Genomic DNA, 144,179 nt, shown 5'->3' with positions numbered 1-144,179 from the left:
GTGTGTGGGAAGAGATGACAGAGGCAGGAAGTACCTAGAAAGAAGGGAAGTTGGTAGGACAGAGCTGGGAAGGGACTAGAGGAACCTTCTAGAGAGAGGTGAAATCCTGAGGCACACTTGGGAGGAAAGGAGTTGCAGCGCAGCAAGGGAAGTTAGCCTTAGAAAGAAAAGAGGGGGACTTCTTTTTCATATGGATGGGAAGAAAAAGTGGGTACATGAAAGATGAATTATTGAATATGGAAAAAGGAAGGGATAGTTGGGTTAAATAAACAGACAAGTCTATGCTGAGGTTCTAGGAACTCTCTGGTGACTGAAAAACCCGGCTGACTCACTGTTCTCTCCTTGACTAGCCCACACTTTCCAGTTTCAAGGAAGTGGCTTCTTACAGCCTGAGAAAGGCCTGTCTGCTGGGAAAAGCCTGTCTGCTCAAGTGCAAAATGAGGGGGAGAGGAGCTGCCCAAAGCGCACTAAGCAGCTGAGGAAAGGGAAGACAAGAGGAAAACTATTTAACTATTCTCTTAGGATCATATTATTGAACACTATTTTCCCAACTTTCATTTTGAATTTTGTCTTTCTAAGTTTGTCATGTTCTAGTTGAGAAAACATAGAATCCAGTTAGAAACAGAGGGAAGGGGCAGAGAAGAAAATGGTATGTATTGGACACATATGTGTCAGGCAGAGTTGGAGCTTTACACAGTATGATAGACAAAATGATGGTCCCCAAAGTGTCCAGGTCCGAATCCCAGAAACCTGTGAATATGTCAGCCTGCGTGGCAAATGGGACTTTGCACATGTGATTAAATTAAGGATTTGCAATGAGGAGGTTATCCCGGTGGGCCCACATAAACATAGTAGTCCTTAAAAAAAGAGGCAGGAGGGTCAGAGTAGGAGATACCACAAAAGAAGTTGAGGTCAGAGTGATGGAAGGAAATAGCCCTGCACCAAGGAAGGCAGACAGCCTCTAGAAGCTGGAAAAGTAAGGAAACAGATTCTCCTCTAGAGCCCTCAGAAAGAATGCAGCCCTGTCTACACTTTGACTTTTTTTTGACTTCTGGTTTCTAGAACTCTTAAAATGCTTAATTTGTGTTGTTTTAAGACCCCAGTTTTGTGGTAATTTGTTACAGCTGCAATAGGAAAATAACACATAGTTATTTACTTAATATGAATTTTAAAAAGAAACCTTAAAATATTATAATCCCTACTTTACAGGTGAGTGATAGAGATATGATTTGTTCATTTACAAAACTTGAACCGGTTTTGAACCCAAGGCTCTGTGATATTTCTGTGACACCATGTGACTTTCTAGAGGACAATGAACCTCATTCATTCAACCAACCCACTTACCTACTGACCTATCCTTCTTTGTTAAGTCTTCTGTGCAAGGCATTCTGCAGTGAGTTGAGGGGTTTAAGGATTTTAAGACTGAGTCTTTGACCTCAAGGAACAGTCTACTAAGAAATACATGTAAAAATTAAGGTATAAGGTGAAAATATAAGTCCCTTACAAGACAGAAATGAAGTAGTACCACTCTTTCAAAAATGGACACATTTTATCTGATTGGAGAGTTAGAGAAGGCTTCTTAGAGGAGGTAGCATTTGAGCTGAATCTTGAAGGATGTACTGGATTTGTACATGCTGCAAAGGGGTGGCTAGTGGCTATTACAAATAAAAGAAAGAGTTTGAGTAAAAGAGAGAAATTCACAGGATCTATTAGGGTTTCAGCCTTGACTGGTGGGATGTGAATGAAGACAAGTGTGAGACATGAGGCTAGAAAGTGGGATGGGAGTAAATCATGGAACATCTAGAACACTAAACTAAGGAAGTTTGGAAGTATTTGGCAGGTTATAGGAGATCACTGCAAGTTTTGAGCTGTAAAATGATATGATCAGAAGAACCAGGGAGATAAAACAATAGGATATTGCTCATGAGGTGATTAAATAGACATCTTTAAACTCCTCCTGAGTAGCTGCAGTGATGTTTTCAGACAGTGGGCTTCCTTGCCCTCTGATTTCTGGTTGGGTTTGGCCACTGGCAGGTCACCAGTGAGAAATGAGGTGGAGAAAAGAGAGTGAGGTCATGGTATGTATTCCCTTGTTCCCTTCATTCTTTTTGGTTGGCTGTATCTCTCCACAGAAAGTCACAATTCCTATCATGGTGACCCTCTTCATGCAACCCTCTTTCCAGGTTGTGGTAATTACACCTTCTCTTCCACCTCTTAATGTCCTGGAGTGGTAAGAGCTCTGCTGTTCATAGCTGGCGTGGTATGACTGCCCTACAACTTATCCATACCTTTGGAAATAGTTCTTTCTTTAGACTCTCCAAATTATCTAATGTGAATGGGCCACTCATTTCCTGTAGCACCATGAGTAATACAACTGTTCTGGCTCCAAACAGATTCTCTCTAATCCTCAGATCTCTCCTCTTACACCGAGGAAGGTAGGATGGGTGAGTGATACTCTCAGTTCATGCATAGTTCTCACTTCTCATATAGTTAACTATGCATATTTCTCATTCTTACAGAGGGTAGATTCAGACATTTTCAAAAGATTCATTTTGTTATCTCCACAAGCCCCCATTAAATATTCTCTTTAAACTCTCATTAAAGAATCTCATTAAAAATTGGATAGCACAATGGTATCTGTAATGGTCTGAATAGTTGGACAAAAATGTTTTAAAAACATGCCGTTTCTTTGATCCAGCACATTCCTCTTCTAGCAATTTAACCTAGGGAAAGACTCACTGGATAAATGCAAAAACTCAACTACAGGGATGTTCACTTGAGCATTGCTTATAAATGCAAGAACTGGAAACACTGCTGAACATGAATGGAATTGGTTAAATAACTCTGGTTTATCTATATAATGGAATATAAAGGAATACTAACTATTTAGCCATGAAAATAATGTTGCACAGAAATGGATGACCACATAAAAAATTTTATCTTATTTTTTTTTGGTCGATATATATTAACTTTTTTATTTTAGGATAATTTTAGATTTCCAGAACACTTGCAAAGTGGTACAGAGAGCTCCTGTATACCCTTTACCTAGCTTCTCCTAATGTTACATCTTACATAACCATATTTGTCAAAATGAATACAATACTATTAACTACATTTTATTTGGATTTCACCAGTTGTCCACGAATGTCCTTTTTTCTGTTCTAGGAATTAATTCAGGATCCACATTACATTTAGCCCTAACATGTAGGGAAAAAATTATAAGGAAGACTGGAAAAACATGCATTTAAATGTTAACAGAAACGTATCAATTTAAGTTACATTGGAAATTGACTTTGACTACCTTGTGAAAAAGAAACTTGTTGGAAGGATATAGCCCAGCTCACTGAATTTAAGGAGAAAAACCAGTGACCAGACCTTGGAAAGGACAGGCTGAGACCACCCTAGAATTTGGGACAGCAGAGACTATTAAGCTGTATTTTTTTTTTCAATTTTTATCTGTTTGTGTTATAGGGAGCCATCACCAGGGTGACTGTTTTTGGTCTTTGTGTCACTCTGATTAAGATCTGGACTCCAGGGGGAGTGAATCAGTTGGATCTAGGTCGGGTCACACTGTCAGCCCATGGCCAGGGGAGGCTGGGGTTCCTTGACCAACATTCACCTGCCTTGCACTAGTGCAGAAAGAGTCATTCCCTAATGGAAAATAAAAATTCTGTACCCCAAATGCCAGGCATAAATGTTGATAAAGCCAAAAGAGGATATATCTAGCATAAATTATTAACTCTTAGATTATGGGCAAATGAATTTTTTTCTTTGTATTTTTGAAATGTTCCACAATCAACACATGTAGGACTCTTCCAACAGCAACAAAAATCTACTTTAATATTCTTGTGCCCCTGATTAGTATAATCAGGTAAGCAAAATGTTTGAATCATACTTGGACTCAAGAGACCCCAAAGCCACATTAGGGATAGAGAGGAAAGGAGATAGAGCAGCGATGCTTTCAAGAAAGAATCCATGAGACCCTGGCCCTGGCTAGCTACAAGAGATGGAGGAGAGGGCAAATGAGAGTTGGCTGCAGACTTTCAAGCTAGGGTAAAGGGGAGAATGGTGATCATTGCCAAAGACATTACTGTGAAGGGCAACAGGCAGCGAGCTGTCTGGGCTCCGGAAGTTAGTGAGTTGTTCTGGTAAGCACTTTCATTTTCCTCCGTTCACCTCCAGGGCTGATGATGAGTCTTCTGAGCCTGTGAACACCAACGTGGTCCTGCGGTATGACGGGCTGATCACCTGGGATGCACCAGTCATCACCAAAAGCTCCTGTGTGGTGGATGTCACCTACTTCCCCTTTGATAACCAGCAATGCAACCTGACCTTTGGTTCCTGGACCTACAATGGCAATCAGGTGGACATATTCAATGCCCTGGACAGTGGAGACCTCTCTGATTTCATCGAAGATGTGGAGTGGGAGGTCCATGGCATGCCCGCTGTGAAGAATGTGATCTCCTATGGCTGCTGCTCTGAGCCTTACCCAGATGTGACGTTCACTCTCCTTCTGAAGAGGAGGTCCTCATTCTATATCGTCAACCTCCTCATACCGTGCATCCTCATCTCTTTTCTGGCTCCCTTGAGTTTTTATCTCCCAGCAGCCTCTGGGGAAAAGGTCTCCCTAGGAGTCACCGTCCTGCTGGCCATGACCGTGTTCCAGCTCATGGTGGCAGAGATCATGCCGGCCTCCGAAGACGTCCCTCTCATAGGTGAGCTCAAGCAGTTTACACTTTGAGCCTAGCTTAGTGGTGACTGGGGCTGTTTCTGCATCTTGAACCTCATAACAATTAGACTTGAATTTAAGGCTCGATATAAGCTGTCACATACTTCCCTTGATGCCTTCAGCTGACATCTATGAATACAGATGTGCCAGTGGAAACAGAGCTGGTCTTATGGTCTTTAGGTTTACACAAAAGAGAAGAAGAAGCAATATAGTTTAGAGCCAGTAGTTCCCAAAGTGTGGCCCCTGACCCACAGCACCGCATCATTTCAGAAAGGTGAATTCTTGGGGCCAACCAGTGACCTACTGAATTAGAACCTGTGGAGCTGAGGCCTGGAAGTATGTTTTAACAAGCCCTCTGGGTGTTCTGGTGGACTTTCTGTTCCACTAGCTTGGAGGTTCAGGCCCTGATTTTGAAGTAAAAGAAATCTGCATTTGAATTCTGACTTCATCGCTCATTCCTTGATCAACTTTAGACAAGTTACTTAATCTTTTAGTCTTTGCTTCATCACTTGTGAAATTTGTGTAATTGTTCCCTTATTGTGTCACTGCTTAGTGTAGAACCTAGCAAAGGGTAAGTACCAAGTAAATAGTGACTATTATTACCTTTTCACATCATAAGGTAATCTCTTCTTGGAGAGGGTGGCAAGCACGATAGTGGCAAAATGATGAACTGGATTCTTAAGTTTATCATCTACCCTTAAAGAAAAGTTTTCAGTTTTTAGTGGATGTGATAGGTGTGGGAGAGCTTGTTAAAATACTGTCTCCTACACTCAAAGAGTTTGACTTAGCAATCTTGGGCAAGATTTGGGAATTTGAGGTGATTCTAAAGTAGACCTCCTTTTCAAAAACTGCAATAACAAAATGTTCCTCTATGGGCAGGCGTGTCCCTACCTCCCCTTTTCTTACCTATCTTGTTCTGAGATCCTTCCTAACAGCTTTAATACCTACTCCCTGCCACCTCTATACCACTCAGCTCCAACACCTGTGTCTCAAACACTTGCCGTTGTAATAGATGCTCACCAGAATCAAAAGCTAGACTTTGTAGTTCCTTAGAGTAAGCAATGAGGAGAAATTTCAGAACACCCCAAAGAGACTAAAAGACCAGTTAAAGGGATATTGTACTACCCTTACACCCTCTACTGAATCCATTATTACCAAATATTCAGATGTTACTAAATTGGTTTCTGCTTGGAGATTTGTTCCTTGCTAAGTCTCTCCAAGCAAAACACAGACATACAGATACATACAGACATACAGACACACCATTTTGAGAAACTTGACACAGAGGTTCTCTTCCTCTTACCCATTACCACTAAGAGGAAAGTTATTTTGGCATGTTTATTATATCTCCCTTGAGACAGGAATGATTGACAGTGATTATATCCAATAATAACCCTATTTGAGGCAGGGTCATTTAGCAGATCTCTCTTCTTTAACAGTGCAATTCAACAGCAAGCTGGCTCAATTTCTGAGGAGAGGTGTCTCAGGGGTTTCACAAGCATTACTTGTTCTGTTTCTGTGATAATATAAAATGTATCTGGTTAGAAAGTGTGCACACAGATCTTGAGAGTGTTTATTAATCACAATTTGTTATTTCTAATACCCATTAAATGTACTACCAATCTTACAGAAATGTGTTTAACTTTTCTGCATTAAGTGTAACATTTCATCTAGGTTTCTGCTCCATAGCTCTTACCATATTAAGACAGGTCCCATTTATTTTTAGTTTATCAGAGCTTTTAACTAAAAATGGATGATGAACATTATCAAATGCATTGTCTTCAACTGTTAAGATAATCATGTGAGATGCTCAGTGAAATAAGCCAGGTGGAGAAAGACAAATGCCAAATGATTCCCCTCATTTGTGGAGTATAACAATGAAGCAAAACTGAAGGAACAAAATAGCAGCAGACTCAGAGACTCCAAGAATGAACTAGTGGTTACCAAAGGGGAGGGGTGTGGGAGGGTGGGTGGGGAGGGAGGGAGAAGGGGATTGAGGGGTATTATGTTTAGTACACAGGGTGTGGGGGATCACCGGGAGAACAGTGTAGCACAGAGAAGACACATAGTGGATCTGTGGCAACTTGCTGCACTGATGGACAGTGACTGCATTGGGGTATGGGTGGGGACTTGATAATATGGGTAAATGTAGTAACCACATTGTTTTTCATGTGAAACCTTCATAAGAGTGTATATCAATCATACCTTTAAAAAAAAGATAATCATGTGAATTTTCTCTTTTCCCTACTAATGGAGTGAATTAGATTTTCTGACATTGAACTAAATCCTCCTTTATCATGATGAATTACCATTTTAAAACACCATTGGATTTAGTTAGCTAATAATTTTGTAGGTCTTTATCAAATACGTCTATAAGTGAAATGACCTTAATATTTACTTTCTTGTTACTTTCTGAATCAAGGCTAAACTGACTTCATAAAATGGGCTAGGCAGTTTTTCCTCTTTTTCTATAACAACTTGCATAAGATATGAGTTATCTGTTCCTTAAAAGTTTGGTAAAACTTTTGACCCTACAGCTTTTTTGGGGGGTGGGTGGGTAAAGGTATTTGATTAATTCCTACTTCTACTCAAGTGTTCTTTCTTCTTACACTAAATTTGACAGGTTACATGTTTCTAGAAATTTCATCTGGGTTATCAAAATCTAGAAATTTCATATTATCATACAGCTATTTATAATGTTACTTATTGTTTTAAAATTTCTATTCTGTTATTTCCCTCTCTCTTTCTTTCCCCCATCACCACCCTGCCTGTATTCCAGGAATGGCCTTATCAGAGGTTTAACAATTTTACCACTCTTTTCAAATTGCTTGCTTTTGGTTTTGTTTATCTTCTTGGTATTTTGTTCTATATTTCATGAATTTGTGCCTTTATCTTTATTGTTTCCTTCCTTAACTTTCCTTTTTCATGAATATCTGTTTTATGCGATTACGTGTTGAAGACTAATAGTGACATAGCGTCTCTTTTCTTACCCAGTAGTAATGAGCTTTTTTGTTACTGAAGTCTGAAGACAGTTCTGAGAACTGCCCAGGATCATTGTTTGTTTGTAGAAGGTGGAAATTTTCCACATCATGATCTCAGCAAACATTTACAAACCTTTTAATCCAGTGCAAGTGAGGATATTAAGAATTTTAGGTGTATCATCTCATTTAAACCTCACCATATTCTTAAGAGTTAGATAGTATTATTATTGATTTTACAGAGAAGTAAGCCAAGGTTTAGAAAGATTATATAACTTGCTCCAGGTCACAAGTCTAGTGAGTGACAGAGCTGGGATTTGAACCCAGGAAGTTTGATTCAAAAGTCTATGCTATCTTACTATGCTGATGGACAGTGACTGTGAAGGGGTATGTGGGGGGGACTTGGTGAAGGGGGGAGCCTAGTAAACATAATGTTCTTCATGTAATTATAGATTAATGATACCAAAATAATAAATAAACAAATAAAGGGGATAAGAAGTGCAAATTTCAAATTAAACATAAAGTAGTCACAGAAATGGAAGTACAGCATAGAGAATATAACCAGTAATATTGTAATATCTTGGTATAGTAACAAGGAGGGTAACTACACTTACCATGGTGAGCATTAGTAGTGTATATAATTATTGAGTCACTATGTTGTATGTCTGAAAACAATATATTGCATATCAACTATGTTTCAATAAGAAATGAAAGTAGACATTAAAAAATAATCGTTGATAAAAGTGGAAAAAAAATAGTCTATGCTAGTAACTGGTAGTGTATACAGCTTCCTTAGAAAAGTTCTTTGTTTCATTTTGAGCCAATATTAGGACAGTTTTTTATAACTGAAATATAGTTAATATATAATATTATAATGGTTTCAGGTATATAACATAGTGATTCAATAATTACTAAATGCTCACCATAAGTGTAGTTACCATCTGTCAACATACAAAGATATTATATTACTAATCAATTATATTCCCTATGCTGTACTTCCATCTCAGAGTTTAACTAATTTATAATTTGAATTTTGTACCTCTTTATTCTCTTCACTTATTTTGCTCGCCCCTCTTTCCCCAAGGTAACCACCAGTCTGTTCTCCGTGTGATGAGTCTATTTCTGTTTGCTTCTTTTTTAGATTCCACATATAAGTGAAGTCATATGGTATTTGTCTTTCTCTGTCTTACTTACTTCACTTAGTGTAATACCCTCTAGGTCCATCCATGTTGTCAGAAATGACAAGATTTCATTCTTTTTTATGGCTGAGTAATATTCCATTGTGTATATGTACCACATCTTTATCCATTTATCTACCTATGGATACTTAGGTTGCTTATATATCTTGGCCATTGTAAATAATGTTGCATATATATGACATAGGGTGCATATATCTTTTCAAATTAGTGTTTTTGTTTTCTTCAGGTAAATATTCAAAAGTGGAAGTACTGGGTTGCACGGTATTTCTATTTTGAGTTTTTTAAGAAACCCTCATACTGCTTTCCACAGTGGCTGCCCCAATTTCCATCCCACCAACAACGTATGAGGGGTCCCTTTGCTCCACATCCTTGCTGACTCTTGCTATTTCTTGTTGTTCTTTTTTATGATGGTTTTAAGCTAACTTGGTTGTGAATATTTTCCAGGCAAATACTACATAGCCACGATGGCCTTGATCACAGCCTCCACCGCCCTGACCATCATGGTGATGAATATCCACTTCTGTGGGGCCGAGGCCCAGCCAGTGCCACACTGGGCCAGGGTGGTCATCCTGAAATACATGTCCAGGATCTTATTTGTCTACGATGTGGGTGAGAGCTGCCTTAGCCCCCACCATGACAGGGAGCAGGATCATCTCACGACGGTTTATGGCAAAATTCCAGAGCCTAATCTGAAAACAGCCAGGAACAAAGACCTTCCCAGAAAGAAGGAAATGAACAAACTATTAAAGAATGACTTGGGGTGCCAGGGTGAGAACACGCAGGATGCTGGCAGCCACTGCGCACGGTTCACAGTGCTGACGAGGAATATTGAATACATTGCCCAGTGCCTCAAGGACCACAAGGCCACCAATTCCAAGGGGAGCGAATGGAAGAAGGTTGCAAAAGTCATAGACCGATTTTTCATGTGGATTTTTTTTATTATGGTGTTTGTGATGACTATTTTGATCATAGCCAGAGCAGATTAAAAGTAGTGGGCATTTTGTATATGGAGATAAACCAATAATCTAACCTAATCTACTCTAATGTTCTTCCAAGATATATGTGTGTGTACGTATGTGTGTGTGTATATATATATATTTTTTATTTATTTATTTATTTATTTATTTATTGTGTGTATGTATGTATATTTATTTATTTATTTATTTATAAGTGTGTGTGTCTATAATTTAGGGATTATCTTGCCTTTACTTTTTTATTTTTAAATAAATATAGTCATTCAGATTAAATTAAGGAGGAGGTCCAAAATTTCAAGAGTAAGAAGATGGAAGAAATAGAGAGGGACCCCTTCTACAGCCTGCTGGAGTGGTAGTAATAATCACACAATTATTCTTCCCTTTAGCAATGCAGGTAACAAAGTATACTATATTACTGCTCAAAATTTAAAATAAAACAAAACAAGCTCATTTTCCCCTTAGTCCCTATTAAAACATGCTTTCAAAAAAAGGAAAATAGTCACATATTCCTTAATGTGATTTAAATCTCAATGTTACCTTTCTGAGGTATGGTGCATTTCAAGCCATATCTCAAATGATGGAATAAAAAGTTTTATTGCATATAAAGGAAGTCTAAGGATCAGCAGCTGAGTTGGGGGGAGAGCCCCCATTGTTCACCTGCTGCTTACAGTTCAGGGGCTGCTTACAGGCAGCTAGAAAACAGGCAAATACAATATAGTATTAAAGAGTACTACCATAGAAGCATAAACAAAGTACCATGGGAATAATGATGATGAATCTGTTCGAGGGAAATCTTGAGAAAGACTTTTTGGGGGTATAACAAAGTTATACCTGAGTGTCCTTGAGGAGGTTTGAACAAAGTTGAGCTGGGCCTACTTGAGGGTTTCAAGATGAGAGAGAAATGGGGTAGGGATTAGAAGTCACTAGCAAAAAGAAAAGAGCAGAGTGGAGATGAGTGGAAGCCTTGGACTATTCATGGAATGGACTACAAGGAATTAAGGAAATTTAACTTGGAATCAGACAGTTTTTCTTCTTTATTTTAATTATTGAAGTACTTTTATCAACTGCAATTGCATTTGGTTGCAAACAACAGAAAACTCAATCGACCGTGACTTAAGCAGATAGAGGTTATTCACCAACACACACACAAAAGAAAACAGAGTTAGAAAGTCCAGGAATCTTTCCATCTTTCCTCTGTGTTTTAAAGCACTAAATTTGTCATGACTTGTTACAACAGCAGGAAAAACCTAATACTGTACCCAGTGAACAACTCTGTGTATGTAACTTTTTCCAAATTTTAGATTATTTGTTTGAGATAGATTTTTCTATAACCAGATTGAAATGTTCCTATGAGCCATGCAAAAAAATTTGAACTTTGGGGCGGAGCCAGGATGGCGGCATGAGTAGAGCAGTGGAAATCGCCTCCCAAAACCACATATATCTATGAAAATATAACAAAGATAATTCTTCCTTAAATAGAGACCAAAGGACACAGGACAACACCCAGACCACATCCACACCTGCGAGAACCCAGTGCCTTGCGAAGGGGGAGAGGAAGGCCACAAACCAACAAGAAAGAAAGCTCTCCCAGCTGTCACTCGTACCAGCTCTGCAAACTATCTCTATCACCATGAAAAGGCAAAACTACAGGCAGACAAAGATCACAGAGACAACACCTGAGGAGACAGACCTAACCAGTCTTCCTGAAAAAGAATTCAAAATAAAAATCATGAACATGCTGACAGAGATGCAGAGAAAAATACAAGAGCAATGGGATGAGATGCAGAGAAAAATGCAAGAGCAATGGGATGAAGTCCGGAGGGAGATCACAGATGTCAGGAAGGAGATCACAGAAGTGAAACAAACCCTGGAAGGATTTATAAGCAGAATGGATAAGATGCAAGAGGCCATTGAAGGAATAGAAACCAGAGAACAGGAACGTATAGAAGTTGACATAGAGAGAGACAAAAGGATCTCCAGGAACAAAACAACACTAAGAGAATTATGTGACCAATCCAAAAGGAATAATATTCGTATTATAGGGGTACCAGAAGAAGAAGAAAGAGGAAAAGGGATAGAAAGTCTCTTTGAAGAAATAATTGCTGAAAACTTCCCCAAACTGGGGGAGGAAATAATTGAACAGACCACGGAAATACACAGAACCCCCAACAGAAAGGATCCAAGGAGGACAACACCAAGACACATAATAATTAAAATGGCAAGGATCAAGGACAAGGAAAGAGTTTTAAAGGCAGCTAGAGAGAAAAAGGTCACCTATAAAGGAAAACCAATCAGGCTAACATCAGACTTCTCAACAGAAACCCTACAGGCCAGAAGAGAATGGCATGATACATTTAATGCAATGAAACAGAAGGGCCTTGAATCAAAGATACTGTAACCAGCATGACTATCATTTAAATATGATGGCGGGATTAAACAATTCCCAGACAAGGAAAAGCTGAGGGAATTTGCTTCCCACAAACCACCGCTACAGGGCATCTTACAGGGACTGCTCTAGATGGGAGCACTCCTAAAAAGAGCACAGAACAAAACACACAACATATGAAGAATGGAGGAGGAATAAGAAGGGAGAGAAGAAAAGAATCTCCAGTGTATATAACAGCTCAATAAGCAAGCTATGTTAGGCAGTAAGATACTAAAGAAGCTAACCTTGAACCTTTGGTAACCACGAATCTAAAGTCTGCAATGGCAATAAGTACATATCTCTCAATAGTCACCCTAAATGTAAATGGACTTAATGCACCAATCAAAAGACACAGAGTAATAGAATGGATAAAAAAGCAAGACCCATCTATATGCTGCTTAAAAGAAACTCACCTCAAGCCCAAAGACAGGCACAGACTAAAAGTTAAGGGATGGAAAAACATATTTCAAGCAAACAACAGTGAAAAGAAAGCAGGGGTTGCAGTACTAATATCAGACAAAATAGACTTCAAAACAAAGAAAGTAACAAGAGATAAAGGACACTACATAATGATAAAGGGCTCAGTTCAACAAGAGGATATAACCTTTCTAAATATATATGCACCCAACACAGGAGCACCAGCATTTGTAAAACAAATACTAACAGAACTAAAGAGGGAAATAGACTGCAATGCATTCATTTTAGGAGACTTCAACACACCACTCACCCCGAAGGATAGATTCACCAGGCAGAAAATAAGTAAGGACACACAGGCACTGAACAACACACTAGAACAGATGGATCTAATAGACATCTAAAGAACTCTACATCCGAAAGCAACAGGATATACATTCTTCTCAAGTGCACATGGAACATTCTCCAGAATAGACCACATACTAGCTCACAAAAAGAGCCTCAGTAAATTCCAAAATATTGAAATTCTACCAACCAATTTTTCAGACCACAAAGGTATAAAACTAGAAATAAATTCTACAAAGAAAACAAAAAGGCTCACAAACACATGGAGGCTTAACAACATGCTTCTAAATAATCAATGGATAATGAACAAATCAAAATAGAGATCAAGGAATATATAGTTACAAATGACAACAACAACACAAAGCCCCAACTTCTGTGGGATGCAGCGAAAGCAGTCTTAAGAGGAAAGTATATAGCAATCCAGGCACACTTGAAGAAGGAAGAACAACCCCAAATGAATAGTCTAACATTACAATTATCGAAACTGGAAAAAGAAGAACAAATGAGGCCTAAAGTCAGCAGAAGGAGAGACATAATAAAGATCAGAGAAGAAATAAACAAAATTGAGAAGAATAAAACAATAGCAAAAATCAACGAAACCAAGAGCTGATTCTTTGAGAAAATAAACAAAATAGATGAGCCTCTAGCCAAACTTATTAAGAGTAAAAGAGAATCAACACAAATCAACAGCATCAGAAATGAGAATGGAATAATCATGACAGACTCCACAGAAATACAAAGAATTATTAAAGACTACTATGAAAACCTATATACCAACAAGCTGGAAAACCTAGAAGAAATGGACAACTTCCTAGAAAAATACAACCTTCCAAGTCTGACCAAGGAAGAAACACAAAAGTTAAACAAACCAACTACAAGCAAAGAAATTGAAACGGTAATCAAAAAACTACCCAAGAACAAAACCCCGGGGCCAGACGGATTTACCTCGGAATTTTATCAGACACACAGAGAAGACATAATACCCATTCTCCTTAAAGTGTGCCAAAAAATAGAAAAGGAGGGAATACTCCCAAACTCATTCTATGAAGCCAACATCACCCTAATACCAAAACCAGGCAAAGACCCCACCAAAAAAGAAAATTACAGACCAATATCCCTGATGAATGTAGATGCAAAAATACTCAATAAAATATTAGCAAACAGAATTCAACAGTATATCAAAAGGATCATACACCATGTCCAAGTAGGATTCATCCCAGGGAAGCAAGGATGGTACAACATTCGAAAACCCATCAACACCCACCACATCAACAAAAAGAAAGACAAAAACCACAAGATCATCTCCATAGATGCTGAAAAAGCATTTGACAAAATTCAACATCCATTCATGATAAAAACTCTCAGCAAAATGGGAATAGAGGGCAAGTACCTCAACATAATAAAGGCCATATATGATAAACCCACAGCCAACATTATACTGAACAGCAAGAAGCTGAAAGCATTTCCTCTGAGATCGGGAACCAGACAGGGATGCCCACTCTCCCCACTGTTATTTAACATAGTACTGGAGGTCCTAGCCATGGCAATCAGACAAAACAAAGAAATACAAGGAATCCAGATTGGTAAAGAAGAAGTTAAACTGTCACTATTTGCAGATGATATGATACTGTACATAAAAACCCTAAAGACTCCACTCCAAAACTACTAGAACTGATATCGGAATACAGCAAAGTTGCAGGATACAAAATTAACACACAGAAATCTGTAGCTTTCCTATACACTAACAATGAACCAATAGAAAGAGAAATCAGGAAAACAATTCCATTCACAATTGCATCAAAAAGAATAAAATACCTAGGAATAAACCTAACCAAAGAAGTGAAAGACCTATACCCTGAAAACTACAAGTCACTCTTAAGAGAAATTAAAGGGGACACTAACAAATGGAAACTCATCCCATGCTCATGGCTAGGAAGAATTGATATCATCAAAATGGCCATCCTGCCCAAAGCAATATACAGATTTGATGCAAACCCTATTAAATTACCAGCAACATTCTTCAATGAACTGGAACAAATAATTCAAAAATTCATATGGCAACATCAAAGACCCTGAATAGCCAAAGCAATCCTGAAAAAGAAGAATAAAGTAGGGGGGATCTCACTCCCCAACTTCAGGCTCTACTACAAAGCCATAGTAATCAAGACAATATGATACTGGCACAAGAACAGAGCCACAGACCAGTGGAACAGATTAGAGACTCCAGAAATTAACCCAAACATATATGGTCAATTAATATTTGATAAAGGAGCCATGGACATACAATGGCAAAATGACAGTCTCTTCAACAGATGGTGCTGGCAAAACTGGACAGCTACATGTAGGAGAATGAAACTGGACCATTGTCTAACCCCATATACAAAGGTAAACTCAAAATGGATCAAAGACCTGAATGTAAGTCATGAAACCATTAAACTCTTGGAAAAAAACATAGGCAAAAACCTCTTAGACATAAACATGAGTAACCTCTTCTTGAACATATCTCCCCGGGCAAGGAAAACAACAGCAAAAATGAGCAAGTGGGACTACATTAAGCTGAAAAGCTTCTGTACAGCGAAAGACACCATCAATAGAACAAAAAGGAACCCTACAGTATGGGAGAATATATTTGAAAATGACACATTCGATAAAGGCTTGACGTCCAGAATATATAAAGAGCTCACATGCCTCAACAAACAAAAAACAAATAACCCAATTAAAAAAAGGGCAGAGGAACTGAACAGACAGTTCTCTAAAAAAGAAATACAGATGGCCAACAGACACATGAAAAGATGCTCCACATCACTAATTATCAGAGAAATGCAAATTAAAACTACAATGAGGTATCACCTCACACCAGTAAGGATGGCTGCCATCCAAAAGACAAACAACAACAAATGTTGGCAAGGTTGTGGAGAAAGGGGAACCCTCCTACACTGCTGGTGGGAATGTAAATTAGTTCAATCATTGAGGAAAGCAGTATGGAGGTTCTTCAAAATGCTCAAAACAGACCTACCATTTGACCCAGGAATTCCACTCCTAGGAATTTACCCTAAGAACGCAGCAATCAAGTTTGAGAAAGACAGATGCACCCCTATGTTTATTGCAGCACTATTTACAATAGCCAAAAATGGGAAGCAACCTAAATGTCCATCGGTAGATGAATGGATAAAGAAGATGTGGTACATATACACAATGGAATACTACTCAGCCATAAGAAGAGGGAAAATCCTACCATTTGCAGCAACATGGATGGAGCTGGAGAGTATTATGCTCAGTGAAATAAGCCAAGCGGAGAAAGAGAAATACCAAATGATTTCACTCATCTGAGGAGTATACGAACAAAGGAAAAACTGAAGGAACAAAACAGCAGCAAAATTACAGAATCCAAAAATGGACTAACATGTACCAAAGGGAAAGGAACTGGGGAGGATGGGTGGGCAGGAAGGGATAAGGGGGGGAAGAAGAAAGGTATTAAGATTAGCATGCATGGGGGGGAGGGAGAAAGGGGAGGGAGGGCTGTACAACACAGAGAGGACAAGTAGTGATTCTACAACATTTTGCTATGCTGATGGACAGTGACCGTAATGTGGTTTTTAGGGGGGACTTGGTATAGGGGAGAGCATAGTAAACATAGTATTCTTCATGTAAGTGTAGATTAAAGATTTTAAAAAAAAGGAAAAAAAAAGAAAGAAAGAAAGAAAGAAAGAAAGAAAGAAGAAAGAAAGAAAAAGAAAGAAAGAAAGAAGGAAAAAAAAAAAGAAGGAAACAAAAAAAAAAAGAAAGAAAAAAAGAAAAAAAGAAAGAAAGAAAGAAAGAAAGAAAGAAAGAAAGAAAGAAAGAAAGAAAGAAAGAAAGAAAGAAAGAAAGAAAGAAAAGGGGGATTACTCCTTGATAGGATAAAACTATTGGTAAATCAAAGATTGACGCATGCTTTAAATATCCTTAATTTTGATCACTTAAAGGGTGTCAGATGATCGGCTATGGAGGTACTCTTTTCTGATAATATTCCTTTCTCTTAATAAAAAAAAAAAAAGCAGTTCCCGTGTGCTGACCTCCAATGAGTTCTACACAGTGGTATAGAGGGCATGTCAAAGTGTGGGCAAAGGGTCTGTTTGTTTTTATGCAGAAGATCAAGGACTAGCTTGGCTACCCAGAAAATGAACTAAGATACAATATGAGGAGGAGCTTCCGGCATCAGCACTCTCTGGAGGACTCGTGCCGGGGGATGATCATCAAAAAGCCTCCACAGGGATCCGTGCAATGCTGCGGTTGTGGCTGCGTCCATCCCACCATTTCCTGAACTTGCCACTGGAATGAGGAGGGAGATGTCTAGGCTGGCATGTGCATACAGTGACACAACGAATTTGAGTGGATCTGTACTGTTGGAACTCAACCAGGAGTTGGGAGGGGTGCAAGTTGTAGTGCTCCAAAATCTTACGACTATAGACTATCTACGGTTAAAAGAACATATGGGATGTGAACAGATCCCAGAAATGGGTTGCTTTAATTTGTCTGATTTCTCTCAGACTGTTCAAGTACAGTTGGACAATATCCATCATATCATAGACAAATCCTCTCAAATGCCTAGGGTGCCTAACTGGTTTTCTTGGCTTCACTGGAGATGGCTGGTAATTATAGATTTGCTTAGTTTATGTCACTGTATTCCTATTATGTTAATATGTGTGCGCAAGTTAGTTAGTAGTTTAAAACCTATACATGCTTAATGTACTCTACAAGAAGATATGTCAAAGAAATAATCAATCCTCCCATGTTTTCTTCCATATGCTACCTCTATAGCTTTTCTTCTTCCTTCCTAATTACAACCCTTAAATAGAATTCGTGCCTCATATTGAATTTACCGAGCATCATAATTCCTCCAGGTGGTAAAGATACCTCGAGACAAGTGCTGGGCATAGAAGCCACAGGGCATAAATCTGCAAAGAAGTAAAAAGCTAACCTTTGCAAACAATATGGCTTCTCTCTCACTTACCAACTTTACATCTCCCTGTATGGCCCCGGAAGATGACTGGTTAGCCAGAGACGGGTAAGATTCCTCAAGGGAGGAACAACCAAAGACAGGCACAGTTGCAGGGGGGCCATCAGGTGAGAAATTGGGGATCAACAGTGGTGAGGCTTAGAACCTCACCCCCCCTGTTTTGAGAGAAATCTTCTGCATCCGTGGATGTTTTAATGCCCTTGTCTAGCTTGGATTAACACATAGTCTACAGGCACACACCTGATCATCTACAATTGCTCTCTTACAACACTAAACTATGTTTTCTACCTTTATCTTGCATCTACCTACCACTTCAGCATTTTATTAAAAATAAAAATAATAATAATAATAAAGGGAGAAATGTGGGATCCACATATAAATCAAGTATAAAAATCAAAGGAATATTCATATTTGACCTGATTGTTCGTAATTCATAATGCATGATCAAAACCGAAAGTTTCTGTGATGAATGCCCTTGTACTGTTCACCATGTAAGAAGTTATTCACTATGTAAGAATTCGTTCACCATGTAAGAACTTGTTCGTTATGCTTCAGAAGATTGGAGACTGATGAGAATTAGGCCTGAGATGTATTAGTGATTGTGCACTGAACATTGACCCCCCTATACAGAATTTTATTGTTGTTAACAACCATTTGATCAATAAATATGAGAGATGCCCTTCAAAAAAAATAAATAAAATAAATAAATAAATAAAAATGCCAAAAAAAAAAATTTTGAACTGTATCCTAAAAACAGTGGGGTGCCATAAAAGGATTTTAAGCAATGGAGTGATAGTATCAGATTTGTGTTTCAGCAGTAAGATTGTGTTGGCAATTAGAAGATTGTAGAGAAAGGAGAAGAGGCAGAGAGATCTGTTGGAATGTTTTTCTAACAACCAACTTCAGGGGAGCAATAATGTAGGCTCAACGCAAGATGGCGGGAATAAGAAAAGGGATCCCAAAGTATTTGTGACCTAGAATAGCAGGCCTTGGTGACTGATTAAATGTGGCGTGAGGGACAGTGTGGCCCTGAGAATGACTCTGACCTTTCTATCTCAGACAGCTGAGGTTAAGAGTAAAGGAGGAACAGGTTTTGGGGGAAATAACTTTCTTTCCTCTCAGATCACCTCTGTGAAATAGGTTCTAGCTGTTAAACTTCATGAGCTTGTCAACATACCCAAGCATCTCTAACCTTTAAAAAAAAAACTCTTAAAAAATAAAAAGAATAAGCCCCATGACAGAACTCCCTTGTCTTTGTATATTTCTCCTGAACAAAAAAATTCTGCTTAGGACATCTTGAGTTGAAAGTGCTTATAAAGACATCCCAGTGGAGATGCCTGGTAAGCAGTGGAACATGTGCTTAGAACTTTGGAGAAAAGTGAAAGCTTAAAAAGAAAAGATTTTACAATCAGGTTAATTGTTAAAGTATTTATTAAGTGATTTCAGTGGGTAAGACACGGCATTACAAACCATGAGAGTCTCAAATGAATAGGAACACATTCTTTGTCACAATTCTGGAAAGTTATAATCATCATTTGCCATTAAAGCATTTACCTTGTTACAGTGTCCTCTCTCCACTAACATGTAGGCTTCCCCAAGTATACTGAGATCATCTCTTACCGCACAAAAGCTCTATCATTATGTGCTTTCTCCTTTGTAGTAAGGCTATTCTCTTTTTATTCTCTGTGCACAGTAAAGGGCCTAGTACAGGTCATTAGCCACTAAATGGTTGTTGAGTGGATTAGCAAGTGAAAGGAAGAGGGTCTGTGTGTTAGAGGGTACAACGAAGTGTTGCACAAGTTCAGACTATGAAAGGGCCTCATCCTATGCAACACAGCAAAATAAATGCCAGATGAATTAAAGATTTAGATGCAAAAACAAAAAGCTTATAAGAAAATCTAGGAGATTTTTTGAATAAAATTCTCCACTTTAATACATTTTTTTAATGTGATGACTGCAGTAAAAGTGGAGTCCAGGGCCCTCTGAAGGTGAGTAATGAAGAGGAGTGATTTGGATTGGGTGGTCAGCCTGCTTTAAGGTGGCATCATCTGTTTAAGATGAGATCTTTGGATGAGATGGCATCATCCCGGATAAGAACTGGGGAAAGTGCCAGGTTGCTGGCAGTGAAAAGTTCAGAGCTCAGGCTCAAGGGCAGAAAGGGGCTTATTATTATTTGGGAAACAGAAAGGAGGCCCTCGAGGCAGAGCAGTGCAATCAAATCCGTGAGCCATAAGAGACACAGGAGAGGAGGCTGGCAAGCTGAGCAAGGCCAGTTCATGCACAGCCTTTCAAAGTTTAAGAAAACACTGATGACTTTGTTCATTATCTGATGGCCTTGGTGCACTGAGGTGTGCCTGGGTTTGTTGAGGTCCTGACCTTTGTTCTTTCTCCTTCTTTAGCCTCTGTGTCTACTTTTCCATGAGCTCATTGTTCAGACCAACTGCTGCCAGCACAGCCATGGGCAAACCTGGCAAATGGGCTATCTTGGTCAAACTGGAAACACAGGTTCTAGAATGTCTTGAGCAACAGTGGTGAGGCCACTTGTAATGTCATCAGCTCCAGAGGCCAGCCAAGAGCTCTCTGCCTATTTCTTCCTTCCACTTAGATCTATGAAACTGGCCCTGGCTATTAAAACTCTATGAGCTTGTCAATATAGCCACGCATCTCTAACCCTTCAAAAAAGATAAACCTTAAAAAAGAAAAAACCATAACAAAGCCTTCCTTGTCTTTGAGTATTTCTCTCTCTCTACTCTTCCCAGCCAAGCTTCCTCCCCACATCATTCAGGGTTCCAACAAGACATGGGTGGTGTGCTCAAATCAGGATAATTCAAAGAAGGTTTAAGAAAGGACTATTTATGAAGTCGTGGGAAGGATGTAGAGAAACACAAGGAGTGGTAGGAGGCAGGGACTAGCAGCAGGGCTGGGACCGCTCTGAGGCCTGAGAGGAAGCGGGATCCGGAGCGTTACCTGATCCCAGCTGGAGACAGTTGAGACCTTTGGTTGAATGAATGCAGCAGGCTCTGAAAGGACAGAATTGGGGGTATTTATAGCCCCACTTCACTCTCCTCCCCTCCAGTCTCCTCCCGGGAGTCACCAATGGCCAGCACCATGGAGTCACGGGACTCCGCTGGTGCTGCCACCTGGCGCGTGGCGAGAGCACGTGGCGAAAGGAGAGAGCAGAGCGGCCAAGAGTAGGGCGTGGTTCTTGACAAAGGGGAGACTTCTGGCACATTCCCTTATTCATTGACTTTACCTTTAAAACCTGACTGCTTTTCATCCCACTCAGCTGAAACTGCTCTAGCCAAGTTCACCATTTGATAATCGCCAAATCCACCGGATACTAGTGAGGCCTCACTGCTGCCTTTAACACAACTGTCCACCTTCTCCTTCTTGAGCCTCTTCTCTCTTATCTATGTGTTACCACTTTCTGCTCCTTCAATGGCAGGTTCTCAGAACCCCTGGCTGGGTGCAATTTCTGCTCTTCTGGTAAAGGTGGATGTCCCTCAGCATTCCATCCTCAGCTCCCCTCCCGCATGGTTTTTCCTACCACATGTATCCTGATAATTCTCAAAACCACCTGTCCAGTCTTGTCTCACAGACCTGCAAATTCACCATGTCCCAAACTAACCTCATTATTTACATTGCCACCCAAGTCTATTACTCTTCCTGTATTTCTGTGTCATTTAGCTGTACCACCATTAACTCTACCATGTAGGCTAGAAATCAGACAGTCATTCTGGATTCTTACCTAACCTGGCATGAAACTAATCACTGATCCTGTCATTTCCACACGCTAAGTGATTTTCAAATCTGTCCTCTTCTCTCTGTACTGACAGTTGTCTTATAACAGGTCTTTGTTACCTTTGCGCAGACTGCCGCAGCAGTACCTTCACTGGGCCTTCTGTCTCCGGTTTCCTCCCCTTCTATTCCAACTTCTTCACCACGGCCAAGCTGATCTTGTGACTCTTCCACCCAAAACTTTTAAATTGCTAACTGAATACCTGCAAGTTGGGTAAAGCCCAACTTCCTTAATATGATATAGCAGAGATTAAAATATGTGTGTGTGTGTGTGTGTGTGTGTGTGTGTGTGTTTCTACTGCTCTAGTAAAAGGTGTTTCTTTGTTCACCCTGGAAGTGTAAATTATCATCTTGGCTTAAAAAGTTACCACCCTACTATTTCTTGCAAGGGAAGTAATCAGACCTTTTTTATTGTGAGGGTCTGAGATCCCTGGAGCAATCAGGGTCTTCATTATGAGACAGGGTATAAAAATAGGAACATGGTGTTTGTTGGTCTTAAAAGGAGGAGTTAAGCTGGCTTCCCACCCTGGGCTTGTGACTTAGGCAGAGCTAGACATGTACCCTCAATTGAGACCTTGAATCTTAAAGTTTATATGAAAGAATGAATACCAAATGCCAATAGCCAAGAAAAATATGCAAAAGAAGACAGGGAGGAGTACTTGCCTGAGAAGATATTGGAGGCCATGATAAGCAAGTCAAATTAGGAGTAGGCTAGAAATAGACAAAAGCTAGCAAGCAAACAATGTCAGTAGAAATGAACCAAGAGTCTAGGAATGGACCTCAGTGTATGTGAAAATTTAATATATGAGAATGAGGGTAGTTCAAAGCAGTGGGGAAAGACTATCCATTAAAAAATAAATAAATTGCACCTCTATCTTAAATAAGATACAAATATTAATTCAAGGTGGATTAAAGGCTTGGGTGTAAAAAATAAAATCAAACAATATAAATCCTTTAAGAAAATCTAGGAGGACATCAGTAAAATGGTGGAATAGGAGGTATTCCCCATCAGCAACAATAATTTGGCAAGCACTCACAGGCACAAGTACCTTTGCTGGAGCACTGTGGGACTCTGGTAGAGCCCAAGACCAAAGAGAGCCATTTTGAGAAGGCAGGCCGATATCTAGGTGGCAGACTCACCAAAGGTGGTCCTGGCTACAGACCTGGAGGCAGTCCCTGTGGACTTCGCTATGGCCCCGTTTGGCCTTGACCCTGACTCCAACACTGTCTGCCAGGGGACCCAGGAGACATGCCCACCTTCTCCCTGAGGCAGGCCTGCCACCCTCAGTCTGACTGCAAATCCTGAGATCACCATAACTGCGCCCCAGCCCCTCTCGGCCATGGGCCAGCACTATTCCTGCTCACTCAAGGGCCCATCAGGAGACATGCATTCTATGTCCATGGAGGTAGACCTCCTGACCTCACTTAGTCCAACCACAATCCTGAAATGGCCCTATGACTTGGTTTCACCCCCTTTCAACTGCAATCCAGGACCAATCCTGCCCAGCCAAGGACCCAGTGGAAGGCACATTCCTCCCTGTGGCCAGAGGCAGGCCCACCAAACTTGGTCTGACTATGGATCCTATAGCAGCCCTGTGACTTGGTTCCAGGTCTTCTCAGTTATGGTCTGGGGCTGAACTGAAATCTTTATCTTAAGTGTTCTCACCACATAAACAAAAAAATGGTAACTATGTGAGATGATGGATGTGTTAATTAACTTGATTGTGATAATCATTTCACAGTGTGTGCACATATTAAATCATCACCTGTTGCACCTTAAAAATCACATTGTACTACCTAAATTATTACGATTTTCATTTGTCAATCCTACCTCAATAAAACTGGGAAAAAAAAGAAAGAACATTTAGGAGGCTACATGCAAGTAGTGAAAGAGATCTTTTTTAATTGCAGTGTAATTGAGATAAAACATTACAGTTGTTTCACATGTATATATTGTGAAATGATCACCACAATAAGTCCAATTAGCATCTGTCCCCATACATAGTTATAAAATTTTTTTCTTGTGATGATAACTAAGTAATAATCTCTTAGTAACTTTCAAATATGCAATACAGTATTGCAAAGTAGTCACCGTGCTATACATTGTATCCCCATTATTTATTTATTGAGAGCTCAACAAAAACCAGAAATCAGAAGCTATCAAAGAAGACATATTTGATTACATAAAAACTAAAAATTTTGTATGACAAAAGATATAATGAATATAGTCAATGAAAAATCAAATGAAAAACAATAGACTTCAATATATTGTTAATATTGCTAATATTCAAAACACTAATATTTCAAAAAGACAAATTGACCCAACCGAAAAACAAAACAATATGAAAAGACAATACACAGAAAAACAAATTTATATGGGTGAAAAACATATAAAAAGTTGCTAAAATACACATAGTAGTCAAGGAAATACAAATGCAGCACTGTTATGCCATTTTTTAACCCAATGGCTGGCAACTATTTAAAAAGATCTTAATACCTATGGCTGATGAGAATGGGTGGGGGAAAGGAGGGCTACTCTTCTACACCACAAGTGAAAATGTAAAGTGTTATAATATTTTTGGAAAACAACCTGGCAACATTTAAAAATACTAGTTATGTCTTTTGCCACAAATATCCCACTCCTGAGAATCTGGTCTCTAGAAATAGAAGCATCAGGCAGGAATATATGTCCAAAGAGGTCTATTGCACCAGTGCTTACAATACCCAACAACAGGGAAATGGTGGGCTAAAATACGGTATTCCTATAGGATAGAATTTTACGCAGTCAGTGAAAAGAGTGATTTACAGGTATATCAATGGAAATGTAGGGGATTCTACGAGGTTATGTTGAGAAAAGAAAGATACAGGAAATACCTGCAATGTGATCACATTTTTGTAAAGTGAACAATGACTACATGTCTGTGTACACAAATATGATTGATTACATAAGCTTGGAGAAAAATATGAAAAATAAATACCATGGTATTAACAAGGTTACCTGGAATGGGGTGTGCTGACTAATATGGATTGAGAGGGGAGGAGTGAAGGAAGAGATCCAAACACAAAAGGGGAACGAATTCACTAAAAAAGTACAGCACTTTTGTATATAAGAAAAAATTTTAAAGAATTTAAAAAATTCACATTTTTTGCAAAGCTTCTTCAGTATTCACAGTTTGTTAATAACTTCCTCCTTTGTGTTGTCTCTATAGTATGTCCAGATTTCTATATTCACACTTAAGACATACTAAAAACTTGTAATTTTAAAAGTCTGTGCCCGTGTCCAGGTCCCCTTGTAGATTGTGAGGACCTTGATGACCGGAGTTGCTCTCTTACTTATCTTTACATCTCATCATCAGGTTGGGTGTTATATTAGTCTCTAAGGGCTGCCATAACAAAGTACCGCAAACTGGATGGCTTCGAATAACCGAAATTTACTGTCCCACAGTTCAGAAGCTAGAAACCCAAGATCGAGGTGTCTGCCCAGCCATGCTCTATGAAGTTTCTAGAAGAATTCCTCTTGCTCTTCCAGCTTCTAGTGGTTGCCCACAACCCTTGGCATTCCTTGATTTGCCGTTGCAGCACTCCACTCTCTGCCTTTGTCTTCACATAGTGCTTTCCCTGTGTGTCTCTGTCTCTGTATCCAAATTCCTCTCTTGTCATAAGATCGTCAATCATTGGATTTAGGATCTACTCTAATCAAGTAAGATCTTAACTTGATTACATCCACAAAGACCCTATTTCCAAACAAGGTCACAGTCACAGGTAATGGAGTAAGAATTTCAACATATCTTTTGGGGGACAGAGTTCAACCTGTAATAGGCATGTGGTAGATACTTAATGAAATAATTCTAAAATTTAATTGGGGATATAGAATCTTTATATTAAAAGAAAAATTCATAGAACAAACAATAAAGTTTTAGTGATCTAAGGAAACGTATAATAAAAGCAAAATGTATACTGATTTGTAGCCAATTATTCATGTCAACTGTGGGGAGTGAATTAATAATAAAATAAGTAAACGTGAGGGAAGTAAGGATGGGGATGGGGCTTATGAGTGACGTAATAAAGGATTTTTCTTTTGTACATGTTTCCTTATCCAGGTTACAGAAACCCAAATATAAGAAAATTTCTACTTTACACAGTATATGCCCAAATCACTTTCAGAAATAAATGAGTCACCCTGGTTGAAAGTACAAGGATTAGGATTGTTCAAGACTAGAACACACATTATTGAATCAGAGAAGGGGAACTATCTCCAGGGGACCCAGCAGAATGGAGAAGTGTCTTTGTAAAAACATGGCTCCATATAGCTATTGTTTTCATTCATCTAACTGCAGGAAGCAAAGCTGACATCTTGGCTGGTAGGGATGTAAAGGATTCAGGGTGGGGAATTTTTAAAAGGGGGTCTGAGTTAATTAAAAAAAAGTTGACAAACACTAGGCAAGAAGGTGACAAGGAACATAATTCAGGTCTTAAATTGCAAAGCTATTTCATATTTTCGTTGGGACAATGAAAGTCTGGTTTTTCTTTGAGTTGGGGGGGGAACAGCATTTTGACAAACTCTGGCTGTGAGTGCCCTTTCTGGTTATAAGCCAAGGAAGTTTTCTTTGCCCTGCCTCTGGCCTGAAGACTGTGTTTGGAGCCTGCTAACTCCAGTTATTTACAGACTAATAACTCCACTTGCAGGTTGCAAGGTGAGAAGTTTGATACATGAACCCAAAGCAAGTGAACTGCTTCATTTCAAGATCTTAGAACATTGAAGCACGGCTCTCCCTTCAGCCCTGAGAGTCAAGAGCAGGGCTGAAATGAATTTCAGGCCAAAGTTTATGGGCTAGTCCTTGTTTTCTTAATTCAATTAATAAGTGGTTCATGACTATAGTAGCAGTTAAACAGTTGCTAGGGCTTAGGTATAACCCACAGGTGCCCCTGTAATCCAGAAAACCTTCCTAGAGGTAAAGATCTGTCTTGTTCTGCACCATCTATGTTGAATTCTTAATGGCTGCTTTTGTGGGAAGTCTTTTAAGCTTTAGGACTACCTGAGCCTTCATATGTAATTTAGCCATAGAACATACAGCAATTAAGATTGTCATGTCAGATAATTGGGCCAAGGTCCAGTGACCAGCTACTAGGCAGAGAGACTAGGCAGAGAGCTGGCCAACTTCAAGGTATTCTTTGTCCCTAGGAGTGGACTCTGAGCATTCTAATTCCTGCCCTATCTTGGGCAACTGCTATAGGTCAAAGTTACCAAATTCTAGGCCTTCTATCTCTTCATGGAGACCAGTTCTGTCATTTTGTTCAACTCTTACTCATAGAACTAGGCAGTTAACTTAGTCCATTCTTAAAAATGCTCTGCAAATGGAACAAGTGCCATAAAAGAGATTTGCAATGAGAAAGAATAAGAGATAGGATAGCTTTCTCTAGTTTTATTATCAGGGAGCAAAATCTTTGCCAGAGGCCCCAGCAGTGTTCCTTCTATATCTCATTTGGCCAGAACTTGGTCATATGTACACCCCCAGACCAATCATGGGCAAAGGCAAGTTACACTTCAACTGACTAGTTTTAGAACCATCAGGCTTATTCGCTGAGACTGGGAAGGGGTTCACTTGCCCTCACCATATCACCCCACTCCCAACACCTGAACAGCAGTGGGTCTGTTGGCAAGGAAGATTTGGGTTGGGAGCCAGCAGTGTGGACCACTATGACATTGGAAAAGAATAGAAAATATGGCACCAATTACTCCAGGTATTTACATAACACTCTTTATGTAACAGGACAGATATGTTTGTCCCTACCTTGTCAAAATAGACAGCAATCCCAAATGAGGAGCAAAACTCTTCTCTGGGTCCACATATGCTGCAAGGAGCACTTTACAAACCTCACCAACTCTGAGACCCATCAGCCAGTAGTATTATAAAACTGGTTCCTCGAATAAGCTGACAGTTGGAACTTAAACTCTTTATGAGTTTTTCTCAGGATTTTTCTGGTTTGATAAGCTGAAAAATAACTTTAGAAATAAGGGAAATATGCCAACATGAAAATCAGAAAGCAAAAAAGAAAAAAGAAGCAAACTTAAATGGTACTCGAGACATGTTTCAACATGACTTTGAAACTACATCCATAGTCATTCTTAATGACTGTGAATGACCAAATACTATCCAGTTATGAGTGACAAGATACTGCTAAGAGTTTAAAATGTTAGGCTATGGTCAGTGCAGGGGAGTAACATAAATATATGTGTGTGTGTTGAAACCATCAACACTGCATACTTAGAAATGTGTTAGAAATACAAAATCTGGGGTTCCATCTGAAAACTACTGAATCAGAAACTCTGAAGTGCGCCCCACAATCACTGTTTTAACAGGTCCTCCTGGTTTGAGAGCCACTGGAAGCACAAGCACAATAAGCCAGATTGGCCATGCTGAAGCCAGCTGGACTTCCTACTGTGTGATTGGGAGCAAGTTACTCAGGTTGCACGTGACTCGGTTTTCTCATCTGCAAAATGAGGATAATGGTTGTATCTGTCTCAGAGAGCTGCTGTGAGGACTGAATGGGTTAATCTACATAAAGTGCTTAAAATGGGACTTGGCCCACAGTCACAAATGACAGCTGGTACAATTAATTATTAATAGTTCTAGTTCTGCTATGAATATCTCCAGGTCAAGGGTCATTTGGAGTGAGGTGGCAGGCACACTGTGACAATATTGTGGCCTCCCTAAACCTTCCCCCTGTCCTATAGCTTTTGCTTCACCTCCCACCCAAAGGAGTTTGAGGAAATTTGGGAATGGTAGAAATATATGAAAAAATATGTCTTTGCCAAGGAATTACTAAGTCTTGTCATGTTGAGACGCTGAGTGAGCTGATGAAATCATGTGTGACTGTTTATTGCTGTACATCATGGTGTTTCAACCAAGTTGAGCAGGTTCTTATGAGCTTGACTTTATATTTTAAATGCTAATAGTCTTTTTTTAATTTAAGAAGTAATTCATGTAAAGGACCAATCCACAGAAGGGATAATTCCATTAATATGAGGTACCTAGAGCAGTCAATTCATACAGAGAAAAAGTCGGATGCTGGTGGCCAGGAGCCAGAGGAGGGGGAATGGGGGGTTAGTGTTTAATGGGTTCAGAACTTCAGTTTGGGAAGATGAAAAAAGTTCTGGAGATGGATGGATGGTTGCATATAATGAGAATGTACTTCATGCTACTGAACTGTAGACTTAAAAATGGTTGAAATGGTAAATTTTATGCTATATGTATTTTACTACATTAAAAATTGTTTTAAATAATTGATAGGAAAAGTAATACATGGATTTTGGGGGAATGTACAGAAAAAATGTTCTTAAAAAGAATCTCATGTTTCTGGGTGTAGGTAATATTGTATTCTTTAACCTGTTATATAGGTGTTAACTTTGTGATATTCGTTCAACTTGTTCCTTTGTGCAATTTTATGTCTTTGTATTAATTTCACAATAAAAAGCTGGGAAAAGTGTGGGAATGGTAAATTCTTAAAAATAATAACTCAGGGGCCAGCATCACTCTAATACCAAAACCAGGCAAAGACACCACAAAAAAGGAAAACTACAGATCAATATCCCTGATGAACATAGATGCAAAAATACTCAACAAAATAGCAATCTGAATTCAAAGCTACATCAAGAGTATCATACACCATGATCAAGTGGGATTTATCTCAGGGATGCAAGGATGGTACAATATTTGAAAATCCATCAATATCATCCACCACATAGACAAAAAGGACAAAAACCACATGATCATCTCCATAGATGCTGGAAAAGCATTTGACAAAATTCAACATCTGGTCATGATAAAAACTCTCAACAAAATGAGTATAGAGGGCAAGTACCTCAACATAATAAAGGCCATATATGACAAACCCTCAGCCAACATCATACTTAACAGCGAGAAGCTGAAAGCTTTTCCTTTAAGATCAGGAAGAAGACAAGGATGCCCACTCTCCCAGCTTTTATTCAACATAGTACTGGAGGTCCTAGCCATGGCAATCAGACAACACAAAGAAATAAAAGGCATCCAGGTTGGCAAGGAAGAAGTTAAACTGTCCCTGTTTGCAGATGACATGATATTGTACATAAAAAACCCTAAAGAATCCACTCCAAAACTACTAGAACTAATATCTGAATTCAGCAAAGTTGCAGGATACAAAGTTAATACACAGAAATCTGTTGCATTTCTACACACTAATGATGAACTAGCAGAAAGAGAAATCAGGAAAACAATTCCATTCACAATAGCAACAAAAATAATAAAATACCTAGGAATAAACCTAACCAAGGAAGTGAAAGATCTATACCCTAAAAACTACAAGACAAGACACTCATGAGAGAAATGAAAGAAGATATAAATAAATGGAAATACATCCAGTGCTCATGGATAGGAAGAATTAATATTGTCAAAATGGCCATCCTGCCTAAAACAATCTACAGATTTGATGCAATCCCTATCAAAATGCTAACAGCATTCTTCAATGAACTAGAGCAAATAGTTGTAAAATTCTTATGGAACCACAAAAGACCCCGAATAGCCAAAGCAATCCTGAGAAGGAAGAATAAAGCTGGGGGGATTACACTCCTCGACTTTAAGCTCTACTACAAAGCCACAGTAATCAAGACAATTTGGTACTGGCACAAGAACAGACACATAGACCAATGGAACAGACTAGAAAGCCCAGATATAAACACAAGCATATATGGTCAATTAATATATGATAAAGGAGCCATGTACATACAATGGAGAAATGACAGTCTCTTCAACAACTGGTGCTGGCAAAACTGGACAGCTACATTCAAAGAATGAAACCAGATTATTGTCTAACCCCATGCACAAAAGTAAACTCAAAATGGATCAAAGACCTGGACGTAAGTCATGAAAACATAAAACTCTCAGAAGAAAACATAGGCAAAAATCTCTTGAATATAAACATGAGCAACTTTTTCCTGAATGCATCTCCTCAGGCAAGGGAAAAAGCTTCTGTACAGTGAAGGACATCATCAGTAGAACAAAAGGCATCCTACAGTATAGGAGAATATATTTGTGAACGACATATCCAACAAGAGGTTAACGTCCAAAATATATAAAGAACTCACATGCCTCAACACCCAAAAAGCAAATAACCCTATTGAAAAATGGGCAGAAGATATGAACAGACACTTCTCCAAGAAAGAAATTCAGCAGGCCAACAGGCACATGAAAAGATGCTCCACATTGCTAATCATCAGGGAAATGCAAATTAAAACCACAATGAGATATCACCTCACACCAGTTAGGATGGCCAACATTGAAAAGACAAGGAACAACAAATGCTGGTGAGGATGCAGAGAAAGGGGAACCCTCCTACACTGCTGGTGGGAATGTGAATTAGTCCAACCATTGTGGAAAGCAATATGGAGGTTCCTCAAAAAACTTAAAATAGAAATACCATTTGATCCAGGAATTCCACTCCTAGGAATTTACCCAAAGGAAACAAGACCACAGATTCAAAAAGGCATATGCACCCCTATTTATTGCAGCATTGTTCACAATAGCCAAGAAATGGAAGCAACCTAAGTGCCATCAGTAGATGAATGGATAAAGAAGATGTGGTACATATACACAATGGAATACTATTCAGCCATGAGAAGAAAACAAATCCTAACATTTGCAACAACATGGATGGAGCCTGAGGGTATTATGCCCAGTGAAATAAGCCAGGCAGAGAAAGACTAGTACCAATGATTTCACTCATTTGTGAAGTATAACAACAAAGCAAAAACTGAAGGAAAAAAATAGCAGCAGACTCACAGATACCAAGAATGTGCTAACAGGTACCAAAGGGAAAGGGACTGGGGAGGGTGGGTCAGAAGGGAGGGATAGGAGGATTAAGGGGCATTATAATTAGCACACATAATATGGCGGGGGGCACAGGGAAGGCAGTATAGCACAGAGAAGACAAGTAGTGACTCTGTAGCATCTTACTATGCTGATGGACAATTACTGTAATGGGGTATGTGGGGGGACTTGATAATAGGGGGAATGTAGTAACCACAATGTTGCTCATGTGAAATTTGAGCATAAGATTGTATGTCAATGATATCTTAATTTAAAAAAAAAGCTCATATGCCTCAACACCCTAAATACAAACAACTTGATTAGAAAATGGGCAGAAGACCTCAACAGACATTTCTCCAAAGAAGAAATACAGATGGCCAACAGGCACATGAAAAGATGCTCCACATCACTAATCATCAGGGAAATGCAAATTAAAACCACAATGAGATATCACCTCACAACACTCAGAATGGCCACTATCCAAGACAAGAAATAACAAGTGTTGGTGAGGATGTAGAGAAATGGGAACCCTCCTACACTGTTCGTGGAAATGTCAATTGGCGCAACCACTGAAGAAAGCAGTATAGAGGTTCCTCAAAAAAGTAGAAATAGAAATACTATTCAACTCAGTAATTCCACTTCTAGGAATTTATCTGAAGTAAACAAAATTCCTGATTTGAAAACATAGATGCACCTATATGGTTATTGCTGCATTATTCACAATAGCCAAGATATGGAAGCAACCTAAGTGTCCATCAATGGATGAATGAATGAAGAAGAGGTGGTACATATACAAAATGGAATATTAGTCAGCCATAAAAAAAGAAATCCTGCCATTTGCAACAACATGGATGGATCTAGAGGGTATTATGCACAGTGAAATAAGGTTGGAGAAAGACAAATGCCATATGACTGCACTTTTTTTTGGAATATAAAAACAAAGCAAAACAGAAGGAACAAAACAGCATTTGACTCATAGACAGTGAGAAGTGACTGGTGGTTACCATGGGGAGGGTTTGGGTTGGGTGGGTGGAAAGGCTGAGGGGGATAAAAGGACACAAAAATTCTCAATCATAATGTAGGTTGTTCACATGGATAGTAGTATAGCATGAAGAACATAGCCAATGATTCTGTAACATATTCCTATGTTAACAGATAGTAGCTGTACTAGGGAGGGGTGAGGATTTAATAATATGGATAACTGTTGAACCACTGTGCTGTATACTTGAAACTAATAGAAGATTGTATATCAATAAAAAAAAGAAGAAAACAATTCCTACCATTTGCAACAACATGGATGGAGCTAGAGGGTATTATGCTCAGTGAAATAAGCCAAGTGGAGAAAGACAAGTACCAAATGATTTTACTCATTTGTGGAGTGTAACAATGAAGCAAAACCAAAGGAACAAAACAGCAGCAGACTCACAGACTCCAAGAAGGGACTAGAGGTTACTGAAGGGGAGGGCTGGTGGAGGATGGGTGGTGAGGGAGGGAGAAGGGGATTGAAGGGTATTATGATTAGTACACATGGTGTGTGTGGGGGTCACAGGGAAGACAGTGTAGCACAGAGAAGACAAGTAGTGACTCTGGCATCTTACTACACTGATGGACAGTGACTTCAATGGCATATGGGGGGACTTGATAATATGGGTGAAGTAGTAACCACAATGTTTTTCATGTGAAACCTTCATAAGAGTGTATATCAATGACACCTTAATAAAAAAAAATTACTCATGAACCTACAAATCTATGCAGAGACAATCATTATTAATGATCTTAGGTATTTTCTTTTTTTTTCCTCTGCATAAAGTTCTGTATGTTATTCACTCACTGATTCAACCACTATTTACAGAGCACTATTTTTATTGCTGGTGTGTATTAATTACCTATTTCTGAGTAAGAAATTACCCCCAAAACATCACAGCTTAAATCAACAAACATCTATTATCTCACAATTTCTGTGAGACAGGAATCTGGGCATGGCATGCTTGGGTGTCTCAAATTTAAGATCTCCCAAGAGGTTGTACTCACAATAGGCCATAGTTTCATCCAAGGACTCAATCAGAAGAGCAACTACTCTTAAACTCACTCACATGGGCCTCTGTTCATCACAGTCATTGGACTGAGCATCTTGGTTCCTTGCTAGCTCTTGGCTGGAGACTCCCTTACTTCCTTGCTACTTGGAATATCTTCACCAGGCTGCCTCACAACATGTCAGATGGCTCCCCACAAAGCAGGTGGTCCAAGGGAGAGAAAGAACACTGAAGACAGACGCCACAACCTTTTTATGACTGGCTGTCCAAGTGATATTTCTGCTGTATTCTATTTGTTAGAAGCAAGTCAATAAATCCAGCCCACCCTCAAAGGATAAGATTACACAAAGGTAGAATTCTAGGATATGAGGATTACTGGGGTCATCTTAGAGTCTCCTACATGGGGATACAGTAGTGGACAAAAGAGACAAATAACCCTGAACTCATGCATCTCATGTGCTTGTGAGGAAAGTTAAGTATTTGGTATCTTAGAAAGTGGTAAGTGCAATGGAAAAAGATAAATCTTAGATGAAATTTTCTAGAGCTTTATTATAGATTCTTGGAGCAGAATTACTGAGTCAAAAGATCTGATTTTATAAAAAGATATGACTTTTTAAAGAGAGAAGATTTTCTAAAAAGATATGACTTATATCAGAGTTCTTAGTTAAAACCCAAAACCCTACTCTGATTCAGTTCTGCATATTAACTAGTTAAATAATTTTACTTTTTAAAAATTGAATTATAAGTGACATACAATATTCTATTAGTTTCCTGTGTACAACATAGTGATTTGACGTGTGTATACATTACAAACTGGTTATGACAATAAGTCTAGTTGCCATCTGTCACTCTACCAACACAAACTTAATACAGTATTACCGACTGTATTCCCATGCTGTACATTACATCCCTTGAGTTATTTATTTTATAACTGAAAGTTTGCATCTCTTGATCCCCTTCACCCATTTCAGACCCCACCCCCCTAAATACCCTTAAGTAATTTTACTTTATTGAAAGACCAGTGAATAGCACACAGAATCTCTGGGAGGACCAGGCCTGGTGTTCCCAGCCAGGAAAAATGCCTCAAATCATACCACAGAACTGACCACGTCACTTCCACGTGGTCCTCACTCTACAGTTTGCAGCACAGACTTGTGGAGCTCAGACAGCAGACACAGGCCTGGAACGAACTCCCTGCCACCTGTGTCGTGACATCTTTGCCAGCTATAAAGTTCTATAAAGTCCCCACTTTTGTACATTAGTGGCGCTTGTCCCAGGTCTGGGCTAGGATATTAGATAGCTGAAGCCTAGGTCACATGCCACAGGGTTGCCTAGGAAAGCAAGTCTGGGGCAAGTTTGACTTCTGTGGTGGGAAACGGATTCTGTTTCAGGAGGAAGGGGGTTCAGATGCTGGGTGGCCGAAGGAAGGATGAACATCCACCAAAACTATTTGTAAGATTCTTGATACATACTGGCCAGGTGCCTTCATGCAATGCTGTGCCAATCTGTGAGTCCCTCCTCGGTGGATATGCACATCCATTTCAATGCATCCTCACTGACAATGATAATTTACTATCTGCTTTCTATGTGTACTCACTTCTTGGTGACCTCATGTGGTATCAAGGCTTTACAAACTGCTGATAACTCCAAGATTTTTTATGTCCACCTTGATCTCTCCCCTGAATTTCAGACTCATAGATGCAACTTTCTCCACCTCTCCACTTGAACGTCTAATAAGTATCTCAAGTTCAACATATCCAAATGCCAGAGATTCTGATATAACTGCCTCCCCTTCTATTACAAACCTAAGCCTTCTCCCTCCATGCCATACCCCCCATCAATAACTAGGAACTCCATTTTCCTAAGTGTTCAAGCTGAAAATCTTGGAGTCATCCTTGACTCCTGCCTTTTCTTACACCCAGGATTTGGTCTGTTAGTTGGTCCAATCAGCTCTATTTTCCAAATGATCAGAATCCAGTGCCTTTCCACCACCTCCACTACTATTCCCTGGTTCTGGCCACTGTTATTTCTTGTCTGCATTGTCGTGATAAGCTCCTAACTGATCTCCCACCTTCTGCCCTTGCAAACCTAGAATCTGTTCTCAACCCAGCAAGGAAAATGATGCTATTGAAATGTAATTTTTATGTTTGAATTGTGTCTTCCCCAAATTAATATGTTGAAGTCCTAACCCCCAGTACCTCAGAATGTGACTACATTTGGAACAGAGACACTGTATTAAGTAAAAATAAAGCATTAGGGTGGTCCCTAATGCAATCTGATTGGTTCTCATAAGAAGAGGAAATTTGGACACACAGAGAGACACTATGGATGTTGGCACACAGAGGAAAGATCATGTGAGGATGCAGCAAGAGGGCGGCCATCCGCAAGCCAAGGAGCGTGGCCGCAGAAGAAACCACGCCTGCCAACCCCTTGGTCTGGGATTTCCAGCCTCCAGAACTGTGTGAAAATTAATTCCTGTTGTTCAAGCCACTCAGTCTGTGGCATTTCATTATGGCAGCCCTGGAAAACTGATACATCAGTTTGCACCATCCTTTCCCCAAACCCTCCTGTGGCCTCCCATTTTATTTTGAGTTAAAGCTGAAGTTCTTTCAGTGACCTACAGTGTCTTCACTCCCTTTCCTAACCTTACTCTTACTACTCTTTTCCTGGATCATTATCTTCTAGCCACTCAACCTTCCTACCACACTTTGCACACAGAAGTCACATTTTTGCCTCAAGGCCTTTGCACCTACTGACATCCCTAATGAGAAACCCTTTCCTCAGATACCTCCTGCATGGTTCACTCCATCATCTCTTTTAGTTATTTATTCATCCCTGACCACCCTATCTAAAAGAGCACTCCCCATCTCCCTGGCCTTACTCTTCTTTTTATCACTTACCACCATCTAACATACTATATATTTTACATATATATGTATTTTTTTATTACCTGCCTCCCACACTAGCATGAAATCCCCAGAAGGATGGGATTTATGTCTATTTGTTTACTGCTGAAGCTCCAGGGTCTGAACAGTGTCTTGCACATAGTATATGCTCAATATTTATTTGTTAAATGAATGAGTAAATCATGTTTTAAATTGAGATATAATTAACATATAGCCATGTTAGTTTCAAGTGTACAATATAATGATTCAATATTTGTATATAATGCAAAATGATCACCACAATAAGGCTAGTTAACATCCATCCCCACACAGTTACAAATTTTTATTTTCTTGTGATCAGAACTTTTATGATGTACTCTCCGAGCAATTTTCAAATACACAATGACTATGAGTAAGTGATTCGACAGGGAGATAATTTTTTTAAATTAAAATTTATTTAGTTTTTAATGATGTAAAATATTTTTTCCAGAAGAAGTTTTTTAGTCACTTATGTTTACTTCTCTCTGTTTCATCTATTCATGTTCTTTGGCCATTTGAAAAAACTGGAGTCCAAAGAATGTTTTCTCCATATTGCTATACCACCCTTCCTCCCAACATTACAAACTGGTGCAAGTTACATATTAAAGAGATTAAATTCATTGTCTGCTATATTTTGTAATTTATACTTTTAGTTTGTGGCTAGCCTTTTTATGATTTTTTAAAACAAAACAACTTAACATTTTTTTATATAGTTAAATCTATTGTGAGTTCTTCCTCTGAAGCAAGCTTAGTCTGAAAGCTGCAGCTTTTTATTAAGTCATCCCAAGACAGCTCCCCTTAGCTTATTTCCAGAGGATCCGCTGATGCTCATTTATCTGAAATTCACTCACTTGGGCAAGTGACAGTAGGATATTTTCCTGCAAGGAGTGACTTTAGGGAGTTCTTAAAGCGATAACCAGAAAAAGATTTTACCCCCATGAAACTGTAATTGTCAGCAAATGGTCATGTGAATTTAGGATTTCTTTCTAAGGTGCCATCTAGGGCCCAGTCTCACAGGGTAGGCCTTGGGTATGTGGCCGATGGCAGAGCTACTTCATTTTCTAGGCTCTATCCTATCCATCTTCAGATGCTAGTCACTGCAATAAGTAACCTCCTTTATTACAACCTCAAAGGGCTTTGTGGCCTTTGGCAAAAAGATGAGGAAACTGAGCCACAAAAATTCTTAAATAATGATCTAAAATTTACATCCTGAGTCAGAAGGTGATATTCAAAACATTTAATAATCAACATGGTTGCTAGCAAACACTCAGCATAGACCCAAGTAGAAATTGACCAATCAGAACAGAGGCCAGCATGCATTCTAACCAATCAGAAGAGAGGATGGCCCACCACAACGACCACTCTCCTAGGTGGTAGGACCAGGGCTTGGGTTGCAGAACCTCTATTCTTGAATATACTCCACTGTACTGTCTTGTCACAGCATTCAGTCTGATAACCAATTTCAAACACTCCTATTCTGTTCAATTTTACCTCCTCCTGTTCCTCCAGAGCCTTCAGCAAAGTGATGGAATCTGACTCTGGGTGTGGTGGAGTCTTGAAAGGAGAGGGAAGAGTGAACCTGTGTGTACACTGGGGAAGATGTAGTGTTTAGGGTGAACTGCCACCTGGAGAAAAGTTATGAGAAAGCAAGAAAAAGTCCATAAAACAGCCTGGAGCAGCTGTCCATACTGAGGGTGCCAGCATTCCGCATTTCCCAACATCTTGGGAAATCTTTGGAAGGGAAATACATGTCCTACAAATATAGAAGATGTCATGTCATGTCAATATATCATTATGATTATGTCATTAAAGGAATGGGTGAGTGAAAACATTGGAAATGTTTTGCATAGATATGTTGAAAACCCAGGGGTTTTCAATTTAAGAACCCTCTTTGGAGTCAGACAGAGCTCTGGTTGTGGCTCTGTCATTGACAGGTTAAGTGACCTAAATCAAACCTCCTGCCCTAAATCTCCTTGATCTATAAAATGGGTGTAATAAAATAGCACCCACCCCATAGAGTAGCTGTGAGGGTTAAGAGGACACTTACATCCAGTTGCTGAGCACAGCAAATGGAATGTTTAGTCAAAGCCAGACATTGCTACAGAGAGCAGGGACATCAACACCTGCGTCATCACCTTGATCAGAAGGCACTCTGAATCATTAAACACACACACACACGCACACGCACAAGCACACACGCACGCACACTCCACAAAAGAAAAACCTAAGGTAGAGATGCTCTCATGGTTCCTCCTAAATTCCAAATGACCAAGAGAAAGCAATCCTGCAGATCAGGAATGGGAGAGGCCCAATTTGAAAGCCATTGAGAAAGCTGCTGCTAGCAGGGCAGGAGCTCTGAGCTCAGGAGATTATGGAAGGGTTAATGAAGGGAGAGTACAAAAAAAGACAAAGATAGCTTGATTTGGTTTTAGGGAAGAAGAGAAGCCCTGGAGACAAGGGTTTGATTGGCCAAGGATCTGATAAGATTGCTAGGGAGGTGGTTAATGGTGGTTCTAAAAGACCCAGGCGGGTGATGAAAGCACTTTTTTAGACTAAGAGGGCATCTCAGTCTATCAGATTTTATTTGTTGCTTTGTCATTGTCTCTTGGGAAGTTTAAGGTGGTCAGAAGGTAGTGCCAATTGATTGCATCTTTTTACACAGTGTCTTGATTCAAATGTTTGTAAGGTGATTTTGGTCAGCACTGGTGACATGAGGTGAGGTAAGGCCAGGTGACGCCAGGTGAGGTATGCATTCTCTGCTGGAGGGAATGTAAGTTAGCACAACTTCTTTGGAAGCAACTAGGCAATGCATCTCAAAATACCTTATGAATGATCATCCATTCACATGCAAACTTTGGAGCGGTATCCCATGGAAATGATCAAAAAATTGGCCAGTGAAAGGGAAGCCATCATGTTTACATGAGTAATAAAAGGCACAGTAAAAAGACTATAAAGTAACTCATAAAAATCTGAGCACTTGCTGTATCTGAGTAGTGGGATTATGAAAAATTATTTGCTTCATTTTACTTTCAAGATTTTTCTAAATTTCTCCAATATGATACTTATAAGAAGAATATTTTTAAAAATAAATGCATTAAACAAAAATCCATTTCCTCCTTTCTATTCCTCCTCTGCCTCCCTCCCTTTGCAAACTAAGGGCCTGGTTATTCCGGTAATGACAGGATGATCCATTGTGGATTCCGTCCTTGATCTTCCCCACTTCCTTGTTGATTTTGCTGCAGGCTTTGGACTGAAGTTGTATGACTTCCTTTAGTGTGGCTGGAGCTCTGTAGGCTATTCCTGCCAATGGCACTGATCCACAAACACCCTGCCACATTGCTCCTCATCAAAGCCAACTGGGCAGGATACCTCACCAGTGGAGACCCTCAGGCTTAATTCAGCATACTTTACTTAGAGTTCCTCTTGTTACAGGCACATTGGAGTAGGGCTGGGGAAGCAGAAAGAAGAGAGAGGAGAGATGGTATTTTTCCTATCCACTAATGTTTTTCTTTAGTAAGTTAAAAGTCATATCTGGTATCCTCCATTGGATATGCCTTGGTGATAAACTGTTTAGTTTCCTACACATAAGACAGGGTGGTTGAGTTGACATTTTGCAAAGGAGTTCATTCACTCGCTCACTCATTCAGTTACTTACTAAGCTCTCCTACTGTGTCAAGTACCATTCTATCCATTCAATGACTCTATGTCTTTTGATTGGTGCATTCAGTCCATTTACATTTAGGGTGATTATCAATAGGTATGTACTTATTGCCATTTCAGGCTTTAGATTCGTGGTTACCAAAGGTTTCAGATTACTTTCCTTACTATCTAAGAGTCTAACTTAACTCACTTAGTATGCTGTTACAAACACAATCTAAAGGTTCTTTTCTGTTTCTCCTCCTTTTTCCTCCTTCTTCATTCTTTATATCAAATTCTGTACTTTTTGTCTATCCCTTGATTGACTTTGGGGATAGTCAATTTAATTTTGCATTTGCCTTGCAATCAGCTACTCCACCCTCCCTACTGTGATTTTACTACCTCTGGTGACAGCTATCCAACCCTAGGAACACTTCCATCTATAGCAGCCCCTCCAAAATAGTCTGCAGAGATGGTTTGTGGGAGGTAAACTCTCTCAGCTTTTGCTTATCTGAAAATTGTTTAATGCCTCCTTAAAATTTAAATGATAATCTTGCTGGATAAAGTAATCTTGGTTCCAGGCCCTTCTGCTTCATGGCATTTAATTCATCATGCCACTCCCTTCTGGCCTGTAAAGTTTCTGCTGAGAAGTCTGATGGGCTTTCCTTTGTATGTGATCTTATTTCTGCCTCTGGCTGCTTTTAACAGTCTGTCCTTATCCTTGATCTTTCCCATTTTAATTACTATGTGTCTTGCTGTTGTCTTCCTTGGGCCCCTTGTGTTGGGGGATCTGTGGATCTCCATGGCCTGAAAGACTATGTCCTTCCTCAGATTGGGGAAGTTTTCAGCAACTACCTCCTCAAAGACACTTTCTGTCCCTTTCTCTCTCTCTCTTCTTCTTCTGGTATCCCTATAATGAGAATATTGTTCCGCTTGGATTGGTCACATGGTTCTTTCAATATTCTTTCATTTTTAGAGATCCTTTTTTCTCTCTGCTTCAGCTTTTTTGTATTCCTCTTCTCTAGTTTCTATTTCATTTATTGTCTCCTCCACCGTATCCAACCTGCTTTTAATACCCTCCATCGTGTTCTTTAACGATTGGATCTCTGACCTGAATTCATTCCTGAGTTCTTGGATGTCTTTCCGTACCTCCATTAGGATGTTGATGATTTTTATTTTGAACTCCCTTTCAGGAAGAGTCACGAGGTCCATATCATTTAAATATTTCTCAGGAATTGTATTAACAATTTTACTCTGGACAAGGTTCCTTTGGTGTTTCATGTTTGTATATGGCGCCCTCTAGTGTCCAGAAGCTCTATTCTGGAGCTGCTGAGCCCCTGAAGCAATGTTGGGGGTCACAGGGGGAGCGGTACTGGTGCTGCTGTGCCTGTCTCCACTGCCTGAGCCGGTAGGCTGGTCACACAGGTATAAGTTTTTGTCCCAGAGCAGCCAGATATGGATCCCTGCTTTCCACAAGCAGCCGGAATCCCAGTCTCCCCAGGAACTGCTTGTATTAACTTTCCAACCCAGTAGTCATGCGAGTCTCATGAAAGCACCATGAAATGTAGGTTTGTGCTCCCAGAGCAGATCTCCGGAGCTAGGTATTCAGTAGTCCCAAGCCTTCCACTCCCTCCCTGCTCCATTTCTCTTCCTCCCGCCAGTGAGCTGGGGTGGGAGAGGGGCTCAGGTCACGCGGAGCCACAGCTCTGGTACATTACCCCATTCGCTGAGGTCTGCTCTTTTCTCCAGGTGTGTGCAGTTCTCTTCCCTGTTGCTCTCTCAGGATTAGTTGCGCCAGTTAAATTTTCTAATTGTACCCAGTTTTAGGAGGAAGCCTCTGTCTCTCCTCTCACGCCACCATCTTTAATCCCTCAAGTACCATTCTAGGTGCTGGGAAAATATCAGGAAAAATCCCTGCCTTGAAGGAGCTTCCATTCTCATGAGGGTAAGAGCCAATGAGAGTCAATAGTGCAATGAAGAAAAATAGAGCAGAGTAATGGAGATAAAGAATGACTTGGTGAAATGTGTGTGTGTCTTTCTTTAGGTAGAATGCTTGAAAAAGACCTCTTAAAAGAGAGATATTTGAAAAACCTATACCCTGAAAACTACAAGACACTCTTAAGAGAAATTAAAGAGGACACTAATAAATGGAAACTCATCCCTTGCTCTTGGCTAGGAAGAATTAATATTATCAAAATGGTCATCCTGCCCAAAGCAATATACAGATTCAATGCAATTCCTATCAAATTACCAACAGCATTCTTCAATGAACTGGAACAAATAGTTAAAAAATTCATATGGAACCACCTAAGACCCCAAATAGCCAAAGCAATTCTGAGAAGGAAGAATAAAGTGGGGGGGATCTCGCTCCCCAACTTCAAGCTCTACTACAAAGCCACAGTAATCAAGACAATTTGGTACTGGCACAAGAACAGACCCACAGACCAGTGGAACAGAACAGAGACTCCAGACATTAACCCAAACATATATGGTCAATTAATATACAATAAAGGAGCCATGGACATACAATGGGGCAATGACAGCCTCTTCAACAGCTGGTGCTGGCAAAACTGTACAGCTACATATAAGAGAATGAAACTGGATCATTGTCTAACCCCATACACAAAAGTAAATTCAAAATGGATCAAAGACCTGAACGTAAGTCATGAAACCATAAAACTCTTAGAAAAAATATAGGCAAAAATCTCTTGGACATAAACATGAACAGCTTCTTCATGAACACATCTCCCCAGGCAAGGGAAACAAAAGCCAAAATGAACAAGTGAGATTATATCAAGCTGAAAAGCTTCTGTACAGCAAAGGACACCATCAATAGAACAAAAAGGTACCCTACAGTATGGGGGAATATATTCATAAATGACAGATTCGATAAAGGATTGACATCCAAAATATATAAAGAGCTCATACACCTCAACAAACAAAAAGCAAATAATCCAATTAAAAAATGGGCAGAGGAGCTGAACAGACAGTTCTCCAAAGAATAAATTCAGATGGCCAACAGACACATGAAAAGATGCTCCACATCACTAGTCATCAGAGAAATGCAAATTAAAACTACAATGAGATATCACCTCACACCAGTAAGGATCGCCACCATCCAAAAGACAAACAACAACAAATGTTGGCAAGGTTGTGGAGAAAGAGGAACCCTCCTACACTGCTGGTGGGAATGTAAATTAGTTCAACCATTGCAGAAAGCAGCATGGAGGTTCCTCAAAAAAACTCAAAATAGAAATACCATTTGACCCAGGAATTCCACTTCTAGGAATTTACCCTAAGAATGCAGGAGCCCAGTTTGAAAAAGACATATGCACCCCTATGTTACCACAGCACTATTTACAATAGCCAAGAATTGGAAGCAACCTAAGTGTCCATCAGTAGATGAATGGATAAAGAAGATGTGGTACATATACACAATGGAATATTATTCAGCCATAAGAAGAAAACAAATCCTACCATTTGCAACATGGATGGAGCTAGAGGGTATTATGCTCGGTGAAATAAGCCAGGTGGAGAAAGACAAGTACCAAATGACTTCACTCATACGTGGAGTATAAGAACAAAGAAAAACTGAAGGAACAAAATAGCAGCAGAATCACAGAACAGAAGAATGGACTAACAGTTACCAAAGGTAAAGGGACTGGGGAGGATGGGTGGGAAGGGAGAGATAAGGGGGGGTAAGAAAGGGGGCATTACGATTAGCATGTATAATGTGGGGGGAGGCACAGGGAGGGCTGTGTAACACAGAGAAGAGAAGTAGTGACTCTATAGCATCTTGTTATGCTTATAGACAGTGACTGTAATGAGGTTTGTGGGGGGGACTTGGTGAAAGGGGGAGCCTAGTAAACATAATGTTCCTCATGTAATTGTAGATTAATGATACCAAAAAAAAAGAGATATTTGAGCAGAGACCCTAAGGACGGGGTGTGGTGAGGTGTTTGCCATCTTGGGAAAGGCTCCCTAAGCAGAGGGAACAGAGAGCCTGAAGAACCCTGGGAGAAGGCTTGCTTACTGTCCTGAGGAATAGTGAGGAGGCCAGTGTGGCTGCAGACGAGGCTAGGGAGTTATGGGATGGTCAGATCTTGTGTGACTCTGCAGGTCTTTGCTTTTTACTTGGTGAAATGGCTTTGCTTTTTACTTGGTGAAATGGGAGGTCATGGGTGTGGAGATCTGAGCAGAGAGTGACAGCTTGACTGTGGTGATTCTCCACCTTGGCTGCACAGTGGATCTGCTGTGAAGTTGTAAAAAAATTATGATGCCTGAGTCTCACCCTCAGTTCCAAATTAACTGGCAGCCCAGGTATCAAGATTTTAAAAACTTCCCCAGGTGATTTTAATGTGAAAAAAAAGGGTGATAACTACTGATTCAAAGGGCTCACTCTGGCTGTTTTGGAGGGAAAAGAGGAGTGGAGCCAAGGGTTTTAGTGTTGAGACACTTGGGAGGCCCCTGCAGTATTCCCAGGGAGATAGTGGTGGCTTGGGCCTGTGTGCTAGGGACCATGGATGGCTGAATCATGGAAATAACTGAACATGGAGTTCCGCTCCAGTGTGGCCATTGCTGGGGCTGGGCATCAGACTTAGTACCAGCAAGCACCTTGACAAATAGACACACCTAAAGCCTACCCTGGAATCTGGCCTCTATCAGAGTAATAAAGCAATGCTTGGCCTCCCTATTCACTTTACATTATTTCTCAATTTGTTGAGAACCTGGATTGGGAAGAGGGATGCTATTTATTGAGGGAAACCCTCAGAGGCTGCTAATAAGTCTGTGACGTGTGTGCCTATGAGTGTTTCTCTGCCCACATTCAACTGCCTGAAGGGGGTTGCTAAACTGGTGGGGAATTAGATTTCAGCAGGACAGCTAAGGGGATTAGGGAGCTGAAGACATATACAAGGACATGATGAAAATGATATACCTTGGAATCTGCACTGGGGAAGTTGGAAGATGAGAACAGGGGGTGAGGAAGTTGGACTAGTGGATTATAGGTCCTGGTGAGATCCAAGAAATGTTGGAGTCAGCATCAAGAGGGAGTGAGCTGGAAAAATAAGGCAGGTGTAGTTGAGATGGCTAAAACTAACACCACAGCAGTGGCTGAGGTAGGATAGAGGACAAGGTCACTGAAAGAGAGGAGAAACAATGGAAAATGAAAAGAGAATTGAACCTGGAGTCAGAAACGGCTTGAGTCCCAGTGCAGTCACCAGCCAGCTGTGAGCTTTATGAAGTCATTCTACCATTCCCGGCCTATAAATGCCAGTTTAGGGAGTGATGCAAGGCCTTCAACGGCATAATATATGTACAAGTGTTTCATAGCCTACATAGTGATCGCTATATAATGGACTATATCCACTGGGCAAATGATAAAAGATAACTTTTCCATAGTTACTGAACCAAAATGAGCATCAATAGAACTCCAAACTTTAAATTTCTGGGACATTAACTTATCTGAGTACAGAGGAAAATAATAAATAAGTTAAATGGATGACTCTTTGGGACTAACTGCCCTATTGACCATCTTTTCAATTCTTTTTCTGCAATGAACAGTCCTAGCAGTAAGGGTTTGATGGCCTTATTCCCTTTTGCAGGTGAGTGGCTTTGATGGCAGGAAGTAGGCACAAGAGCTGGGAGGGGAAATGGAGGAAATAATTAAATCTTTCAGTTAAAGAGTAATTGGTAAATTTATATTGTGCCTGGACCTGTTCTGTTCAATTGTTTTTAAAGTAATTTGATTTATCCTCAAATACAACCACTAGGACAACAAGGATAGAAAAAACACAAACATTGGAAGAAGGAAGCAATTAATTTAATATTTGTGAGCACCAAGTTCTTTCACATTTCTTACTTCATTTGACTTGTTCCCGCTCTAATAACCTGAACCTTGCTTGTACCTCCATGATCAGACTCCCAAGTTGCATGCCCCTATTCTAAGAGGAGGTCCCTGTGTCTACATTGTTTTCCTCTTTTTATCCTTTTTCTCTGAAAATTGAATTCCTACCTTAGCCCTCGTCTCACAGCCCTTGCAAGGCTTGGCACCCACACACTGACCACTGGTCACATGTCTGGGTCCTTCCTCTCTGAATCTCCCCAACTGCCCACCAGCTTGTTCTGGGAGAAGAGTAATGCTCATGTAGATTCTTTAAATCAAGTCTGAAGCTTGATTTTGGTAACAGACTTTAGAATCAAGGATAAAAAGTTAGATACTCCAAAATTTTTTAAATGATAAAATAAAAATAAAAGATCCTTCTTCACTCCATCCAGTAATATGTTGTCTTCAGAGATAATTTGAAATAAAAGGATAGGAGAATTTGAAAATGAGGAATGGAAAAACACATACAAGGAAGCTAAAGAAAAGATGGCATAGCAATTTCAGTAACAGATAAAATAGAACTTAAGTTGCAAATGATCATAAGGGACAAAGGGAGACATTGTATGCATGCTATAAGACCTATGTATCAAGAATCACACACAAGTAGGCATCTAAAAAGACAATCTCAAAGTATATAAAGCAACAACTTATAGATCTATAGCAGCTTAACCTACCCCTCTAAGAAGAGATCGATGAAATGAGCTTTGGTGGCAGTCTAAGTGACCTGACTTTTCCACCACCTACTAGCTGTGGGACTTCATTAAATTAACTAGCCTCCATGAAGCTTGGTGTTGTCACCCAGAAGACAGGAATAATACCAGCCACCAGCCTTTTAAGATTGTTATAAGCTATAAACAGAGACTACATATAAATTTTCAAGTACAATGTCTGGTTCATAATTGGTACCTTATAAATGTCTGCAATAAAAATCCTTTGGACACTGTGCCTCCCTATCACCTGTCCTGTTCCTATTGGATCTCTTTGATTTCTGAGAACAGGCTATATCCTATATTCTAGGTTTTTCTACTCTGCCTGGAGGGTCTAGGGATACAGCAGACAGCTGAAACAGAGTCTAAAGAAATGCAACATCTTCGTACAACTCAGAGTGACACTCAACTAATACACACCTGTAGGTCCGTGCTGGTTGTTTACAGCAGGCATCTGCTGTGACTGGTCAGGGCCTGTGCCTTTTCTCAGTTTACTGTCTCTCAGCAACAGGTTCACTCGCTTTACACAGCTGTGTGAGGTCAGAGCCAGAGCCCATAAGCATTTCTCTTTTGCCTGCCTGCAGAACGTTAGGCTTCAATAAGACACTGGAGCAACACCACAAGGACACAGCCACAGAGAGCGAATGCCCACCTGCCCATGTGGACAAGGCGCAGCTGCACCCAACACCTTGTTCTCCCCACTGTGTCTTTTAAGCAGCTCTGGTCTTCCCACAACCTCTCACTATGCAGGACTGCATCCAGAGATAACTCTAGCATGTGCCCTCCGCTGAGCTTCTTCATCCTGTCAGGCTGTGTGTTCCCATAGTAGCTGCGTCCTCTTTGAAGAGGTCTCCTAAGTCCCTAATTCCTTCTTTGTCCAGGCTTCTTCAGCCAAGAGATAGAAGCTTCTTTTGATCACTCTGGCCACTTCTGAACCCCTTAGGGACCTCTTTTACTCTTTTTAGTAGGTAATCACCTTCTACTAGCTAATAGTTCTGTATATTAAAGTTTCCTTATTCAAACAATTGGTGTGATTTCTTTCTCCTTACCGGAGACATATTGATATGTTTCTCCACTAAACTGCAGCTGCTATCAGTGATGAGTTACTGGGTGATGTGCAGAAAATTTCTTTATTGGCACATAAATATTCCTTAAACTAGCCCCTCTCCAGCTCACTAAAGAAGAATCATTTCCAGCTCAGTTTCCTAGATCCTAGAGGAAATAAAGAGATGTGTAGAAATAGACCTGTGTGAGAAGTGGGAAGAAAGGAAGCTGCTAAATTGACTACATATTGAAGAGCTAGGGGAGGGAGAAATGTGGAGGGAAGAAGAAAAAATACCATAGACTGAGTATTGGAGAGAATTTGAATTTGTGAAATTAGTTGAGGCTCATGAATTACATTTCTATTGATATTCTTTAAGACAGAAGAATAAAGACTGAAAATTAGTTTTTATTACGTCTGGTTACAGCAATATGTTTCCTTATTTGTGATTCTATGCAGAGACTGGCCACGTGGGCACCTGACTTTTACCAGGGTTCTACCTGATTTCCATTTTATGTTAGGGGAACTTCCAATTTATTCACACATTTCTGTCTGATATCGGAACAGTAATATCTATGATATGTAGAAACTTTAAAGAGCTTACCTGGGAGGTTTTGGCAATGTTAGAAAATCTTTATGTATTTGTTTTCAACCATCTAAAGAAGCATTCATTCTCTACAAATCCCTTCCTGTTTGGTTCTGGAAAACACTTTTCTTTTGACTTAATTGGTTTTTGTGTGTGTGTTTTTAAAAAAATGACAGAGTAGGCAGGCATTCACCTGGACATGGAAAAAAGCACCAGCTTTTCAAAGGCCCTTCGGTGGGGGTTTGTCAGGTGTATTTGAGGCATAAATAGTAAGGAGGCCCATGTGGCTGGAGCACAGAGAGTGAGGGAAGAATGGTTGGAAATGAAGTCACAGATGAGACGGGGTTGGGTCATGCAGGGCCTTTTACATTAAGGGAGGTGGGAAGCCACAGGCAGGCGTAAATGTTAGGATTTAATCCTTTAAATGTAAAGGATTACTTGGCTGCTGTGTGAAGAGACTAAAAAAAAAAAGCACTAGCTTTTAATCTGTGTGTGTGTGTGTGTGTGTGTGCATGTATATGAATGTATATCTACAGAAAGAAACACTGAAAAGATAAATCAGAAATGAATAGAAATTATTTATAAAGGGAAAAGGGGATGGGAAGAAGGGACAAGGATGGAAGTAAGCCTTATAAAAAAATTAAATGTAAAAGAAGATCACCAGCTATAGAGTCAGACAGACTTGAGTTCAAATTCCAATTCTGCAGCTAACTTCCTTGACCTTGGAAAAGTTACTTAATCTCTCTTGGTTGCAGTCCCATTAATAAAATGCAGGGGGTGTTGGGAATGTAAAGTAAGATACCAGCTGCTGAAATACATAGCCCAGTGCCTGGTGAGAAACAGTGTCTGCTAACCATTAGCTTTAGTTGGGATTATCTTGGCTCAGGGTGCAAGAGCCAGGACCATGTGAACCTTGTAAGATTTTTAAACTTCATAACTATCCCTTGGTTTGCATTTTTGTTGTCTCAGGCTGTTTGCCCTGAATTCTTAAGAAGAAACTCCTTAAAAGAATAAGGCTTATACTTGTCTTTGGGAGCAGCTGGAATGAGATGTTCTTATTCTAAAGCCATTTTGGGGTGGGATGGAGGAGTGATAAGAACTCTAGGGGATAAAGCGGGTGGCAACTGCTTCAAGAGGAAATGGAAACAGAATAATTCCCTGGGGCTTGTTGAAAGAAGGAAAGGGGTGCCCAGGGCTTGGACCTAGAAAATGGGGACCTAACAGAAGAGTAGATAGTATTTATTTCCCCATATCCACCAAGGACTTCTTCCTTCTTCCTTTTTTATTAGCACTATGGAAAAGTAGGGAGACAATATCACTATGTAACTTTCTCAGCATGGTTTATGAATCGTGGGGTGACTTCCTTGCTTCAATCAGAAAACAGCTCTCAGTTCCCTGTTTCCTTCAATCAGCACTTCATTGTTTATGGAGCTGAGCAAATTCTCGGTGCAGGTGATAAAATCCAGGCTAGACCTTAAGCATCTAATGCCTCTTTTTAAAAGGAACTAAAGCTTCTTTTCTTTCAGACTTTTCTAAGCCCAATCTAACTCAACAGCTTTCAAGCACTCTACCACTTGGCTACCTGCGTAACCCTGGGCAAGTTTCTAAACCTCCAGCTTAAACGTGGGTTTGTGCCTAACGGGAGAGCAACAGTGACAGGACTGTCTAGCTAAATCTCCCTCCCAGCATCACAGAAGTGATTTTAGCAGGAATAACGAGAGGTTTGCAAATGTGTTTCTGCAGTAGGTGTTCCACTGTGAACCTTTTTCTCTTCCATTCTGCCTTTGTCAGATTCACAACTGAGCTGAGTCAGCCTTCTCAAACTTTTTAGCTTAGCCTCTTACAGGTGAGAAGTGGTGCCTGTGTCAGTCAGCTATCTGTCTCTGTCATTGGATGCTGGTCAACAATGATGAAAATGAATTAAGAAGGTAGGAGAAAAGACTTGGAAAGTAGGGAGGCTGGGCAGCAGACAATGTGGCCAGGTTGCCACCACCATTGCCAACCATAGTCACTATCTTTGGACACTGATCTTAATGCCAGACCACCTCAGTCACCACCACAGATCCAACACCACTATTTCTTGACTTTGCATTGTTCGGAGTCCTGGGGGGTGATTCCTAGAACCTGTGTGGTCTCTTTGCAGTTGAGCACAGGAAGGGCAAGGATTTCTGTCTTTTCGCTGCCATGCTATGCATGTGTCAGCCAACAATCAGAAGACACGGCGTAGTAATGCTGGGTTCATGGCCTCTGGTTAACTCTTGAGATGCTGGTGCCAGAAGGATGCTCTGACTCACAATGGGGGATTCCTCAAAATTAGGAAGGGGGATTTAGATGCTGGAGCACAAAAAGAAAAAGAAAGAATGTCGACTGATATGCCAAAATCTTGGACAGTGTTGGAAAGTGAGTTTTTCAACCAATCTTTTGCTCTGCCCTCCTCCAGCTTCTCTCCTGCTGGGGTCAGGCCCACCCAAGTCCTATCATGCTTCAGCATTTGAACAGGTGTACTTGCTCCCTTCCGGTGGCTGGAGTCCTGCCATCCATCGCTCAAAACCAGCTACTCGTTGCCTTCACATTGGGCCTCTGTCTCCAGAGCCTCCTCCTGGCTGCAGTTCTGAGAGTCGAGTTCCTTTTCATGAAGTTGCGAACTGCCAGCTAATCAATCATAGAGCTTGGGACTTGGATAGGAATGACCATTTTTTTTCTTTCTAAGCTCTTTCCTCGAGGGTCTTCTCTCTAATCCCTGGATGTGGAAAGAGTGCTAGATGGAAGCTGGGAGACCCAGATTTGTTGCAGACTTGGGCAAGTTGTCTGACTTTTTAAGCCTCAGTTACCCTATCTGGAAAATCAGGGTGGTGGTGACTCTAAAGATTTCTTGAGATGCTGGATCCTGGTGATTATGGTTCTCACTTGAGAGTCTTCTTTTCTTGACTCTCCTTCTTAGGTCCCTGACTTTCCTGGTTCTCCCACTCCTAATTTTGGTCTGCATTATTTCTATCCCTTTTGTTCATTTTTAACACACCAGTTAGAGAGCTGCAATTAAAATGGGAATTTTCCTTTCTTTGCTCAACTCAGAGTCCTCCTACTCAGTATCATACATACATTGCCCCAAATCACTCATCCTGAGGATTCTGGCTTTTCTGTGGTCACAAGAGAACCACAGAGGGGCTGAGCTCTCAGCATATGATTCTCACCCTACAGTGTGGGGTCAAATATACTTGTCATTTTCTCAGTAAAAACCCAGATGATCCTGGTTACATTATGTTCCTTTTTGACAAGATGGACCGCAACTTTAGAATCATATCTTTGCTCCATGGTTTACCCAGAAGAAAGGAAAAAAAGTCATACAAAGCAATCATTTGTTTATTTTATATACCAGAGGCTCCTCTTGCTGGTTTTTCCACTCTGCCTTCCCTGTATTGTTTCATTAGGGTTTCACTAAAAATACCGGCAGTCATAAAAACAGCTACCATGTCCTCACGATTTGCTACGTGCCAGGCCCTGTGCTAGGTGCTGGATCGATGCCATCTCATGTAACCCATGCAAAAAATATAGGAAGTTGGCACCCGTATCCTCTTTTTATGGATGAGGAAATTGAGGCTAGGAGAAGCCAAGTGACCTTTATCTCGGGCGCCCTGTCTAGCAGCCCCCAGAGTCACCAAGTAGGCCCTCTGGTAGAGCTGGTTCACTCTCCCCAAAGTCCCCTCAGCTTCCCGATCTCTAGGGGTAAAGAAATCTCTGCTGCCTGTCTGATTTTCTTCTTCCCTGAAGTTTACTGAGCCTCAGTCCCCTTGCCAAGAGGCATTTCACAGACTCCGTAGAACCAGGGACTCCTTGGTGCCATAATGTTCCCGCTCTCACAGAGGCCACCAGGCTGGCTGTGGCCCTTCTGACCACACACATAATCTGGGCTTCAGAAAAGATGGCTCTAATATCCTCTTGGTAATATCCTCTCAGGCCTTCTCGCAGTTAGGAGAGCGGAAGTATGATCTAGAAGATTTGCAGAGGTCATTCAGTTCACCTCCTTGTCTTTGGTACAATTACCTTTCCTCACAATTCCCAAGCATAGCTACATGCTCATTCCTCTCAGACTGCTCAGAACAAGTTCCATTTTGATTCAACCCCAATTTTTCTTGTTCTGCCCTATCAACGCAGGATAATTTGTTATCCTCAAAATATCAATCTCCTTCCTTCTCCTTTCCCTTCCCTAAAAAACATTAAGCAAGTGCTTTGGGGAATTGCCTTGCCTGTCAAGAAGTTCACACCCAATTGTGACGGGATTCCTAAGTGGGGGACTAGTGTGTTCTTCCTTTTTGCTTTCTCAGTATTGGCTGGAGAAACCCTTTAATCTGGAGGAGGGATTAGAATGGCTTCTGAAGGAATTCAAAGAGAAAGAGTGTTGGTATTTGGTTTCTGACATTCAAAATAGGATTTCACAGCAAGACAGTAACTTGAATGCCAGGCTTAGGGTGAGAGAAAGAAGTTTTCTAAATGACTTTAGGCCCCTCTTGGTCAGGATCATGGAGTTGCTCTCATAGGACAGAGAAGATAACTCTTTATGACTTAGGTTTAGCCGGGGGTCTGTAGTTTATATTTAGGCTTGAACCAGGAAGATATAAAGCAGACCAAGTAAAATGAGTTCACTGCCTCTTCTTGTCCTGGGTTATGGTGGGAAGAGGAGGCATGAGTGGAAGCCACGTTAAGAGGGAAGTGGGGAGATGTATGCTCTGCTGTCCCTTTGAAGGCATGTTCCACAAGCTGAGAGGCGCGTAGAAGACAGGCCTCTTCCCCACTCCCTGTCTGTTTAGGTCTCTGAGAAGAACTGTAGGAGCAGGTTTGGCTCTGGGACAGGAGCCAGGGCAGAGTGGACAGTCCAACATGGTACAAGAGGCAGGCTTCCTCTCAGGCAGGGAAAGCCTATTCTCCCTTCCCTCTGGTGAGCCAGCAAGCCAGCCCTGATGCCCACCACACCACGACGGAAGAGGGAGGCTGGGGCAGAGCTCTGAAGGGCCCACAGCTCCAGAAGTTGCTGAGATGAGGTGAGGAGCCAGGAGGCAAGCGCTAGGGAGACCAGACTAGAAACCACGCCTGCTGCAGACATGAGTAGTGGGCACCAGCTGAACCTCCAGGGACAAGCGCCCACCTGAGGGCCTGCCTGAAGCCAAGGTGCCTTCTTCTCTCTGAGCGATGCCTTGGGTCAAAGGCTCAGATAACCTCTTAGGGAGAATGGGGAAGGAGCCAGCAGAAAGCAGAGAGCCTGAGCAGGACCCAAAAGGGACCAACTGAATGATTGATTTAGAGTAAGGCTGAAGCTGGGTTGTCCATTCAGTTATATTTCTCATCTTTTCCTAGCAAGTAACAATAGATAAGATGACAACACACAGAAAATCTTTTTCCTGCACATCAAGTTGTATCATTAGCATATTTAAGCCTGTCACCCCATATTTCAATAAAAGAAAAGCAGACTTTTCTGTTTCAGGTCCAGTGATTTGAGTTCTTTTAGCTTTTCTTCTTGGTTCTAGTTGCTAACCTCTGAATAGGAGTTTTATATTCCTATGAAATTCTAGAATATGTTCTCCTCTTCTGCCTCATCAACATTAGCAGCAACAAAATGAATCAGGAAAGCTCACAGATACAGGCTGAAATGAGTCTCCCCAGTTCATATGTTGAAGCCCTAGCCCCCATACCTCAAAATGTGATTGTATTTGGAAACAGGGCCTTTAAAGAGGCGTCTGAGTTAAAATGAGGCTGCTTTGGGGCTGGGTACGGGGTGGCCCTTGCCTACTCAAGCCACTTTCGATGGCACATGCTTCTCTCATGCTGCTGGGAAGGCATGGCATTAATGGTACAAAATGAGATAAAGTATAAAAAATCCAAAAGGCAATCTAGAAAGTTTATCACAGCACAAGATATACGGGGAAAAATTTCAGGAAGTTTGCCATTTAACAGAAACCTTCCAGCTAGGAGGGTGACAGAAATCCTCTGATTTGTCATCCAAAGGTCTTATGCATACTGTTAATGAACAATGATTTCTACCAGCTGGATAATGGCTCCTTAACTGACATCTGGAAATCACTAGTGGAAATTAGGGAGGCCCCAAAGAAATGAGGCTCTGGGAAAACACAGATTGTAGAAAATGTGCCCTACACATGATCATAGGTTGTTTTATTTTATTTTATTTTTATGGAGATGAGGTTGACCCAAGATAGTCTGGGAATAGGTCAGCCCAAACTTCTTAGCATCATGCATTAGGCACTCAGATTTGAGGAAAAGAAGACTTTCCCTCCACTCTGTGCCCAATTATCCCATTACATGCCTGAGTTAAAGACATTAGGACAACTTGAAATATTAGGCAGGGCATTAACAGGGTTCCACCTGCCTTCAACCTACTCCTTCATTGCCTCCACCCCAGAAATACAGCTTTGGCTTCAACCATGCATCTCTCTCTCACTTTATTAAAACCATTCACAGGGCCCCATTTGAAAAGAGAAGGCTTTGCCTCATTCAACCAGAGACCAGAGGGGAACTTCCTTCAGAAAGTAGAGAGTTATTTCATCTGCATCTATTTTGGGTGCAGAACCACAAGCAAACATTGACGTGTCCGTCATGACCTTAGCCTGAGATCGCACTATTCCCCACTCTAGACAGCATTTTGAGGGTGATTGTTTTTAACATGCTCAGCACCCCATCTCCTCTCCTAATCCTGTGGTTGGAGGAACAGCCCAGTTTGCTCCTGGGTGAACAAGCCTTCTCAGCTGCCAAAGGTCTTTGCTATCTGAGCACGGCAACAGCAAATGCAAATGGCCTAATCTCTTGCTGTAGATAGGCAGGGCCAGCACTGAGGCAAAGAATCCTGTTTGTCACGGAATAACAGAATGCTAGAACCAGAGGCGCCTCCAGTATCATCTGGCCCACAATACACGAATGAGGAAACTAAGACCCAGAAAGATAAAGTAACCTGCTCAGGGTCACACAGGCCATAGTAATAACACCAGTTACTCCAAGTTATTGAACACTTTACATTATATACCACTGGGCAAAGCATTTTACACACATTATGCCCCCCCACAACGACCTTGCAAGATAGGTCCTATTATCTGTGATTTACAGAAAGGATAAGAAAGCCTGAGGAACCAGGTGACTTGCCTTGGGACCCCCAGCTGAGCACAAAGCCAGGTTTCCCCACACACCCGTGGCCGCCACCCTCTGGTTCTGACGGTGCTGTCAAGAGTGCCAGATTTTCCATACCTCAACCACGACTGACACGTTGCAACTGCTGTTTCATAAGTGACTGGTATACTGGGGGGGAATAAAAACACCTGGCCTCCCCAGGCGAAACGATTATACCTCGAGCTCACCTTTCCACAGGCCTCTCCAAAGAGGCTACGAAATGTCGACAAACAAGTTGAAGGTGGATCAGGTGCCAGCCTCCTGCATTGACTTCCTGATTGGATGCAGCCCCGGCTCTTGGAGTTGAGGATGTAGAAAAGCAATGAGGATGCTGGCTTTCTCACGGGGTAGTGTGCAGTCAGAGGCCCCTGGCAGCTCTGGGAGGTGGGGCAGAACTGGTTTGGTGTCTCTTCTGTCCCCTCCTCTCTCCCTGCAGGTCCTGCCAGTCCCCCTCCTGCACAATCCTACTCTGCACCACAACCTGTGCCCTGGTTCTCCGTCCCTCTGCTCCACACAGACATTCTCACCTCATGGGACATTTCTCTGGGGCCCTGTGCTCTGCCATCATACTGACTGATGAGTTGATCCCTATGACATGTGCAGGACAAACCCTGGCTCCATTCAGGTAACATTTGAAATTTAAAGGGTAGAACTGTCAATTTCCTGAGCAGTCTGTCAGGAATGTACTTAGGGCGCCTGGAAGGCCTTGTAGAGAGACACATAAACATCATCTGATCCTCTGATTTGTAGGGTTGCCATGAGCCCAATACTCTGCTTCTCCTCTTCCCAAACTCCTGGGGACAAGATGTCCAAGGCGGTGTCCATGCAAAGTGTATCATAAGTGAAACTTATTTGCATCTGTGTCCTCACACAAATGCTATAGCTAATGTGGGACTTGGTAACTCCCAGCCATACTGTGGGTGATTCTCAAGTGCCTTTCTGTGTACAAAGAAAAATTGAAGCTATGCTTAAAGCTATGGCACAATAATATTTAACTGGCATTTCGTACACCTTTTATGAATTAGACTATGTACTTATCTCTAATCTTTATTACAACCTTGGGAGATTAGTATTATCATCTCATTTTATTGATGAAGAAATGGAGACGCAGTGACTTGCCCAAATTCTCTCAGGGAGGAAGTCTGGGAGAGGCCTGTCTGTCCTAATTGCCCATGCTCTTCCATTTCTGCAAGGATATGTGTCCCTTAGCTCAAACCGTGCCTCTAGCCCAGGCTGGAGCTGGCTTGTCCCAGCTCATTGGAGCTGTTTGTTTAATTTTCAGGAATTTTGTAAGTCAGTTGGTAACCACAGCTATTATTAAAAATCAAATTATATAAACTGATAAGGAAATAAATTATATTAAGAACAAAGGTAATAAACACTCAAAACTTGCCTCTGTTATCTATGTTTTTAAGGTTATTTACCCCTATTATATCTGAATGGTGGGAACACTAAATAACACTGGACTATTGCACTCTGTTCCCAATTCTGCGTTCAGTGACAGACCTTGGTAATCTTGAAATTGGCCATGATGGGACTATTTATACCACAGACATTGGCAAAGCCTACAAACCAAGGATCGTTCTTCCTGTGGAGCCAATCATTAAATATTCAGTAGCAAACCACTCCCCTAGCCCATTACCTCCTCATCACAGACACCAGCCAAACCTTTGAATTTGGGGGCTAGAAGGACACATAAATCTCACCTGGTGGTGTCCTGATTTATTCTGTACTGGGCAAAATGGTTTTGTCAAACACCAGGCAGAAGCCTAGTGTGAGAAACAAAAGAAAACAGAACTGGCCTACTTGCTGCTTCAGCCTTTCATCTTTGTCAAACAAACAAAAGCCCCAGAAACAGACTCAAGTACAGAGAACACACTGGTGGTTGCCAGAGGGTTGGGAAGTAGGGGGATAGGAGAAACAGGTGAAGAGGGTGAAGAAGTACAAACTTCAATTATAAAGTAAATAAGTCACAGGGTTAAAAAGTATAGCACAGGGAACATGGTCAATATTATAACTTTGGTGACAGATGGTATTGTGGTGAGCATTTCATAATGTATATGAATGTCAAATCACTACATTGTACCCCTGAAACTAATATTATAGGCCAACTATGCTTCAATTAAAAAAATTTAAAAAATAAGCCTTTAAGTTTTGTGGTGGACTTTTACATAGCAATAAATGATGAAACATTTGGTTTTCATCCCACCCCTCCAACCATGGCTTTTCAGGCCCGTGTGGATGACTACTCTTCTAACTGCCCCCTCATCAGTGCTCACCAAAGCTCCATTCTTGACTCCTTGTCATTGTGCGCACCCTTCCTGTCTGATCTGCATTCCATATCCTCAGCTACCAAATGTATATACATCAAGTACTGGTTTCTGAAAGGTCCCAATAAATAGTATTTCTTCTTTCTTACCATGTTCTGAATAAACTGAGAAATGAAACAAGGAATTAAGATGGGTATTAAAAAAATTAAAAATTATATGTTTTGATATTCTATCAGTGAACAATCCAAAAATGAAATAAATGACTCCATTTACAGTAGCATCAAAAAGAATAAAATACTTAGGAATAAATGTAACTAAGACTTGTACACTGAAAACAATAAAACATTGCTAACATAAAGAAGACCTAAATAAATGGAAAGACATCCTGTGTTCACTAATTAGAAGACTTAATTTTGTTTAGATGTAAACACTCCCCAAAGTTATCTAAAAATTCAATGCAATACTAATCAAAATCCCAACAGCCTTTTATGCAGAAATGGAAAAGCTGATCCTTAAATTCATATGGAATTACAAGGGACTCCAAATAGTCAAAATAATCTCAAAAAAGAAGAACAAAGTCGAAGGATTCACTCTTTCCAATTTCAAAATTACTATAAAGATGAAGCTACAGTAATCAAGATAGTGTGGTACTGACATAAGGATAGACATACTGATCAATGGAAGAGAATTGAGTTTAGAAACAAACTCATAACATCTACAGTCAATCAATTTTTGACAAGGGTGTCAAGACCATTCAATAGGGGAAGAGTAGTCTTTTCAGCAAATTAGAATGGGACAACAAAATATCCAAAAGAGTGAAGTTGGACCCTTCCTTCATATAATATGCAAAAATTAACTCAAAATGGATCAAAGACCTAATGTAAGAGCTAAACTAGAAAACTAGGGGAAAAAATGAAAAAAATCTTCATGATCTTTGATTTGGCAATGGATTTTTAGGTATGACATGAAAGGCAAAATTAACAAAAGAAAAAATAGATAAATTGGACTTCACCAAAATTAAAATCTTTCATCATCAAAATATACTGTCAAGAGAGTTTAGACAACCCATAGTATGGAGACAATCTTTGCAAAGTATGTATTCAAAGTGGTTTGGTATCCAAAATATATAAAGAACTTTTACAACTCAATAAAACACAACCCAATTAAAAATGGGCAAAGCATTTGAATGTGTATTTCTCCAAAGAAGATATAGAAATGGTCAATAAGCACATAAAATACATTCTCAACATCATTGGTCATTAGGGAAATGCAACTCAAAACCACAATGAGATGCCACTTCATACCCATTAGGATGGCTACATGTCTTTTAGAGAAAGGAAAAAAATAAGTGTTGGTAAGGATATGGAGAAATTGTAACCCTCATAAATTGCTGATGGGAACATAAAATAGTGCAGCTATTGTGCAAAACAGTTTGGCAGTTCCTCAAAAGCTAATCATGGAATTAATATATGACCCAGATATTGTGCTTTAAGGTAGGTACATACCCAAGAGAAATGAAAACAGTCGTTCAAAAAAATTGAATATTAATAGAAGCATTACTCCTAATAGCCAAAAAATAGAAATAATAAAATTGTCCATCACATATTTCATGGATAAACAAAATGTAGTATGTCCATACAATGGAATATTATTCAAACATAAAAAGAAATACTGATACATACAACAACATGGGTGGACCTTGAGAACATGCTAAGTGAAAGAAGCCAGTCACAAATAGCCACATTTATATGAAATGTCAAGAATAGGAAAGTCCATAGAGACAGAAAGCAGATCAGGAGTTGCCTGGGCTGGAGGTACAGTGTATGTGCTTAATGGGTGTGGGTTATCTTTTTTTGAGGGGGGAGGATTAAAATGTTTTGGAATTACATAGTGGTGATAGTTACACAACGATATGAATAAAATAAAGCCACTGAATTGTAGACTTAAAAGTAATTAAAATGGTGACTACTTTATTGTGTTAATTTTACCCTCAATAGAAAAAAGTGGAGGCAAAAATACCATGGTTTTTACTGAGGGAGAAAATTGGAGGATGCTGGAGGACTTAGCTTGGCATGAGAGTCACGTGGGCCTGCTAAATGGGTTCCCAGTCCCACCCACTCACAGGCAGCACGGGGCCTGGGAGGATTAGGGGAGGGAAGAGCAGAGAGGAACTCACCTACTGCTAGGCTGCCTCCCAAGGGGAAGAAGCAATTACTTAGCCAAGAATGCCCAGTTATTCTCAAATTTTATCAATCATATGTGAAACTATTACTCCAGGAATGAGAAGAAAAAGGGGCATTGAACTCCCTACACATGAGGAAATGTCGGGAGAAGGGATGACATTTTCCTCTCTAACAATATGCACTCAGATGTACAAAATAGTTTTCTTAATTTTATATAACACTTTGCATGGTTCTTTTTCTGGGTAGACATCGTAACAGCAACAATGGATCTTGCCATTGGAAGTACCTCAGGTTCTTTTGGCTTATGGTAATTTCTTTCAAGCAAATATTCATTCATCTGAATTTTGCCTCCCGGCCCAAGAGCTCTTCCCCTTCACTCCTCCTTCCAGATGGCCTTGTGTTGCAGGGAGCTCATGTCAAGTTGTGGCAGGAGCGAGAAGCTCTGGCTCTTCATGCTTGTCTATGCGTCTTGGCTGGCTTCTGATGCAGTGAGCTGATTTAACGCAAACTCTGGTTGTTTGGTTCTGAAGCTGATCAAGGAAGCCTGCAGCCAGTGAAGCTGTGCTTAAGTTTCCTTGGTCAAAGAAGTTCCTTGACTTGTGTATCTTACCAGTATTTTATTCAGTGCGTCTCATATTTGAGACATTAGTCCTTAACATTGTTCATTTAACTCTCCAGGAGTCTAATTATTTAGCCCCTGGCAACTCAACTCCTGGGCTAAACTCCCTCAACTGGCTGTCTTTGTGGTGCAATGTGATGAAAACCTCCTTTCCCTTGAAGTTATACTCTTTGAGTGCATATAGCCTTAAATTCCAAAATTATAGAGTATTCCTGTTTATTGAATGGGGGCTTTGCCCTTAGTGAAAACAACTCACCTCAGTATGAATTAGTTCATTCCTTCCCTTCCTAAAACTGAAGTTTAATGAAAGGGATGCTGGAGTGCAAGATATTTGGAAGCCACCTGGGAAAAACGAATGTAGGAAGGTCTTCTGACAGGACCTGGAGATTCCAAATGGTTTTATACCTTTTGGTATATGAGCTGATATTTTATCTTTTCTTTCCAATGATCTTTATGCTGAAGTGACTCTGTTAGGATATCAGTATAACTTTTAACAGAAACAAATGATTTTAAGTCCTTACAAAATGGGTGAAGTATAATTACACATCCCCCACCTCCACCCTTGTTCCCATCCCTGGAATTAGATGACCCAGGTTCAAATCCAGACTCTTTCACCTATCAGCTAAATCGTAGTGGTAGCTATCTCTAGTTTGAAAAAATGACCCACGCATGAACTGTGCTGTTAGAAGTCAGAATGGTGGTTACCCGTGGGGAGGAGGAAGTGGCTGGAAAGGTCTATTAGGGAGGTTTCTGATATTTTGATCATGTTTTTCATCTAGATGCTGGTTGCATGGATGTGCTGTTTGTGAAAATTCTTCAAGCTGTATATGATATATGCACAATTCTGTATCTGTATTATTTTTTAATAAAAAGCTTTAAAAAATCCATGTAAACTACTTGACATACAGTATTTAATCAACAGAGTAAATTATTATCAACCATAGTTATATCTCCTCTTGAGTGATCATCCTCTAAGGTTTTAACATTATTCCCAAGCACAAAGAAAATGAAGAACAAGAAAATGAATACTCACTAAGGCAGGGAATTTTTATATTTAGGTATAGAGAAATTTTGCTGATTACTTTCACTCTTGTCTCTTATACTCAGAAAGCTTCTTTCTATAAATGGTAGAGCACATTTAGAATCAGTTGCATTGCTAGAATTTCTCCTCTTAGAGGGACATCTTATTTGGAAAGGGGGGATTAGGAGGTCTGTGCAGAAGCTGAGTTTACACAGCACTTTGTATAAGATTGTCTGTGAAGTGGCCACAGTTGAATTGGCTGGGGATGAAGCTGGTAAGGCTGATAGAAATACCATGCCCTGGAGCCACAACTGTTTGGAATAAAGGTTCTGAAAAAGGAGAGGAAAAATCCCAGCAAAACCCAACTAGCATGGCCTGGTGTTACCATAATACCAGAAGCTCAAAATGTCTTGACCCGGCACCTCCAGCAAGGTCATTTCAGAATTGGGCTTCAGCAACTCATCTTACCTGCCTCAGAATGACTAAGGCCTATTTAAGCCCCATGGTTGCTTAATCATTAATGAAGATATTTGACCAACAGTGTATAGCAAGCCAAGAAAGAAGGGTGGCTAAAAATTAGCTCCGGAGAGGTCATATTTCTTGCAAATGCAGGGTTTGGTATGGCTTTTGATTGTGAGTATAATTGTGTGGAATGGAGTTGCAAGGCAATATAATTCCATTGAGAAAGCCAGTGTGTCTCTGATTTTACTTGGGATCCTCCTCCACTCTCAGTCTCTTGGAGGGCTATGGGCCTCCACCACCTTTGCTGAGAAGCCAGCATTTTGTAGGGCTTTCTGAGGGTGGGGATACCCTGGCTGGCACATACAGCTGCTATACAACTCCAGAGAGGAAAGAGTGGAAGATCCTTTGAGGTTGGAACCTGAATCTACAAAGCAGTGTTGGTGGACATCACCTGGGGCCAGGAAGACCGAAGACAGCACACCGCCCACCAGGGTGAGAGCTCAGATACCCCATGCCACTGATTGCCAGATCATCCCTCAGCTTCTGCAGTGTAGCTAAGTGCAGGGCTCCCCCACTTTCTGGAACTCCAAGTCCCACGGAGGAATGATTTAGAGTTCTTCCCACTTCCTTGTTATAGGGACCAATGGCTTGTTCCTCAGTTAACACAGCCCAGGAAACACGGTTAATGTTGAATGGAACAAGGCTTGAGTGTCTTCACTCCATACCCTCTCTCTCCTGAGGCAGCCATACCAAACCTCCTTCAGGTATATGATCTTTTTTTTTTCTTCTGGACCTGGGCACTCTCTGTTACATCTCCCTGCTCATCTGTCCCAACTCCTATTCATCCTGATACTGCCCAAGTAGCATTGCTCAGATGCTACTTCTTCCCCAAATCTTTCTTAATTGCCTGCCAAGCCAGGGCGGGTGCACCCTCCCACCTGAGAGCATCTGTGATACCTTCAGAGCCCGCTTGTGAGTTTCTGGAAGGCAGAGAGGCCCAATTTGGTTGCTCCTCGCCTCTCTGGTGCCTCGTGCTGTGCTGGGACAATGGCATTCAAAAAAGGTTTATTGAATAAATGGAAACAAAAGGAATAAAAAGGTGTAAAATGAAAGAAAAAAAAGGTGGAAAATGGAAGGGCTTAAAGGGGTTAATATAGCAGAATGCACTCACAGTAGTTTTTAAAGGGGAAGGGAAAAGAAGTGTTTCCTGAGTGACTACAACATACCAAGCTTTTATAGATCTATTAACTCATTTGATTTTTCACAATAAACTTATGAGGTCAGGATTATTATCTCCATTTACCAATTAAGAAACTGGTGCTCAGAGAGGCGAGGCATCTTTTTCAAGGTCACACGGCTGGTTAAGGAGGAGGTGGGGGGAGGGTGGTTCCCCCCCAGGCATCCTAGCTACAAACCCAGCCTTGTTCCGCCAGGCCATGGTGCCTGCTCTCCGAGGTAAGGACTTGGGCACTCACAGGTTTATTTTTTCCAGTTTTATTGGTGTGAGAAGTTAGGAGACAGAGGAATGCTGAGTTACCTAGAAAGGGAAGATTAACGAGGGAAAAAAGAAGAAAGAAAAGGCTGTATCCAGTCTGACAGCTAGAACTTGGAATTGAAGCAAAACACTTTGTGGATGTCTCCTGAGTCCCATTCTGTATTTAAACCTAATTCTGCCTTTGACCTTGGGTGGTCAGAGATGGAGAATGTGTCAAGAAGTGGTTGGAGAAGGCCAGAGTGAGTACATCTGTATCATCAGAATATTTTTTTAATCTGAAGGTTTTTTTTTTCAGGGTCGTGGTTATCAAAATATTATTTCATCAAAAGTCATGCCAAAATGTCATTCTGTATTTAAAAAAAAAAACCAACTCTGAGTGCCCAGAAGAGTTTATAATATAGTATCACATTAATAATTGAGTTAATACACTATACATTTCTTTTAAATAATCAAGTACCCCAATGCCCTAAAACAGGGTTGGGTAAGCCTGTTATTTTAACAAAATGCATAGAGCACTGTGCACGCCATGAAACAGCACCCTGTGACTGTTGGACTGTCCATAGGATTATTCTTCACTAGAAAAGAAAAATCGGAATTTTTTTCCTAATTTTTCTGATTTTCAGCTAAATACGTACTTATGTTGTCATGCCAGGGATTTTTTTGGAATTCAAAAAAAATAGGGCACATCTTCTACTGAAGAATCAGAAGGGTATTGACTTCCTCAGAAAGTTCTTTAGCTTTCTCCGTCGTCTCTGGGCCAGCCTTGCACATCCAATTCCTTACATCTACGAGGGTGTACATTTTTGGCAGCCCCACTTGCATCCTGCGAATAGGCATTTTCAGCCACACCACCTTCAGTTCCCATCCCCCAAGGAAAGAGGCTGCATAAGAAAAACACACTAAAGCCAATAAAAAAGGAACTACACTTGTAGAAAAGCTTTTCTTTTCTTTTTCTGGGTTCTGAAGTAGGTCTTTGGCCAGGACTGTGTTTTATCCATCTCCAGGGTCACTGTGCTGTTAGACAGACTCTGGGACTTGGTGTCTGAGTCCAGATTCTTACCAGCTGTGTGACCTTAGCTGGTCACATTATTGGCCCTGCCTGCTTCACTGAGTTATTGTGAGGGTCACCTGTGATTATGGAAGCCCAAAGCCTAAGGAATCACCTAACTACAGCATTTAACCCCACCTGAGCATTGTTTACTTACTCATTTTGTCTGTATTCTCCCACTGGAATGTGAACTCTACACATGGAAGGTTTTGCTGTTCTGTTTCTTGGGGCAGCTGCCAGAGCACCAACAGCAAAGCCTGGCACCCAGGAGAGTGTGATATGCATGTTGTACAATTGTGCTTTTTTCTAATGAGATCAATCAAACTGTGATTCTGCAATTGAAGGGAACAAAAAAGAATCAGATCTTGTGGCCCTTGAAAAGACTGCCTAATGTTCTGTTATCTAGGGACGTTTCCTGGCCTCTTCTACCTCTAAAAAGGTTTCTATCTCTCTAGGAGGAAGCCAGAATTAGTATTCCAAGAAATGTGGGTCAAGAGACCATAACCCAGGCTGCTCAAGACTAAGAATATTCTTAACCTTAATCAATGGCAAAGCCAATGTGAGGCAATTTTTATAATTCCATTGACAACCCATCCCTTTGCCTTGAATCACTTGATTGGCTTTGCTGATGACTGTCTGCAGGTAAGGATGACCTCAGAGAAACAGGAAGGAAGTGCTCTGCTCAATTTGCCACACACCGTGAAAAGGAGGAACAGAAGGTCTGCTTTCAGATGCGGTGGCAGACATTCAGGTCAGCTGCCTCCATTGAGAGTTCTGAGTGTAAAGCTCTTGGGGCCATAAACAAACTCTAGTACCGAAAAGAGTGAGCTTTCCCATATCTTATTCCAGCCCAGAAGCTGAGTAGTATTTTTCAACCTTCAACCACCTGAGCTCAAGCTTGAGGATATTGGTAATTCACAATTTTTATTATGTACTCCATCTTCAGTGGTAACTCCAAATCAAGATATGATAGTGACTGGCTGGTTTCTCTAGCTGGAAATACTGAATTAGTTGATGCCTTCTACTATGTACAGGTTTTTCTAATTTTGTCAGGAAAAAAAATCAGTATAAAGAAAACACAATTTAAAATAAAGTCTTGAAATTGCTTTAAAGAAAGCTTTATTTACTACATACATCCTAAGAATGTACTGTAAATGGAGCAAGATCTAACTTATCAAATACAAAGCAACTAAAGATAATAACTAAACACTAGCATGTTTGAAAAGGGGTTGAAAACAGAGAACTTGGAAAGCTTTTTTTTTAAACATTTATATAGTTTGTTCTTAACCCTAAAAAAAAAAAAAGGTTCACATTTCAAGTTATAAACTTACCTCAGTAGTGTATATGAAATGGTTTCAAACAGGAACAGGCAGACCGTAGACAGGAGGCTCACTGACACTTAACTGGCTATGTCACCAACATTCATTTGTAAGGTAGTTCGGTTGCTGACATGTTAAGATACCATTTGGTTTCCTTTCTATTATCTTTTTATTTTTTTGCAAATAATTTACAGGCATATGTAAAATACAGTAAGACCACTGGGTCAGAGTCTCATCCAGTGAACCTCGGGGACAATCCCACACTGGAAGGTGAGCACTTCTTTCACACAAAGCAAAAGGACGAGGATCTGATCCAAATGCATTCTGTTGCATTACTCATTCTAACAGATTTGAGTTCGGATATCGCTTGCTGGGTACATCATCAGGAACATTGCACAATTACTTTATGTCACTTGAGAATGAGGGAAAGGAATGTTAGGAATGTTTAAAGGCCTGTGTAGGCACTTGATCATTTTACAGAATAGTTAAAATAAATATTGCTTATATATAAAAAATTCATCCCCCTCTAAGATGAGGGAGGAGAAAAGGCATATGGGAATCTCTTAATTTAAGTTAAAACAAAACTAAAATGTTTGCTAAAGGCATAACCTTCTTATTTATCCACAAATAATAATTCAGCCATTAGCAAAAATCCAGTGAGTAGATTTTGCAGATCTCTAATATGACATAAAAACACAACTGTGTACCTGCTACCTATTGCACGCCTCACTTCCTTGATAGAGCCTTAAAAAAAATTCCAATTGATGTAGTTCATAAAAGAGATGACAATCTTAACATTTTACTGTATTTTACATTCACTCTGCTAAATAAAAGCCTTTAAACAGGCACAAAACACTGCAAGAATACATTAACCTCCTAATAAAACAAAAGTTTTTCATAACATTGAAATAAAATGGTTTCATTTGGCATTAAACTATATACCATGAACTTCTGCAACACAGAACAACTAAAAACAAGCATTAGGAGATATTTACAAACTATCTTTTAATTCCTGCAGGTCTCTCTTCCTTCTCCTGGATGTGCACACCCCAATTCAGTTCACAGCTCATGCACAGCAATGGAGGAAAGCCCTGTTCAATAAACACAGTATTTCCCATACCCTTGACACCCACAGACACTGTGCATGAAACATGATAAAGCAACTAGAAGCATCACTTTCTGTGACATGAGTGTTTGGGGGCCTTGTCTACAACATTCACTGTCCCCACAACCTCATGCTTCAAAAACAAATAAAATAAAAGCATTAGACAAGGAACAAAAGTTTTATACTAGACAATTAAATAGCTATGCAAAGATGTCTTACACCAACTATTAAAATCCTGTGCTTACACATACTCTACTATGAAAATACCTCCCCAACCAAAATAAAACAACACAACAAAAAACCCCAACAAAAACCCAGGAAGTACAAAATCCATCAATGTTTCCTCTATCAGAGTAATTCATTTGCTCTACACTTGCCAAACATAGAGGAGGGACTGGGGACAGGAAGCAGGGATGAGTTAGGGCCATGGGGAGGGAACATGTTTAAGAGCAAAGACTCATGGAGAACAAGCAGGGGCCCAGGGTAATGGTGGCAGGTAGGAGCCTTTCAGTGTTTGGACTCAGAAGTGTGACAAGTCTTCTCAATGTTGGCTTAAGGAGAGATCGAGTGTTCAATTTCTTATAAAAAAAAAAAAGAACCATCACAGATAATACATGATAACACCGTCAACTCTTAAAGCCAGCAGAAATAGAGATTTAACTCATTTTAAAATTGCACTTTCCAGTATAGTTTTTAAAATAACGTTTTATGTAGTATTTTTAAAGCACTATTGTTTGTATCTTTAAATATTGAATATATTTTTCAAAACAGTTCCCTAGCTGCTCAAGTGTGCTTTTCAATATATAGTTGATATATTATTGAAGGTACTACAAAATAGAAATCTCTGGAGTGCAGAAGTTAAGAAAATAACCTTCATAGTGAAAATATATCCTTAAAAATACAAAAACAAAAACCTCTATACAAAAGTACTACAGCATACAAATTGTTAAGAGATGGTATTAAGGCACGAGCCATTGCAAGTCTCTCAGAAATGTATGAACACAGGCCTGCTAAATTGAAAGGAGTCTTAAAAAACTAGTGAAAACTTCATGTATATAAAATATGTCTGTATGCTATTTGATAACATTCTTCACTTTCAGGTTTCATATGTGTGCTAATCCACCAGGGTCCTTCTTCATAAATAGTAGAGCGTTCCTTCAGTGGTAGTTCACGGTTTGTCTCTGCTCTGTCACCAGTCTCAGTATGTCTGGTAGACATCATGTATGGGAACCTGAATGGTAGCAGCAGGGAATGCCTGAGGTATGTAGCCCGCATATCCTCCATAAACGGCAGCAGCGGCTGCTGCATTCTTCTGTAGTGTGGCGATCGTGGCTGTGGCAGGAGCAGCAAATGGGACATAGCTGGCCCCATAGATCCCAGCAGTGGGAATTCTCTGAACATTTGGAGCCACCGTGTATACTGGAGTTATTGGACGGCCCTGAGGAGAACAGAGAAAAAGAATCCTTACTGATCACGTGTAGGTACACATCATGTTTAGTCATCCGTCCCTTCATTCAGCTCCCTGGGTTAAGAGTAGGAGGTGAAAACAAAGGTTTCCAATCTCAGGGCCGGACGGCAGAGGGGCAAACAAATCACTGTTGTAAGGGAGCATGTGAGAGCCAGTGAGGTGAGATGGGCTTGCATTCTCAAGGTTCAATCAAATCCAACTGGTGAAGGGGCAGAACTGAGGGGAGAGCTGAGGGCAAGTTCAAATACTCTGGAATCTTCTACCTACCAGTCCACTCAATGGGTATATGCCCAGAGTAAAACGGAGTTGAGAATCAACCCTTCATTTGGTTGATCTCACTTTAAGTAAAAGTAAGTATTTTTCCTAAACTACATGCCAGCTGCCTCAACTCATACTTAACTGTAGGAACATGGGGTTTCAAAAAATGGAGAGAATAGACTGTGACAACGCTATGGAACAAATATATAGCTCTCCAAAGGGACTGCTTAAGCTCTGAACTAAAAAACTGTGACCATACACAATTTTCAGCAAATGCAACTGATGGTTTCAACCATTTCCTGCCTAAGATAGGACACCACTATATATACAAACAGTAGAAGCTTAGAGAAAGAACCAACTAATACCTAAGTGTCTTATCTGTACTTTACAACTAAGGAGAGAAACTTCAGGACTGAGAAGTCTGTAGATCCCAGTAAAACACAATCTTTTCCAAATTATATACATGTGTGGACATTTCTATAGTGACATATGCACAAAGGGAGAAAGTGGCAGGGAAGGTGACATCTAGGAAACCTTTCCATGTGCTAGAGTCCAGCCCAATACCTGGGCTCAGGTGGGTGAGATGGAGTAGGGATTTGGGGGAGGGGAGCAATTGTTTTCTTTTACCACAGATTTATTGTGAAGATTAACAACATTTTGAGAAATCAATTTGAAAAAGTGATTGACTATACCTGTAGCCATTTTTTTTTATTACTTGTAAAGGCTATCTGAAAGTTTGGATGTAAAATGCAGAACAGAAACATCCCTGAGTACCTGCAAGACAGAGGAAAATGACAGAAGGTGTTCTAGAGGGAGTTTCTGGAAGCCATACCGGGAACTGATTTCCAGTGTGATTCTACTCAGACAGGTGTTCTAAATCCCAAACAGTAGTGCTTAAAATGCTCCTTCCCCTGCTGAAATTTGGCAGAGATTAAAGAGGAGGCAGAGGGCTGAACGTGTCAGAGAGCCCGGGTCAAGGACCTCAGAAGCAAAACCCAGAGAACTTAGATTTGAGCACCAAGGCCACACACATGCAAAGAAACCATTCCTGGGTTAAAAATTAAGTAAGGGAGGGTAAAATCTCCAGAGGAATCAACTGATAATGATCGTAGGCTAAACAAATTTATAAGCAAAGACCTTGAATAACGACCCTGATGCAACATCCAGTGCGGACTGATACAAGACAGAAACAGTCTGTGGCCTAGAACATGAATATGAGGCCTAGAATTTGGGCCTGTCTAGAACTGACACTTATATACCAAAGATAAAAGTTCATGAGTTTCTTAATAAAGAGGAATTAGAAATTATTACTAGAATTCTGCTAGGTATTGCTTGTTGGTTACTATAGATATTTACACAGTCCACATATAATAGCTACAGTTAGTTGTCATTCTACAGTGTGCATCATTTACAACCTATTCCTTATTTTGGCTTTAGAAAGTTTCAAGTTAAAGAGTACTTAATGACAGGTTGATAGATGAATAATCTTCAACCAGTGCCACCCTTTTGGAATAATGCAGTCAAGACTGGCACCCAATGGGGGCAAAGGCAAGTGAACAGCACCCTGCTGTGGGGTTTACAGCTTGGCTCTGTTTCAGCATTACTGAGGAGCTAGTAAAAAATGTGAATTCTAGAACCCAGCCTCGTTCTCCTGGACTGGAATGTTCTGTTTTTTAAACACATTCCCTTTGTGCTTAAAATAATTTATATCCAGCTAGAAAAGAGTCCCTGAGCCTGAGTATGTGTGCTTGTTGACTAATAAGGTGTAAGAGATTCACTGCCTCATAAAGAACAGCTTTAACAAGATTTGTTTTCTGTTTAGATGAATGATGAGTATTCCCTATGCCTACATGCTATGCACTGAAGTGAAAAAGAAATATAAGCTGTAGCTCTTCATCTGGAGGAGCTTCATTTTAATTGGGGGGCTAGAACATACCAGCAGTCATAAGCCAAGTAATCATATAGGCAATGAGAAGTACAAGAGAGAGGATTTCCAAGGCTAGGTAAAACTTCACGGAACTGCAAACTGCAATAGGAAAAGAAAAGGTGAACTATCTCCCTGGACTTTGTGTGTCAGCTTCTTAACAATAAGAACATGAGTTAAAAATTATCCAGTGTCATTAAAAAAAAAAAAGGATAAGTACTTGCAATAATATGACACTGTCAGAAATTACATGTCATTTTTGCATATCGCTTCCCATCTTTAATACAGGGATAGTATTAGGGTAGCACAATTACTGCTTCAAATGTTTCTCTCCAGTCATCATTTATATTAAAAATTTTTGTCACCCAATCCCAGAGTTGTAACAGACAGCTAGGCACACAACAAACTCTCCCACTGAACATGAAATGACTCCATGTTAAGAGAGGCCTTACACATGAATCACAGACTGCAGCAAGGACTCTACCTGGAAAGGCGGTGGCGTGGACACAGTGGGAATGACGGCGGCGGCTGCTGCCGCAGCTGCAGCAGCACTGGCCGGGTCAGGCTGCACCGCGATGGGGCTGATCATGTGCTCCATTGTGTGGATTTTGCCATCTTCAATCATTTTAGGAGGGGGAGCTGCCTGAAACACAGAATACTGGGCCCCGATGGCAGGGATGGCCACTGCAGGAAAAGTAGAGGGAAACACAGGTTAAATGTTTTCAGCCACTGAAGAAGGTCCATCACTTTCTTGGTGATATTTTTAAAATCCAAGCTTAGCAGTCACAGGCCTCCCTGCTAACAAATGCTCTCTCCATACAAGCAACAACAAGGTGCTACGCAGGAGGAAGAGAGGGGAGGTGGCAGGTGCCCTACTGCTTGTCTTTCAAAAGGAACTACGTGGGCACAGATGGAGTCTCCCAGTGGATCATCATGGAAGAAAATCATATTAGGTTTCTGTACTAACATTTCCAACTGCTTCAGAAAAATCTCTTTTTGAATCTTGCTCTTGATGTCCTACAGAGCAAAGGTCTTCTAATTCTGCAAAAACAGGCTCAAACTAAGAAGTGAGAACAGAGGCCCAGGCCCACAGAGTGCAGAGTGGTGGAGTGTGAGCCTGCCCACTTCTTATGCCCACCCAAGTCCTGGCCCCACCTACTCCCCTTTTCATCTCATGTTTTAAGAAGCAGGTGCTGTCGAGAGTTTCATTCTGAGAACTCAGAGGTCTGTGTACATCTTCCCCACTCTGAATTTCAGATTTCAGCATTAGTGATTCAAGGGAAAAGTACGTAATAAAAAACGAAAAATTCCCTGATTTCCACTAAAGTCCGCTCATAACAGCGAAGCAGCAGAGTGACTGGTTTTTTGATGGGACCTGCCAATTCAAAGATGTGTTTGTGTGAGTAAAGTCCAAAGGACTCATTTCAACCAGAAGACTCAAACAGATAACAGTTACTGTCAATATATGACAGAAAGAAGTAAAAAGGAAAAAAGAGTAGCCAAGATTTGGGAGAGTTTGTGAGTATGTGTGTTGTGTGTTGAAAAGATAAGCTGGAATATGAAATGCATACACCAAGTGTCCTTTCATTTATGGTTTTTTCCAACAGTAGGTATATTTATGCCAATAAAAGCTGATTCGCTATAAGGTAACGAGACAAAGGTTAGACTGTAGGCTAACCAACAGCACAATGATCCAATAAAATGTACCTAAAACCTTACTTAAGACTTTTATTTTATCTGCCTTTCCAACCATATGGTCTTGTGCCCAGATACTTCACCATTGCCTAGTGCTTCTCCTAAAAAACAAAGTTCTACTTTCTGGATGAATCAGAAACAGAGGCCAAGGGGATGGGGCCCAGAGAGGGTTATGTGTTTAAGCTACACTGGCATTGTACTAACTAACTCTGGATTGTTCTGGCTATTAGCCCAAAGGAATTTCTGTCTCAGGCCCCAGGACATGACTATATGCTTAAAGATTGTTGGAGAGTTCTCTTCTCTAGTTAAATCTTAAGCTACTGCAATTTGCCAATGGGAGCCCTTTTCCAACAAGCAGAAGTAACAACTCCCGCATCCATGCTGTGTTTCACAGAATTACAGAGAGACACCAGTTTTACACTGCTTACAGCATCAGTGGCATTTATAAGGAAATCCAGCCTAAGGAGTCACTTAACTACAGAAAATCGCCGAAGTTTTTCCATAGGCAAAAAAAAAAAAATTAGCACTGGGTTACTTCAAAAGCAAGCTCTGCTGGGAGAACACTTTTTAAGCTGTTGTGGCCAATGCAAACCGATGCCCTGAATGCAGATTCTCTGACTCTCTTTTAGCTAGGGGAAGGAGAAGAAATCAAGGTAGCTGAGCGTCAAAGTGAGGATTCCATTGAGAAGTTCTTCGATCTACCCTCTGTGAAACCAGGATGAGGTTGAGAAGTATCACTGATTACCCACAACTCAATGTGCCATGTGTTTGAATGTCTGTTTCAGTTCCTTGCAGGTTAGGATCAGAAAGAACACCTCAGATTAGGTGACCAAGGGGCACTAACAACATTGGCAAATGCTACGTGGAGCCTGGAGGTAAAAACAAAGTTCAAGGTCTCTGGCTTGAATCACTTCAGCGCTCCTACCCCCAATCTACTGATCAAGGCAGGGGAGGAAATGAGTGCTGGAAATTAGAATCCAGGGAATTAGCAGCTGCAAAAACTTTCACCACTGCCTTATTCCCAGGCATTCTGGTTTGTTAAGACCATGAAATGTAGTGCTTTTTGCACCTTTAGGGTAATTTTCTACCTTTCCCAACAACCCTAAGAACTGGCGATAACCTGCACCCTCTGGCTACCAATGGCTGGAACAGAAATAGGCTTCAATAAGAAAAGACAGTTTTGAACTGGTAGAAGATATAGAAGAGCCTCATATACTTTCATTTCCTTCCCCAATTCTGACTAGTTGGTCATAGATTGAGAAAAATGCTAACTGGTGACACCCATTTGAAAAACTCACTGTGGGAAAGTTTGACTTGAATGTGGTCTAAACTAGGCCATTCCCCTAAATTCCAGGTAAGAAGGCCTAGGAGGCCACACTCTTTGCCTAATCTGTGGCTGCCTATGAGAAGAGGAACCATGAATTTAGGGGAATGGCCTAGTTTAGACCACATTCAAGTCAAACTTTCCCACAGTGAGTTTTTCAAATGGGTGTCACCAGTTAGCATTTTTCTCAATCTATGACCAACTAGTCAGAATTGTGCAGATGAGGAGCCCAAGGAAGCCTTGGGGTCACTTCAAAAGTTTATACTGACCTGTGCCGGGTTTAATGGCAACCGGATTGACGGCAGAGATTTCCAAATTTGGAACAAGTTCATATCCTTTTTCTTGCTGCTTTCCTTTCCCTTCATGGTATCGGCTATATATACCACGGCCAGCAGAATATCCCCCGAGGTAGGAACCCCTGGGCCCCGGGGCTCTGTTGCCAGCCGCACCTCGACCCCGGCCTCTTACGCTGCCTGCTTATGAGAACAACACAAAAAATGGTGAGCCACCAACAGTGACAGTACAGAAGACAGACCTTAACTCAAGGTTCTTGGCCTTTACATGTGTGCCCTGAATTGAAGTTGCCTGTGCTATACCTCTGCTCTCTGATAAGCTGGCAATACGATATAAACATTCTGTTCCAGCCTGGATTTGTATCTAAGTACGACTGCTTAAGGCAAGAGATGAATTTTGCAGGGTGAGTTCCTAGGACTACAATTGAGGCTTCAATAAAGAAAAGCATTCACAGACTGTAAAAAAGTTAGATCTGAAAGGGGATCTGCTGATTCACCTTCCTTATTCTGTGTGTGAGAAAACAGGCCTAGAGCAGTTAAAGGGGTTGACTAAAGTCACAGAGCCAGTTAATTGGAGAGCAGGACTCAGAATCTATGTATTTGGTTTCCCAGTGTAATGCTTGATTTCATTATACCCTAGCCAATTATTTAAAACAACTACAGTGTGCCTCCTAGTCCCCAACATTCTAAAGATTTACTTTCACATGTAAGTTTTAACCTAAGTACCTGGAGACTGGTGGACTAGCCCCTAAACGGGATATGCCCTGGAAAGGCAGTGTGCAAAAAGACCCTGCACGCTCCCAGGTTTTTACTGCCTGTCCCACACATACGATCTATATTTCTCTCCATGCTACAAAAGTTACTGTCTTAAGTACCAGTGAAGACCAGAACGTAAAACCAATGCCCAAACCAGGCTAAGCGTGTGTGTGTGTGTGTGTGTGTGTGTGTGTGTGTGTGTGTGTGTGTGTGTGTGTGTGTTTCTCATGTACACTGACCAGCTCAGTAAACGACAGCCACAACACCCCTAATGCTGCTTGCCTAGTGGATGCGGCTCTCGGGGCCAACCCAGGAGAACAGTGCCCCACTAACCTTTCACAAAGTAGTCCCTGTTAGGCCCGATGAGCGCATTGTAGGGGTAGCCGTAGTAGGCCAGTGTGTAGGGATCGCAAGAGTACACATAGCTGGGCTGCTGCACCACCGCCGTCTCCACCGCGCCGCTCCCCTTGGCTGCCTTCTGGTAGCGGGAGTACTGCTCCTTGTCCACCGGCTTGGCCAACGTCACCTCGAGGCACGAGCCCTCCAGCTCGGTGCCGTTGAGATTGTTCATAGCATGAACGGCGTCCTCGCGGCTGGCGAAGTGCACAAAGGCGTAGTCGCGGATCTTCTTGACACGCTCCACACAGCCTGGGTTGAACTGGCCGAAGCTCTTCTTGATGGTATCCTCCGTGGTCTCAATCATGAGGTTCCTCACGTAGAGGATCTTCACGGTCTCCATCACATCCTCATCCACGTCGATCTCGGGCTCAGCCCAGTCCACGGCGATCTGGTGGCCCCACAGCTGGATGCGGCCAGGCATGAGCTTGCGGCGTGCCATGGCAGCGGCACGGTGGCTCTCGTACTCCACGAAGGCAAAGCCACGGTTCTTCATCTTGTCGGCGGCGCTGGCATAGACGATCACATCGAGCACGCCCTCGGTGACCTTGGCGATCTCCTCCAGGATCTCCTCGCGCTTCTTCATCTTGGGGATACCGCCAATGAAGAGGCGGCAATTGTCGACGCTGCAGCACACGCCGAGCAGGCGGCCGGGGCGGATCTCGTAATTGTTGAGCTCGCGCACCGCACGCTTGGCCTCGTTCTTGTGGCAGTACATGACGAAGGCATAGCCGCGGTTCTTGCCATCAAAGTCCATCATGAGGCGCAGCTCGTAGATGCGGCCCACCGCCTCGAACACGGGCACCAGCTCGTCCTCGTACACGTCGCGTGGGATCTTGCCTACAAAGACTTCGCAGCCCCGCTGCGGGTGCGGGCCCTCCCAACCCGGCGGCGGACCACCGTACTTGCGCTGCCCGTTCTCCTGCACCATGCTGTAGCCCGTGCGCTCCATCAGGGCCAGCAAGGCCGCCTCGTTGGGCGCGCCGGCCACGCCCTCGGGCACCTTGGCAGAGGATGCGGAGGCCGAGTCGCTGCTCATGGCTGCCGTGGAATCCTCTGCAGTCATAATGTCAAAGGCATCCACGGCTGGAGGAAACCTGGGAGAGGCAGATGTAAGGTGAGTGTGGAATCTGTGCCAAGTTGAGCCCGTGCATACAAGATTCACGCTTAACTATCAGGTGGTTAAATAGGAAAAAAAAAAAAAAAAAAAAAAGATGGAGCCTTTGGAAATGCAACAGCTCTAAAATAGCCTACATTAGTCAAGTTGTTTTGCTGGAAAAACCAGAAGTGACTAGGAAAAAAAAAGTCAGAATGAACAGGTACTTCTGCTTAATCAGTACCTCAACAGCTTTGAAGCATAGAGAACTTGTTTCAATTGCCAGTGAAAAGCTCATATTCTTGCAGCAAATGACATCTTTTGCTTAATTCCTGCACTGTCAACTCGGATTACTTTTCTTTTAGTTACAGCATTTTACTCCATTTATATCTTTGGCAGACAAAGCCTCTTTTTTAAGAGAGTCTTTTTCATTTAGGAGTGGAAATAAAGCAATACATTTACTTGTTATGGAAAACTGAGATGTTATTACACAAGACAGAAACACAGCTGTGCATTGAAGCTTTTTATAGGAAAGAAATAGAAAATTCATATTGCCAAGGACTTGGCCTAGGAACTGTGGTAAGAGCTGGTTAAGTCTGATTTTTATGGTGGCATTCAGGTAAAATTCTTGGTATGAACCATTCATGGATTTGGAATCAATCCACAAAGAGCTAGATTAAGTTCAAACTGGGGGATTTGTGAAACACCCTGTAAGCCACACTATAGTATTCAGAGAACTGTCACACGCATTATCTTATTTGATCTTTTTAATCTCCTTACATGGCTAGTGATATTATCATTAGTCCCAACTGTTTATAGGGAAATAGGCTCAGAGAGGTTGAATAAACCGCCAATTTCACACAGCAAGTATCAGCTTGTATCTGGATAGGATTCCAAGTCACCTGGCTCTAGATTCCATGTTCTTTCTTTTTAAACCAGTGGTGTCCCACAGAATTTTCTGTGATGATGGAAGAGCTGTCACTAGCCACCTGTGACTACATGGGGTTGGTATGACTGTTGAACTGAATTTTTCATTTTATTTGATTTTAATAAACCTGAATAGTCACATACAACAGTGGAAATTCAAACTGATATCTTTGTTCATATAGCACTAGGCTATGTGGAATTAATTTAAAATTATACAAAAAGATTATCCCTAGGAGCTTCATACTGTGCTTTTGCAAGGAACGGGTCTGATTGGCTATTTGAAAAATGAAGTTTATTTCATTTTTTGGATTCAAGTGAATTTTATGGAAAATTAAGGAAAATAAGAAATCATTCTGAATATTTCTACCCAGTGATAGCCACAATTAAACTTTCCCATCTTTCCTGGAGGAGGGGGCTGGGGTGGGAGAGGTGGTGGCACTTGGCTTCCAGCATATTTACATCCTGCTGCTTTATTTCATTTTATAAGTATTCATTCATGTTCTTAAAACTCTGTGTAACAACATAATTTTTGATGGTTTCATTGTGCAACTTGAACCTGGAGCATCATTTATTTTTAAAAATTTAGCAGTAGTAATTGTGTATAAGATTGTTAAGGGACATTTCAAGGACAACTAAGAGAGTTTGATCATCTAGAGAAAAAAAAACAACAAACCAAAAGAAATTATAGTGACACAAAAGAAATCTGCAAGGTTTGTTTGCTAGTTGGCCAAACCAGTACTTCCTTGGTTCATTTGCTAGAACCTCAAAGGGGAAGGCTATGGTCAGTGGGTGGGTGACCACTGCACCCAGTGTGCATAGGTCCTAGCTCTAACATCCACTCATTGTGTGTGACCTGAAACAAGAGTACTGGCTGCTCCTTGCCTCATTTTTCCTCTCTTTAAAATGGGAACGATGGTGATAGCATTGGCATTGTTAAGTTTAGAAGAGTGAGTTAATGCACACAAAGCACTTTGAATAGTGTTGTGGATGTTGTAAATGCTCAAGAAATATCAGTTGTTATTATTTTTCATTCAAACTTCTGGGTAAAACTTCAGGCCAATTCTTTCGATTTTGGAATAATTTTGATACATTATCAGTTCTTTAAAAATACCTGTTTGATATAGCTTCTATTCTTATTTTTTATTTTCTTTGCACTTCAAGTGCTTGAAAGCCGATTTGAAACATATCCAGTTATGAAGTTTTTTTCTAGTATAAATTTGAAACTGATACATTAGTTCCTGTAGTTCCATGTTGAAACAGAAACTTCAATATCAGATTTAAACATGAAGATCTTCCCCTCCTTCCAAATGGAAGATAAGAATATACTCTTAGGAAGACTATCTGTATAAACACATATGTGTTTATAACCTGTGACCAGGAAGGAAATGCCAGGTGCATATACAAACATGCATGAGGCAATTCAAGATCTTACATGTTGGACTGCATAAAACATTGACTAAAGTCCAAAGCAATAGACCTTATCGCTCTGCTCAGATAGGTGGAGTTGAGTTTCTGTTTTTCTAATTGTACTCTGAAACTACCATTTTACACAAAAAGTGTTATAATGGTCAGGCTGTGGGAGTCATTCCAAGTTCCAGCCTCATTAATCTCATCAAAAATTCTGTTTGCTTTCAGTTTGAAATCGGCTGGTGCCAGTAAGGCAATCATCTTTTTTAAAAATAGCCATAGCTTATTTCTTATACCTATGAGTCAAAAAAGCCCTGAGCTTTTACCCTCTGGAATAAAAGAATCATGTTTCTGACCCTCTTTCCGTTTTTTCTTTGGCCATTAGGAAGTTCAGGATTAATTTGTCACTTCAGTTTTAGTAATTCTATAGGACATACCCTCAAGTTCATCTAATTTTGACTAGTTTCATTTTTTAAATTTTGGTATCATTAATATACAAATACATGAGCAACACTGTGGTTACTAGATTCCCCCCATCAAGTCCCCACCACATACCCCATTACAGTCACTGTCCATCAGCGTAGTAAGATGCTATAGAATCACTACTTGTCTTCTCTGTGCTATACTGCCTTACCTGTGCCCCACCCCTACATTATGTGTGCTAATCATAATGCCCTTTTCCTTTTATCCCTTCCTTCCCACCCATTACAGTTTCATTTTTTTAGTCTTCTATATACCCAATGCCATGAATTTAGCTATTTTATTATTCACCTTATTATTTACATGTTCCTGGAAGCCATCTCATGTAATTTTTGAGCTAGAGAAATAAGGTATACACACACACACACACACACACATATAGAAATCTAATTTGCACCAGACGTTGCTTCATGTAGTATCTAAGTGAACTGTCTTTCACACTAACTACAAACATTGACCTAAAAATAAGTGAGAAGAGCAGTGAGCTACCACTCTACACCTGTTAGCATGGTTATTATTAAAACACGAAGTGGAGAAATTAGAATCCTTGTGCATTGTTGCTGGGAATGTAAAATGGTGCCGCTTCTATGGAAAACAGTATAGTGATTTCTCAAAAATGTAAGCAGAATTATCGTATGACCAACCAGTCCTACTACTGGGTATATACCCAAAATAGCATGGCTATTATAAAAACATGAAGTAAGTGCTTGTGAGAATATGGAGAAATTAGAACCCTTGTGCATTGTTGCTGGGAATGTAAAATGGTGAAGCTTCTATGGAAAACAGTAGGGTGGTTTCTCAAAAGCTTAAGCATATGACCAACCAATTCTACTACTGGGTATATTACCAAAAGAACTGAAAACAGGGAATCAAACAGGTATTTGTACATCCATGATCATAACAGTATTAATCACAATAGCCAGAAGGGGGAAGCAACTCAAATGTCCATTTGATACATGAACAAACAAAATGTGGTAGGTATACTCAAAAGAATATTATTCAGCCTTTAAAAGGGAAGGAAATTCTGACACATGCTACAACATGGATGAGCCATGAAGAAATAACACTAAGTGAAATAAGTCAGACACAAATGGACAAATACTGTATGATTCTACTATACAGAGTACCTAGAATGGTCAAATTCATAGTGATGGAAAGTAGAATGGTGGTTGCCAGGAGTTGGGGAAGGGAAAATGGAGAGTTACTGTTTATAGTTAGGGAAGATGAGAATGTTCTAGAGATGGATGGTAGTGATGGTTGCACAATATGGATATACTTAGTACCACTGAACTGGATACTTATCATCTTCAAACTCTATTCTCCTAATCTTCATGTCCAATATGCCACTGTTAAATAAAGGACATGGTGTGCTACTCAATGAGTTCTCAAGACCAAAGGCTTAAATATATAAAAGATACATGACTTACTTAATGCCTCATAAAAGGGAATTATACACCTAATATGACCCTTTTCTCAGAGATGCAACAGAATATTTTAACTTATTACAATTAAACATGCTTTAGACCAGGGCTTGACAAACTATAGCATGGGCCAAATGAAGCCTATTATTTGTTTTTATCAAGTTTATCAGAACACAGCCACACCTTTTCTAAAAAAAAAAGAAAAAACACTGCTTATGGCTGCTTTTGCACTACAATGGCAGAGATGAATAGGTCAGATAGAGATTGGATGGCCTGCAAAATCTAAAATACTTACTTTCTGGCCAGGTATAGAAAAAATTTGCCAACCTTGCTCTAGATGATGTGCAGAGAACATCACTGAAACTAAATGACTGATTCTTTTGCTAAGTATTTCAGTCACTTTTTCCTGTTTCCTATACTGAGCAATGACTTAATCTCAGAACCAATTTTTAAATTCTTAGATATTTTAAAGACAGTCTTCTTGAGCTGCTTATTCTCCCCCTGCTGTAAGCTATTTACCATTTAACTGCAGGGGCCAATTTATGAGACCTGGCAGATGAGATATCTGGTGAAGGCTGTTGGCTCTGCTCCTAACACTTACATATGAACAATAACTTCTTAAGATTTTTAAAAAGGCACAAACACAGAAAAGTTTGTGTCCTTCATTCATTCTGCAAATATTTTTTGAGCACCTGCTGGGTTGCAGATACTTGCGGCTCTTGTCCTCATGGAACTTCTGTTGGAGTTAATGGACTAAAGAAATATGCTTCAAATACAGATACTAGAGTTGGGAATTAAGGTATATTGTACTTGTGCTTGATAACCAGAGATTGCTTCAGAAGTGCTACACTTCAATATTAACAATTTGTTTCTAATCAGGCTCTAGTTTTCCAAGTTAAATGCTTAACCACCATCAGAAATGTGCTTTAAAATGCATTTAGAATACTCTCTTTAGAAAGGTTGGAGCGTGTGTGTGCGTGTGTGTGTATTTGGCAGGGGATGTCTGAAGAGGGGTGGGATACTACTTTTTTTTGTTAGTTTTAGGTGAACAACATATTGACTTGACAGTTATATGCATTATGAAATGCTCAACATGATAAGCATGGTTACCATCTGTCACCACACAAAGTTATTGCATTATTACTATGTTCCCTCTGCTCTACTTTCATCCTTGAATAAAGAAATACTATTGTTTGAAGGACAATAATCTTGTTGTAGAGGTGTGGATACAATGAGTAACAAGTAGACTTCATAAATTTTATCCTGTAAGTAAAACCACTCCCAAAAAACTTGGATAAATGGCACAGAATTACCCAATTTCGTCCATTCAACATGACAATCTTTAAAAGGATTGTATAGTCTGAGTTGGCCACTTAGCATGTTGAATAAATGCATAGTCTTTGGAGTCAGAGACCTTGATCCCAACCTTTCTACTTACTAGATGTGAACCTCAGAAAAAGCCATGTAACCTCTTTAAGCCTTAATATTCTCATCTTTAAAATGGTGACGATAATAGCTAACATTTATTGGATGCCTATTATGTGCCAGGCAATGTGTTAAGCTCTTACACATATTAACTCACTCCAATGCTCACAATGTCTATATGGGATATTATTAGGATTTCTACTTTAAAGATAAGGAAACTGAGGCATTGAGAGATTAAACAGATTCTGAATTCATGAACATCAGAGCTGGTACTTGAACCTTAACAGTCTGGCTTAAGTCTATACCACAGCTGCCCCCTAAGTGATTCTTATCATAGGGCTGTGTTGAAAAGGAAATGGTCCATGTAAAGCTCCTGTAGGGAAAATGGAAATTTTATGGCCAGGATTCTCAACTGATGTTTTCCAAGTTAAATGTACACATGCGATGAGGTAACACTTAGCCTGCCTCCACACCCGTTGGCAGTAAACTGTTTACAGCATTGCTTTAAAAAGAGAAGCCTTGGAGCCCAGTGCTGGGGAGTAGAGAAGCCAAGAGAGAAGGGCAGAGGGAGGCAGGAGTCAGTGGCATGGAGCCACCAGCAGAGGCAGCGCCTGGGGCAGAGACTGCAATGGGCAGGTGGGAGTCTAGCACTTGACCTACTGCCATGAGAATAAAGCTTGGTATGAGCCCCTTTTTACTTGCAATGTTCTGTTGTTGTATTCAGTCTAACTGAATTCATAGTGCACTTGCCCGGAGCAGGGAACCCCTCTACCTGGGACAAGAGCTCCTAGAACAGAACCTACCATTAAGTGCTCAAGGAATGTTAGCATAACAAATCTGAGCTAAAAAAAAAAGATACTTGAACTTTTTTCTTGCCCCATGTAGGATTCCTGTGTTTACACGGAAACAAGCAAGAGGTTATTCCAGCTAACATTATACCAGTCAGTTTGAGAATTTTAAACTGTGAGTTCTGGTGTAGACTGGCATACTAGAGTTTCCCAGATTCCATTCATAGCAGGTAAGCTGTGTGGCAGTACGATTCCCCACTGCTGATGTGGCTCAGCTGTCCAAGTGTGAGCCTGTTCTCTTCTAACCCTTGGCTGTAGCAGTCTACAGAGGCTCTTCCAGAAAGAACCTGAAGAGACTTGCTGCATTGGATGCAAAAGTTTCAGTCATCCACATGAATGCCAAATCCCTTGAGGCAGGACCCTCCCAACACGCAGCCTCCTTGCACACACTAAAAATGCATGAGTCTTCACCGAAGGCTGCTAGCTCGCAAATGTTGAAATATATTTGTAACAAATAAATTTATTCACAGTTTGGCATATTAAACAAAGAGGAAAATATTCTTTCAGTTCAAGCTACTATAATTCTGAACTATTGTATGAGCTAGAATTTTTGTTGTCTTTGTTTCAGATTGAGTTTGACCTTGTAGGAGTAAAATAAAATTTCAGGGTTAACTCAGACTTAAAGCAGGTATCATCAAGGTTTTGAATTCCTTTCTTAGTGCTGGTGCAGAGTACCCTTCAGTAAGATTGTAACTTTTAATGGAGACATTTCTGAGAGCAAGGGATACCACTGTATTCCCAGTGTTCACCAACCAGTCTTTACCTAGGATCAAAAACAGGCATGAGTTTACTCTAGAATTATCCGAACTATTGGTTAACTTTGGTTCACAGCTCTAGGGATGTGTTTGTTTGTGTGTGTATATGTGTGAGATTAATATGCAATTCAGAATTCTTGGGAGAGTTTTATTTGCTGACCAACGAACACATTGCAATTTGAAGATAACATACAGTGGGAAGCAGTGTCTTCCAGCACCAGCTGGAATTTAGTTCAGTGGAAGGTTTTAGAATGTATTTAGCCAAGAGGTAATTCTATCTCTACGTGGTTAGATTTCTATTTTGATATCCCTTATTTATAGCATAAAACTTTTGTCTTTACTAAGAGTCACTTCTTAGGCATGACCCAGCATACACAATGTACAGACATAATAAAATACCACACAGGTTAGGAGCAAAGACTTCAGAGTTAAAGACATATGAGTTCAAATCATGACTGTGCCAATTACTAGCTCATATGAGGCACTTCACCTCAGCCCATGTCCACAGCTCTAAGATGGTTCTAGTAATAGCACCCATTTCAGAGAACTGCTTCCAGGATTAAATGATATTTAATGCCACAAATCAGGGGGAAAAAAATTAAAGACCAGTTTCTGCAGTTTCCAAGATCTGGCCTCATCCTGAGCGGTTATCTTACTGCCCTGTGCCAAGTTACCACCACCCATTAGAGTAAACAGCAGAGAGGACACTCCCACCACCAGGCCAGACTCTGGCACAGGACATTTCTATTTCAAAAGTGTACAAGGAGTTTTCCTCAAAATGGAAGCAGAATACTTAGAATTTACTGGGAGGCCCAAATAATAAATAAGCTGAATGCTAAAGCATGGGCTCTGCTTTCTGATTGTTTGATAAACATATTCAAAGCTAAGAGACACTTTTCCCAGGCCTTTCTATCAACACATCCCTGAAAACGAGGCATTTTGCTGTGGGTTCCCAGGGATACTGCCTGTGTACCAACGGAGGGGAAGAGCCACCCACCCAGAAGGGGTGGAGTAGGGGAATTTTCTAGTTTGGTAGCACCCAAATACCCATTAAGAATCTGTTCTCTGGTTCTCTTTAAATACTTTCTCTCAAAAGGCTAAATAGTAGCTTGAATAGTGTTTTGTAATTTATAAAATTATTTCACATAAAGCAATTTCATAAAATCCCAGAATTTGAGCTGCAGAGGGACCTTAGGTATCACTTAATCCCAAGTTTCTCTCCCTCATTCCCTAGTGACATTGTAGGTGTGATTATATATGGGCCATCCTGTGCACTGTGCAAGGTTTCACAGCACCCCTGCCTTCTGCTCACTAGATGCCCACAACCTCACCATGTGTGACAGCCAAAAATATCTCCTGGGGGGCAGAATTGCTCCCTGTTGAGAATTACTGATCAAATCTATCTTGGAGCCATAAACAGAGTATACACTTGGACTCAGCAGGTACTGATTAAACAGAAGGAGAAGAAGTTGGTATTTCATACTCCCCACCCTCAGCATGGCTTGGGTGTCTTGATCTGGCTCTTACAGTCAAGGCCGTCAAGACTGAGAAATGCACAGTATTTTTCAGACATCCAAGGTTGTGTCTCTTTGATACCAAACTATTCATTTAATTTGGTTGAAAACCTATCAGCTTAATTTTTCAAAACAAACAGCTACACCACAAAACCCTATCAGATTGACTTTGCTGTCAAACTGATGTGTCCTCACAGGCAAAATGATAGGCCTGGGTCACACAAACACCACTTTTGAAATCAGGCTAAGGATCTGCCAAGCTGTCGAAGTGCCTCATTTCAGCTCAGCCCCCTGTGCTTCACGGGCATATGAAGACTGCTAATCTGATTCTGAAGACTTGGACCTTTCTCAAATGTCACTGCTGGTTTCTTTAATAATGTAGAAAGCCTTATTTGAGATTCAGAGTTGTGTTTTTTTTTTTTTTAAGAAACCTACAAAGAACAATCACTAAAAATGTGCTCCCGGAATACAGTCAACTCACTGGCATTAAAATCAACACCTCTATCCCTGACACAAAAAGCAATGATCTGATGGAACAGACAGTCCAACATTACTTGTGTATGTATTCATTTGTTCATTCATTCAAATGTTGACTGAACCACCTGTCATGTGCCAGGCCATGGTAGGTGTATGGGGATAGAGTGGTGGCTGATGCACAGTTCTTGAGGTTCCTCATCTACCAAGGGTGGACAAAGAAGAAGGGAGAGGAAAGCCAGCAGTGAATGCCATGAACAAAGATGGGTCGTCACAGATTACTTAAGCATAGGATGTCATATATGCTCTTTCAACACACACTACATGGACTGTCAAAGCTACAGCACTGGTTTAGTAAAGTATACTTAGTAAAGTATACTCCCAAGCTAATTATAAACCTTTATTGAGCACTTATTATAAATGTGTAAGACACCTTAAGAAATTTATTTATTTTTCATGACATCCCTATGAATTGAAGTTTAAAATGTGGGTTCTAGAGCAGCAGATCAGCAAATAGGCCAAATTCAACCCTGTGGCTATTCTTAATAAAGTTTTGTTGGGACAGACACATCCATTTCTTCGAGTCCTGTCTGTGGCAGCTTTCACCCTACAATGGCAGAGATGAGTTGCTGCAGAGCAAAACCTTAACTGTTTACTCTCTGGCCCTCAGTAGCAAAAGACCCCTGCCTGAGGATCCCATTTTCTGGGTTTGAGCCCTAGCCCCTAAACTGTGGAGCTGGTGGTGGTGGTGAGTCATTTAACATCTGGCTTCCTCATCACCTTCATCTGCAAAGTGAGACTGGTGGCGATGATTACCGAAGGCGCCACTGTGAGGAATAAACAAGGTAATACATGCCAAGTGCTTAGAACAAAACCAAGCATATAGTAAAGGTCTGATAAATGTTGGCATTATTACTCCCTTTTAAAGATCAGGCACTTGAGGCTCAGAGAGAATAACTTGCCCAAGAGCACTCAGAATCGAAGCTTCGCTGGTGACAAAGCCCTCACTCTTTCCACCATGGTGCTTTGTCGTTCTGTTTGCTTAGGGACAGCAGGGTTAATTAAAGCCAGCATTAACAGCACAGAGCCACTGTCAGTGTGAAATAGATGCTGGTTGCTATAGTTAAAGGAAACTCAAGCACAGTCGCACAGTCCCGCAGGACAGCTGGGAAACCATTACTTTCTCCCACTGCACCTCTTCTGTGCTTTCGGAGTTTGGAAACTGTTTCATAGCCTATGCCTGGCCCTTTACAATAAAGTAGCTAACATGTTCAAATCTAATTTTTAGACTTAAAAATCTACTGAATTCTTAAATGGAAATATTTAAGGACTAGAAGTGAGAAGATGGGACTACAGTGAGGCATTGAGGGCAGTGTTTATGCTCTTGGGCTCTGGAGCCAGAATGCCTGTCTCACATCCTGGCTCTGTCACTTGAGAAACAAGTACCATCACACAAGGCATTTAGAACCTTGGCATCTGTAAAATGGTGATAACATACCTCACGATGTTATGAAGATTAAATGAGACAATATACAGAAGGCATTTAGAATAAGTACTTGGCTACAGTAAGTGCTCATATCCCTCTATTATTAATATTAATTATTTGATTTGGGTAAAACAGCAGTTGTTTTTCAAGGATGTTCTCTTGTAGAGAACTATATAGTTACAGTTTAGAATCACAAGTTTTCTGTTTGGCAGTATAATTTTAAAAGTTAAGGAATCTGAGGGAATTTACTCCCAAATTTTTGTAGTACTACCTGGAACGGAACATATAGCTATTACCTTCTATACTTATATGGGAAAGTGCTTAAAACACTTATCTGTGAAATGTGTGGTTATAATGATGCATTGTTAAAGCTAATGAATATGCAAAAAGCAAATATTATGAATTTTTATAAATATTTGTCCAATTGTGGAAACTATATTCTTTTTATAGGAATTCTTATATTCTTATTATACCCACACAAATGCTTTGTGCCTACTCATTGAATGTAGGTTCTAAACATTGTTTATTCACTCTGAGGTATTAAAATCACCAATACAAGAAAGTAACCTGGGCATAATATTCTTAGAAAAACTTTATGGGCCATCATTTAAATATATGTACTAGTAGTTTGATGGTTATTTTTATTATAAAAATAATTTTAATTTTGCAAGGGGAAATCCCTTATGTCATTTAGAGTATGATTCAAGTTATTAAAAAACTGATCTCTCTCTGTCTTTCCTGTATGACCTTACCTAAAGTACTGTGCAAAAGAATCAGTCCCATTCTCTTGATGGAAAAACTGAAAACAAGGGTGACCATGTGTTTACACTCAAAAATCACAATTACATAGTGATAAATGTGGGATTACAGTTTAATAAAGAAGCCTTTACTTTGGGTGATAGTGTCTAGTTTAATTTCATTTTGACAACAGAGTCTGTTTATATTCATAACAAAACCCAAACTGGACAGCCCAAACTAGAGATCCAAATATAGACAGGTTCAAAAATTTTTTTGAATTTGTGTGTCAAGGGTGGTTGTCATTTGCTTAGTTTCCTGAACTTATGCCAAAACAGATTACAAAGTGAACTTTCCCAAATATAAACTTTTGTAGTCTTTATGACGATATGTAAATGCTACTTATTCTTTCCCCCAAATTTCAAGCCGTATTAATAGTTTGCAAGTAGTATTATATAGTAATAGTTTGGTCTATTATTCCTATGTCATTTTAAACATTAGTACATGATGGACAGCATATGTTCTTTTTTACCTCTGGCAGTACGTCAAATAGTAGTATGTTAGAATATCATAGTTTTCTTTGTAAGAAAAATGACAAATGACCTGTCCTGCTACAAAAGTTCTGAAACAGTGTGACATAGTCAAACATTTGCTTCAGCTTTAGGTGTGACCTGACTCTATTTGGTTAACATTAATCATTTCAGTTGTAAATATGAAACAATATCTGTTACCACAGAAAAAACCAGATCCTGTTAAATGTTGATGTCCTTGCATTTCATTGACCAGTATCTCAAAGATGATAATTACAATAACATAGCATTTGGCCAGGAATACTCTCAGCATTAAATAAGCCATGGGTTACTTTCTTCTGTAAATGTTTAAGTTGAAAAGGAAGTTAAAAATATTTCCAGGGGGCGGAGCCAGGATGGCGGTGTGAGTAGAGCAGTGGAAATCTCCTCCCAAAAACACATAGAGCTATGAAAATATAACAAAGAAAAATCTTCCTAAAATAGAGACCACAGGACACAGGACAACATCCAGACCACATCCACACCTGCAAGGAACCAGCGCCTTGCGAAGGGGGTAAGATACAAGCCCCGGCCCGGCGGGACCCGAGCGCCCCTCCCCCCGGCTCCCGGCGGGTGGAGAGAAACCGGAACGGTTTTTTGTTTTTTTTTTTTTGGCGAGCGCTTTTTGGAAGCCTTAGAGGGACGGGCCCCCATTGCTGGGGAGGCAGGGCGGCGGGACCGGTGAGCAGGTGCCTGGGAACGGCGCTGGAGGACAAAGAACACCCCGCGTTTCTCCCTGCGGGACCGGCGGGCGGGTGCCTGAGACCGGTGCCTGAGGACGGAGGAGGTCGCGCGTTTTTCCCCCTTTTTTTTTTTTTTTTTCTCTTTTTGGCGAGCGCTTTTTGGAAGCCTTGAAGGGACGGGGACCCCAGTGCTAGGGAGGCAGGGTGGCGGGACTGGTGAGCGGGTGCCTGGGACCGGCGCCTGAGGACAAAGAATATCCCACGTTTTTCCCTGCGGGACCGGTGGGCGGGTGCCTGAGACCGGCACTTGAGGACAGAGGAAATCGCGCGTTTTTCCCCTTTTTTTTTCTCTTTTCTGCGAGTGCTTTTTGGAAGCCTAAAAGGGACAGGGACCCCGGTGCTAGGGAGGCAGGGCGGCGGGACTGGTGAGCGGGTGCCTGGGACCGGCACCTGAGGACAAAGAATATCCCGCGTTTTTCCCTGTGGGACCGGTGGGTGGGTGCCTGAGACCGGCACCTGAGGACGGAAGAAATCGCGCGTTTTTCCCCTTTTTTTCTCTCTTTTTGGCGAGTGCTTTTTGGAAGCCTTGAAGGGACAGGGACCCCGGTGCTAGGGAGGCAGGGCGGCGGGACTGGTGAGCGGGTGTCTGGGACCAGTGCCTGAGGACAAAGAATATCGAGCGTTCCTTCCCTGCGGGACCGGTGGGTGGGTGCTTTTTGGAAGCCTTGAAAGGACAGGGACCCTGGTGCTAGGGAGACAGGGCAGCAGGACCAGAGAGCGAGTGCCTGGGACCGGCACCTGAGGACAAAAAAAAAAAAAAAAAAAATCGCTTGCTTTTTCCTTTTTTTTTTTTTTTTCCCACTCTCTCTGTTACCTCTCTCATTGTTGCTTGTTGTTTTGGTTTGGAGAGTGCTTTTTGGAAGTCTTAAAGGGGCAGGACAGGTCACTTAGACCAGAGGCAGGGAATCTGGGGATCTCTGGGCACTCTAACCCCCTGGGCAGCAGGGAGCACAGAGGCCCCTTACGGAGATAAATAGCCTCCTGGCCGCTCCCCCTCCAACGGGGCTCCACCATTTTGGAGGAACAGCCCCAGCCAGGCCAAGCCCACAGCAACAGCGGAGATAAACCCCAAAGCAACTGGGCAGGAAGCAGAAGCCCTGTCTGCGCACAGCTGCCCCGCACAAGCCACTAGAGGTCGCTATTCTCCCAGGAAAAGGCCACAAACCAACAAGAAGGGAAGCTCTTCCAGCGGTCACTTGTACCAGCTCTGCAAACTATCCCTATCACCATGAAAAGGCAAAACTACAGGCAGACAAAGATCACAGAGACAACACCTGAGAAGGAGACAGACCTAACTAGTCCTCCTGAAAAAGAATTCAAAATAAAAATCATGAACATGCTGACAGAGATGCAGAAAAAAATGCAAGAGCAATGGGATGAGATGCAGAGAAAAATGCAAGAGCAGTGGGATGAGATGCAGAGAAAAATGCAAGAGCAGTGGGATGAAGTCCGGAAGGAGATCACAGATGTCAGGAAAGAGATCACAGAAGTGAAACAATCCCTGGAAGGATTTATAAGCAGAATGAATAAGATGCAAGAGGCCATTGAAGGAATAGAAGCCAGAGAACAGGAACGTATAGAAGCTGACATAGAGAGAGATAAAAGGATCTCCAGGAATGAAACAACACTAAGAGAAATATGTGACCAATACAAAAGGAAAAACATTCGTATTATAGGGATACCAGAAGAGGAAGAAAGAGGAAAAGGGATAGAAAGTGTCTTTGAAGAAATAATGGCTGAAAACTTCCCCAAACTGGGGGAGGAAATAATCGAACAGACCATGGAATTATACAGAACCCCCAACAGAAAGGATCCAAGGAGGACAACACCAAGACACATAATAATTAAAATGGCAAGGATCAAGGACAAGGAAAGAGTTTTAAAGGCAGCTAGAGAGAAAAAGGTCACATATAAAGGAAAACCAATCAGGCTAACATCAGACTTCTCAACAGAAACCCTACAGGCCAGAAGAGAATGGCATGATATACTTAATGCAATGAAACAGAAGGGCCTTGAACCAAGGATACTGTATCCAGCACGACTATCATTTAAATATGATGGTGGGATCAAACAATTCCCAGACAAGCAAAAGCTGAGGGAATTTGCTTCCCACAAACCACCTCTACAGGGCATCCTACAGGGACTGCTCTAGATGGGAGCACCCCTAAAAAGAGCACAGAACAAAACACACAACATATGAAGAAGGGAGGAGGAGGAATAAGAAGGGAGAGAAGAAAAGAATCTCCAGACAGTGTATATAACAGCTCAATAAGCGAGCTAAGTTAGGCAGTAAGATACTAAAGAAGCTAACCTTGAACCTTTGGTAACCACGAATCTAAAGCCTGCAATGGCAATAAGTACATATCTTTCAATAGTCACCCTAAATGTAAATGGACTTAATGCACCAATCAAAAGACATTGAGTAATAGAATGGATAAAAAAGCAAGACCCATCTATATGCTGCTTACAAGAAACTCACCTTAAACCCAAAGATAAGCATAGACTAAAAGTCAAGGGATGGAAAGACATATTTCAGGCAAACAACAGTGAGAAGAAAGCAGGGGTTGCAGTACTAATATCAGACAAAATAGACTTCAAAACAAAGAAAGTAACAAGAGATAAAGAAGGCCACTACATAATGATAAAGGGCTCAGTCCAACAAGAGGATATAACCATTCTAAATATATATGCACCTAATACAGGAGCACCAGCATATGTGAAGCAAATACTAACAGAACTAAAGAGGGAAATAGACTGCAATGCATTCATTGTAGGAGACTTCAACACACCACTCACCCCAAAGGATAGATCCACCGGGCAGAAAATAAGTAAAGACACACAGGCACTGAACAACACACTAGAACAGATGGACCTAATAGACATCTATAGAACTCTACATCCAAAAGCAACAGGATATACATTCTTCTCAAGTGCACATGGAACATTCTCCAGAATAGACCACATACTAGCTCACAAAAAGAGCCTCAGTAAATTCCACAATATTGAAATTCTACCAACCAATTTTTCAGACCACAAAGGTATGAAAGTAGAAATAAATTCTACAAAGAAAACAAAAAGGCTCACAAACACATGGAGGCTTAACAACATGCTACTAAATAATCAATGGATCAATGAACAAATCAAAATAGAGATCAAGGAATATATAGAAATAAATGACAACAACAACACTAAGCCCCAACTTCTGTGGGATGCAGCGAAAGCAGTCTTAAGAGGAAAGTATATAGCAATCCAGGCACACTTGAAGAAGGAAGAACAATCCCAAATGAATAGTCTAACATCACAATTATTAAAACTGGAAAAAGAAGAACAAATGAGGCCTAAAGTCAGCAGAAGGAGGGACATAATAAAGATCAGAGAAGAAATAAACAAAATTGAGAAGAATAAAACAATAGCAAAAATCAACGAAACCAAGAGCTGGTTCTTTGAGAAAATAAACAAAATAGATAAGCCTCTAGCCCAACTTATTAAGAGAAAAAGAGAGTCAACACAAATCAACATAATCAGAAATGAGAATGGAAAAATCACGACAGACTCCACAGAAATACAAAGAATTATTAAAGACTACTATGAAAACCTATATACCAACAAGCTGGAAAACCTAGAAGAAATGGACAACTTCCTAGAAAAATACAACCTCCCAAGACTGACCAAGGAAGAAACACAAAAGTTAAACAAACCAATTACAAGCAAAGAAATTGAAACAGTAATCAAAAAACTACCCAAGAACAAAACCCCGGGGCCGGACGGATTTACCTCGGAATTTTATCAGACACACAGAGAAGACATAATACCCATTCTCCTTAAAGTGTTCCACAAAATAGAAGAAGAGGGAATACTCCCAAACTCATTCTATGAAGCCAACATCACCCTAATACCAAAACCAGGAAAAGACCCCACCAAAAAAGAAAATTACAGACCAATATCCCTGATGAATGTAGATGCAAAAATACTCAATAAAATATTAGCAAACAGAATTCAACAGTATATCAAAAGGATCATACACCATGACCAAGTGGGGTTCATCCCAGGGATGCAAGGATGGTACAACATTCGAAAATCCATCAACATCATCCACCACATCAACAAAAAGAAAGACAAAAACCACATGATCATCTCCATAGATGCTGAAAAAGCATTTGACAAAATTCAACATCCATTCATGATAAAAACTCTCAGCAAAATGGGAATAGAGGGCAAGTACCTCAACATAATAAAGGCCATATATGATAAACCCACAGCCAGCATTATACTGAACAGCGAGAAGCTGAAAGCATTTCCACTGAGATCGGGAACCAGACAGGGATGCCCACTCTCCCCACTGTTATTTAACATAGTACTGGAGGTCCTAGCCACGGCAATCAGACAAAACAAAGAAATACAAGGAATCCAGATTGGTAAAGAAGAAGTTAAACTGTCACTATTTGCAGATGATATGATACTGTACATAAAAAACCCTAAAGACTCCACTCCAAAACTACTAGAACTGATATCGGAATACAGCAAAGTTGCAGGATACAAAATTAACACACAGAAATCTGTAGCTTTCCTATACACTAACAACGAATCAATAGAAAGAGAAATCAGGAAAACAATTCCATTCACCATTGCATCAAAAAGAATAAAATACCTAGGAATAAACCTAACCAAGGAAGTGAAAGACTTACACTCTGAAAACTACAAGTCACTCTTAAGAGAAATTAAAGGGGACACTAATAAATGGAAACTCATCCCATGCTCATGGCTAGGAAGAATTAATATCGTCAAAATGGCCATCCTGCCCAAAGCAATATACAGATTTGATGCAAACCCTATCAAATTACCAGCAACATTCTTCAATGAATTGGAACAAATAATTCAAAAATTCATATGGAAACACCAAAGACCCCGAATAGCCAAAGCAATCCTGAAAAAGAAGAATAAAGTAGGGGGGATCTCACTCCCCAACTTCAAGCTCTACTACAAAGCCATAGTAATCAAGACAATTTGGTACTGGCACAAGAACAGAGCCACAGACCAGTGGAACAGATTAGAGACCCCAGAAATTAACCCGAACATATATGGTCAATTAATATTTGATAAAGGAGCCATGGACATACAATGGCAAAATGACAGTCTCTTCAACAGATGGTGCTGGCAAAACTGGACAGCTACATGTAGGAGAATGAAACTGGACCATTGTCTAACCCCATATACAAAGGTAAACTCAAAATGGATCAAAGACCTGAATGTAAGGCATGAAACCATTAAACTCTTGGAAAAAAACATAGGCAAAAACCTCTTAGACATAAACATGAGTGATCTCTTCTTGAACATATCTCCCCGGGCAAGGAAAACAACAGCAAAAATGAGCAAGTGGGACTACATAAAGCTGAAAAGCTTCTGTACAGCGAAAGACACCATCAATAGAACAAAAAGGAACCCTACAGTATGGGAGAATATATTTGAAAATGACAGATCCGATAAAGGCTTGACGTCCAGAATATATAAAGAGCTCACACGCCTCAACAAACAAAAAACAAATAACCCAATTAAAAAATGGGCAGAGGAACTGAACAGACAGTTCTCCAAAAAAGAAATACAGATGGCCAACAGACACATGAAAAGATGCTCCACATCGCTAATTATCAGAGAAATGCAAATTAAAACTACAATGAGGTATCACCTCACACCAGTAAGGATAGCTGCCATCCAAAAGACAAACAACAACAAATGTTGGCGAGGCTGTGGAGAAAGGGGAACCCTCCTACACTGCTGGTGGGAATGTAAATTAGTTCAACCATTGTGGAAAGCAGTTTGGAGGTTCATCAAAATGCTCAAAACAGACCTACCTTTTGACCCAGGAATCCCACTCCTAGGAATTTACCCTAAGAACGCAGCAATCAAGTTTGAGAAAGACAGATGCACCCCTATGTTTATCGCAGCACTATTTACAATAGCCAAGAATTGGAAGCAACCTAAATGTCCATCGGTAGATGAATGGATAAAGAAGATGTGGTACATATACACAATGGAATACTACTCAGCCATAAGAAGTGGAAAAATCCAACCATTTGCAGCAACATGGATGGAGCTGGAGAGTATTATGCTCAGTGAAATAAGCCAAGCGGAGAAAGAGAAATACCAAATGATGTCACTCATCTGAGGAGTATAGGAACAAAGGAAAAACTGAAGGAACAAAACAGCAGTGGAATTACAGAACCTAAAAATGGACTAACAGGTACCAAAGGGAAAGGAACTGGGGAGGATGGGTGGGCAGGGAGGGATAAGGGGAGGGAAGAAAAAGGGGGTTATTAAGATTAGCATGCATGGGGAGGAGGGAGCAAGGGGAGGGTGGGCTGCACAACACAGAGAGGACAAATAGTGACTCTACAACATTTTGCTAAGCTGATGGACAGTAACCGTAATGTGGTTGTTAGGGGGGACCTGATATAGGGGAGAGCATAGTAAACATAGTATTCTTCATGTAAGTGTAGATTAAAAATTAAAAAAAAATAAAAAGAAAGAAAGAAAGAAAGAAGGAAAAGGGGGATTACTCCTTAACAGGATAAAACTATTGGTAAATCAAAGATCAATGCATGCTTTAAATATCCTTAATGTTGATCACTTAAAGGGTGTCAGATGATCAGCTATGGAGGTACTCTTTTCTGATAATATTCCTTTCTCTTAATTTAAAAAAAAAAAAAAAAAAAAAAAGCAGTCCCTGTGTGCTGACCTCCAATGAGTTCTGCACAGTGGTATAGAGGGCATGTCAAAGTGTGGGCAAAGGGTCTGTTTGTTTCTATGCAGGAGATCAAGGCCTAGCTTGGATACCCAGAAAATGAACTAAGATACGATATGAGGAGGAGCTTCCGGCATCAGCACTCTCTGGAGGACTTGTGCCGGGGGATGATCATCAAAAAGCCTCCACAGGGATCCAGACGATGCTGCGGTTGTGGCTGCATCCAGCCCACCATCTCCTGGACTTGCCATAAGAATGAGGAGGGAGATGTCTAGGCTGGCATGTGCATACAGTGAGACAACGAATTTGACCGGATCTGTACTGTTGGAACTCAACCAGGAGTTGGGAGGGGTGCAAGTTGTAGCACTCCAAAATATCATGACTATAGACTATCTATGGTTAAAAGAACATATGGGATGTGAACAGATCCCAGAAATGGGCTGCTTTAATTTGTCTGATGGTTCAAGTACAGTTGGACAATATCCATCATATCATAGATAAATTTTCACAACTGCCTAGGGTGCCTAAATGGTTTTCTTGGCTTCACTGGAGATGGATGGTAATTATAGATTTGCTTTGTTTATGTCACCGTATTCCTATTATGTTAATATATGTGTGCAAATTAGTTAGTAGTTTAAAACCTATACATACTTAAGGTACTATACAAGAAGATATGTCAAAGAAATAATCAATCCTCCCAAGCTTCCTTCGTATGCTACATCTATAGCTTTTCTTCTTCCTTCCTAATTACAACCCTTAAATAGAATTCGTGCCTCATATCGAATTTACCGAGTATCATAATTCCTCCAGGTGGTAAAGATACCTCGAGACAAGTGCTGGGCATAGAAGCCACAGGGCATAAATCTGCAAAGAAGTAAAAAGCTAACCTTTGCAAACAATATGGCTTCTCTCTCACTTACCAACTTTACATTTCCCTGTATGGCCCCGGAAGATGACTGGTTAGCCAGAGACGGGTAAGATTCCTCAAGGGAGGAACAACCTAAGACAGGCACAGTCGCAGGGGGGCCATCAGGTGAGAATTTGGGGATCAACAGAGGTGAGGCTCAGAACCTCACCCCCCCTGCTTTGAGAGAAATCTTCTGCATCCGTGGATGTCTTGATGCCCTTGTCTAGCCTGGATTAATACTTAGTCCATAGGCACACACCTGATCATCTGATCATCTATATTTGCCTTCTTACAGCACTAAACTATGTTTTCTACCCTTATCTTGCATCTACCTACCACTTCAGCATTTTATTAAAAATAAAAATAATAATAATAGTAGGAGAAATGTGGGATCAACATATAGATCAAGCACAAAAATCAAACGAATATTCATATTTGACCTGATTGTTTATAGGTCATATTGCATGATCAAAACCGAAAGTTTCTGTGATGACTGCCCTTGTACTGTTCACCATGTAAGAATTTATTCACTATGTAAGAATTCGTTCACCATGTAAGAACTTGTTCGTTATGCTTCAGAAGATTGGAGACTGACGAGAATTAGGCTTGAGATGGATTAATGATTGTACATTGAGCGTTGACCCCCCTATACTGAATTTTATTGTTGTTAACAACCATTTGATCAATAAATATGAGAGATGCCCTCTCAAAAAAAAAAAAAAAAAAAAAAAAAAAGTACAATTGCTTAGGTATATCATCATAGAGAAATCAAAATCCCTCTTAATACATTGTTTTCAGCAAAATGAAAGATTGCCATTGGATTACTGCCCATCCTGTCCTGTTTTTGGTTTCCTTTTTCCATTCCAAGACCTTTTTCAGGAGCTTTCCTTTTTAACTCCATTCATTTTCTAAACTATCAACACAATCCCCAACCCTCCCACCTTATGGGAAAAAAGTCTTGCAAATATTGATGTATACACTGAACTTTTAATTATCAGTGAAAACATACAGGAGAATGGATTTGATATTCTTATCTGCAATAATAAAAGATACAGAATGCATTTCTCTATGAAAGAAAAACAAAGAGATCTAAGAGTCAAAGTATGCAATACAGTACAATCTAAAATAATTTTAAGTCAACTTTATTGGAAATTTTCAACACAAAGAATATAAAAATAAAAGTAAAAATTTATCTTAACTATTCTGATAGTTTTAAAAATTATATCTTACACTGGAAATGTTGACTAGCTGCAAATAACAACTATTGGTACTGCTGAAATAACTAGAAATAGGACTTAAACCATACAAGGAAATTACATGGATCAAAAGGAAAACTATTCTAACCCTACAAAACCCAAATTATTGGTTAATGAAGATAATAAACATGTTTTTTCTAAATGAAAAAAAAAAAAAAATATTTCCAAATATCACAACACTATTTCATGATATGACCATAATAGGCCCTTAGTGAGAAAAAATATAAAGGGAGTGAACTTTCTAGTGGGAGACCAAGACAATATTAAAATGCGACTTTAAACTAATCCAAAAAAATATTTTCTTCTTGTCCATTAGGTGTTTAAACGTTGTTCTCCTAGCTACTTAGCTTTGTTTTTCCTCTGGTGGTGTTTGGATTTTTTATTATTATTTTGCATATAGTGAAAACAAAAAGTGGTAGTTTAATGAACAGGTCCTCCTAGCAAAAGTATGGCTAAAGTTAAACCTTAATATCCAACATCTTAATTCAATATAAAAACTTGCAAAACAAAGAAAGAACCATAAGTTCACTGGTCAGAAGAATCTTGGGTCTTTGTAAACATTGCGGTATGTTTTATCAACTTCATTTTCAAAGGACTCTATTAGAAATGAGGCCATCTGAGAGAAGTCCTTTAATAACAGAAAAAGTAAAATTCACTTCCTATTACGAAGTGATTTTAGATAATTTTAGGCTATTTCTACTTTCTTCTACACTATTTGAAATATACTGGAAAAATTAAAACAATATGATATGAAGCTTCTTAAGGCAGGGTCCCTTACTTTGGGTATCCCTAGTGCCTAGGGCTAATGAAGGAATATTTCAATAAAGGAATGAAGTAAGTGTGAACCAATGAATAAACACCATGTTTTATAAGTACCATCTTTTATAAGAAACATGGTATGACAAAGCTACAAAAAGAATTTTATTTCCATATATAATTTATTAGCAAATCGCTTTGGACATTTTTTTTTCCATTTATCTACTTATATTTAACTTTTGTGGTTTACCTGCATCTAAAACTGTGTATAAAGAGCCATATCAAGTATTGCCCAGTGGTCTGTCTGCATGACCAAAAGAAGCCCACTGAAGAATGGGAAGGCCAGCTGCTTTGTATGGGAGCTGGCATCTCTAACACACAGCTCAGGCATCAGCAGTGTCTGGGGAAAGGCTCCAACTATTGATGGCCTATATTGAAAACAAATGCTAACCTCCCAGCACCTTCTTGGTAAAGTAGGCACTGGTCAGGCAGCTATAGAACTACAATGACTTTTTTGTCTTGGGCAATATGCTTAGCTTCTACTATGTTGTCTCAGGCATTGGTAGAAGTTTTATGCCACAAGGAAATAAGCCCAACAACAGTGCCCGGTCATGAAGAAGTGTCAAATTGCTCTTTTATGTGCAGGTATTTTGAGAGTCTGGGCTTGAGCTCATGCACACTGGCACTGGATGGGGGTCCTTTTCTCCCTGGTATTTCTCTGCTCCTGGCAGTTCTCTACCATGCAGTAGTGGGTGCTGATGAATTGGACAACATTTCACAAATTAATCTGATACTGTATGTAATATAGAAGTTTCACAAATGTCTATGAAATCCAAGGTTCTCAATCCAATAATGTCACTTACCTATCTTTATACTTTCCATGGGAGTGTGCTACCCAAGATGGGGAAGCAGAGAGCTCTAGTTTTAGTGGAGGGCAAAAGTCACTTCCGCTTGGCATCTTTTCTCCTTACATTTTCTTTGCCTTTGCTTTTAATTAATTATCTTTTTCTCACCTTAAATTCTCATTTAATATCCCTGGTTTTCAAATACACATAAAAATTTTTTGAGATAGAATTTTTAGATATTTGGAAAAAAACAAAAAGTTGCTCTATTCTGAGGAAAGATATTTATTAAAAGAGGGAGGGAGAACAAAAACAGGGAGGGGAAGGAGAACCGTTTTCCCAGTCCCTATAATTTAACTAGGCAGTCATAGTTGGAAATTTACATAAATAATAAAAGTTATAGAAAAACAGCTATATTAGTTAAAGACATTCATGACAGACAGACTTAAGTTTAAAGAATAGAAATGAACAGAAAATATATATCCAGAGTTTTACTGAGCTTAGAGCATTTAAGTAGGATGAAATGTTCAAGTGTCAGGAAGTTTATGATCTTCCAGGTATATTAAAACTCCTGGGACTGTCACTGGAGACATAATTGCTGTTCATGTCTCACGTATACTTCACTTTCATTTTGTGCATTGCGAGTTATTATTTCAATTGAAAAATTAACATACTAGTGAAAGTGCCTCTGCTTTGAACTAGTCATTTATTCCCAGTCTCACAGGGAAATATACTAGGTATTCTTTGAGTTAATAAGGTGTGAAATGACTTTAATGCTTCAAGGGAAATAATGGTCTATCATTCTTGCAAACTGTTTTTAGGAAGAATGGCTTATCCCACCCTATATCAGAAAATTTAATTGGCTTACTTATTTCCTTTTCTCCAAGTCCCCTTTTATGCAAAGAGAAAATGAGAACTTACAGCAGCTAACAGCCTATCCCTCATAAACCAGTCCCCAGGAGAACCAAGAGGGGGCGGATTGGGTCACAGTTTGTTTCTCACATGTCCCAAAGCCAGAGTCTTAATAGATCTAACACTGATTTATTTGAGATTTGGACACCCAATACTGTATTCTAATGTGGAGAATCTAATTAATGTGGAGAATCCTGCAACTATGAATTTAGTGTGACATTGTTATCTCCAAGCCGTCAGGAAGCAGCAAGTCCTGCACAGCACCTGATAGAGGGTGAGGCAGCTTACACAGCCTCATAGTTTCTTCTCAAGATTCTATAAGTGACGGCTAGGCAGACCTTCACATTTTGCATTCTAAGCACATCTAGGTTCTGTTCACAATAAAACAAAACTAGGGTAACTTTTGGACACACGGTTTGCCCACCTAACTGTGGGCTCATCCAGTTTTGTTTCTCTAAAGCAGCATGGAAGAGAAATGTATTTTAGTACAAAAATAAATAAATATTTACCGTAGCCCATAATTCACAGCCACATTTAATTTGGAGTAGCCTCTCTCTTTCCCTCTGCTGCCAAATATATGTACAGACAAACACACACACACACCATTTTTCTTCTCAGCCTAAACTGCTATCTGTTTCTACTGTTCCTTTGTGGGGATTTCATCAAGCATGTTTACATCAAAATGCTTGCTGCTCAGCCACTGCCTCATTGCCGTATCCTAGTTACAAGAGCTGAGCCAAGCCACCTGAGCTGTTAAGTTCCCCAGCTGCTTCAGCTTTCTCTCACCAGTCTGTTGGGAACCACCTAAGCCTACACTAGGAAGAAAAATAAGCAAGGATGAGCATTAGGTATGAATATGTGTGCTATTTGCTTAACTGGCTGACATACACCTTAACTAAGACTTGATAGGTTGAAAAGAATTCTTTAAAAAGAATCGTGGCCCTTACCATACACCATGTGCAAAAATAGGCTCAAAAGTGAATCAAAGACCTAAAGGCAGAATCTAACACTATAAAGCTCTTAGAAGAAAATACAGAGGAAAAGCTTCACAACATTAACTTTGACACTGATTTCTTGGATATGACACAAAAGCACAAGGAACAAAAGAAAATAAATTGATTACATCAAAATGAAAATCTTTTGTTAAACACTATCAGCAGAGTGAAAAGGCAGCCCACAGAATGGGAGGCAATAATCCCTTGAAATATTAAAGGATTAACATCCAGGGTATATAAAAAGCTCTTATAATGTAACAGCAGAAACAAACCAACCAACTTAAAAAATGGACAAAAGGCTGAACAGGCATTTTTCCAAGGATGATCCATAAACAGCCAGCATGCATATGCAAAGACATTCAATATCACTAATCATTAAGGAAATGCAATCAAAACCACAATGATACACCATGTCACACTAGCAAGGCTATTTAAAAAAGAAAAGAGAAAACAAATGTTGGCATGAATGTGGAGCAACTAGAACCCTTGTGCATTGCTACTTGGAAAGTAAAATGATGCAGCTGCTGTGGAAAACATTACAGTGGTTCCTCAAAAACTCAAACAGAATAATTAACCATGTGATCCAACAATTCCACCACTGGTATATATCCAGGAGAATTGGAAGTAGGGATTCGAACAAGTATTTGCGCACCCACGATCACAGCAATATTATTAAAAAGGCAGAAATAACCCAAATGTTCATTGATATATGAATGAATAAACAAAACGTGGTATAGAAACATGATGGAGTATTATTCAGCCATAAAAAGAAATTCTGACACCCGCTACAACATAGATGAACCATGAAGGAATTATGTTAAGTGAAATAAGCCAGATCTTATATCTTGTATAATCCCACTTATATGAGGTAACTGGAATAGTCAGTCATAGAGACAGACTATTCATACAGACAGAAATTCATAGAGACAGAAAGTAGAATGGTGGTTGTCAGGAGCTCGGAGGAGGGAGAAAGAGAGAGTTATTGTTTGGTGGATACAGAGTTTCAGGTTGGGAAGATGAGAAGAGTTCTGGAGATGGATGGTGGTAGTATTTGCCTAACACTATGAATACATTTGATACTTACGAACTGTACACTTAAAAATGGTTAAAATGCTTACTTTTTTGTTATGTGTTTTTTACTGCAATAAGAAAAAGCAAGTCACAGAAAACCCACAAAGTTAATACATGGAATGAAAAGGAGGAAGGAATGCCGATTTTTAAGAGAAAATGGGGAAATGGTCAGAAAAATGATTATGCAGCTTTTTCTTCATGTTTATGATTCAAACTGCAAAGAGAGGCAAGTGACCAATATATTAGCTTTTTAACTAATGGGACTTTGTAACTGTGTGAAATCTAGTCAAGTGTCCTTGTTGTTTCAAGATTAGAATTAGAGCTAGTCTAAGGTACTATTATAATTCCTTCATACTTTTAAGATTCTGTAAGTTTTTCTAACATATATGTAAAAAAATTTTAAAGTGCAAAACAGTATCACAAAGTCACACAAAATCTGAGCAGAGAGGCATACAACAAATATTTATGAAGTGTCTACTCTGCATTTATATGCAAGGGGCAGCCTACTTCAGTGAGAAAGACTGTTTGGCCAGTGAGCAACTTTCTTGCCAAGGTCTGGCCCAGTTTCCCTGAAATTGCTGCGTGCAGCTCAGTGTCTGAGTCGTACAATTTAAACACTTCTGGTAGAAGCAGGTGGTAACAGTGAGGGAGAGCTAAATGTTCATGAACTCACTCAGTCCTTAAACCTGCTTGGTGTGTTCCAAAGTTTGAAAATCTGATAAAAATCCAGTAACAGTTTAAATGTAGACTTTTAGGGCATGTTTGGGGGGGACAACTGGTGCCACAGTGAGGATGAAGAGTAGCCAGAACTAATCTGCAGAATCTATCACTTTGAAATCCCAGTCATGATTCTGCGAATGTCTCCAGAAGCCCTCTGCCCGTTCCTTTGCTTTGGGAGTCCTCAGCCTTTGGTATTTCATCTATGATGAATTATGGATGTTAGAGCTAAAAGAAATCTTGGAGGCCACTTTGAAGGATTTTCCTATTACTTTACTTTAACATTTAAAAAAATGATGAACTTGAAAACCTTCCCTAGTATTTAATGCAGGGAGATGACATTTTTTTCTCCTGAAGAACAGATGTGCTTTCACTGCCAGATAATGTAAGTTACACATCATGTCATTCTTGTTACGTTTAGATCTCTACATTATGATCTTTATTGCTGTCTTCACTACCTTGTCTACTTGCATATTTTTACTAAAAACCACCTTAGACACTCTTTAGATATAGACAAGCTGAGCCCCTCACTTTAAAGAAACAGATGTTGAGAAGTTAAGTGACCTGTCCAAGGTTAAGTATTCTCGAGTTTGTTGTTTGGCTGGGCTCACCATTGGAATTAAACTTCTCAAAGACAAGGAAAAGATCTTTTGTTCTCCTGAAGCACATAATACAGATATGCACAAAAGTGGTGATAATAAATACCAATGAATGAATGCAAGCCTCCCTCATACATGCTTTTCCCCGTGGACAGAGCTGGGAGATTGAGGTTGACACATACAAACATCACCCATGGAATCACAAGACATTCCATGTGTAGAGAATTAAATAGTTTCACAGTGGCCTCACATATGTTGTAATTCACCAGATAGCCATGATTTGGAGAGTCTAACATGACAGTTCTGTTTACCTTATACAACAGGTGAGGAAACAGAAATTAGAGAAGGCATGAGGATTTTCCCAAGAACACAACAGTATCTTCTCTAGCTTGTAGAAAGGACCCTTCCTTGTGTCTGACACATTCAAAAGACAACTCTGATGGAAATACCCTTGAACTTTTTTTGGGGGGTGGGGGGCACTAGAGGCAGATTTACAAGCAATACACAATTGTTCCTTGTCTCTTTAACTCCCAAGATGCTCACCCGTGCATATAGCACTTTTCCTTCTCGGGCCACAAAGATAGAAAGTGAACACAGAAATGAGGATTTACGTTGTGGGTTCAAAATGACTTATATTATATATATCACTAATGTTGTTACGTGAATACACACCAGGGACACATTGTTTAAGCAGCACATATCTTGGTTACCAGGAATGAAAATTTAAGGTTTTCTTTAAGTGAAGAAGAAAAGGACAGAAGGGGGTATACTCACCAAAACCCACCAATCTGATTTCTCTGGTCCTTTACAGGATGTGGAACAAGAATATACAGGGAAATCCAGTCAACTTACTTGGGATTCTTCAGTTCAATTTTTGGTGTATCTTTTGAAGCAAATCCTAAAGGGTGAAAAAAAAATTGCCAGAAATGTTTTCTATTTCAATACAATTGTCTTAAATTCTGTATTCTGGATAATACTTAATGATCAACATCACAGTATTTGATAATAAAAGTAAATGTGCAAATTATAAGGTGTGTCCTGAAATTAACTGTACCTTGTCAAAGGAACAGAATAAAATGTAGATTCCTGCACTATCCATTTACTAAGTGACTCCAGACATATTATTCAACTTACCTGAGCCTCAGCTTCCACATACATGAAGTGGATAATTCCTTGCAGCATTGTATGGAGAACAAAGAAAATATTTATAAGGTACTATTCTTGGTACATATTTTTTGTGCCAAATTTTGTGTGGTGAGTTTTCTCTCTTTGTATCATGGCAAAATTTCCCCCAAAGTGTCATACATATATGTATGACATATATAAAGAGCTCACACACCTAAACAAACAAAAAGTGAACAATCCAATTAAAAAATGGGCAGAGGAGCTGAACAGACAGTTCTCCAAAGAAGAAATTCAGATGACCAACAGACACATGAAAAGATGCTCCACATCGCTAGTCATCAGAGAAATACAAATTAAACCACAATGAGATATCACCTCACACCTGTTAGGATCGCCACTATCCAAAAGACAAACAACAAATGTTGGTAAGGCTGTGGAGAAAGGGGAACCTTCCTACACTGCTGGTGGGAATGTAAATTAGTTCAACCATTGTGGAAAGCAGTATGGAGGTTCCTCAGAAAGCTCAAAATAGAAATATCATTTGACTGGGAATCCCACTTCTAGGAATTTACCCTAAGAATGCAGCAGTCCAATTTGAAAAAGAGAGATGCACCCCTATGTTTATCACAGTACTATTTACAATAGCCAAGAAATGGAAGCAACCTAAGTGTCCATCAGTAGATGAATGGATAAAGAAGATGTGGTACATATACACAATGGAATATTATTCAGCCATAAGAAGAAAACAAATCCTACCATTTGCAACAACATGGATGGAGCTAGAGGGTATTAGGCTCAGTGAAATAAGCCAGGTGGAAAAAGACAAGTACCAAATGATTTCACTCATCTGTGGAGTATACAAACAAAGAAAAAACTGAAGGAACAAAACAGCAGCAGACTCACAGAACCCAAGAATGGACTAACAGTTACCAAAGGGAAAGGGACTGGGGAGGATGGGTGGGAAGGGAGGGAGAAGGGGGAGAAGAAAAGGGTCCTTATGATTAGCATGTATAATGTGGGGGCGTGGGGCATATGGAGGGCTGTGCAACAGAGAAGACAAGTAGTGATTTTACAGCATCTCACTATGCTGATGGACAGTGACTAATGGGGTATGTGGGGGGGACTTGGTTAAGGGGGGAGTCTAGTAAACATAATGTTCCTCATGTAATTCTGGATTAATGATACCAAAAAAAAAGTGTCATAGTAATGGACATGTAAACTCTATTGATTGAAAACAAATTATTAATAAATAAGTGGAATTATAGGTTTTATTAAGTTTTGTGCTATATTTTAATGAGACAAAGAAGGATTATTGATATGCCTTTCGTGGCTATTTAAGTAACAGAAAATTTCCCCCAAATAAAACATGTAGGCTCAAGTGTTTGTTTCCAGAAAATCTTGATTTTACAGAATGACTCTAAACACAACCTCTTTCATAAAATTTTTAATGCTGGTTTACTATGTATTTTTAAAGCTATTCTGAGATGAACATTTGGTCTGTTATCATTTTGGGGGGGCATGTGAATCTTAGTGTTGCTATGAGGCCCTCTTCAACAAATGGCAGGATCTGAGGGCAAATGTTAGCTGGACTTGGTCACCTATGGTATTATCTTACTTTGCCTACCCTGATTTTTTATCCTTTCTTCCTTATCTTGTCATATCCTATGTGGTTTTGAAAGCTGTTTAAAATCCACCTTTGGAATGAGGCAGGGTATATACAAATATATGAAATTAATTAATGTATTTTTTCCAAAAAGATGCTCCAGTCAAATATCAAGTTCCTTGTCATGTTCTGCTTCTATGCAATCATAAACATAGGCTAAAAATAACTTTCTTACCTCTACTCTCCACCAAGGAATGAGAATTCTGTTTCTTAAAAACAAATCCTCTCTCAAGATAAAACAGTTACCCAGACCCAGGGATGTTGGTCTATGGGACTAAAGCTATCAGGGGGACCACAGGGGGCAAGGGCCAGATAAGAGTTCTAGTCTCACTGCCACCAACACTATTTGACAGTGGGCATGCCTTACTGGACCTCAGCATCCTCGCCCATTTACTGAAGTGGACATTAATACCTCCTATGAGAGTTGTTTTAAGGACACAATAAGATACAACATTTGAAAGCATCTTATAAACAGCCAACCATCAGCTCCTGCCTGGACTGCTGCAGCAGGCCTCCCTACTGACTTTGTTCTATCCACTCTTACACTCTGCAATCACTATAGCTCTTAATGGCGGGCAAAGTGACCTTTTAAAAGCATACACTTTGGGGGATTTCTCAAGACAGTGACGTGAGTAGAGAGGAGGAAATCTCCTCCCAAAACCATATATGTTTATTTTGAAAATACAGCAAATACAACTCTTCCTAAAAGAGAAACCAGAAGATACAGTACAACAGCCAGGCTACATCTACATCTGTGAGAACTCAGCATCTCATGAAAAGGGTAAGATACAAAGCCATGACCCGGTGGGACCCAATCACTCCCCCCACCACAGCTCACAGACAGGAGGAAAAGAATCAGAGTGGGGAGGGAGTGGAAGCACAGGACTGCTAAATAACCAGCCCTAGTAATCTGCACAGACACACAGTGCATGGTGTGCTGCATATTAGAGAAATGGAAAAGTAAAATCCAAGACTGAGACTGCGAACAGGTCCCCACAGCCGGTTCCCCTGGGACAAAAGATAAGTGGGCGCTCTAAAAGTCTTAAAGGGACAAGGGTTTAACAGGTGGACAAAATCATCCTGGCACACTCAGCCCAGGAGGCTGGGAATTTTAAGGAACTTCAGGTGCCCTAACCCCCTGGGTGGCAATGCAGCTCTGAAGCTCCTCATGGCAATAAGCAACCTGCCATTCATACCCCCTGCCAGCACTGGAAGCAAACCAGCTGACCCACCACTGCTGCAGACCAGCCGGGGAGCAGCTCCTCCCACAGCAACCAGAGTCTTCTCCTAGTGCGCAGCTAACTGGGCCAGAGCAAGATGCTGCCCCATGCACATAGTGGCCCAACAAAGGCAGAGGAAGCCGGCGCAAAAACTAGAAGTCACAGAGGGGCATCATTGTCACAAGAGAACACATGCCACTCATCTGTGACCCCTGCCAATGCTCTAGGCTACGGCAAGGGCTGCCCCACCCACGGTAGCTCAAGGGATAAACCCAGAGACTGCTCCCTGTGTGCGGTTAACCAGCACAGACAGGAGAGAAGGAGAAGGCAACCAGCAAGCAGGAAGGGACTTTGTTCTCCCAGCTGACACATGCTCCACTCACTGGCAATCACTTCTATCACCATGAAAAGGCAGAAGAACCTGGTCCAATCCAAAATCACTCAAACACCAGAGAGAAGGTCTGCTGAGATGGATATAACCAATCTTCCTGAAAAAGAATTCAAAATAAAAGTCATAACCATGCTGATGGACCTGCAGAGAAATATGCAAGAGCTAAGGGATGACGTCTGGAGGGAGATAACAGAAATGAAACAGAAAAATGAAGGACATAAGAGCAGACTGGATGAGGTGCAAGACACTGTTAATGGAATAGAAATCAGAGAACAGGAACACAGAGAAGCTGAGGCAGAGAGAGATAAAAGGATCTCTAGGAATGAAAAAATATTAAGAGAACTATGTGACCAATGCAAACAGAACAATATTCACATTATAGGGGTACCAGAAGAAGAAGAGAGAGAAAAAGGGATAGAAAGTGTCTTTGAAGAAATAATTGCTGAAAACTTCCCCAAGCTGGGGAGGGAAATAGTCCTTCAGACCATGGAAGCCCACAGATCTCCCAACAAAAGGGAACCAAGGAGGACAACACCAACACATATAATGATTAAAATGGCAAAGATCAAAGACAAGGACAGGGTATTAAAAAGGCAGGTAGAGAGAGAAAAAAGGTCACCTACAAAGGAAAACCCATCAGGCTATCATCAGACTTCTCAACAGAAACCTTACAGGCCAGAAGAGAATGGCATGATATATTTAATGCAATGAAACAGAAGGACCCTGAACCAAGAATACTGTATCCAGCAAGATTATCACTTAAATTTGAAGGAGGGATGAAACAATTCCCAGATAAGCAAAAGTTGAGGGAATTTACCTCCTACAAACCACCTCTACAAGGTATTTTAAAGGGACTGCTCTAGATGAAAGCACTCCTGAGGCTAAATAGATGTGACGAGAGAAAACAAAATCACAGCAAAGGAAGCAGACCAACCAAATACTAACTAAAGGCAAAAAATAAAATCAGCTATCCACAAAAGCAGTCAAGGGAAACAAAAAACAGTACAGAATAAAACACCTAACATATAAAGAGTGGAGGAGGAAGAATAAGAAGGGAGAGAAATAATCATCAGACTATGTTTATAATAGCATAATAAGTGAGTTAAAGTTAGACAGTTAGATAGTAAAGAAGCTACTCTTGAACCTTTGGTAACCTGGAATCCAAAGCCTGCAATGGCAATAAGTACATATCTATTGATAATCACCCTAAATGTAAATGGATTGAATGCACCAATCAAAAGACACAGAGTAATAGAATGGATAAAAAAACAAGACACATCTATATGCTGCTTACAAGAGACTCCCCTCAAACCCAAAGATATACACAGACTAAAAGTGAAGGGATGGAAAAATATGTTTCGTGCAAACAATAGGGAGAAAAAAAGCAGTTGTTGCAGTATATGTATCAGACAAAATAGACTTCAAAACAAAGAAAGTAACAAGAGATAAAGGACACTACACAATGATAAAGGGCTCAGTCCAACAAGAGGATATAACCATTATATATATCTATGCACCCAACAGAGGAGCACTGACATATGTGAAACAAATACTAACAGAATTAAAGAAGGAAACAGAATGCAATGCATTCATTTTAGATTTCAACACACCACTCACTCACTTCAAAGGACAGATCTACCACACAGAAAATAACTAAGGGCACAGAGGCACTGAACAACACACTAGAACAGATGGACCTAATAGACATCTACAGAACTCTACACCCAAACGCAACAGGATACACATTCTTCTCAAGTGCACATGGAACATTTTCCAGAATAGACCACATACTAGGCCACAAAAAGAGCCTCAATAAATTAAAAAGATTGAAATACTACCAACCAATGTCTCAGATCACAAAGGTATAAGACTAGAAATAAGCTGTAAAAGAAAACAAAAAGGCTCACAAACACATGGAGATTTAACAACATGCTCCTAAATAATCAATGGATCAATGACCAAATTAAAACAGAGATCAAGCAATATACAGAAACAAATGAAAACAGCACAACACCCCAACTTCTGTGGGACACAGCAAAGGCAGTTCTAAGAGGAAAATATATAGCAATCCAGACCTATTCAAAGAAGGAGGAAGGGGAAAAAAAGGAGAAAGAATCACAAATGAACAGTATAAAGTCACAATTATTGAAACTGGAAAAAGAACAAATGAGGCACAAAGTCAGCAGAAGGAGGGACATAATAAAGATCAGAGAAGAAATAAATAAAATTGAGAAGAATAAAATAGAAAAAAATCAATGAAATGAAGAGCTGGTTCTTCAAGAAAATAAATAAAATAGATAAACCTCTAGCCAGACGTATTAAAAGAAAAAGAGAATCTACACACATTAACAGAATCACAATGAGAAAGGAAAAATCACTACAGACATGACAAAGAATTCTTAGAGAATAGTATGAAAGTCTATATGCTAACAAGCTGGATAACCTAGAAGAAATGGACAAGTTTCTAGAAAAATACAACCTTCCAAGACTGACCAAGGAAGAAACAGAAAATCTAAACAGACCAATTACCAGCAATGGAAGTGAATTGGTAATCAAAAAACTACTGAAGAACAAAATCTCCAGACCAGATGGATTCACTGCTGAATTTTATCAGTCATTTAGGGAAGACATAATACCCATTCTCCTTAAAGATTTCCAAAAAATAGAAGAGGAGACAATACTTCCAAACTCATTCTATGAGGCCAGCATCACTCTAATACCAAAACCAGGCAAACACCCCACCAAAAAAGAAAATTACAGACCAATATCCCTGATGAACATAGACGCAAAAATACTCAACAAAATATTAGCAAACCGAATTCAAAAATACATCAAGAGGATCATACACCATGATCAAGTGGGATTCATCTCAGGGATGCAAGGATGGTACAACATTAAAAAATCCATCAACATCATCCACCACATCAACAAAAAGAAGGACAAAAACCACATGATCATTTCCATAGATGCTGAAAAAGCATTCAACAAAATTCAACATCCATTCATGATAAAAACTCTCAATAAAATGGGTATAAAGAGCAAGTACCTCAACATAATAAAGGCCATATATGACAAAACCACAGCCAACATTATACTTAACAGCGAGAAGCTGAAAACTTTTCACCTAAGATTGGGAACAAGACAGGGATGTCCACTCTCCCCATTGTTATTCAACATACTACTGGAGGTCCTAGCCATGGCAATCAGACAAAACAAAGAAATAAAAGGCATCCAGATTGGTAAGGAAGAAGTCAAACTGTGACTATTTGCAGATGACATAATATTGTACATAAAAAACCCTAAGGACTCCACTCCAAAACTACTAGAACTAATATCTGAATTCAGCAAAGTTGCTGGATACAAAATCAGTACACAGAAATCTGTTGCTTTCCCATACACTAACGATGAACTAGCAGAAACAGAAATCTGGAAAACAATTCCATTCACAATTGCATCAAAAAGAATAAAATACCTAGGAATAAACCTAACCAAGGAAGTGAAAAACCTGTACCCTGAAAACTACAAGACACTCTTAAGAAAAATTTAAGAGGACACTAACAAATGGAATTCATCCTATGCTCTTGGGTAGGAAGAATTAATACTGTCAAAATGGCCATCCTGCCTAAAGCAATATACAAATTCAATGCAACCCTATCAAAATACCAACAGCATTCTTCAACAAACTGGAACAGATAGTTCTAAAATTCATATGGTCCGGACGATGCTGCGGTTGTGGCTGCATCCAGCCCACCGTCTCCTGGACTTGCCATAGGAATGAGGAGGGAGATGTCTAGTCTGGCAGGTGCATACAGTGAGACAACGAATTTGACCGGATCTGTACTGTTGGAACTCAACCAGGAGTTGGGAGGGGTGCAAGTTGTAGCACTCCAAAATCTTACGACTATAGACTATCTACGGTTAAAAGAACATATGGGATGTGAACAGATCCCAGAAATGGGCTGCTTTAATTTGTCTGATTTCTCTCAGACTGTTCAAGTACAGTTGGACAATATCCATCATATCATAGACAAATTTTCACAAATGCCTAGGGTGCCTAAATGGTTTTCTTGGCTTCACTGGAGATGGATGGTAATTATAGATTTGCTTTCTTTATGTCACCGTATTCCTATTATGTTAATATGTGTGTACAAATTAGTTAGTAGTTTAAAACCTATACATACTTAAGGTACTCTACAAGAAGATATGTCAAAGAAACAATCAATCCTCCCATGTTTCCTTCCATATGCTACCTCTATAGCTTTTCTTCTTCCTTCCTAATTACAACCCTTAAATAGAATTCGTGCCTCATATCGAATTTACCGAGTATCATAATTCCTCCAGGTGGTAAAGATACCTCGAGACAAGTGCTGGGCATAGAAGCCACAGGGCATAAATCTGCAAAGAAGTAAAAAGCTAACCTTTTCAAACAACATGGCTTCTCTCTCACTTACCAACTTTACATTTCCCTGTATGGCCCCGGAAGATGACTGGTTAGCCAGAGACGGGTAAGATTCCTCAAGGGAGGAACAACCTAAGACAGGCACAGTTGCAGGGGGGCCATCAGGTGAGAATCTGGGGATCAACAGAGGTGAGGCTCAGAACCTCACCCCCCCTGCTTTGAGAGAAATCTTCTGCATCCGTGGATGTTTTGCTGCCCTTGTCTAGCCTGGATTAATACTTAGTCCATAGGCACACACCTGATCATCTGATCATCTACATTTGCCCTCTTACAGCACTAAACTATGTTTTCTACCTTTATTTTGCATCTACCTACCACTTCAGCATTTTATTAAAAATAAAAATAATAATAATAATAAAGGGAGAAATGTGGGATCAACATATAAATCAAGTACAAAAATCAAACGAATATTCATATTTGACCTGATTGTTTATAGGTCATAATGCATGATCAAAACCGAAAGTTTCTGTGATGAATGCCCTTGTACTGTTCATCATGTAAGAATTTATTCACTATGTAAGAATTCGTTCACCATGTAAGAACTTGTTCATTATGCTTCAGATGATTGGAGACTGACGAGAATTAGACTTGAGATGGATTAATGATTGTACATTGAGCATTGACCCCCCCATACTGAATTTTATTGTTGTTAACAACCATTTGATCAATAAATATGAGAGATACCCTCTCAAAAAAAAAAAAAAAAACCACAATGAGATATCATCTCACACCTGTTAGGATGGCCACCATCCAAAAGACAAACAACAACAAATGTTGGCAAGGATGTGGAGAAAGGGGAACCCTCCTACTCTGCGGGTGGGAATGAAAATTAGTTCAACCATTGTGGAAATCAGTATGGAAGTTCCTCAAAAGATTCAAAATAGAAATACCATTTGACCCAGGAGTTCCACTCCTAGGAATTTACCCTAAGAATGCAGGAGCCCCATTTGAAAAAGACATATGTACCCCTATGTTTATCACAGCACTATTTACAAAAGCCAAGAAATGGAAGCAACCTAAGTGTCCATCAGTAGATGAATGGATAAAAAAGATGTGGTACATATACACAATGGAATATTATTCAGCCATAAGAAGAAAACAAATCCAACCATTTGCAACAACATGGATGGAGTTAGAGGGTATTATGCTCAGTGAAAGAAGCCAGGTGGAGAAAGACAAGTATCAGATGATTTCACTCCTCTGTGGAGTATAAGAACAAAGCAAGATCTGAAGGAACAAAATAGCAGCAGACTCACAGAACCCAAGAATGGACTAACAGTTACCAAAGGGAAAGGGACTGGGGAGAATGGGTGGGAAGGGAGGGATAAGGGGGGAAAAGGGGCATTATAATTAGTGCACACAATGTCAGGGTGGGGGGGCACAAGGAAGGCAGTACAACACAGAGAAGACAAGTAGTGATTCTTACTACACTGAAGGACACTGACTGTAATGGATATGTGGTGGGGAATTGATAATGGGGGTTGTCTAGTAACTATAATGTTGCTCATGTAGTTGTACATTAATGATACAAAAAAAAAAGAGAAAAGCATACAGTTTGATCACCCTCCTGCGTAAACCTCTACCCTCTCTTCCCACTGCCCTTAGAATAAAGTCAATATCTTTAGTAAGGCCTAGAAGGAAGACTTTGGCTCCTCCTCCTCCAACCTCACCTGTGTCACTTTCCCCCTTAGCCATACTGTTCCCAGTGTGTCAAACCCTCACCATGATTCCTGCCCAGTCAGCTTGTACCCAAACTTCACTCCTCAGAAGCCATTCCTGGAGCTCAAGATATGTTCCCACAACATCATATAATCCCCTCCTAGCACAGTTCATAACACTAGGCTGCATCATACAAAAATTGCCATTCTGGAGGACAAAACAGTAGAATATTGGCAATTTGACATGGTTTAACCTTTACAATAATTGGTATGATGGCAGTTATCTCGAGTCAATTGTAAAATTTATCAGTGTAGATTCTAGATCTGCCTCACTACTATAATCCCAGAGCTCCGCACCCAATCCTTGCATACAGTAGGTGCTTAATGGTTTCATTAGTGTGAGCAGTTAAGCGTGTTTAATTGTGAGGTGTTGCTACTATCTTTTTAATACTAAGCACATAATTTATATATTGTTATTGGGAGCAAAAGCATGCTTTTATTCAAATGCTGCTTCTACATTTCATAGGAATAAAATGAAGAAAAGTCACTTTTTAAGATTTTCATGTCCAGCATTTCTAGAAAGCATGAAATCTCTTAAGTATAATACATATCATCAGGGAAAGAATTTAGTCCAGTGATATGGTATCATTTATAAATTTTTTTTAACTCAAACATTTCTCACCAAAGGGCAGAAGGAAAACAACTCTCAAAGGAAACCAAATGATTTGAATTTATCTCTTTTTACAGCTTTTGCTATGTGACAACAAATCAGCTAGGAAAAGAAGATAGCATCTGCAGAGTGCTAGACTTGAAACCTCAAGGATTTTAAAATCCACTTCCTTATGATACGTAGAAGGAATTCACTCTAAAATGTTCCCAGATCACATTATCTATGCCGTATCTTGTGTCCCTCATCAAACAGAGCAAAGACTAAGCCTAAGTCAATTTAGGATAATGTATGGGGTAGGCTAGGCTTATTCATAAGCTGTGTAACTTATTAATAATGTGAGTAACAGCTAATTTCCACTGAGTCCTTATTATGTGCCAGGCACTGGGCTAAGCATTTCGTGTACACTGCCTTATTTAATCATTGCTCCACCTCGTGCAGATAATTCTCTGGTCACACTCATTCTGGAGATGAGAGAACGAAGGCACAGGAAGGCTGCCTGTTTGCTGTAAGAGATGAAGCTGGGAATCAAACCCAGGAGGTCTGAGGCTAGAATGTGTGCCCTTAATCATTCTGCTCTAGGGAACAATCCAATTGCTTCTCTACTCCAGTCTGGAAGAGTAGACAATTAAAATTTGTGTTATAACAAAAATGACAAATTACGCCATATGTTATTTATATTGCAGCTTCAGAGTCAGTTATGGGGAGTCAAAACTGAATGGCAAACCAAGGCTCACAGTCTAAGAGGCTTTTTTTCAGGGTCTCAATAGTCAGCTTTAAACAGTAAAAGATATTTTCAACCTGGGTTAGGAATAAAGATAGGAGTTTAATTTTTGGGGTGAAGAGTAAAGAATGTCAGATGATCATAGGCTCAGAAATACCTGCTTAACCAATTTGCTTCCTAGATTCGTAAAAAGCTGTCACATTTTGGGAAGTTTCTGAGATATCAAGAGCCCCCACAAAAGGAGTAAACAGAACCTGCAATTTCACTTTCTACTGCTCCATCAATAATATAATCAGACTGTTCTTCCTTGCTAACATTAAAAAAAAAATCTACCTCTTTTAGTAGCAAAGAAAATGAACATACGTTCATATCACAGAAATACGATTTTTAAAATATACACAAATTGCTAATTCTTTATGTTTGATTCACAGGTGGTGGTTATTGAGCTCCATCCCTCCACCCCCCTCCATCTTTGTGCATTGACATTTGACCCTTTTTATAATATGCACCTTGTACCAGTGAAACCTAAGGCACCAGCTAGTTACTCATTAAACTGGGGTGCCAAGGGCTGACTTGTACAAATTACACTGTTAACTGCCCTGCCCAGGCTGTGCAGAAGTGAAAAACAGCAATCATCATAGCTGTGAAATTCTGTCATATCGGCAGAATTGAACTACAAATTGCAGCAATTCGTGTCTGACCTCTGATCTGTGAAGTTAAGTCTAAACCTTTGAACCTCAGCTTGAAATTGAGATACCGCATTTACTTGTACTGAAGAAGATGGCTTGTAAGTTGTCTCTGCTTAAATAGTTGACTCTGTGACTGTTGGTCCACCTATATCCACCTCCCCCAAAGACTCAGAGTAAGAGACTATGGGGGAGATTTTGAGACTAGATTTCTCATAAAATGGCATTTTTAACAAATCTAATATAAGTAGGAAGTTTCAGGATGCAAATCTTTTAAATGGAAAAACAACGGGGGAAGACCTGAGGTAAGTTGAAATACTGGGCACTTAACACTTAATGATACGTGTGCTAAAGAAGCTCTCTTCACAAATTAGACGAAAACAGAGTTTAGCTAAATACTTAATAATGTTTACCAAACCATATATCTCATATGTTATATTTTAAAACAAGTATATTATCTAATTTTGTTGTAAAACATAAAACCATATAAAGCCATCTCTGGGAAAAAGCAAAAATGGGAAACCAGTTATATTTTTCTTTGAACCCTAATTACCTTCTGATACTAAACATTAGATGTAAGCTAATGAGTAAGTATACGTTTTTTTATGCATACATTTATTGCAACAATGATTCATCATATTTTATTCATAATGAAGAGGGTTTTCCTTTTAAGTATTAGTTTCAAATTGCTCCACTTCCAGGTAGAAAGACATGAATAAAGATTCTATTTCTCTGGTTTCTTTGAGTTAATATTAAAACAAATCTTAAATAGCACATGAACTATAAACTATTCTCTATAATGAAAGTGAAACTAATTTGTAGTCTTTAAAGCATATAACCTACACTTCACTAATTCTATTTCATAAACTTTACCATTGATTTGAAAAAAATGATTGATACAAGAGAATCTTCTTATACCAGAACTTTACTCTGAGAGGAAATGTCATTATTACTAACTTTTATATAGTAACTATCATAATGCCAATTCCCTTAATTTTTCTTTTTCATTGCCCCATATCTTAAAATCACAAATTTCTTCTCTATAGACTGACTCTGAAATGACTGGAAAACAAATGTGGACATTACTGTTAAATTCCTGCTTTTTATTCCACAGTTGAAATAGCAGTGATCTATAAAAAAGTGACTTTGTGAAGCTTTTTCAAGTATGTAAAGAGGTATTAGACAAACATTATTTTAAAATTTTCGTAACTTGTGAATTTTGGTTTTGCTTTTGATGAGGCAAAATGTATTTGAAATTTGAAATCTTTACAAAGTTCCAATTTTTTTTGCCTGCAATTAAAAACAAACAAAATGGACCATTTGTTTATACGACCTGATCTAAATTACTTTAACCAAACACAATCATCTCCTCCTCATTTCCAATGAAAACAAATAAGGTGTCCCCTACCTTTCCAGTCTTGAAATCTGGATGCAACAGGCTAATAGTAACAAAAGCTTTGTTTAAGCAACCTTCACTCCCGATCTCCGTGAACTGTGTAACTCTGCTCTACAAGGCACACATCACCTCATTGGTCAATGAGCTTTGGCCACTGAAATGCCTTGGGAGTCATTTGCTAAGGGCACCTGGAATGAGCTTTGAGTGGGTGGTACAGAAAGAAGGGAGGTGTTAAAACTGCCAAATACAAAATGCTCGACAGCTGCCTGAAAAGTGAATGGAAAACCTCCTGTAACAAATGGATTTGGGGAAGTACCAAGAAGACGAAAGCTCTGGCGTTTCACAGAAAAGGAAATTTACCTGAAATATTTTATTCAAACACCAACACTGACTAGAAGGAAACAAGTGATTTTTTAAATCCGTTTTCCTAGAATAAGATGGATGCTCATTAACTTGTACTGCTTGATGTAGACAAAAAAAAAAAAAAAAAAACCCAGTAACTCCTACTTCATCCAGTTTGTTGTAGGGATCAAAAAATGAATATGTAAAGTGCTTAGAAAATTTCCTGACATATACGAAGTACTCAAAAAATGTTACTGTGATTACTTAGAAATGCTCAATTTTTACCCAGTGTTTTCTTTTCATAATATCTGGGGGTAAATAACCTGGACAGAGTACCCTTTATCTTTTCTCCTAATCACTACCAACAATCATGTTTATGATAAACCTGGTAGGAAAAAAAATTGTAGGCAAAAATTATGTATCAACTAAACCCTTATTTTATTTTACTTTATCAATTTGGAGCCAGAAATGGATTTACTGGTACTAGAGAGAAATAGAAAGGCATAGAAAATGAAGGGAATGGTTAGGACATGATTCATGATAATAAAGAGGGTTCATACACAACAATGGATCCATCAGGAGGACCTGACGCATATAAGCAGAGTAAACACACTCCTTGTCAAGCAGTGAAGAAAGAGACAGAAGCTCATGGAAAAGTCTTTCTGGAAGTTGAGTTTGCCACTCCCAGGAGTTGGGAGATGAGGGGAGGAGAAGGACTGTCTGTCTGCAGGAGGGCTCCTGAAAGCCATATGCTGCTATCTGGGCTGGAGATAACTGGGTTAAAATGAACTCCATAACATAGAAAAGGAGGAACAAATCTGTAACTCTTCCTAAAACAAAAATTTCGAAGTTGTAGTCTCTGGTTTTCCCTTAGTGGTTATTCTGTAACTGTTAACCTTTTTAAATTCTGTAAACCTTAGCTCTATGCAGTAGCCAGGGTGGAATGTAAAAGATCACAGTGAACAAGAAAGTTTTACATCTATTAATCTACATATATTTGTAACGAGAGACAGTTTTATCACTCTGAAATAAAATAAAGCTATCAGTAGTGACTGGAAAATAGCAGGTTAGTAAAGGTTCAAAATCCAGAACAAGTCTAAAATTATAATAATATTAAATGTTACATGAAATTAAACTGCTAGGCTCTGAATGAAGGAAAATTAAAGCAATCCTTCAACACTAAGGCAGTGTTTTCCAAAAACTACTGATTTTAGACTAAATTCCTCTTAACTGTAAATGGGACCCAAGAAATCTGCCTTTCATACAAGTCATTGAGTCTATTATATAAGAATTTTTACAAATTTCAGGTGTGTGTGTGTGTGTGTGTGTGTGTGTGTGTGTGTGTGTGCACTCTTATACCAAACATTGCCAAGACTTTAAGAGTAAGATGGTAAAGACAAGGCACCTTTTCACCAAATACCCAAAAGCAGTAATTAACAACTACAGCCTGCTCTAAACAAAAAATAAGCAATTTTTTCTTGCCTTTGCTTTCAACAAAGTTTCTTAAAACAATATGGGCACATATGCACACAGATGTTTATGGTCTTTGTAAAAACCATGCATGCTGGTTGTAACAAATTCAAACAATACAGAAAGTACACAGAAAAAGTAAAAGTCAACCTTTTCCTGCCATTGCCACTGACTTGACTCCCACTACATAGCCCTCGTAAGCAAATGTTAAGTCAATGGTACTATAGTGGACATGTTTTGCTACATTCACTATTAACTTCTGGTAATCTGGCTTGCAACAAACTTAAGTCATCCTTGGAGTGATCCTTTGTCTTTACAAGCACCTTTGTTTTTACAGTGGAGTGACAGCAGGCAAATCTGAGGTCTGAAAAGGAAGGAAAAAAATACAGATGAAAAATAGAAGCTTGAGACAACATAAGCTCAAAGGTAGATTTGCAAAAAGGAACAACCCAAGATTCAGACAGGTTTGAGAAAGGAGGAAGTGGAGCATGACTGAAGATATGAAGTCAGGAAATTGTTATGTGGGGCTATTTTAAATATAGGTAGTATTTATTAAGGTCATCTTTACATCCTACTAAGAATTCTTTTTTATTTCAGTTTTCCTAAAGGCTAAGATACATATGATCAAGTGAATGTGTATTTGCTTTGTATATGATAGTAGTATGTGGTTTTCCGGAAGTAGATTTTACACAATTTGGAATTTCAAAACCTTTGTTGAAGTTGCTTATTGTATTAATGCATGGATAATGCATAAGTGGAAGAACTGTTCACACACATACATACACAATGAAGTACTGGCCTCCACCTGAAAAGGTGTCAACTATTGGCACTGAAGGCAGGTAACTGTATGGTGTCTCAGCAATAATAGTTGGCCATGAAGCCAATTAACCAGCTTTGGAAAAGTGAGTTTGAAGAGATGAGGGCATGTATATCTAAAAGTCTCCTACAGAATGTATGTGACACACAGAACCCACCAGAAGAATGGCAGTATTATAACAAGGATTAATGCCCCAAGGTTTACACATATGCACTCTAAACTCTTCCTCTAGCCTAGGCAACATTCTCATTGGTCTTAGAAACCTTTACATTTTACAGTAATCCCTTTGAGCCCCTCTAACATAGCAAATTGTAGTGTCTCATTAGCTAAGCAATTACCAGCCTTTGCCCCATATTTCCTGTGGTAGTTTTAACAGACCTTTTATTTTTAAAGAGGAAGTTCAGAATAAATATCAAATGCAGGTGGAGAGGAGATATCTATTACAAAGTCACATCATGTAAAATACAAACCCTGTGTTCCACTTTTGCTAGAGAAAACCCAGCTACATTAAGTCATAATCTAAAAAGTATATTTCCCCCCTCTAGAATGGGCAGTCTGGTTAATGAGAGTTCAGGAAATATGTGGCTCTGTCAAGTATTAAGCAGTTTTGCTCTTCAATAATTACATGGTGCTTTAACAATTTCCTCAAAATTACCACAGAAATCCCCTACCATTCTGTATTGACTGAGTACTATGCTTTTCTGTTCCAATAGGTATTTCCTGAGCACTTTCAATAATACTCTGAGATATATTCAAGCAGTGGGAGGGAAATGCAGTCAAAGACCTGGACGCTGATGTGGTCTCTATTAGCCAGGAGCTAAGAATCCTTTGGGAGAGACAATCAAAAATCAAATTAGAACATATAAAATATAAGATGAAACAAAGCACCATGTGTCGTGTAGGCACAAAGAGCTACAGTGCCAGGTAGAGAACGTTGTCCAGTTGACCAGAGTTCATGGGAAAGCTTCCAGCAAGAGATGCCAGTAGCCTGCATTCTGATTTACAGTTGTATTAGGTTACAGACACGGGCAATCACAAACACCATAATCTTAAATTGTGTGCTTCTCTGTATCTGTTTACTTTGTGATTAAAAAAAACCTCTTAACTGAGTAAATTTTTACTCAAGAATTGGGTGTAATCAATATTAGTATTAGTCTTAAACATATTTTGTAAGTATGATATCTTAATAATATATTTTATAAGTATGATACCTTGATCAACCAGGAAATTGAATCTTATCAGAGGCTTGAATAGCTGGCAAGATACTAAATAAGTTATGTTGTCTTTAAAAGATTGTGAACACTCCTTTCTTAAGATCTTCGGGCTCAGTTCTTGTTTAATTATCTGTTCAACATATTCTTTTACCACTTTCTAAAGGGGCTCTCACTTTTTGAGAACATATAAGTAGATACTCTAAAGAAATACGGAAATAATAAAAACTGCAAAAAAAAACCCTAACAAATGAAAACTTTGGCTGCTATGGATCTGTAAACATTGGTTAAGTCATTCAATTAGAAACATGAAGACATTTTTTGGAAGATCAATTGCAAGGTTGGTCAGTTTTGATAGGGTGCTAAAATTACCAAGGAGTGTATGTTTAAGCAAAAGAACAACATAAAATAGTACTGAAGCGAACAGTTTACACATTATGAACCTGATTTTCTATGAGCAAATGTTAACTCTGCAAGGCACTTGATTTTGAATTGGTTATAAGAATTATTCAATCATTCAGCAAGGGATTACTGATCATCTACTGTGTGGCTTTGTTCTAGACCGTAGAGATAAGAGTAGTGACCAATACAGACAAGGTCTTCTCCATTACATTGGGGAGACATAATAAACAAGCAAATATATGTATTTTAGGGAGGAGGCATAGTGATAAATGCTATGAGGAAAATTAAACAGGGTTAGGATGCAAAAATGGAGGCTGCTTTGGATAGGACGGTCAGGGAAGTGCTCTCTCTCTCAAGCAGAGACCTGATGAAGTAAAAGAGCAAGCAGTTTGTAAACCCAGGGAAAAAGCATTCCAGAAGAAGGAAGGAAAGGCTGCGGCAGGGGAACAGACTTGGGGTGTCTGGAGAATAAGAAAAGGGGAGGTGCAGTGCAGGAAAGTGAGGAGTGAAGCTGCAGGGGTCAGGTGTGAGCCGGACAGGCAAGAACTCTGCATTCTATTGTAAGAACTGGGCTTAATGGATGATTCTAAGCAGAGCAGTGATCTGATTCTGATTTTCTTTTTCTTAAGATCACTCTGGTGTGGAGAAGAGATCACGGGCATCCAAAGAAGGAAGCTGAGGGGTAGGCTGCAGGTGTGGTCATGCAAGGATGGAATGATGGTGGCTGATGCTACAGTGATAATCCTGCGGTGGTAAGAGAAGCCGACTTTGGGTTGCATCTTAAAAGGCAGAGTTTACAGAACTGGCTAATGGATGACCTGTAAGATGGCAGTGTCAGGATGACTGTTTTGAGCCTGAGCAGTTGGGAGAAGAGTGGCGCCATAACACCATGTCAGTAATGTGGTGCAAAACTTTATTTTAATGGTATGGCATTCAGTCATAAGTAGTAAAAACACAAATATATAGTGTGAGTGCTGTTAATCATCAGGCAGGGCCCAGGAGTATTATTTTAAAAATCTAGGCTTTAGCCAACCAACACCCTCAATCCTTTAAGATCAAGCTAAATTTATTGTGTACACACTTGGCAGCCCTCCTCATCTCTAGTTTTCTCTGGTTCTTCTCTGATTCTTTAATTCAAAAGAATGTATAGATTATCAAAAACTGACTTCAGGCCAAGAAAAAAAAAAAAAAAAGTCTCAGTGACCTCATTACTAAAAGCAATAACCACAAATTTGAGACACTGGGTGGGTGGGTAGGGGTTAGGGGTATCCAGAAGATCCATATTCTGGAAACTGCCAAATTTGAGAGAAACAAAGACTTTCATAAACAAAAGCCTGCCTGGAAAACTTGGGAAGCTCCCAAGACCTCATGGAAGGTGGAGTTGGGGGACTGTAGAGAGGGGTCCCTCATTCTCCAGTCTACAGGCCTTTCCCCTCTGCCCACTACCTAGCCTTCAACTCTACATACGCCACCCCTTAGTTTTTTGCTTTAGTTTTTTGCTTTTTGTCTATTCTATATTCTTTCCTTCTTGGGCTTCATGACCGCATTCTTACTTAGTTCTACTCACGACTATGATCTGCTTTTATAAGTTTTCCATTACTGACTTCCCTTCTTTCTGTCCCCAACACTGACTGCAATCTAGGATCTTCTTCCCTTGCTCCACTACATCCACTCCTCACAATTATGTCACTTGGCCCTTGCTTTCTATCCTTCCATTAAAAAAAATATTCTACATTCTATTTAGGTTATAGATAATCTATAGCTAATAATATGAAGTATATTAATTAATTTATATACCATGTATGTATAGTGTATATATATTTTTATCTCTCACTTCTAGGAATTACAGATGCTCTTCAACCCAACAAAAACACTCAACTTCATTGGTAAGCAAACATAAGTAAATTAAAGAAAAAAAAACACAAACAATATCATTTTTAACCAATAAACTCAGCAAGTATTTTTTAATGATTAGTGCTAAAATGTCACTCTTCAGTGAGACAAGAATTCATCAAAACCTTTCTTAAAATAATAAATTTTATAATCTATATGAAGAGCCATGAAAAGATCCATTCTCTTCACTTAGCAATTATTCAAGAATCAGTCCTAAAGAAATAATAATACAGTTTACATACAAAGATGTTTAACTCAAAATTCTTTATAATACATTTAGAAAGTACCCAAATACTTGACATTAAGGTAATGGTTAAATAAATGGTGATACATAAGCCACTAAATACTGTATTAATGAAAAATTTAAATGTCATGAGTAAAAGTTTATAATATATGAGATTAATAGTACAGAAAACTATATGTATGATCTCCACTGATGCTGCGGAAATAATAGCTAGAAAAATTTAACAGAATACTGACAGTGCTTGTCTCTGGGAAGTAAGAATATTGAATATGGGTGATTCAAAATTTTCTTTTTATGTACTTCTGTATTTTAACAAACATGTATTTGTATTTCTTTGACATATACAACTTTGATCCTCAGAAAAAGTTAAGTGATTTGATAAACAAATGTCTTTGTTCTAGCCCTCACTTTCTCCTTTTTGGCCCATCTCTAGGTTCTGCCAATTCCTTTTCTTTCCTTTCTTGGTGATTTAGACCTTCAGCACTAACCATGCCCACTCCCCTACCCCCACCTCCAGCCCTTTGCTTCCTCTCCACCCCCCAGTAACCACTTCCCCTGCTAACTATCTGACAGCATGAGGAAGAGCTTTCTACTCTAAGTGTGGTTGGGATCATGTTACCCCTATGAAGGGAATTTGATGTGATCCTTGATCATCCATATCATTATGAGCTTTTGATCATGAGCTGCAAATCTTTGGTTAACTTCTGACTCCAAGCACTACATAATTTCCCTGTGTTCCTCTCAGCCTCAACAGACACACACCCACATGCAAAATCCCTAAGACTACCTTTCTACATTCTGTATCTAAACAGATTCTTGTTTTCCTTCCTAACTCTCCTCTAGAATCATCTTCCTCAGAAAGACTTCTTATTCTGGCATCTCCTCTTCTCCAACCACCTCACTGCCACACTGCTTCAGCATCCCTTCTTTTTTAATGCAATTGTGTTTGTCATTTGCAAACAGACTTGCAAAATAGACGGGAATTTCCATTTCATCACAACATCGCTGAAAGAGCAAATACATCTAGCACACATGAAGTATAATTCCTCATTTGAAAATCAAGGCTTAAACACAAAGTTTAAGGCTGCTTCTTGCTAAATGATGAGATACCAGAAGTAAGGATTTTTTTTGTTGTTACACAGTTGTGATTTACTTGCATGACGAGATATCCTTACGAACTGTTCTAAGGCATTTGCTTCTAGCCTTTCTCCCCTGCCAGTGCATAGACACAGAAATTCACTAACTTGGGTGTTCAATAATTGTTCAGGAATTCCAAACTATTGGTAAAGTATTTTTTTACTTACAACATGGAGCAATAAATCATAGTAAGAAAATTTACCTTATTAAAGAATAATTGTGAAACAAAGACCTCAGAGCTCAATTTCTTTAGCTGTTTGGTGAGCAACTATGGACATGGTTAGGAAGAAGGAAGCTGCTATCCCCAAACTGTAAGAATAAGCATGTATGTGCCTCTTTAATTTTCCTACCATATTTGTTTCAGGTTTCCAATTAGAAATCCATATATGTCTCTGACAGCTCAGTTCTTTCACAAGCACCTCATTTCTCTGGCTTTATTTCCTAGACAAAGGAAACCAATGAAAATGGCAATGGAGCAGCTTAACAGTATGCTTTTAGAAATGCCAGCGCTCAAATTCGCAGTCCTTGTGTTCCAAATTTATATGAGAATCATTTTAATGTGACATGTTAATGAAACCATAGTATCAGTCATGACTCCTGGTAATTATAAAGATGGACAAATTTTTAATTGGGAAAACAAAGTAAACTTTTATGTAGAGGAAGTAGACAGACCCCTCAAACACATCCCACAAGCATGGATTAACAATAAACGCTTATTCAATTTCTTTTGAATGGGTTGTCACTAATGCATTTACTGGAAACTACAAAAAATAATAATTATTTGAAGAAATAGCATACCATTAATGGCACTTAGTTCTGTTTCAGAAATGAACATGGAAAAATTATGAAATCTCCATTCTAGACTCTTTATAGGTACATACATATGTGCCAGAGGACAAATCAGTTAATAATGGAACTTCGGAGAATTAAGCAACAAAACAAACTAAAGTTAAAGCTGAGACTTTATCTAAGTTTCATGTTGAACGAAAAATTGATCACAATCATTACTTTTCTTTCTACTTAGAACTGAACATTAAATGGAATTTAGAAAATATTTATTAAAATAAAATCAAACTACAAATGAGGTGGGTTGCAACACATAATGCAGAGTCAATGTCCTGACTATGCAAGCACTAAAAATCACGAAGGAAATTATAACCAATAAGTTTCAGCAAAGATATGAACAGGCAGTTTGCAGAAAAAGGAAATTCTATGTCCAAGAAACATAAAAATATGTTCAACTGTATTCAAACTTTGTTCAATTAAATAAATGGTCATGTAAACCACTAACAGGGATTTGGATTCATGTTGGAGCTCACGAGTCAATGCCAATACTTCTGCTGTAAGCACCCACTGGAATGGCAAGGTCCTAAGATTTCAATAGCCACCGAAATTCTTTGCCCATGCTCTCCCTCTAGGAGGGGAGCATACTGTGAGCAGCCTTAGGATGGCCAAGGGTCATCTATTAGCTCTTTTACATTACAGTGGGACCTTTGTGAGGATTATGAGATAGAAATGAATGATACAAAAAAGAAACCATAATGAATCAAAGGCTCAGGAACTGAGACATATCTTGTGATCCCCACCATCTGATATTCATTTCATGTCTTTCCTATCAAAAACCAGCATCTACATATGATGTATAGTAAGTACACATACACACACACACCTTTTTAAACTGTCTCAGAGTGTGGCTTAACTTGATGTCTTGGCACTCTGAAAATAATTTAAAGTGCTAGCGGCCTCTTATGCTGGCTGGCCTCAAAGTTTTAGAAAATAGCTGACAGCTAATAAAATTTACTGATTGATAACATAGAGCTACAAGATGTATTTAACCTAATAATTCTCAGTAACATATTCTCAGCAAATCATAGAAACTTCTATTGGATGTTTAAGTGTTCAAGGAGCCTAAACCTAGAAAGATATCTGTGCTGCTGTTTCCCAGCCACTCTAATTTATAACCCACAGCCACCAGTCTTCTCAGCACCCTGTGTGCCCCATTCTTCACATTCTCATCTAATTATCTGTAAGCATGGCCACAGGAAGAATGGCATGCTCCATGTATAAAGAGATAAATGAAATTCATTATAATTAATATATCCTTAAGTATTTATACTAAATTCAGTCTTCCAAAAAGTAAATCTACTTTTAAACTATCCTTGGGTAAAATTCATCTTCTTGATGTATATACTAAAGAAAGCTATTTATAAAAAATTTGTAGACTAATAAGTTCTTCACTCTTTCCCTATGTGTAGCCTAGTATTTTCTAATTTCTCTGCACTCACAAGGCCAAAGAAAAGAAGGGGAACCCCTATCCTTTATACTATTTACTGATGCTTTTGATAAAAAGGTTTAATGGGAAACATAGTATTCTTCAGGTAAGTGTAGATTAAAAATTTTTAAAAAAAAAGAAAGAAAGAAAGAAAGAAAAGGGGGATTACTCCTTAACAGGATAAAACTATTGGTAAATCAAAGATCAACGCATGCTTTAAATATCCTTAATGTTGATCACTTAAAGGGTGTCAGATGATCAGCTATGGAGGTACTCTTTTCTGATAATATTCCTTTCTCTTAATTAAAAAAAAAAAAAAAAGCAGTTACTGTGTGCTGACCTCCAATGAGTTCTGCACAGTGGTATAGAGGGCATGTCAAAGTGTGGGCAAAGGGTCTGTTTGTTTCTACGCAGAAGATCAAGGCCTAGCTTGGATACCCAGAAAATGAACTAAGATACGATATGAGGAGGAGCTTCCGGCATCAGCACTCTCTGGAGGACTCGTGCCGGGGGATGATCATCAAAAAGCCTCCACAGGGATCCGGACGATGCTGCGGTTGTGGCTGCATCCAGCCCACCGTCTCCTGGACTTGCCATAAGAAGGAGGAGGGAGATGTCTAGGCTGGCATGTGCATACAGTGAGACAACGAATTTGACTGGATCTGTACTGTTGGAACTCAACCAGGAGTTGGGAGGGGTGCAAGTTGTAGCACCCCAAAATCTCATGACTATAGACTATCTATGGTTAAAAGAACATATGGGATGTGAACAGATCCCAGAAATGGGCTGCTTTAATTTGTCTGATGGTTCAAGTACAGTTGGAAAATATCCATCATATCATAGATAAATTTTCACAAATGCCTAGGGTGCCTAAATGGTTTTCTTGGCTTCACTGGAGATGGCTGGTAATTATAGATTTGCTTTGTTTATGTCACCGTATTCCTATTATGTCAATATGTGTGTGCAAATTAGTTAGTAGTTTAAAACCTATACATACTTAAGGTACTATACAAGAAGATATGTCAAAGAAATAATCAATCCTCCCAAGTTTCCTTCATATGCTACATCTATAGCTTTTCTTCTTCCTTCCTAACTACAAACTTTAAATAGAATTCGTGCCTCATATCGAATTTACCGAGTATCATAATTCCTCCAGGTGGTAAAGATACCTCGAGACAAGTGCTGGGCATAGAAGCCACAGGGCATAAATCTGCAAAGAAGTAAAAAGCTAACCTTTGCAAACAATATGGCTTCTCTCTCACTTACCAACTTTACATTTCCCTGTATGGCCCCGGAAGATGACTGGTTAGCCAGAGACGGGTAAGATTCCTCAAGGGAGGAACAACCTAAGACAGGCACAGTCGCAGGGGGGCCATCAGGTGAGAATTTGGGGATCAACAGAGGTGAGGCTCAGAACCTCACCCCCCCTGCTTTGAGAGAAATCTTCTGCATCCGTGGATGTCTTGCTGCCCTTGTCTAGCCTGGATTAATACTTAGTCCATAGGCACACACCTGATCATCTGATCATCTACATTTGCCTTCTTACAGCACTAAACTATGTTTTCTACCTTTATCTTGCATCTACCTACCACTTCAGCATTTTATTAAAAATAAAAATAATAATAATAATAGGAGAAATGTGGGATCAACATATAAATCAAGTACAAAAATCAAATGAATATTCATATTTGACCTGATGGTTTATAGGTCATATTGCATGATCAAAACCGAAAGTTTCTGTGATGACTGCCCTTGTACTGTTCACCATGTAAGAATTTATTCACTCTGTAAGAATTCGTTCACCATGTAAGAACTTGTTCGTTATGCTTCAGAAGATTGGAGACTGACGAGAATTAGGCTTGAGATGGATTAATGATTGTACATTGAGCATTGACCCCCCTATACTGAATTTTATTGTTGTTAACAACCATTTGATCAATAAATATGAGAGATGCCCTCTCAAAAAAAAAAAAAAAAAAAAGGTTTAATGGGAAAAGAAAGAAAGAGAAAGCGAGAAAGGAAGACAGAGGGAGAAAGAGAGAAATTGAGGGCTGTTTTATTATATTAATTAGGAGATCTTGGGAAAAATTTCTTTACAATACTTTATTTTATTTATTCTTCCTATACATAAAATGGAAATAATTGTTTCCCTGTAACAACCTCGGAAATGGGTAAGGGGAAGAACATACAGTATGCATGAAAATGTGCTGTGTTTTCAGGAAGACAAGCAATATGTTATATTATTAATATCTATTGTTTTAAGATTAAATATGAATGTTTACATTCAAATGGAAATAACAAAACTACATCTAGCTACAGTTAATCAAATAGTTTTATTAAAATTTTTATTATTACTTTGCTTGTAGGTTTTAGGATTATCTTAGCTAATGCCATTCATAAAAAACTACAGGTTGGCTATATCTTCATTTTAAAGGAGGCTAACTGAAGGTTTCATAATGAGGATTGCTCCATACCTTTTTCCTTCTTACAAAAGTAATGGCTATTCTTTAGCTGAATGATGAAAATAACATTTGTGTATAAAATGAAAGTTCCTGTGGCCAGGATTCTCACCTGGCCCTGGTAGGCTAGCTCACTACACACATGGGGGCAGTGCATTGCTATTGACTCTACAAAAAGGGCTCTGCCCAGTGGTCTGGGTGACACGGTGGCATGGCTGCAGGGCTGCAAGAGAACAGAGTAGAGGCTGGAGTGTGGCAGCGCCGAGGACAGAGGCCCAGAGCATGGCTGTGCAGGCAGAGAGGCCCAGAGGATGGCTGTGCAGACAGAGAGGCCCAGAGGCAGAGACCAGCTTGCTGCATGCAGACTCGCTCTGAGTGGATGGGATTTTAGTGATTGACCTGCCACTGCATATAACTCTTTCACCCCAAGAACATTTTACTGTCATTTCTTTGGTCACACTGAATCCATAGTGAACTTGCCTGGGTGAAACCCATTGGCAAGACAACATGTAAGTACTTTTTTAATCCCTGAGAAATTCCCATTAGGAACATAAACAGCAGCCTTGAACTGCAGTGGGAGAATATACTACCCCCCTGGAGTCTCAGGAACAGGACTTTAATGTTAGCTCCTCTGGTGAGTTCAGAGAAGGGTATTTCTATCCCCACCTCAAGAGAAGAATTTGAGGTACTATAAAATTAAATTAGAATTTTTTAATGATACCATTTTCATAATTTATGAAATTAGGGTATTATCACTCTGAGCTTATTTCACATTTGTTCAGCAAAATACATTTCCTGCCTTCATTCTCATATCATTATAGGATGGATGGATGATCAAATAAGTAAGGCCTGTGGTCTTTCTGAGAGACTGCTTGTTTAGAAGTAACATCCAGAGTTGCCACATTGCAGAAGGAAGTGTGTCTCAGCACCTGGTAGCAAATACAGGTGAAGTTCATCCTGATAGCTTATGCAGGTCATGGCTGGCTGGCAAAGAACAAAGTAATGGAAACACAACTCCAGCCTCCACAGCTACTTCTCACGGAGTTAACTGAGCACAGACTCATTTGCTAACAACGACAATAAAATGAAAATAGCTAATCTTTACTGAGCATCTGCCATGTACCAATTTTGGGCTAGCTTCACACGTTAGCTTGTTTGATCCTCACAACACTAAGAATTATACTATCTTTATGCTTATTTTATGAAAATGTGTAAATTTAAATGTGGAAACTGAGGCTTGAAGAACTTAATAAATTGTCTGTTAAGTGACTGACTGAGACAGAATTCACATCCCGGCAACCAGACTGCAGAGCCCATGTTTTGGCCCGAGACCCATATGGGCTCCACAACAGTGAGAGGCCAGTGCTTCTTACAGTTATCCTCTGTGTGCCCACCTTGTGTGTTCAGTTCCTTGTCACTCTTTCCCCAGAGAAGGAGGTCTGGGTGCACGGATTCAGACTGAGCAGTGGTCATTCACACACTCACAAACTGTCTTGTGAGATAAGGAAGACAACTTACAAAATAATAAACAACCTAACCTTCCACTAAAAAATCAGAAAAAGAAGAGCAAACTATTGAAAAAGACAGATGCACCCCTATGTTTATCACAGCACTATTTACAAAAGCCAAGAAATGGAAGCAACCCAAGTGTCCATCAGTAGATGAATGGATAAAGAAGATGTGCTACATACACACAATGGAATATTATTCAGCCATAAGAAGAAAACAAATCCTACCATTTGCAACAACATGGATGGAGCTAGAGGGTATTATGCTCAGTGAAATAAGCCAGGCGGAGAAAGACAAGTACCAAATGATTTCACTCATATGTGGAGTATAAGAACAAAGGAAAACTGAAGGAAGAAAACAGCAGCAGAATCACAGAACCCAAGAATGAACTAACAGTTACCAAAGGGAAAGGACTGGGGAGGATGGGTGGGAAGGGAGAGATAAGAGTGGGGAAAAAGAAAGGGGGCATTACGATTAGCATGTATAATGTTGGGGGGGCATGGGGAGGGCTGTACAACACAGAGAAGACAAGTAGTGATTCTACAGCATCTCACTACACTGATGGACAGTGACTGTAAAGGGGTGAGGAGGGGGGCACTTAGTGAAGGGGGGAGCCTAGTAAGCATAATGTTCTTCATGTAATTGTAGATTAATGATAACAAAATAAAATAAAATAAAATAAAATAAAAAAAGAAGAGCAAACTAAACCTGAAACAGGACTAGGAAGGAATGGAAATAAGGGACATGGAGAATAAAAAAACAAAGAAAATTAATGAAACCAAAAGTTCTTTCTTTAAAAAGATCAGCAGCACTGACAAACCTTTAACTAGAATGACCTAGACATAAAAGACTCAACTTACTAACCTCAGAAATAAAAAAGGAGACATCACTACCGACCTCAGAGAAATAAAAAAGATTGTAAAGGAATGCTACAAACAATTGTATGCTAGCAAATTAGGTAACCTGGATGTAATGGACAAATTCCCAAGAAGATACAACTACCAAAACAGGCTCAAGAAACAGAAAATCTGAAGACTTCTAACAAGTTGAAGAGATTGAATTAGTAATACAATTTTTTCCACAAAGAAAAGCCCAGGAACAGATGGCTTCCTTATGAATACTACCAAATGTATGAATTATTATTATCACCAATCCTTCACAAGCTCTTCCAAAAAATATTCAAAGATCAAACAGCTCAATTCAATGAGGTCAGTATTAACCTGTTACAAAATCTAGACAAAAACACCCCAAGAAAACTACAAATCAGTATCTCTTGTGAATAGAGATGCACAAATCCTGAACAAACTACTAACAAATTGAATTCAGTGACATATAAAGGATTACACACCATACCCAAGTGTGATTTATCCCAGGAATACAAGGTTTTAACATTAAAAAAAATCAACTAATGCAATATGCCATATTAATAATGGGCAAAACTATATGACCATTTTAATAGACACCACAAAAGCATTAGACACAACGCAATAACCTTTCAAAATTAAAACGTGCAACATATTAGAAACCAAGGGAACTTCAACTTGATAAAGAGCATCTCTGAAAAACTCACAGCTACTATCATACTATACGGTAAAAGAATGCTTTCCCCCTAACATTTGGAAAAAGACAAGACTGTCCACTTCTGTTCAACATTGTACTGGATATTTTACCCAGGACAATTGGCCAAGAAAAAGAAATAAAGGGCTTTCCTACTAGAGAGGAAAAAGTAAAACTACATATACTCACAGGTGACCTGATCTTATATGTAGAAGACCCTAAAGGAATCTCCACTACAACACTATTAGAACTAATAAACAAATTCAACAAGGTGGCAGGATGGAAGAACAATATACAGAAATCAACTATATTTCTATACAGTCTCAGCAAACAATTTAAAAAATAAAATTAACAAAATAATTTCATTTAAACTGGCATCAAAAAGAATGAAATGTAAAAACTATAAAACATTGAAAGAAATTAAAGAAGATCTTAGCAAATGGGAAAACATCTCATGCTCATAGCTCAAAGATGAATATTGTTAAGATGGCAGTATTTCTCAAACTGATTTACAGATTCAACACACGTCCCTCAATATTCCAGCTAGCTTATTTGAAGAAACTGATAGGCTGATTCTAAAATTTATATGAAAATTTAGGGGCCCAGAATAGCCTAGACAATTTTTTTTTTAATGGTTAAAAATCTGATGAGAGTTTACTGTAAGACATTTGACATAAGGAAATTCTGATATTTCTGTAACACAAAACATTCAGTAACAAAGTTTAGCATCATTCCCTCTGACAGTGCTTTCCAGGTAATTAAGCAGGTAATTATATATCAGACAAATAAGCCAAATTAGCCAAATACTTTCTCCAATGAGAAAAAATTCCTCTGACATGTTCCAGGGGCCCTCTGGAAAATATCAGAGTTAACTATTAGGTATCTTAATGTTTAGTAAACACTGAGAAGCAGGCTATTGTAAACTGTTACACTAGCATTCTTTTTTTTTTTTTTTTGGAGAGGGCATCTCTCATATTTATTGATCACATGGTTTTTAACAGTTAACAACAATAAAATTCTGTACAGGGGATTCGATGCACAATCATTAATCCACCCCAAACCTAATTCTCATCAGTCTCCGATCTTCTGAAGCACAATGAACAAGTTCTTACATGGTAAACAAATTCTTACATAGTAAATAAGTTCTTACATGGTGAACAGTACAAGGGCAGTCATCACAGAAACTTTCGGTTTTGATCAAGCATTATGAACTATAAACAATCAGGTCAAATATGAATATTCATTTGATTTTTATACTTGATTTATATGTGAATCCCACATTTCTCCCTTATTATTATTATTATTATTATTTTTAATAAAATGCTGAAGTGGTAGGTAGATGCAAGATAAAAGGTAGAAAACCTAATTTAGTGCTGTAAGAGGGCAAATGTAGATGATCAGGTCTGTGCCTATAAACTAAGAATTAATCCAAGCTAGAGAAGGGCAACAAAACATCCACGGATGCAGATGATTTCTCTCAAAACAGGGGGGGTAGCCTAGACAATTTTGAAAAAAAAAAAGAAACAAAGAACAAAGTTGGAGAACTCACATTTTCAATTGCAAAACTTACTACAAAGCTACAGGAATTAAGACAGCACAGTGCTGGTATAAGGACAGGTGTACAGATCAGTGGAATAGAATTGAGAGTCCAGAAAAACACATACCTCTACTCAACTTATTTTTTTTAATGAAGTATCACTGATATACACCCATATTGGTTTTAAGCATACAACACAGTGGTTTGACAGTTACCCACATTATTAAATCGTAACCCCCACTAGTGCAGTTACTCTCTGTCAACATAGAGAGATGTTACAGAATCATTGGCTATATTCTCTGTTTTGTACTACTATCCCCATGACCAAGTTATGTTATGATTGAGAATTTTGTGCCCTTTTTTATCCCTCTCACCATCTCCACCCACCCACCTCAAACCCTCCCTCATGGTAACCACAGTCACTTCTCAGGGTCTATGCATCTACTGCTTTTATTCACTTTGTTTTGTTTTCAGATTGCACAAGTAAGTGAAATCATGTGGTATTTGTTTTTCTCCACCTAGCTTATTTCACCTAGCATAATACTCTCTAGGTCTGTTCATGTTGTTGCAAGTGCTAGGATTTCTTTCTTTTTATGGCTGAATAATATTCCACTGTGTATATGTACCGCATCTTCTTTATCCATTCATCTACTGATGGTCACTTTAGTTGCTTCTATATCTTGGCTATTGTAAATAATGCAGCAATAAACACAGGGGTGCTTATGTCTGTTCAAATCAGAGATTTTGTTTACTTTGGGTAAATTCCTAGAAGTGGAATTACTGGGTTGTATGATATTTCTATTTTTTGTTTTTTGAGGAACCTCCATACTGCTTTCCACAGTGGCTGCACCAGTTTACATCCACACCAGCAGTGTAGGAGGTTCTTATTTTCCACATCCTCACCAGCACTTGCTATTTCTTGTCTTTTGGATAGTGGCCATTCTAACTGGTTGAGGTAATTGTCTCATTCTGGTTTTGATTTATGGTCAATTGGTTTCTGACAAGGGTTTTAAGTCCATTCAGTGGGAAAAGAACAGTCTCAAGATGTGATGCTAGAACAACTAGATATCCACAGCAAAAGAATAAAGTTAAGCCAGAGACGGGTAAGATTCCTCAAGGGAGGAACAACCTAAGACAGGCACAGTCGCAGGGGGGCCTTCAGGTGAGAAACTGGGGATCAACAGAGGTGAGGCTTAGAACCTCACCCCCCCATTTTGACAGAAATCTTCTGCATCCATGGATGTTTTGCTGCCCTTGTCTAGCTTGGATTCATACTTAGTCTATAGGCACAGACCTGATCATCTACATTTGCCCTCTTACAGCACAAAATTATGTTTTCTACCTTTATCTTGCATCTACCTACCACTTCAGCATTTTATTAAAAATAATAATAATAATAAGGGAGAAATGTGGGATTCACATATAAATCAAGTATAAAAATCAAACAAATAATTATATCTGACTTGACTGTTTATAGTTCATGATGCATGATCAAAACTGAAAGTTTCTGTGATATGACTGCCCTTGCACTGATCACCATGTAAGAACTTATGTACTATGTAAGAACTTGTTCACCATGTAAGAACTTGTTCATTATGCTTCAGAAGATTGCAGACTGTTGAGAATTAGGCTTGGGGTGGATTAATGATTGTGCATTGAGTCCTCTATACAGAATTTTATTGTTGTTAACAACCATTTGATCAATAAGTATGAGAGATGCCCTCTCAAAAAAAAAAAAAGAATAAAGTTAGATCACTAACTCATACCATGTATAAAAATTAAATCATAATGGATCCCAAATATAAGATAAAACTGTAAAACTCTTAGAAGGAAACACAGGTGTAACTCTTCATGATCTTAGATCAGTCAATGGCCTTTTATGTATGATGGCAAAAGCATAAGCAACAAAAGAAAAGGTAATTCAATTGGGTTTTGCCGAAAAGAAGTTTTGTGCCTCAATTAAGATTAAGAAAGTGAAAGGATAAACCCATAAAAGAGGAGAAAATACTTGCAAATTATGTATCTAAAAAGAACGTGTATCTAAACTATTTAAAGAACCCTACAATGCAATAATAAAGACAAATAACCCAATTACAAGATAGGCAAAGTATCTGAATAGAATTTTCTTTAAAGAAGATATATAAATGGCCAAAAAGCACAGGAAAAATGCTCAACATAATCAGTCATTAGGGAAATGAAAACTAAAACTACAATGAGATGCCACTTCATACCCACTAGGATGGTTATAATTAAAAAACTGATAAGAAGTATTGACAAAGATTTGAAGAAATCAGAACACTCACACTACAGGTGGCAATGTAAAGTGGCACAGCCACTTTGGAACACTGTCTGGAAGTACCTTAAAAGGTTGAGCAGAGTTACCATATGAGCAAGCAACTCCATTCCTAAGTATATATCCAAGGGAAGTGAATACTTATGACTATACAAAAATTTGTATGGGAGAGATTCTGACAGCACTGTAGTAGCCCCAAAGTAGAGACAACCCAATAGGTTGTCTTAAAGGATGGCTTAGTGCTCCAGTTCTTTGTTTTTCTCAAATGCTTTCTCTGGTCCGTGCTCACTCAGTACTCCCTCTGCGATGGAAGTCCCCGATGGTACCTGCACACGCACGTGTGTGTGGTTTGGGGGTGGTTCTGGGAGTCAGAATGCTGCTAAACCGAGCAATGTATTAATTCACCTCCCTTCCCAGCCGCAGCAAGCTCTTGATCTCCTTCCTTGTCCCGTCAGATCTCCCCTCTCAGTCATCCTCATCACCCCAGACCACCGTGCTTTCCAGTACCCCAGCATGATTTAGCAGCAAGCATGCAAGCTGTAGAGTCCAGTAGACCTAAACCAAATAACTAATCTTATCATTTTCCATTTGGTGACCTTGGGCAAGCCTCAGATGTCAAATCTGTAAAATGAAGATCACAGAATACCCACATTGTTTGAAAATATTCCTAAAGTTCACAGCATAAGCCAGGTACTGAGAATACACTCCTGAACAAGACAAAGACTCTGAGTTAAGATCTCAGTCTCGTAGGACACACAGACATATAAACAAATACTTAGTACAATTCAATGTGGTAAATGCCATGATGATATCATGAAGCGGTGAATGATTAATTCTCTTAACGGTTGAGAAGGAGGCAGAAAGCTTTATGGTGTGTCTGTGAGACTTCAGTAAGACAATGTGTGCACACAACACATAGCACATAGTAAGTACTCAAAGAGCATGAGGTTCCTTCCCCACAAAGGGTCCTAGGAATCTAGAAAAAAAAAAAAGGTAAGTTTTGGTCAGAGAGGTAAGAAACTGGGAAGGGATGTTTACTGCTCCAGACAGAGCATTATCAAGGGCTAAGCCGACTAAAGAAAGCTGGACGTCAGTTTTTATTTCTCCTGCCCATAAATCTGGTAACTAGAGAAAAATGCTAACTATAATAAATTTATATTATAAAATATAAATGTGGATGTCTGGGGGTTAATATTATGAATTTTAACCTATTGTAACTTTGCCAAATTAGATCATCCAGTAAAATGGTCAAAAAGATTCTTGACTCTTCCTTTAATTACTTGATACATATTTATGGACTCATTATATGTTATCAGGCAACAGGGACATAAAATTAAACTTGCAACAAGCTTACAAATGACTAGGGACAATAAATCCTTAATAATTGTAACACATGGCAGAATAGCATGTTGCAATTATGACCCCACAAAAATTCTCAGGAGGTTACCTAGCTATTGAAACAAAATGGGGATAATACTGATAACATTGGATTCCCCCTGATCAGACATACACTCTTAAACTAATTTCTAGGACAAGGTATTTGCGAATGGGCTTCCAGTTTCTCAATAGAGGCAAGTCAGTGTTCTCAGAGCAAAATCCTGCTGAAATGATAAAACTCCACCAGTCACCAAGAGACTTAGTTTCATTGATTTAAACAAATAAAAAATAAAAACATGGGAGTCCTGAGTCAGTAAATCCATGTTACTACAAGAACCATGGTGTAATTTAACTTTGGGGTCTGTGGCATGAGTTGTGCAGATTCCTAAACCAGAGATCAACAGCACCCGCACTGAGGAAAGGGAACTCAGGAGTATAGCTGATATCCACTTTTTCTGGCCTATCCACCTACATACTTCTTTACTGGTTGATTCCACAAGCCACTTGGGATTGGGTTTCCGCCACTTGCAACCAAGAGTCCTCTTAACAAAGGGTCTCACTGTACCTCTCTACCTTGGTCTATATTAGAATGAGGATGGGGTAACCAAGAAGATCACACAGCAATCTCGCCCACTCCATTCGCTCTTTCTATTCCTTTTTCCAGTTCAACATACACTCTCCAGGTCTCAAAAGCTGCTATTTTCCCTCCTTAATTTCTTTAGTCATTGTACTCTATACTTCTTTGCCCTCACTGAAAAGGGCATCTCATCAATCTTTGGTAACAGAAGAGTGGCACTAACTTAACGTATCTCTGAAGAGAAGTGCTAGCATTCAAACAGAAAACTGACAAAGGACATTCCAATAAAAAGTCTCCTAAAAGTTCCTTATTTTTAGCTTCTGTACTGTGGGCAGCACTCACTCACTCTCTCTGCCACAGAAAACCACAGAAAATTCTCTTCTTTATGGAGAGAGCTATTTTGCAATGATTGCAGCTGAATGCCACTGAAATGCAATGCCTGAAGGCCCTGTCACCTGTCCACCCAGTGCCTGTGTCAGCTGTCCTGAGCAGTGTTAACTAGGACCATCCTAAGGACTCAGAAACAATTGATTGCCCTCATTTTTCTATTTCCTTTTATTTTGTCTGCCTTCTGCTTTCCTCTTAGAAAAAGGCAAGAGAAGGCAGATAAGAATAGAGAACAATCGTAATGGGAGGAAACTTTTACAGAAACTATGGGAAATGTGTAAGAGAATTTTGGACCACGATGAACCAGGTCAGCACCTGTCTGTTTTAAGCCATAAATATGTTTACCTACAGTGCACAACAAGACTACCAAGAGGAAAACAACTTCCAAACTGTTACTCAGTCTAAGCAATTACACATCAACCTTGGCTGAACAACCTTGGCTAGAGAACTTGAAACAAAAAACTTTTAAGATTTATATAGGGTCCTGGGCTTTAGTAGCTTTTAAAAGCTCCTCCAGGTGATTGTATTATATAGCCAAGGTAAAAAACTCACTTGTCTATGTGGACCTCCAGACAAACTCCCTATCCAACCACTGCAATTGTTCTAGACAGTTTTGGCTGTAACAAAAATGGCCACTAAAAATGCCTGGGGTACTCTCATTCTTTCTTCTCCACCAACAGATGATTATAGACATCAGCTACTAAGCCTTTACTGATAACCAGCCTATAATGAACACTTCACATACCTCTCTAATCTTTACAGCCACACTGGAAAGAAGTACTAGTTCCCTTTTCAGCACAAGAAATGGAAAAAGTAGAGGTAAAAGAATTTACCCAAGACTGCATAGCAGAGAAATGGCACAGCAAGATTGAATCAGGCTTGTCCTCACTCTCATCTAGGTGTCTTTATTCCTGGCTTCACTTTTTTTTTTTATACTTTCAACATAATCCAAAATTGGTATCCTTCTAATATCCTACCATGTGTGTAAATATATGACTATATATTTAAAAACTAGTGAAAACTCAGAGAAATACTTACAAATTCAAAACAGGTTTCCTTCATTTTATATTAGGAACTGTAAATACTAATTATTTTTAAAAGTTTCTCTAATTCTAGAAAGCAGAGACAGACGGCAAGAGCTCTTACCAGCCTGCCTTCAACACTCTAATGTCCACTTACAATTTGAACTTAACTTCATTGAGCAAGCTGGTTTTGATTGGTCTAGTGAATAGACAGTTGGTTTTGGTCATATAATCAGTGGTGAACCTTCTAGTACAACATATCCCAGGATGTCAATTATCTAAAATTGATGCTTCCTTAAATCCTCTTCCCTGAAGATACTTAAATCACTGAATGTGGAAATCCCCCTTAGGTATCCTTGGAAAGCAAACTATAGTATAGCATTTTATTAGAAATTGTTAAGTATGACAGTTGACATAATACCTTCTAATTGCTAGAAAACATAACACACACACACACACATTTTCATTTCTAACACAATATATAAATGTGACTGATTTGGTACCTTTACAAACTGGAAATGTTGTAGTTAGCTTCAGATTAAGTCCTATTCAGTTAGTTTATACCTCTCTATGGCATTATCATTTCACACCTTACATTAATAGTAGGCACACAAATACTTCCTGAATGAATACATAAATAAAGGGGGGAACTACAATGCAAAAGTTAGGGGAACGGCTACCTCAAACAGGAAACAAACCCTATAATCATTAAAAAATAAATCAAAGAGGGTGAAATTTAAGATCTATAGCATATGGATCTTACACATTAATAAGAGGACCTTTAGATTCCAAAATATATCACGTATTTAAATTTTCAGGTGCATCGGAATAGCACAGAGAAGTTTTCCTACATCAGGAGCGTGACTTCACTGTTTATTTAGACTCTCTTCTTCCTGAAGACTCTATGAGAAAGCAGCTACAACTTTGGAATCACATCTTACTTATTTTCTTTCATTGTTCCCCAAGCACACTGAATCTTTATTATGGTCAACAGCATATTGTGCTTACCCTACAGCCAGTTGTAGACAAATTGGTAACCATAGCCACATTATAATGTTCTTGAGGCTGGGGATTTTGCTTCCATTCATTCATTCATCCAATTAATTCATTCATCCATTGACTATATTGTGCTTTGCCTAACAGGAGGCACATAATGAATCAGCAACATAACAGACATTTCACAGCTGGAGAACAACATCCAGCACTCTTACACTAGGAACACCTTGAAGACCACAATATAAGTCTGATTCATACCTATGTCCTTAAAGCTTAGCACAAACTTGAGAAATATTTGATGAATTGAACCAATTGAACCACACCTTAGAGATTGTCAAACTCTACCCCTCATTTCCTGGTGGTAACTGGATTATTTCTCAATGTGACAAAGCTTCTAGTGGTAGGGCTGGGACTAAAGGTCAGATTTCCTTACTCCCATTCCAAAGTTCATGTAAAAGTCATTTTAGATTGACTCCAAATCAGTTCTTAGAGGTACTGTGATAGTTATTTCCGTGTAGCTCAAAAGCCCACTAATGTCTTTAGAACCAAGTCTCTTCAAAGTTCCAATTTATTGGTGAATCACTACATTTTCATGGGATTGCACTTCACAATTGAACATTGTTAAGTGTTTCCAGTTAGCTGAAGTCCTTAACATCGTAATGATGAGGATTAATCATTAATTTTGCTGTATGTGAATATTCTAGTTACAAACTTTATTGTTTTATTTTAAAAAAGGTGTCTGTACTCCTAGGTATTTATCCAAGAAAAATAAAAATGTATGTCCACAAAGTCTTATACAAGAATGTTTATAGCAGCGTTATCTGTAGCCTAAAGTAAAACTCAAAACACTTTCATTTATCAATAGAATGAATTAAAAAACTGTGATATAGTCATATAATGGAATCCTGCTCCATAACAAAAGGAAATTAATTACATAATGCAACATCACGGCTCACTAGCTCACTTAGCATGGCTCATTAGCATAAGACATTATGCTGAGTATAAGGAGTCTTACATAGAGGAGTGCATACTGAATATGAAATTCTAAAACAGGCAAAACTAATGTATGTTGGGGAAAAAATCACTATGGGAAGTAAGGGGTTGGAGCAGGGATTGACTTGGAGGGGACATGAAGAGAACTCTCTAGGGTGACGGTAATGTTATTTATCATGATGGGGTTTGGGCTACAAAAGGGTATGCCTTTGTTAAAACTCAGCAAATTTAAATTTAAGATTTGTGCATTTCATTATATACACATTTAATCTTAAAAACCCACAAACAAATATTGAACTTGAATGTTTCATGGGAAGTGTCCCAATGTTAAGCAATTCATTTTGAGGGGCATGAAAAATAAATATATGATGAATTCACGGATGGACTGATGAGTGGTAATGGTAATGCAAGAATAACAAAATGTTACTGGCAGAATCTAGGCTTTGGGTATGTGGGTAATCATTGTAAAATTCAAATTTGCTGTGTGTTTGGAATTATAAAAAAATTGTTGGTGACAAAAGAGACTTAAAAAAGCATTCTCTGGGGCCTTGCTCAGAGCCTTGTTGAAGAAAGCAACTGTAAAAACAAATTAAGGGAAATGTTTGTGAACTGGGTGTCATATGATAACCAAGGCATTATTGTGATTAAGTCATTGTGGTTATATAAAAATATCTTATTTTTAAAGATGCATATTAAAATCCTAGACAGGAAAATAATATGTCTTCAATTTGCTTTTAAAAACTTAAAGTAGGGAGATATGGATGACATGGTGTAGAAAAATCTGAATAGCTATCAAATTGTATGATAAGTACACTGGAATTTATATTTATTTCCTCTAAACTTCAATGCATATTTGAAAAAATTTTTAATGTTTTTTAAAGCCAGTCAGTGCACACCTATATTAAGACTGCAAAAATTAAAGGGCTAGTCCTAAATTTCTGAAATTATTGCATTCTGTGATTGATGTAATAGCACACTTCTTTCATTAAAAGTACACTAGGATATATTTCTTTTTAAAATTGAAGTGAATCTAAGTTCAAATTGCTCCTAGAATTTTAAATATTCTTATGACTCCTTGAATGAATTAGAAACATCCCGCTCCCAAGTGCAGGTCTTATCATTGGGTTAGCCATATTAAATTGGAGATATATTCATTTATTCAATCATGCAATAAAATAAATGCCTCTTTTGCAAACTCCATAGTTGTATAATGATAATTATCAATACCATTCTTTAACATAAGGATGGCATAATATCCCAAAACCACCTTTAAGGGGGAAAAAAACCCCACTACTACTATGCTTAAACAATTCTAGCATTAAAAAAATACAACCATTATAACCAACAAAGGCAATAAAATTTTCATCTGCTTGATTCAACACAACTTGTCTTAATTGTGTATTGCATGACCTGATTTGAGGTCCAAATGGACTGATTAGGTAGATATAACCTTACTGAGATAACCATACAGCTCATGAACTTGTGTACTTAGCAAACAGATGAATTAGAAGGTAGGTCATGTAACAAAATGATTCTTTTCCTTATAAAATGGTCTACCTCAATAACCTCTTATGCTTCCTCGATACATTTAAAACTCAACTATTTGCCAGATTTCCCTTTCACCACAACTTTTCAGTGACATCCACCACAGAAAACATGGACTACAGTCTGTGACATTCTTTGGTTCTGTATCATGTCTCTCA

General features: G+C 39.5%; 2 protein-coding genes and 1 long non-coding RNA gene across 5 annotated transcripts in view; 2 read left to right on the top strand and 1 right to left on the bottom strand.

Annotated features, from left to right (window-relative positions):
* Window positions 1–9,956, top strand: part of CHRNA9 (cholinergic receptor nicotinic alpha 9 subunit) — a 15,352-nt gene extending 5,396 nt beyond the window's left edge. Inside the window, exons 4-5 of the mRNA XM_073237719.1 lie at window positions 4,183–4,715; window positions 9,351–9,956. Of these exons, the coding sequence (XP_073093820.1) occupies window positions 4,183–4,715; window positions 9,351–9,892 (1,075 nt within the window). The 3' untranslated portion in view covers window positions 9,893–9,956. The remainder of the gene's footprint in view (window positions 1–4,182; window positions 4,716–9,350) is intronic.
* A 55,926-nt stretch (window positions 9,957–65,882) lies between these two features.
* On the bottom strand, window positions 65,883–76,384 carry RBM47 (RNA binding motif protein 47). Of its 3 annotated transcripts, none has more exons than XM_037002760.2 (4): window positions 75,256–76,384; window positions 74,143–74,349; window positions 71,339–71,538; window positions 65,883–68,642 (listed from the first exon to the last, which is right to left on the bottom strand). In XM_037002760.2, the coding sequence occupies exons 1-4, from the start codon at window positions 76,382–76,384 to the stop codon at window positions 68,403–68,405; spliced, it is 1,776 nt and encodes a 591-aa protein (XP_036858655.1). In that variant the 3' UTR covers window positions 65,883–68,402. The 3 variants fall into 3 exon arrangements, with proteins under 3 accessions (XP_036858655.1, XP_036858660.1, XP_073093819.1); XM_037002765.2 differs by having other exon boundaries at window positions 74,143–74,346; XM_073237718.1 differs by lacking the exon at window positions 74,143–74,349.
* Window positions 76,309–127,895, top strand: LOC140849637 (uncharacterized). The gene is made up of 3 exons (XR_012131757.1): window positions 76,309–76,435; window positions 122,853–122,975; window positions 124,064–127,895. It is a non-coding gene; the product is annotated as an uncharacterized lncRNA (long non-coding RNA).
* The last annotated feature ends 16,284 nt before the right edge of the window (window positions 127,896–144,179 follow it).

Source organism: Manis javanica, chromosome 5, assembly GCF_040802235.1.
Source record: "Manis javanica isolate MJ-LG chromosome 5, MJ_LKY, whole genome shotgun sequence".
NCBI lineage: Eukaryota > Metazoa > Chordata > Mammalia > Pholidota > Manidae > Manis > Manis javanica.
The sequence above is the reverse complement of the archived record's forward strand: the minus strand, read 5'-3'. Positions and strand labels throughout refer to the sequence as shown.

Excerpts from the sequence above, each read along its gene's own strand:
- RBM47 (XM_037002760.2), bottom strand. The coding sequence starts at position 76,384 with ATGACTGCAGAGGATTCCACGGCAGCCATGAGCAGCGACTCGGCCTCC. Across the intron at positions 74,350-75,255 it reads CAGGGACTACTTTGTGAAAG|CAGGCAGCGTAAGAGGCCGG; the intron begins GTTAGTGGGGCA and ends TGTTCTCATAAG. Across the intron at positions 68,643-71,338 it reads CCACGCCACCGCCTTTCCAG|GGCCGTCCAATAACTCCAGT; the intron begins GTAGAGTCCTTG and ends TGTTCTCCTCAG.